The 136,715-nt window shown below is 42.2% G+C and overlaps 1 protein-coding gene across 7 annotated transcripts; it reads right to left on the bottom strand.

The window, feature by feature from the left end:
* Positions 1-15,536: 15,536 nt before the first annotated feature.
* Positions 15,537-98,868, bottom strand: RYK (receptor like tyrosine kinase). 7 transcript variants are annotated; one of them, XM_036431409.1, is made up of 17 exons: positions 98,403-98,655; positions 72,049-72,169; positions 70,066-70,097; positions 68,451-68,557; positions 59,860-59,959; positions 58,138-58,272; positions 56,974-57,027; positions 53,849-53,993; positions 48,264-48,364; positions 44,759-44,893; positions 43,182-43,268; positions 38,687-38,756; positions 37,788-37,920; positions 36,246-36,355; positions 35,922-36,081; positions 18,505-18,641; positions 15,537-16,555 (listed from the first exon to the last, which is right to left on the bottom strand). In XM_036431409.1, the coding sequence occupies exons 1-17, from the start codon at positions 98,638-98,640 to the stop codon at positions 16,444-16,446; spliced, it is 1,977 nt and encodes a 658-aa protein (XP_036287302.1). In that variant the 5' UTR covers positions 98,641-98,655; the 3' UTR covers positions 15,537-16,443. The 7 variants fall into 7 exon arrangements, with proteins under 7 accessions (XP_036287302.1, XP_036287303.1, XP_036287306.1 ...); XM_036431410.1 differs by having other exon boundaries at positions 44,759-44,884; XM_036431415.2 differs by lacking the exons at positions 15,537-16,555; positions 18,505-18,641 and adding an exon at positions 32,062-32,204.
* Between the last annotated feature and the right edge of the window lie 37,847 nt (positions 98,869-136,715).

The raw sequence follows: 136,715 nt of genomic DNA, 5'->3' as shown, positions 1-136,715 counted from the left end.
GGGGCTGGCCTGTAGGTAGATAAGTGGGGGTGGGGGAGGATTAGAATAAGACTACCTCCAAAGAAATTCTCTGAAATGCTTTTTTCCCAGCTATTCCCTCATTTTTCAATGAAACATCCCTTGGACTTTTTCATTGTAAATTATGCATGTGGTAGTCTGTCTCAGACTTGCTTGGAATTTGATTGTCTCTCACATTGTTGATTCAGACAAACTGAATAGGACAGTAAGAGTCCCATTTCAACATTGATCACACTTGTGAAAAATGGCAAGCGAAAATAAAAATCACAGCACTAAGCATGGAAGAGGGGGATACTGGTGGAGTTTGAAAACATGACACGGAACCATCCTGATGGGCAGAGCAGAGAAGAGGAAACAACCAGAGGGGATGAAAACCTTTGCTCACTGGGGGTCAGGGAAGACGTGGTGGTTAGAAGGTGTATGCACAGAAGGCAGGAGCCAATTGGGGAAAAATCAGGGTGAATCCTAGATCTATCTGGAAAAAGTTGTGTTCAAGAGCACGTCCACTCTTTGCTTTTTTGTTAATCATCACCAAAGGATATTTCTTCCATCGATTTTTAGAAAAACTGTAAGAGAGGAAGGAAGAGAGTAAAGGAGTGAGAGAGAGAGAGAGAGAAAAACATCAATGCAAGAGAGACATATGGATTGGCTATTTCCCACATGTGCCCCAACTAGAGCAGGGGATTGAACCTGCAACCTAGGTATGTGCCCCTGACAGGGTATCAAATCCATGACCCTTTGGTGCATGGGCTGATGCTCCAACTACTGAGCCACTCCAGCCAGGGTTTGCATCTTTCTTGAGTAGGCAGACAAACAAGACAACATGGTATGGCTGAACCAGAGGGAACCCCATAAAAGAAGCTGGACAGGATTTCTGGGGAAGGATGGGGCTCCAAGAAAAGGCTTCCCTCATTGTACCAAGTGGGGGGTGTGTTCTGACCATGGGCCCTAAATGAAATCTTGCCAGTCAATAACCAGTCAATCTTCCCAAGCCTCCCACCTGGAGCAGAGGGCTTTTGAAGAAATAGATCAATATGATGGTAGAGAAGACCAATACCAGCCACCTATGGAAATAATTTCTAAAACATCTACTGAGCATCCTCATTGAAACTCTAAGTTTTTCAGCTGGCCAGTGTTGCTCAATGGTTGAGCTTCAACCTATAAACCAGGAGGTCATGGTTCAATTCCAAGTCAGGGCATACGCCCAGGTTGTGGGATCAGTCCCCATTAGGAGGTGCGCAGGAGGCAGCTGATCGATGATTCTCTCTCACAATTGATGTTTCTATCTCTCTCTCCTTCTCTCTTCCTCTCTAAATCAATAAAAAATATATATATTTAAAAATATAAGTTTTCCTTTTGTAGATAAAGAAAAACGTCATGAAAGAAGAGAAAATTTAAAAAAACAAAATGTTCTTGAAAATTAAAAATGTAATTATTAAACTAAAAAAATGCAAAGAAGACATACATGCCAGAGATACAGGGAGAATCTGAATTGTGTGGCTTCAGGGTGAAGGCTGGAGAGACGGCTGACATTGTCCCTCTGTTGAGCCCTCCCCCACACGGCCAAACCTAATTCTGCATTAGCTTGGTGAACTCCATTACCTCCGCCCTGACAACTCCCTGAGGCTCTGCCTCATCCAACCTGCACTCCACCAGGGGCTTTATAAACGGCTGAGCCCTATGGCAGCCAGCAGGTGGCAGCAGGTCTCAGGGTGCTTTGGGCCTTTTGCTGACCTGCCCCAAGCCTAGTACTACTGGTGGCAACTGGCCTCTCCTGCAGCATGGTCCTTCCTATGCACATCCATCCAGATCCAACAAAGGCAGCTATCAACTGTGAATCACTCTGCAGCTCCTAAGTGGTACAGGCCAGTCACGGGCAGCATCTAACACTGACCACATGGGATTCCTTCCCAAGACTCCCCAGAACCAACACACTCAGTGGCTAGTTTCAGGCCACAAAATACAAACAAACAAACAAACAAACAAACAACTACCACCGAATTAGCTCCACAAAGCAGCACACCAAAGGGCGGTAACAATAGGTACAAGACTAAGGTGACCACACGTCCTGCTTTTGGCAGGTCAGTCCTGATTTTTAACAATTTGTTCCGCATCCCTTGGAGTTTTTAAAAATTCCCAATTTTTGGAAAGATTCCAACGCCGCAGGACGTGGGACAAATTGTTAAAAATCGGGACTGTCCCGCCAAAAGCAGGACGTCTGGTCACCTTATACAAGACCCCACTGTGGTGAATCCCTCTCTGTAGGGTCAGCCCCCACACAGTAGCTAGTACACTGTGATTATGGCCAAACCTCATAGCCAGTCGGCCTGAAATTCAATCCTGCTGATGTGCCAATAGAAATCAAGACTCAACTACAGCAAGAGGGCACAGACAACCCACATAAGGGACATTCCAGGTGATCAGGGAGACTGTACCACTGGGCCCCATAGGACACCTGCTACATAAAGCCACCCTGTCAAGACCAGGAAAGATAGCAGATCTACCTAATATATAAAAACAAACAGAGAGGCAGCCAAAATGGGGAGACAAAGAAACATGTCCCAAATGGAAGACCGGGAGAAATATGCAGAAAAAGTATTTAATGAAATGGATGCAGTAAGTCTACCAGATAGAGAGTTCAAGAAACTTAATGAGAACTTCAATAGAGACAGTAAGCATTAAAAACGACATAGAAACCATAAATTAAGAACCATCAAAAATAAAAATATAATAACTGAAATGAAGACTACACTAGAAATCAATAGCAGATAAGATGAAGCAGAGGATTGAATCATCAATTTAGAAGACAGAGTAGCAGAAAACACTCATTCAGAAAAGCAAAAAGAAAAAGACTTTTAAAAAAATGATGATAGTTTAAGGCAGTGGTCAGCAAACTCATTAGTCAACAGAGCCAAATATCAACAGTACAACGATTGAAATTTCTTTTGAGAACCAAATTTTTTAAACTTGAACTTCTTCTAACATCACTTCTTCAAAATAGACTGGCCCAGGCCGTGGTATTTTGTGGAAGAGCCACACTCAAGGGGCCAAACAGCTGCATGTGGCTCGGGATTTTTGCTGACCATGAGATTAAGGGACCTCTGAGACAACATCAAGTATAACATTTGCATCATAAAGCTACCAGCAGGAGAAGAGAGAGCAAGAGATTGAGACTCTACTTGAAGAAATAATGACTGAAAATTCCCTTAACCTGGTCAAGGAAATAAACATACAAGTCCAGGAAGTAGAGAAAGTCCCAAACAAGATGAAGCCCACACCAAGACACATCATAATTAAAATAGCAAAGTGTTAACGAAAAAAAACCATTGAAACCTGTAAAGAATTTTAGTGAGTTTATTTGAGCCAAATTGTCCACATTTGCCGGGAATAGAACCTCAATTGAGATAATGCTCTGGAGAATGGCGGGTTACATTTCTATATTTATACTTTGCAATCAAAGGAAAGGGACGTAGGTGAGCTACATGAAATTCATTGGTGATAGATTAGGGAGGTGGGACAGAGCGAAGTGGGGAAACCTCTAAGATAGGGTAAAAAGTGAAATGATGGACATGAGCTTCTTTTACAGAGGTGGATACAGGATACTCTAACATAATTAACTTGATAACAATAACAATGAGGGAATGTCTCCAGGCCATTTGTTGTGCCCTGAGGGGTCTGGGGTAAAAAAGAAGTTATAAGTTACCCAGACATCTCACATACTTTATCTTGGAGGCAGGAAAGCAGATGGGCTCAGTAAAGAAAATCTGGGTTGATCTTTGTCAGGTGAAATATCTGGGACATGACTACCCACTATAACCTGTTTGTAGTTAGATATTTAATTTTCAAACCATCTTTTGTGGTTATCTTAGGTCTCTTGAGTTTGTAAGACTGCCACGCAGGCCTTCCCTGAGCTTGTCAGGTAAGGATGTGGCTCTTTTCTTTCACAAAAGGATAGTAAGAGAATCTTATAAGCAGAAGAAAGACAGTTACCCACAAGAGAACTCCCATAAGACTGTCAGCTGATTTCTCAACAGAAATATTCTTGCACATTTTCTCTTCCAAGTAAATTTTAGAATAAGCTTGTGAATTTCCTTTCATTTTACATTCACTTATTCCTTTATGTAGACCTCAGTCCCTGACCTATATTATTTTATTTCTAAAGAATTCTTTTGAACATTTTTTGCAAGGGAGGTCTACTGGCAACAAATTCCAATTTTTATTTGTCTGAGAAAGTCTTTATTTCTCTTTCAGTCTTAAAGAATAATTTGCAGGGTAAAGAATTATAGGTTTGTAGGATTCTTTTTTCTCTCAGCACTTTAGTCTCATTCCTCTCTCTTTTTGCTTGTATGCTTTCTGATAGGTGAGATATAATTCTTATCTTTGTTCCTCTAAAAGTAAGATTATTTTCCCTTTGGATTTTTTCAGAATTTTTTATTTAATATAGTTTGAATTAATATGCTTCAATCTATGGTTTTTTTAGGGGGAGAGGACAACATATTATCATTCTTAGTGTTCTCTCAGTTTTCTAGTTCCCATATCTGTAGTTTGGTGTCTGACATTAATTTGGGGAAACCTTCAGTCCTGTTTTAAGTATTTAGCTTCCTTTCTTTCTTCTACTATTCCCATATCACATGTTACACCTTTTGTAGTTGTTCCACAGTCCTTGGGCATTTATTTTCTTTTCAGCCTTTGTTCTCTTTAATTTTCAGTTTTGGAGGTTTCTATTGATATGACCTCAAGCTCAGATTCTTTCCAAAGCAGTGTCAGTCCAATAAGTTAACCAAAGGAATTCTTCTGTTAGTATTTCAAGCTCTAGCATTGCTTCCTCTACTTACAGGGCCCACTGCTCTAGTTTGTTATCTACTGTACCCATTAGAAGCTTTAGCATATGAATCATTATTGCTTTAAGTCCCTGGTCTGATAAGTCCAACATCCCTGCCTTGTCTGGGTCTGATACTTGCTTGCTTGTTCTGTCTCTTCAAATTGTTTTTTGCCTTTTGGTATACCTTGTATTTATTTTTCTTGATAGCTGGACATGATGTACTGGGTATAATGAACTGCTATAAGCAGTTATTATGGCTTATTGGAAGGCTAATAATTCTGGTAAGTTATTTTTTTTAGGCCTTTTGTGTGTGTGTTTTTTATTAGTTCCAAGTTTGTCTAATAGTTTTATTAGTTCTAATTGAGAATCAGCAAAAGCACAAGCAGCTTCAAGAAGTGGAATTAACAGATTTAGATTTAAAGGCATAAGTACAATGATTAAAACAATAAGGATGCAGTGGAAAACGTAACTACTTAAAAAAAAAAGATGTTTTACAAGGAAAAAAAAACTTTTAGAAATGAAAAACACAGCCATTCAACTTTAAAAACCTAAGTCCATTAAAAAGTGGAAGAACCACAACTAAAAAAAGAACTGATGAACCAGAAGGTAGGGTAAAAATGTTACCCAGAATGCAGGATCACGTTAAAATGAGAAAAACATTAGAAAGAGGTGAAGAGCCAAAACCGGTTTGGCTCAGTGGATAGAGTGTCGGCCTGCAGACTGAAAGGTCCCGGGTTCAATTCCGGTCAAGGGAATGTACCTTGGTTGTGGGCGCATCCCCAGCAGGGAGTGTGCAAGAGGCAGCTGATCGATGATTCTTGCTCATCGATGTTTCTAACTCTCTATCCCTCTCTCTTCCTCTCTGTAAAAAATCAATAAAATATATTAAAAAAAAAAAAAAGAGGTGAAGAGACCGAAGATAGAACATGAAGCAACAACATCCCCCTTCACAAATATTTCTCTCCTTCTTCTTGTTAGGGTTTAATTAACCTGACAATAAACTCTAGTCCTAACCGTACAGCTTGGCATTTTCCTCTGAGACAACAAGAAGTTAAGCAAATGCTTAATGTACCAAGTACACATTTAAAAAAATGTTTTCCTTAGATCTTCAAAAAACAATTTCAAAGCCACTTCCTGGTATCTGTGCCTAGATGAGAAAGTATGTAACAAAAGTACAGTGTACTTTCTAATTTCACTGCATAAAAAAATAAAGGAATAAATCAATCCTGGGGCGGACGGGAAGGAGGGAAGGCCATTCGTCATGAAGTCACCATGGCAGTTGCCAGTGGTTCCCGTTCATGGTAGGTCAGCCAACAGTATCAAGTCTTCCGAATGACATTCTAGGTGGTGTTTGTGCCGGTGAATTAGAGCAGGGAGTTGGTGAAGTCTAGGTCATGGGTCATTTCCTTAGTGGCTCATGGCCACAGGCAGCAGCCCAACCCCAGTAGGCGCCTGTGGTCTCAGGTCCGGGTCCAGAGGTCAGGGCCATTGGTCCGAAGTTGTTGCCACTACTAGAAAAGCAACTCTAGACACTCTAGCTAGGTTGTGTAGGAGTAAAAGCAGGAGTGAATGTATGAGCCAGACGCTGTTCAATGTCATGGGGACACAGATGTGGGAAGAAAGGTACCCACATCAATGAAGTTCATGTAAAAACTCCCTATACATGGCCATCTCATCCTGTAAATCAACATTAATGATTATCTGGCTGGTTGGTTGGCGCTCTCTCTCCTTCCTTCACTCCTTCCCTCCCAGTTTCTTTCAGGAATGTGTCTTAGAAACCATCTCTGGCATATCTTTCTCTGGGAATTTTATGTACATTTACATTTTTTTTTCTTCTGTCAGCAGGAACTCTTAGAATAATGAATTCCTTATCTGTATTTCTCACTGGAAGTGGGAAAACTACTTTTGTTTGGTCAGTAAAATTACTCTTTGCTCCAAGAAATCATATATTTAATAAACCCTAAGTGCTAAAAGAAGTTGCAGAGATGATGAAGTGGTTCTTCTTTGCTTGGGGAGCTATAATGTAACAGACAAAAAAATTCATGTTTTGAGACTTCTGGGCAAGATGGCACAGTGGATAAATGTGGTACTTGCCTCCTCCCACAATCATACCAAAATTACAACTAAACTACAGAAAACCATCATTCAGAACTGCCTGAAATCTAGCTGAACGGGAGTCCTATAACTAGGGAATTAAAGAAGAAGCCACATGGAGACTGGTAGGAGGGGTAAAGACAGGGGACTGGCTAGTCCCACACCCACAGACCATAAATAGAACAAAGCCCAGGGGATCCAGGGTGGCAGAGGACAGTGATGTTGGCCAGAGGGAGAGATGAGAAAGCTCTTCTATAAGTCCAGGTAGTTCTCTGTCTAGCATAAGCACCTGGCCTCGGTTTGTTTCCTGGGGCTTCCTTTTCCAGGATACGGAGCTGATGCTTCCTGTGCAATTCCTTCTGGAATTCCTGTGCAGGCTTGTGGGGTCGCCAGCTGTCCTGGAAAATCAAGCTGTGCCATACTTGTCCACTGCGGTGGTCCAGAGAGGTCCTTGGTCAGGAAGATCCCGTCACACGATGGCTCAGGCAGCGGTGAGGAGGGTGGACTAAAATGGGAGAGGTTGGAGGGCAGCCCATCAGGAAGGGATTGAAGTTGTGGTGAATGCCTGGACCATAGGGCGGGGTGAAAGAGTGAAGTGGAGGATACAGAGACACATTTTGGGGGTGAGAGAGAGGCACCAAGGCTGGTCTCTCATACTGATTGAGTGGCATGGAGTGTTGTCATCTGAACGACAGACTTCCAATCAGAAGTGTAGTAGGTGACTGTGTGACCGCCCAGAGTGTGTCTTTCTTGCCTGGGAAACCTCAGGGGAAAGAGAGATGTCTGCTCTCCTGAGGAGAGGAGGACCTCTGGATGACTGGATGGGGGCATGAGGGGTCACTCTTCACGTCCAGCCTCAGCAGGGACTTCCCTCAAAGACTCGGGGCCACAGTCTCGGAGTCAGCTCCAGGGAGGCTGTGGGAAGTCCGGCCAAGTGAGACCACCTCAGGCCTGCCCCTCAGCTTCCCCCAGCTCCTGCCTGGGAGGAGAGGGGGAGCGCCACACAGTCAGGGCCTGGGGGCCTGGCCAGATGCCTCACCATCCTGAGAAGAGAAATCCCCCTTGACCTATGAGATGCAGCTTTCCACAAAATGAGCATTTTTCATTTTTTTTTACCTCTGGGAAATGGAATATTTGTTTTCCAAGAAACAGATTCTTGGATAGAAAGGGCTGGATTTACAAGTAAAAGTTTTAATAAAAATAGGGAGGCGGGGAACAGAGGGAGGCAGCCTGACTGATTCCAGCTGATGCCGCAAGTGGTTTCCTCACCATGAGGACGAGGCCCTCCCACCCGGGACCGGGTGGTCTGGGCCCCTGGGTTTAGAGGGGCGAGGGATGGGGAGCGGGGGGGGGGGGGGGGGCGGCCTTGAAGTTCATACATGCAGTTTCTCCCCATACCACTGGGGCCAAATAGGAAACCAAACTCAAGGACAGACGTGATGGCCACTCATGGGCAATGGTTTGAGCCATTTGTCTTTAGAGCCGGGGGACTGCTCCTTCATGTCTCTGGAGATGCCCTCCCCAAATGGGGCTTTTGGGTTTGACCAGGCTCTTGAAGAAGGCTCTGTGGGGCTGGACACCCGGGGAGTGTCCACAGCACCATAACTCCTGCTTAGGCGCCCTTTGTCCTCCCCACACTACTGACTGTGAGGACAGGGTGGCCTCCTGGTCTTCCCAATTACCAGGGCCTGGCAGAGAGTCTCAGCTGTTCTAGTTGAATGAACAGACCAAAGATCAGATCCCTCCGGAACAGGGTAAACTCATTGTTTCTGATGGTAAGGAGTCACAGCCAACTTCTATCTCCCTAAAAACCCCTGCCCTGCTCAAGGCCTGGCAGGAAGGTCAGCAATGATGGGGTTGTATTCCTTCCCACGGCTCTGCCCCCACAGGTCACAGCCTCGGCACGGAGCCAGGATGGCAAGCAGCCAGGTTCGTGTCCTGATCTGCCCATCCTGTTCCCCTGCACACGAGCAACCAGCTGCTGGTAGCTCACATCCAGGACAGCTATGGTCCAGTGTGAAAAGAAGAGATGAGCTGGGCCAATCAGACTGTCTCAAAAATTTGATACAAAAATAAGTACAGAAACTGTCCGTCAGTAGATATGTAGTGCATACATAGTAGGTTAGAAAGGCCAAACTGGTCCGATGTAAGGTTAAGTTACAAACTATAACTAAGCAAAGGAAAAAAATAGCTGATATCCAGACAGAAACAAAGAGACTTTAAGAGGCTACGGATCAAGGACGGCCTTTGGGAGAGATGACACGAGGTGGTTTTTATAGGTGAGGGGAGTAACCTGGAATGATGCGAAGTAACTGACTTAGTATTAGGTAGCGAGGAAGGGAAGAGAGAAGGTGAAACGGCCAGGGGCCAGATGGTGAAGGGTACTCAGTGCCAAGATAGGAGGTCTGACCACTGTGCAGGGTACACCAAACATGCCCTGTGGCTGCCTCAACTCTGCAAACCCCCACCTCACCAGGTCAACCTCCTGAACCCATGGCTCCACCACAGGTCTTGTCTCCCAGAACTAAGCCACCTCTACATGCAGCTCCAGCTCCTGCTCTAACCGTGAATAACTAATTCCTATCCCAACCACTTCCTCCTTTAGTCTCACATCTACTCTGCAACCTCCTGGACTCAAGGCTTCCAAGGCCCTCAATGTCCTGGCCTAACTACCTTGCCCGGCTGGAGCTCTTAGCTGACCCCCAACTACATACGCCTCAACACCCTAAACTCTCTTGCACTGCTATCTTCACACCTGTCCAGAAAAACCCAACACTCAACCCTTCATCCATCAACCTACAGTTACTTTCATCTTCTGTGGCAGATTGCTTGCTGGTCCCCCAAATCTATTCTCTTTTTCCATAGAAATAGGGTTTTAGTTGGGAACATGGCTGCCCAGCTAGACCCATTTCCCAGACTTCCTTGCACTAGGTGCCTCTGCTCTCACCAATGAAATATGAGCAGAAGTCTTACTCTGCTCATAATAAGTCTCTCTTATCTAGAAGGAATTTATTTGCTTTCTACTTCTCTTACCTCCTTCCAGAGCCCCAGCATTGGCCATGCAGCCATATTAGCATAGTCTACGGAATGGCAGAACAAGACCGGAGGCACCTAGGTCTCTGAGTGGTTCTGGAAATTGAGCTACTCCACCAGCCTTGGACTGTAAGGTGAGAGAGAAATAGACATTTACCTTATACAACACACTCCTTGTTGTAACAGATTCTACTGTAGTCAAATTCGTGGAGAAAGTGCCATAACCAATCAGGACATCGCCACCACACTTTCTTATTTCCAACCTCAGCTCGGTTCCACTTCTGTTTGATCTTCAGCTCCCTTACAAACTCCCCCCAGGAAAGGCTTCCAATTCTCACGATATTTATCAGAGGTCTATCCAACTCCTTACATTTCTACAAATGTTGAGACCACCAAATAGGGTCTCTCTTGCCACTCTCTGCCTTGAGTACTATGCTCCAATAATACCAAACTGCCCACAGTTACTTCGCATCATTCCAGGTTACTCCCCTCACCTATTTTAAAATAAAATCCATGTTCACTAATTCAACAGCTGTATATTAAAATGCCCCCTTTTGGAGCATTATTTGGAGCACACTCCAATAATTAATTCCTCTCCCTGGGAACAAACACCTACACCCTTAAACAAGAAAGAGCCTATTTTTTATCCTGTGTCTAGAAAGTGATACTGAATTCCATTTCCTTAATGGTAAAAGTACTAATATTAGGTTACTCTCCTTTTAGCTCTAAAATGCAATGCTATGCTAAGGTGGCTAGAGGGGGAAAAACAATTTAATAGCTTCCTTTAAATCAAATTATATTGTTTAAATGAACTTGAAATATCACATCCTGTGGAAAGGGAATGAGGTTCCTTTAAGAAAAACATGTAATACATGATCCAGATGGTGAGGCTGGCAATGAAGGGATGCTAAAGAACAGGAAGAAGTTCCCATGGCCAGAGGACGATGGGGACAGGGGAAGGCCCTTGGGTGGAGCCAATACCAGGTTTCCATGAAGCCCAGCGGTGCCAGGCCTTCCTTTTCCTGCCTTCCCAGAAGGGGCAAGCAGGGCCCTGGGGAGCACTTCACACAAGACAGGCGTCTCCTTAGCCAACCAAGAATGTCTATCAGGTCAAATGAAGCTGCCCTTCTTTCTGCCAAGTCATCTGGGTCTTACTCGGGAAGAAAAAAGAAAAAAAACAAAAGAGCAAAGGCCAGAGGGGCACTGCCTAGAGATTCCAACACAAAACTCAAACTACAGGAACATCATCAAGACATTGCACTTCCTGATGAAGAGATTAAGGTCAAGTCAAACCCATTTGGCCCGAGGAAAGTCAGAGTTAGAGGAAGTTTATTTAGAACATTAAACAACTCGGGTGCTTTTCTGTTGCCAGGGCCCATGACCAATTCCTCCTCAAGTCCACCAGTCTCTGGAGTATCCTGATGGAGAGAAAAATAGAAAGAGAGAGACAGAGAGAGAGAGAGACAGAGAGAAAAGAGAGAGACAGAGAGAGAGAGATATGAGAGATGAGAGAGAGATGAGAAACATTGAGAATTGAACCCGAGACCTTCAGGGCATGAGCCAACATGTAACCACTGAACCACACAGGCAGAGCTAAAAAAGAAATATTAACATCTGTTCTTTGAAGAGTTAGGAAGCTTCTTCAACTAAGTCCTCTAGGCCTGGTTAGCCTGAATTACTTAAAGAACATCACTTTCAGGAGGAAAACAGAACCTACAGATTCAGTTTACTTATATATAAAATGTACAAAGTCATGCATGGCATAACATTTCTATCATGACAGACCACATATACAACATGGTCCCGTAAGCTTATAATGGAGCTGAACAATGCCTACCTCCTAGTAATACGGCAGTGTAAGGCTGTATGCAGCTCAACACATTACTCATGCACTTGTGGTGATGCTGGTGTAAATAAGCCTACTGTGCTGCCAGTCATAAAATATTTGCACAACGGAGTCACCGAAGGTATACCCAGAGGGTATTCTGTCAGTTAAGTGACACATGACTGTATTCAAATACTCAAATACAGTTACACAAGATAACTGTACTGTGTCCCAGAAAATTAAGTTCAATGTTACCCTGAAATATTAAAGGCGGAAATGAATGTAGAAACAAAAATTATTAATAAGCAATAGTTTAAATTTTTCTTTTTAGCCCCATAAATTATATCACCCCCTTTTTATTATCTGGCGTGCCTGAGGGACATGGGAAAATAACACCTGGAAAACAATCTCCAAAGTCAATGAATTATGGCATGTATAACTTCAAATGAAATTGGCCTTGTAAAGAAGCATGAAGCGGAATTTGCAATCAGGCTTAATTATTCCTGTGACCAAAAAAAAAGCAGGAAAGTAAAATAAAAAGTGTGTTAGGAAATGAGGGTGTGGGTGTGCGCTTAAGCCAGAACTGCAGTGGGATATGGTCTTCCCCACCAATCTGTCTCTTTTTCTTTCATGCCTTGTTGGTTTATATTGCATAAAAAAACTCTTCAAGCTGAAACCAGTTTGGCTCAGTGGATAGGACATCGGCCTGCAGACTAAGGGGTCATAGGTTCGATTCCGGTCAAGGGCATGCACCTTGGCTGTGGGCACATCCCCGGTAGGGGATGTGCAGAAGGCAGCTGATCTATGCTTCTCTCTCATCAATGTTTCTAACTCTCTATCCCTCTCTCTTCCTCTCTGTAAAAAATCAGTAAGATATATTAAAAAACAAAACAAACAAACAAAAAAAACAAAACCCAACTCTTCAATTTTAAAACAAGTATCACTGGTGTTAAAATACAATACTTTAAATGAGATAATCCTTTAAAGGAATTAGTTTTGTTTTTTAAGCCTCTCTAATTGTTCTCTTATGTAAATTTAGATATTTTTACTCATCAGCGCATTAAATATTCAAGGCTACCATATGTCAAGTGCTAATTAAGCCATAGAGATTTGAGATTGCAGGGAAACACAAGTTTCTATCCTCCCAGAATGCACAGCCAAGTGGTTCAAATAAATAACTACATGTGCCCCCGTCTTACCTCTGTGGGAGTGCACACCCAGGGGACAGGCTGAAAAGCTCCGGCAGGGGCAGGGGAAGGTGTCAGAGGAGCCTCCTGGCACCAGGCAATCTACCCCGGAGCCTGGCATTCTAAGGGCAGAAGCACATGCAAAAGAAGGAACAGGTGGAACAGCAGTAGTGAGCCAGCGGGTGACGCAAGGGAACTGCAGCGACAGCAACCTAGTTCTCATCCCCACCGAGATGGCTCCGGGGAACTGCTGAGGAGTGTCACGCAGGAACGGCAGCAGCTCTGTGAGGAAGTGTGGGAAGCATTACTCTGGCAGAGGCTGGCTGGATGGGTTAAGGGCCGAGAGCAGTTAGCAGTTGCAGAGGCAACAGGGAAAAGATGGCAGCTAGCAAGACACCGTGATGGGTCTGAGGTTCTAGGTTAGTCAACTCAACAGAATGTGATTCAGTGGGAATGTTTCAGGTTTTGTATACTGCCTCCCCTCCCCCTCACATTATTTCCCCATTCACAACATAACCTTTACCACAACCAAAGGGACTGGGAGGCGGAGGGCAGAGGCTTTCATGCCTGTGGACCAAAAGGCAAGAGGCATGTCCCATACTCCAAAGGGTTTTTTCTCCCTCTTCGATCATTCCCGTTAGCCTGTGAGAGAAACATTCTCTGGTGCCCGTATCTTCATCTGGAAAACAAGCACGCTCTCCTCCCCGTCCCTACTCCCACCAAAACCCCACCCAGAACACTTCTTTGACCTTCCCTAGTTCCCACTCCATTTCCCAATGACTCTGACCGCAGAAGAATCTCCCCCTTCCCACATGTTCACACTTCAACTTGCTCTGATCCCTGCTGGTGTTGTCAATACTGTACCCTCCAAACGCCAAGTCCCACAGAAGAGCCTCTCTCCACTGGAAGCATTTTCTTCCCTGGGTTTCCATGACACCTCATTTTCCTGTTTTTGTTGTTGTTGCTGCTGCTTTTTCCAACAGCAGTGGCTTCTTCTCAGTCTTCTTCTCAGACCATTAAATGCTGGTGTGCTTAGGACTCAGGCCTAGGGACCTCTTCTCCAGCTACACCATTGCCTGAAGCCAGCTTATCCAGTGCCATGGCTTTTAAAGATAAAAGTACATTACACTCCTTCATTTCCATGTTCAAGAGGCCTCTTCCCTGGGTATACTCCCATGTGTCTACTCCATTCAGATGATCACTGGGCAACTCAAACATAGTCTACAACAACTACTAATCCCCCTGCCACAGCAAAATCTGTTCCTCCTGGGGTTTTTCCATCTCATCATATAGCTTAGCCATACAGTCAGATGCTCAAGCCCCAAACAAATTAGTCAGCCCTGATCACTCTTTCCTTCTCCACTCCACTGTGTTACCTTCAAAACATATCTCCAATCTGTCCTTCCAATCTCCCAAACCACTATACTTTCTTTCCTAAACTGCAACAGTTTTTCTTAAAAGTCTCATGACTTTCACCTTTGCCTTTCTACAATGCAATCTTCACCAAAGAGTAGGCATAACCTTTTTAAAAATGATAAATAAGGTCATGTCAACCAATCCCTTATTGAAAAAACAAACAAAAAAACCTTAAAATTCCATTGAAAGTAAAGAAAATATAAATGTGCCCAATCGTTTGTAAAACCCTGCTGCCCGGGCGTGTCTCCCAGACTTCATGCCGAAGCCGCCCTTCCCTGACCACAGTCGGGCCACACCGACCTCTGTTCTCTTCTTCCAGGAGTGGCCGCAGCCACTGGAAGATAAACAGGAAGGGCCGAGCCGGGAGGCCCACTCGTTCCTGCTTTAAGTCTTCTGCAATTATGTCCCTTCTCAATGCTGTGCTCTTGGCATTCAGATCTCAACTCAAATGCCCTCTGTTCAGAGAAGCCTGGCAAAGGCCTCCACCTGCTCTGCATTCCCCCTTGTATACCTTTGAGGATGGGAGTAGCGGGAGGCACCCTTACGCCTAACCATCTAGAAGGCCCATTCAACTATGCATTCCAGGCATCTTCAAACTACGGCCCGCGGGCCACATGCGGCCCGCAGAGGAGTCTGATCCGGCCCGCCAGGTTTTTTGGGCAGTGAGCGCAGCCGAGGTGTTACAGTAGGAATTAGTAGTTCATATAGTCCGGCCCTCCAGCTCTCTGAGGGACCGTGATCTGGCCCCCACTTTAAAAAGTTTGAGGACGCCTGCTTAGGCCAACTATCAACAAGCAGCAATGCACGCACACTCCTAATGCAAAGATCCTGGAGAAAAGTGTCAGTGTTGTGACACTTCTTTGTAATCATAATTCCAACTTTTTATTGGAATCTGGAAGCTGAGCAGAGTTGGCAGTAATTGTATCAGGGGTTGGGAGCCTTAGCAAAACACCCAGGAAATACAATACAACATCTCATCTACCTGCTGCAGGTTCAAACCAATCATTGATTAGGAACGATATTTTCAATACTGCCATAATAGAAAACAAATCCTTTAATTTTTCAAGTGTTTAAAAAAAAACAATTTTATACTTGCCAGCCTAGAAGATAAGCACAAAATGTACCAGTTTACATTTTTTTAAACTCACAACTTGAGCACCTGCTCTGTGCATAGCACGAGTCTAGGTGCTATAAAGGGATTCCTAACCTTAGAAACGTGACTTCACTCTCTGAAACTGGATCGTCATCTTTCCCAGAGAGTGAAAATAAATAAAATCACCAATCTTTACTACTGACTTGACCCAAACCTACTTCTGGCACCTGGAAAAGCTAATTTCTGCCAAATGTATGATGTTTCAAAGAATTCAACACCTACTTCCTCAAAAAATAAAAATAACAAAACTCATTTTCCTTAAAAATATAAAAAACAAACAATTTTCCATGAAAGGGCAGTTTCCATCTCTAATAAGTATTTTTTTCTTTTTTTATTCTACCTTTTCAGTCTTCTTTCTCCAATATTGCCTTTCCTTGTATAAGGCAACCCAGACGTCTTTGTATGCTGTTTTTCTTTTCCTAAGAAAAAGTACTTCATCTCGAAGACAAACCATTCCCAAGACTAGTGATAAATATTTTAAAAACTTTAAAGGTGAATCACATTTTACCTTGATGAAGTAAAAAAAAAAAAAAAAAAAAAAAAAAAAAAAAGCAGTTGGCACTAAAATGGCTATTCCAAGTGTTTAAACAATTTTAAAAACTGTTTATTTATTTTGTAAGAAGGTACCCCTAGTCCAAAGTAACTATGTTTTAAAAATTTTTGGCCAAAAAATTTACAAAAACCTTTTCAGTTCAACCTAATAAAAGTGATATCTAGAAAATATTCCCCATTATTAAGTCTGTCTTTAAAAGTTCAGTCTAACGCATGTCTAAGGCACAGTGTTCTGGAAGACGAATGTGCTTCTGCTGGCGTCGCGCGATGGGTGAGGCATCCAGGACTGGCTCCCATTGAGCCTGGCGGGAACCATCCGCCTGGATGCTGTGGGATGTGAGAGTCAAACATAGGCCCCCAGGGCTGCGTGGAACTCCGTGAGACACTGGACCAGCTGCTGGAACTTGGGCCTCTCCTCCGGATCCAAGGCCCAGCAACAAGCCATCACAGCAAATCTGCAGAGTGACAGAGATGGTACAGTGACTATGCAGTACTCCCAACTTTTTAGTAGATTTGATGCCAGTTACGTTTTCTGTCCACACATGGGCACGGAGAGGATGACATACTAAAAATCTATCGCCATTACTACCTGTTGGGAACTCTAAAATGAAAAGAAGCTAAAAGGAGCTATGTGAATTTTATGCATGGATTTCAATTCTTCATAAGAGCATACCAAAATGTATCAGCAAATACAGAGATTTCATGGAAATACCTGTGTTATCCTGTATTTATGTTTTGAGAGAAAGAACCTTGAGGAAGAGGAAGCTTTAGCTAAGTTCTAAGAACCTTGGGTTTTTAGTAAAATCAGGGCAAGTGCTGTCACGCTGCCGTGGTGTAGAAACTTCAGGGGATTCCACAATGAGGTGACACTCAGCCCTGCACTCATCAACCCCTGACCGAGTCCCATTACAGGGGAAGCTGAGCTATGTGATGAAAGCAGGAAACAGGAACTATTTTACTTGCCAGCTCAAAACTTCTTTATATATCAAATGACACCAACTGGCACGGCATGATGACAATGAGAAAGCCTTTTTATAATGAAACTAGTGGCCCAGTCCATGAATTCATGCACATTGAAAGGAAATTAATTAGAAGAAATATTTTAATATTGCTCTTTTCCCTTTCTCTATAATAGAAGTGTCAACCAAATACATGATTGACAATGACAGGTAAAAAAAAAAAACATGTGTGACTGGTGCCAGCAAGAGCTTTATATGTATCATGCGTGCGTGAGTCAACCTAGCCTTTTATATACATAGAATAAACTTGCTTAATTAGACCTGCTTTCTGATTTAGCTAAACTTTTTCCAGCCCAGTGAAGCACCCCAACTTCTCTTTCAGGTAATTGTTAGCAACACAGTAGTAAATGCCAACACGAAGCAGATTATTATTGTAATCATACAGGGAGAACAAAGGGTAAAATATTTAACTGTAGCAGTGTTTGATTATATTCTGCACAGTGAGAAAACCCGAAATCATTTTCAAGGTCCACCATTTCTTACTTCTTTTCAGTCAGGTCAAGTTTCTAAATCTGTTTTCTGGCTAATGAAAATAGGGTTCCACTTATTCTCCTATCTACCTACTCCAGGACTTCTATGAGGCTCAAATAAGATGAGGTTTGGGAAAATACTTCACAGACATTTGATTACGGTGTGAAATGTTTCCATCTGGCTATAAAGCAAGCCGTATTCCTGGACTGAAGAAACTGCAAGGAGGGTAGTTGCTAGGAGAGGAAGCCAGATGTTGCTACATGATGTCATTACCCAGTGCCCACAGTGACTGTTTTCGGGCTGGACTGGGCTGTGCGTCTCATTTTGTGCCATGGGGTCTTGGCTGCATCGGCTCTGATTTGGTGGGCTGGTGTTCCAGAATGCTGGTGGGGCCTGTGTCTCACTTGGGGGAAGCCGAATATTGCTTTGTAGGCACCAGGTCCACAGTGCTGTTTCTCTGTAAATGGCCAGTGCATGTCACAGCAGCTCCTGCATTGAGCGTCTGGCCCCTGGTGGTCAGTGCGCGTCATGGCGACCAGTTGGATAGTTGGACAATTAGCATATTAGCCTTTTGTATATATAGATATGTCCTTGAGACTCTACTAGTATAAATAAAAGTCATCCTTCACTCTGCATAGAGTAACCCACATAATGTTCTGCATTTTCTCACTACGTACGTGCGCTAGTCTCTTGAATGGATTAAATGCTACAAACATAAGATGTAAAAAGTCCTAATGTCAAATGTGTTGAAAAGTGGATGAGTCTGGCTGACTCCGTGGTTCTCTGGAAGGGTCTAATTCACCGCTGAGGAGTCATTATTCTCAAAGGGAAGCTTCTGGACACCCACTGCTTTTCTTTTATCCCAACATCGTGAAAGGAATGAAACCCATGTCTTCAAGCACAGAAACACTTACAGTTCATCAGGACAATTGATGGGCTGGGCTATTCGGTAACCATCTTTCAGGTATGCGGCCATCTCAAAGGGGTCGATGTCCACATAGGGCGTTTGGCCCAGAGTCATGAGCTCCCACAGCGTCACTCCGAACGCCCACTGAGGGAAAGGGAAGCACAGGACGGGTATTTAGAACAGTTGTCAGAGTGTTGCTGCCTGTGGCCAAAATAGCAGATTCACCAACTCTTACGGAAAGGCAAAATATTATCTGCAACGCCCTGTTAGTTTATCTTACTGGGACAAAAAAAAAAAAAAAAAAAAAAAAAAAAGGCATTTTAGTGGATGCATCCTTTAATGTGAATATCATTAATGGATATTCTAAGGTGATTAGATGCATTGGAAAAAATTGTTTTTACTGTTGATTATAAGCAAACAACCCAAAACTGTCCATTATAGATTCTCCTAATATGAAACTTGGTTAGTTTAAATACTGTAGCTCGCATTCACAATTGAGAAGTTGAAAATAAATATAACTTTAGCCTAACTAGAGGGAAGAGCATCCTGAAAGAGTGAAATATGCAAAATATGTAAACTATAGAATGCCCTGCATTTTTTTGTTGTAGTCACACAATTTTTTTTAAAGATGTGATTTCTTTCTTTAAAATATATTTAATTGATTTTTTTACAGAGAGAAAAGGGAAGGGATAGAGAGTTAGAAACATTGATGAGCAAGAAACATCAATCAGCTGCCTCCTACACACCTCCTATTAGGGATGTGCCCGCAACCAAAGTATATGCCTTTGATCGGAATCAAACCTGGGACCTTTCAATCCGCAGGCCAACGCTCTATCCACTGAGCCAGATTGTTTAGGGCTGTGGTCAGTAAACTGTGGCTCACGAGCCACATGCGGCTCTTTGGTCCCTTGAGTGTGGCTCTTCCACAAAATACCATGGCCTGGGCAAGTCTAGTTTGAAGAAGTGGTGTTTGAAGAAGTTTAAGTTTAAAAAATTTGGCTCTCAAAAGAAATTTCAATCGTTGTACTGTTGATATTTGGCTCTGTTGACTAATGAGTTTGCTGACCACTGGGTCAGGGCATATTCACACAATTTAAATTAACAGGTGAAAGTACCCTGAGAAGGCATCTCCCAACCTTGCTTAAGTAAAAGAACAGATTTATTTAAAAGTAATCTGCTCTCAAATGACATTTTTCCCTCCAATACCATGTTGATGTCTTTTCTTATAAGGATATTAGTTATTTTGGATTAAAAAGTCCACCCTAAATGAGTATGACTTCATTTTAACATTTTACTGCAATGACCCTATTCCCAAATAAAGCCACATTCTGAGGTACTGTGCCTATTTTGTGTAGGGGAGGGGGGTGGGGGGTGGGGAAAGGGGAGTAGAGAAGCACACAATTCAATCCACAACACAACCCTACACTAACCCTTTCGGAAGGAGGGAACACTTCTAACCTCATTCTGAGGCCAGTGAAATACCAAAACCAAAGAGTTCAGCCTTTGGGCACTTAGTATCTTTTTCATTAACAGTAACCATTAGGGAGCAGCAATGGCCATCCTGGACATCTGTGCTTTTTGGTGGTGGTGGGAGTGGGGGGACAGGAAATTGATAGAGATGGAAGGAACATTTTAAATCTCCATAAAAGCAGAGCCTACTGGTTTAAGCGGAACATTCCAGTCCACTTAAAAATGACAAAAATGCTGTCAAGTTAATAAAAATTAAAGGAAGCTGCATGCTTACATACAGGTATTTAGTCTACATAATACCTTCCTCTCTGTGAACTTTTAGTACTGACACTGATTAGTACAAATGATGCTTAATTTTTAAAATTGTGTCCAACTTCCATCGGGAAGGTAGTTCCCTACACAGAATAGAATCCAAAGAAGGGAAACTGGTCAGAATAGATTTCCCACCCATGGAGCAGCTGTGGGGAAGGATAATCAATCCAAACCAGATTTTGGAGGAAGAAACAGTGGGAAGTGATAACAAACAGATACTGCCACTTTGTACACGGGAATAGATCTCCGTTCTGACAAGGGAGGAACCTTCTAACAACTTCGGGCTGTAAGGGGCTTTCAGTCATGTTAGTGGTGTCCGAGGCCTGGCTTGTGCACAGGTACTGCAACAGATAAATGAGTAGAAACTGACTTAAAAATTACGCCTTTTGCATTGTTTTGTCCACATTATTATCGCTGAGCATTCACCCAAGGCTCTCATATTAAAAACTGCAATGCTAATAAATGCCAAAAAACAAACAAACAAACAAACAAAAAAGGACAATAAAGGCAAGGGGTGCACTGCAGTTTCATTTCCTTAAAAACCAAGTGATTAATTGCATGTTGGCTCACCAGCCCTTCAAAAAAAAAAAACCAAGACCAATAGCACAGGATGATTTGTGGAAAACTTGTTCTCTGCAAGTCTTCTGATAACTGAACCATTTAAAACTCAGACAGACTTAGTCTATAATTTCCTTGAGTTTGACGTCATTGGAAAGGGAGTGATAAGAAGGTCACGTTGTTTTTTCCAGAGTTTTATAAAAGGCTGCTGCCACTGTTAGAAGGGTCTCAAGGTCTGGGCTATTCTTACTCAGTGCTATTCTTACTAAATGTTAAAATGTGGCTGAGTGTTTTGCAGATGCAGCTGTAAACAGAAAGAGCTGACAGGAACTCAACCAGATTAAGGAAAGCCAATTACAATGAAGAAATCAACATGTATTTGACCACATAGTGTACATAAGCAATGCCTACGCCTCTGCAGAGTGGCAGAGCTATGGCTACCAGTCCCATCTTTTTCACTTGCTGAAAGAAAACAAAATTACCTTGCAGCAGCCCTGAACCCCTTGAGTTCAATAACACTATGTCCATTTAAAGAACGTTTAGAGAATAACAAATTCTATTCATTTTATTCCTCTTCTCACAACTTATGTTATTTTATAATTTTAAATATACAGTATATAAAGCATCCTTTCCAACTAACAATGTATTCTGATGTGACTTGTCAAAAACGGTACAGATAAAATTATTTTTCCTCTATTATGACATGTTAACTAACGCTGGGGCTACTAAGAGATTTCCCTGCTGTTACTTCAGGAACTTAAAATGCAAGGCTGACCTCAGTCAAAATGTTGTCAAATTCTTGATTTTTCCATCTGACCACAGTAAGAGCATAATTAAGTGTCCTATGGCTAGGCCTTTCTGTTAATACTAGATACCTAACATCCCTCTCTTGTGGATAGTGGAAATGGGTTCCAATCCTACCAAGGTGCAATTAATTTAATCTGGGCCAAGTGCTTTCCAAGCCTGACTAACAAGAATTATCTGGGGTACAGACTTCCCAGTCCTATCTTGAAAGTTCTGAGGCCTGGAACATATCGATAGTATTTTTAACAGGAATCCTAGCTGTGTCTTAAGATCCAGCAAATTTAGGCACTCGTCTTAGATATGTTAGCAGAGGTGGTCAGACAGCAAAGACAGTTTTCATTTTTATTGTAGTATGGCCGACATACAATGACATAAAGTGTTTGATTGTAAATTCTGACCTCCGTAGACACCCCAGAAACCACTGCCACATCAAGAAAATAAACACCTCCATAATCTCCAAAAGATTCTTCCTGCTCTGATCCTTGTCCTTTCCCTCCCACATAACCATCTGCTTTCTGTCATTATAGAGGTTTGTATTTTCTAAAATTATACATAAATGGAATTATTTAAACTGTGTACTTTTTTCTTTTTTTGCTGAGCTTCTTTCACTCAGAATAAGGATTCTGAGATTTATCCCTGGAGCAGCATGTTTCAACAGTTCATCCTTTTCCATTGTTAAATTGTATGAATGTAGTGATTTGTTTATCCATTTACCTGTTGATGGACATCTGGATTATTTCCAGGTTCAGCCTCAAAAAATAAAGCTGCTATGAACATTTGTGTACAAGTATTTGTAAGGACATACGCTTTCATATATCCACCAGCAAAATGACTGAAGTGGTACATATATGTTTAACTTTTTAAGAAACTGCCTGTTTTCCAAAGTGAATGTACAAATTAGATCTCCACCAGCAGTGTAAGAGCTATAGTTCCTCCATATCCTTGTAAACACTTCATCTTCTCCATTTCAGTCATACTGGTGGGTGTGTAATGGTGTTTCATTGCATTTTCCTGATGACTAATGATGTTGACCCTATTTTCATGCATTTATTTGCCATTTGTATATCTCTGCTGGTGAAGTGTCTCTTCAAATGTTTGCCCATTTTTGTCTTGGGTTGCTTTTTTGAGTTTTGAGAGTACTTTTATATATTCTGTATATATGTACATTACCAGATATGTGTTGTAAATGTTTTTCTCTATATGACTTGTCTTTTTATTCTCTTAACACTGTATTTCAAAAACAACAAATTTTAAATTTTTATGTCGTCTAAATTGTTTTTATAGATCTTGGTGTATTTATCTATGAAATCTTTAACACAAGATTTTCTTCTATGTACTTTTCTAGACACTTTATAGTTTTAGATTTTGAATTTTGTTTATAGTCTATTGAGATAATTTTTGTGTATGGAGGATGGTAAGGATCCAAGCTCATTTTTCTGTAGCTGGATACCCATTGCTCTAGGACTGTGTGTTTAACAAAAAATTCTCTCTCCACTGAATTGCCTTTGCACTTTTGTTGCAAATTAGTTGAACCATACATTATGTGGGTCAACTTTTTGTTACTCTATTTTGTTCCACTGATCTATCTACCTTAAGGCTAACACCAGGCTGTCTTGGTTACTATAATCTGAAATTCTCCAATTAACCTCCAATTCTGTTCTTTTTTCAAAACTGTCGTGGCTACCCTAGGTCCTATGTATGGTCACATGAATTTTAGAATCAACCTGCCAATTTCTACCAAAAAAATTAAAAAACTTGCAAAGATTTTCTTTGAGACTATGTTACATCTTTATGTCAACTTAGAGAGAACAAACATCTTAATATTGTTTTCTAACTAGTAAACATGGTATAGTTTTCCATTTATACAGGCCTATAATTTCTCATAAGGATGTTTTTATAGCTTTCATTGTATAGGTCTTCCCATGTTTTGTCAGATATATTCCTAAGAATTTTATATTTTTGATGCTTTTTATGTTAAAATAAAACCTTTGATTTCTGACTTTTCATTATTAGTGCACAGTAATCCAATGAATTATTGTGCATTTATATTGTATCCTGAAATCTTTATAAATGTATCTGTTAGTTCTAGTAGCTATTTTGTATCTCATTGGATTCTTCATAGATGGTTGTATCCACAAATACTACTTTTTTCTGTCCAATCTTTTATTGCCTTTTATTTCCTCTTCTTGCCTTAGTGTGCTGGCTGAAACCTCACGTACAATACTGAAGAGAAGTGATGAGAGCTGGTATCCCTCTTATCCTTGTTATCAGGTAAAAAGCATTCCGACTTCCAGCAGTAAGTGTGATGTTAGATGTAGATTTTGGTTTTTGTAGATGCCCTTCATCAGATTGAGGAAGTTCTCTTCTATTCCTAGACTGCCAACAATTTTTATTAGGAATGAAGTTTGAATTTTTGTCTAATACTTTTCTGCATCTACTGAGATGATCATCTGGTTATTCTTTTTTAGTGTGTTACTACAGGAAATAGCCCTGTTTTATTTTTAAAATATATTTTATTGATTTTTTACAGAGAGGAAGGGAGAGGGATAGAAAGCCAGAAACATCGATGAAAGAGTAACATCGATCAGCTGCCTCTTGCACACCCCCTACTGGGGACGTGCCCGCAACTCAGGTACATGCCCTTGACTGGAATGGAACCCGGGACCCTGGAGTCTGCAGGCCGACGCTCTATCCATTGAGCCAAACCAGTTTGGGCTCTGTTTTATTTTTAAATGGTAAAACAAACTTGTATTCTTGGGATAAAGTCTATGTGGTCATATTATTTTTAAAATATATTTTTGATTTCTATTTACTAAACTTTAGGTTAAAATTTTTGAATTTAGGATCATGAGGAATAATGAGCTATAGTTTTCTCATCTTTGTCTGATATTGTTTCAGGTAATGCTAACCTTATAGGATGAATTAGAAAGTATTCTTTCCTCAATTTTCTGAAAATTACATAGAATATGTATTATTTCTTCCTGGAATGTTTGAGATAATCAACATTATGGACCTGGAGTTTTCTTTCAGGCTTTTAATTATTTAATAGGCATATAGAGCTGTTCTAGTTATCTACTCCCTGACTGAACTTTGAAAGTCCTTATCTCCCAAAGAATCTGTCCATGCCTAAATTTATTGGTAAACAGTTGTTCATAATGTTTTACTACTGAATATGAGAATCTGTAATGATGTTATCTCTCTTTTTTTTTTTTTTTGGTTTTATTTTTATTTATTTATTTATTTTATTTATTTTCACCTTTTTCTTTCTTTTTCTTTTTTTTAAAATCAATTTTTATTGTTCATATTATTACAAAAGTTCCTCATCTTTCCCCCCCCCTCTACCAGGTTCCCATCCCACCCTCTGCCCTTTCCCCAGTCCCGTCCTCATCCAAAGGTGCTAAGTTTATGTTCAGTCTCTTCCCGCATCCACCACTCCCCTTTTCCCTGAGAATTGTTAATTTGCAACTTCCTTTTCCCCCCCCTTAGTCTAGAAAGAGATGGTTAATGATATACTCAGAGTTAAGCATTGGTTTCACTGATTTTCTCTCGTTTTTCTGTTTTGCATTTCACTGTCTTCTGTTAAATCTTTATCATTCCCCTTATCTACTTACTTGGTTTTTAATTTGTTCTTTTTCTAGTTTTGTTCTTTTCTAATATTGATGTTTATTAGTATATATCCCCAAATTTTTGTAATGTGTTTAATTCAAGTCTAGATACTTTGTAATTTCCCTTTTGCTTTTTTCTTTGACACATGAGTTATCTAGAAGTATATTGTTTAGTTTCTAAATATTTGGGGATTTTCTAGATTCCTATTTTTTATTTTTAAATTAATTACACTAATCATAAATCCTTTTTATGAATTAAATCTTTTTAAATTTATTAACTTGTTTTATGGCTCAGAATATGGTCTAGCTTAGTAAACATTCTATGTACTCTTGAAAAGAATATGCATTCTGCTGTTGTTGGAATGGAGTGTTCTGTAATTGTTAATTAAATCTAGTTGTTTGACAATGTCATTCAACTTACTTTCTATTTGATCACTTACTGAGAGGGATTGGAAATGTTTTCAATTATCTTTTAAAGAGATATAAATAATAAGAAAAAAATCTTTGTATTATCCATGCAGTTACCATTTCTGGTGCCCTTTGTTCCTTTGTATAGATCCGTATATCCATGTGGTATCATTGGTTTCTAAAGGATTTCCTTCAACGTTTCTTGTAGTGTGGGCTTGCTGGTGATGAATTTTTTAGATATTTTGTTCTGAAAAAGTCTTTATTTCTCCTTCATTTTTGAAAGATTTTTCCTGGCTATAGAACTCTATTTTCATAGCTTTTTCTTACAATGCTTTAAAAACACTGGTTCACTGTTTTCTCTCTTGCATTGCTTCCAATGAGATATTTGCTGCCATCCTTTCCCTGGTTCCTTAGTTAAAAATTTTAACATGTATTGTTGTTTCCTGGCTGCTTTTAATATTTTCTCTTTATCACTCGTTTTGAGCAATTTGACTATGTGTTGTGGTTTAGTTTCTTCAGGCTTCCTGTGTTTGGGATTTGCTGAGTCCTTAGATCTATGGGTTTATAGTTTTTCCCAAATCTGGAAATATTTCAGTTGTTACTTCTTCATTATTCTTTCTATCCACCTAACCCTCCACTCATGTCTTTGGAGATCTCAATTATACATATATTCAGCAAACTGAAGCTGTCCACCAGTTCAATAAGAGAGCCTTCTTCAGGAATTTACTGTATCTTCTCTCTCCTTTCTCTTGCTTTACTCCCATCTCAGAAGGGAAGTGGACTTCCTCCTGTGCCAAGACTGTATCTTTATCTGGAATCCTGGGTGCATTCATCCATCATCTCTTAGACCCACCCCTCCAATAACCACGTTTCCAACCTCTTTCTCCCTATTGCTTCCCTGGCCTAAAAACAAACCTAACAACCCAATACAGTGAGAAAAAAGCCCACAAAAATAACAAATTAGAGCCTCTCTTGATCCTGCCATCCCATCAAGCAATGATCTTTCCATTTCTCTTCATAGCTGAACTTCAAAGTGTAAATATTTATTGCCACCATGTATTCACCTTACACGGTGTCAAAAATCAATCTATCTTTAATGATTTACTAAAGTTGCTTGTTAGAAGCCTCTTTCTTCACCCCCCCCCCCCCCCCCAATGATATCCTCATTCTTTCTGACCACAGCAAATATGTTTACAGACTACATTCTCCTTGAAACTATTTTCTTCCCTGGCTTCTATGACACAGCATTCTCTGGATTCTCTTCCTATCTCTCCATTTTCTTTCTTTTCTCAGTAATTAAAAATAAGCATTTCCTATCCCTTTGGTTTTCTTCTCTCTAGAAATTCACTACCTTTGGGGTCAAATGCTCTTGTTCATTCAATCACCACTTTTAGGAAGTTAATGTCCAGTTTCTAATATCCTGCTTCTACGCCTTCACAGAATTCCAGACCCACATTCTTGAACTCAACATGCCCCATATCAAATTAATCATGTTTCCCCAAACCAGATATTCTACCCACTGTCTTCAATTATGTTACATCTTCACAGTGGTTTAGGATTTATTGCAACAGCAGAACTAAATAAAAGCACAAATCAAAGACTGTACTTAAGTTTTCAGAAACATGGGCCCTGAGTAAAAAGGCACAGTAGACATTTATGCAATAGAGCTAATAGTTAAGAGGGTAGGTGGGTGGGGGAGCTCTAGCCACAAAGTTGAATTAATAAGTCATTTACTCAGATAATAACTGTGGTTAAGAGAACAAATGGGATATCTGATGGGAAGTCTGTGGAAGTGGGACTAGGAGAAATGTGAGGATTCAACATGGAAATAGAGAGCAAAGGCCAGTGTAAGGCCATTCAGGACTCATATAGAGTCAAGTACATAGCTCTCCAAAGATATGATCAGTACTGCTGGCTGAGACTGTTCTTAAAATAAATGACCCCAAAGGCATACATATGGATGTCAACTTCAATTCTGTGACTATGGAACATCTGCTAAGGGAAAATAAGTAAAGCAGCATTCCCATTGTCCATTCTGGGAAGAATGGCTTATCCATAAATATATAAGGCAACATGTGATAGGTGTTAGGCAGGTATAAAAGTCTCTGGGGAATCGAAAAAAGACAAAATCAAAGGTCATAAAGGGCCTTGGCAAGGTGGTTCAGTTGGTGGAAGCATGGTAACATGCACCAAAAGGCTGCAGGTTTCATCTCTGGTTGGGGAGTATGGAAGGCAACTAACTGACCGATGTTTCTCTCCCTAAAATTGATGAAAAACATCAATAAAATAAATAAATAAATAAATAAATAAATAAATAAATAAATAAAGGTCATAAAAGGCCTTGGTATATTTGGAACCAGCAGGAATTCCAGATTTGCTGAAATGCAGAATATAAGGAAATGTACAGGGGATTTATGAAGCTAAAAAAGGACGAGGACACTAAGATTAAGGAACAGGGCTCTAAAAAACAGGGAAGGAGTTTGGATCTTCAAGTCTTCACTTTGAAGAGCAAACCATCATGGAGAAATATTCCTAGCAGTGGAAGATTGAGTTTATTGGACTTACTAAGATTAAGCAATTTTCACAAGTTTTCAAATCTGACACTCCAATGTGTACAAGGTACAGGCTTTATTAGAGTATACTAAAGGCCCAGTGCATGAAAATTCATGCACTGGACGAGGAAGTGGGGGGTCCCTCAGCCCGGACTACCCCCTCTTATAATCCGAGAGCCCTCAGGGTTGGGAGGCGACCAGGCAATCAGGGGAAGGCGAAGCCCCATCACACCTCTGCTGTTGCCACTGCCAGCAGCACAACCCTCAGCAGGCCAAGGTTACCTGAGCCTGAGGCGGCCCTGGGCACTGGGCAGCCACCAATCGAGGCCTGCCTATGCCTTAGGCCAGCCATGGTAGGCTGGGGGACTGAGGGGACTGGGTGCTGTCAACTTGTGGCTGTGTGCGCCGCCATCTTTGAGGGCATGGGAGTCAATTAGCCTATTCCCTCTTTATTGGCTGTGAGTGCTGCCATCTTTGCAATGGCATAAGGGTCAATTAGCATATTCCTTCTTTATTAGATAGGATATTCAATTTCTTTTTAAGATTTTATTATTCTGTGAATTTTAATTTTTCAGACACATTTTCTAGGCATTTTCAATAACTATAACTGAAATACCTGGTATACACTTACAAGATTATGTTACCCTAAAACAGTTTTACTATTTAAACTTTAAGATCCAATAAATTTATACAAGTACTAACCCTTGAAGAGATTGGGTCCTTTTAATAATTCTTCAATGTTAACTATTAACTAAAACTCTTAATATTCCTCCAGATTTTATCACTGTGGCTATTATTTTTTAATTCCAGCTAAACAAGCATACTCAGATGTACAATGACTATATAAAATGCACTGATTGCATCACATATCAAATTTAGTATGTGTGTTGCTAACACAACTTCAAAAATCACCTATCTTTAGACAGAATATTACACGTGACTGAAAAGATACTCCTTATGCTGTAAATCTGTTCTTGGATCTGTGATTAGGGAAGACAGAAGAGCCAACACTGGATGCCTACCAGGTCGTCATACATTTCTGCTATTTATAGCATGTTCCTCCACTGTCCCAGATGCTTAGACACTGCTCCACCAGTGCACTGGGTCTATCTGAAGGGAATGTTACATACAAAGGGTGGGGCAGGAATGCTAACAAGATCTCTTAAGGAAAATATCTATTCTTAGGGAGAGCCAAACACCGGAAATACATCAAGGGCAATTACTCAATCAAAAAAATAGCAACTAGTCACCTCTGGCAGTAAATCCATTCATTCCTTATTCCCAGGAAATATTAGGTCTAATAAATACTTTTAAATAAAACTAAATAATCTCTTCTTAATTTTACTAAGAAGAGATTATTTCCTAGTGTCTGAAAGATACTATCACCTCTTTAGCTTTTCCTTAATATCTTTATATCAATTCCTCTTAACCTGAATTTAATATTTAAACAGGAAGTATAAGATTGTTGATGTATAAAATCTGCAACGATAATGGCAGCTAATACATATTAAGCATTAAGCATTATTATAAAATTAATAATGAAGATAAAAAATAAAACATAGTTTTCTAGTAGGATTAAGAAAAAAAAAGCTCATGGACATGGATAGCAGTGTGGTGACTGTGCGGGGTGGGGAGGTGGAGAAAGGTAGAGCGGAGATAATGATGATGGGGGAAAGGATTCTCTGAAAAGTATGGTTTTGTCTTTGATACTAGAGCAGTTCTAGGTCAAAAGACCAATCCTCATGGGTAAGTTATGAATATGAGTTTCTCCTGCTCAGGTCATCTCAGGGCGTGGCAATGACTTCCCAAGGGACTGGGCAGTGCTTACGAGTCATAAGAAGCACTCTTCTATAAATGCCCTACCTAGAGAACTTCATAGATTTCCCTCCTCCAGGTAAAGTTTCATGTTTACAAAATAAATAGAAGCCCAGCACCCTAAAAACTATTCAAATATCTTGAAAGATCTCCTTGTGGCCATAAACCACACTGATGTGATTAGAATCAAAAACATTTCCTTGACTTGTTTATCCCAAGAAAATGCTTTTTAAACACACAAAGTAATACCATAAAGACAAGAAAACCAACAAGAACGAAACTCTTAATTGTGCATTCTTGATTGCATTTAGTCTCTTAATAAATGATAGTCTTTTAACAGAATTGTTAGCTACTATAATTAGCTAAATAATTCAAAGAAAATATAAATCAAAAATTATTTTCAAATAAAGGAAAAGAAAGTCACCAAAAAAATCTATGATGGAATTCATATCTGATGAAAACAGAATAAAAACAATATTCAGAAATTCTTAAGAATGCCCATGATGACATCATAGCTTAAAATAATGTTTGAAAGAGATTTATAACTAGTCAAATCTAGTTGTGCGCATTTCCTAAGTTCAACAGTTAGAAGCTGATATTAGCTTTATAAGAATCTTGACATATTGAAATATAGAATCTTTCCATTAAAATTGTGAAAACACAATCCAGGGACATAATGTATTATTTGTACGATGGAAAACATTTAGTATATTCCTAAAAAAGTCATGTAGAGTTTTTAACTATAAAAAAAACAAAACAAAAATGTTAAAAGTACAAAGAAAATGTCCCCTCCAAAGCCGTAATAAAATTAGTTGTTACATTTATACCCAAATATGTATTTTACATGTGTAGAGACTCTGGTGGGAGGGAGGCTATATTACTGGTTTTGCATGTGAATCTGCATGATGTTTTTCAGCCCAAAAGCAGAAAATTAAGTGTAGCTTTTAAACTCCCAGCTCCATCCATATTGGAAAAAAAAAGCACACAATAATTATACCTATACATTTTTTTCCTGATTTATACTATCATTTTTAAAATATATTTTGAATTATAGTTAACATACAATATTATATTAGTTTCAGGTATACAATACAGTGACACAATATTTTATACTTTATGAAGTGATCCACAGTAAGTCTAGTAACCATCTGTCCCTCACAAAGTTATTACAAATATTATTAACCTTTGCTTTGGGAGGGTTCGATACCCAGTCAAGGCACATGCTTGGGTTTCAGGCTCAATCCCCAGTAGGGGGCATGCGGGAGGCAGCCCACTGATGATTCTCTCTCATCATTGATGTTTCTATCTCTCCCTCTCTCTTCCTCTCTGAAACCAGTAAGAATATATTTTTAAAAAACCACAAAAGAACTGTTTTAAAGCCAAAGTTAAACCTGTCCCCCCCACAAACACACACACACACCCTATAAACAGTTTTGCTTAATGTAGAAACTGGTGAAGAATTCCAGCTACGATTCAGAACTCCTGACTAAAGATTTGGTAACCCTAAAAACAAGCACCCTAAAAACATGTATAGTTTGCTCCTTACTGTCATTCAATACAGCAGCTGTGTGCTGGCCAAAACTCCAATTCTGTTTTCTCTTTTTATATTATTTGAGAAAAAACAAAAACAACAAAAAAGCAACCCTCCCTGCTAAAGAAAAGTTCCACGTTTTCTTTAGGCACTTTGCATATTTGTACGGTTTTATGTGAAGTTGTAACTCCTTGACAACGTTAGAGAAGTTTTATTCTATTATGAAGCTCTGAGAAAACAGATGAGGCCTCGTTCCCCACTGCTACACAAGCTAAGCCCTTGGGGTTCGGATCTAAGAGACTGGATGTGTTTCCACCCAGGCCGCTGGCTGGAACGGCCATGGCAACAAGAAGCCAGTTTTTGTCCACCGTGAACCTGTGCAGCTGCTCCTCAAGGAAAACCTCCCTTCCTCATTATCACTCACATGACAAGTGTCAGATATGTCGGTTTTTCTTCCTGAGAATGGTTGATTTTAAATTAAGTTTAAACAAAGTCTTTTGAAGATATAAATGCACAACACAAGACCTTAATTAACAGAAAAAAGGCAAAAGACAACGTAAGTAAATTGTTCACCCAAATCAAGTGAACACATTTAATCAGGACACTTGGTATATAAAAAAGGCACCCTATTATCAAACAGCTAACCTCACCTCTGAAAAAAGAAAAAAAGGTAATTAGATTTTAATTAACAAGAGAGGGTTTCTCCCCTTATCAACTCACTCTAATGTCAAAGATTTTAAATTAAAATATCAGGTTTTCAATATGGAAGTCTTAAATAATTTCAATTACTGAATGTAGCACGTTGAAAGATGGCCCAAAGATATGTCCACATTCAAACCCCTGAGACTTGTAAATATTATCTTGTGTGTGTATGTGTGTGTGTGTGTGTGGGGGGGGGGGGGTGATTAAGTTAAAGACCTTGAGAATAAAAGCTTATCCTAGCTTATGTAGCTGGGTCCTAAATACAATCATATCCGTCATTATGAGAGGCAGAGAGAGTTTTGAGAGACAAACACACAGGGAGGAGACAGTGACCTGAATATGCAGCAGGGAGAGGCAGCCCCAAACTAGGAAAGGCAGCCGCCCCTGAAGCTGGGAGGGGTGAGGAAGGTTTGCCTGGGAGCCTCTGGAGGAAGCAGAGCCCTGCCTGCATCTGGATTTCAAACATTTGGCTTCCAGAACTCATCTCTGAGAGAATAAATCTCTGTCACTGCAAACCACCAAGGTTGTTGTAATTTGTTACAGCGGCCACAGGACACAATCCACTGAGGGAAAGAGTGCGTTAAAAGAATAATCCTTCAAGCACACACACTTACTAGTAGAAGTAAAAGGATAACTCAATACTATAAATAAAATGAGACACAATATATAATAACATAGCAAGCCCATTTTTTACAGTTGAAACTTTAAAACAAATTATTCTATTTAGGACTTCACATGTAACACTAACAGATATCACTGATCATTCAGTGTTTGCAGTTAGCACAAAAATTATGATAGCAATTGCTTCTTTTTTAAAGTATGTTTTTATTGATTTTAGATAAGAAGGGAGAGGGAGAGAGAAAAACAACAATGAGATAGAATTATTGACTAGCTATTTCCTGCACACCCCAGAGAATCAAGCCCCCAACCCAGGCATGTGCCCTGAATGGGAATCAAACCATGACCTACTGGTTCATGGGTCGACTATTCAACCACTGAGCCATACCAGCTGGGCACAAATCTTTACTTTATTCTGCAATCCCATTCTATCCCAAAATACTTCTTTATACCTACACTCTGAATGTTTTAAAAAGCTATTGGGTCTGCAACTAAGTAATTGCGGGTTTCACACATATATGGCTTCAGTTGAATTTTTAGGTTTGTAGACGTAGTGCAAATGTAAAACACATTTTGTTATTTGATAGTTGGCTATTCAGCTGTTAATCAGTAAAAAAAGTTTTTTGATCTGTTTTGTAGTTTTTGTTTGGCGTTCGTTGAAAAATGGAAAATCAAAAGGAACATTTTTGTCATATTTTGCTTTTTTATTTCCGCAAAGGGAAAATCGCATCGCAAGCTCATAAAAAGTTATGTGCTGTTTATGGTGACGAAGCCTTAAAAGAACGGCAGTGTCGAAATTGGTTTGCCAAATTTCGTTCTGGTGATTTTTCACTCAAAGATGAAAAACGCTCTGGTCGTCCAGTTGAAGTTGATGACGCCCTAATCAAAGCAATAATCAATTCGGACTGTCACAGTACAACACGTGAGATTGCAGAGAAGCTTCATGTATCACATACATGCATTGAAAATCACTTAAAACAACTTGGCTATGTTCAAAAACTCGATACATGGGTTCCTCACGAACTGAAAGAATCACAGTTAACGCAACGCATTAGCAGCTGCGATTTGCTAAAGAAACGTAATGAAAATGATCCATTTTTAAAACGACTGATAACTGGCGATGAAAAATGGGTTGTTTACAACAATATCAAGCGGAAAAGATCGTGGTGCAGGCCAGGTGAACCAACTCAAACAACATCAAAAGCTGATATTCATCAAAAGAAGGTTTTGTTATCAGTTCGGTGGGATTACAAAGGAATTGTCTACTTTGAACTCTTACCACCCAACCGAACGATCAATTCTGATGTCTACATTGAACAACTAACGAAATTAAACAATGCAGTTGAAGAAAAGCGGCCCGAATTGACAAATCGAAAAGGTGTTGTATTCCATCATGACAATGCAAGGCCACACACATCTTTGGTCACTCGGCAAAAATTAATGGAGCTTGGTTGGGATGTTTTGCCACATCCACCATATAGTCCTGACCTTGCACCATCTGATTACTTTTTGTTTCGATCTTTACAAAACTCCTTGAATGGTAAAAATTTCAATAATGATGATGATGTCAAATCGTACCTGATTCAGTTTTTTGCTAATAAAAACCAGAAGTTTTTTGAACGTGGGATTATGATGCTGCCTGAAAGATGGCAAAAGGTCATTGATCAAAATGGGCAATACATTACAGAATAAAGTTATTTAGTTCCATGAAAAAATTGTCTTTTCTTTAAAAAATCCGCAATTACGTAGTTGCCGACCCAATACTTTGTAACCAAAAATATGTTTCCATAGCTGCTTGTACTTATACCTACCTTATCTGCAGTTTAAGCTAACCTCTGAATATTCACTACAATAAAGAGACAGGAAAATAAATTCATCTTTCAAAACAGATTAAAAAGTGACAGAACTTAAAAATGCCTGCAAAATATCCATAAGTAGATGTGACTTCTGAAACTGAACATTACTAAGTATAAAGAATCCCACTTCGTGATCTGCTCTAGTGGGCAGACCACCCAGAAGCTGATAGAGGGAAAGAGTGACATCTGAGGAATTATAAATTACACAGGTCGTAATACTTAGAAGAGGTCATTTTAAAAAAGAAAGCAGTAAATTTTTGTGATCTTGGAACTAACCACTTGGTCATTCTGAGACTTCAATAAGAAAATAAGAATAATCAAATACTGTAACCTCACTAAGCCTCAATGTTGTTGCCTTTAATACTGAGATAATCAAGCTGAAACTGGTTTGGCTCATTGGAGAGAGCAACAGACTGTGGACTGAAAGGTCCCAGGTTCGATTTCGGTCAAGGGCATGTACCTTGGCTGCAGGCACATCCCCAGTAGGGGCTGTGCAGGAGGCAGCTGATCGATGTTTCTAACTCTCTCTCCCTTCCTCTCTGTAAAAAATAAATAAAATAATAAAAAAATAGATACTGAGATAATTGTAGTTGCCTACCCCATAGTGTTAACAGTGCTCTTCATGGGGTTATTGTGAGATGCCACACAATGATGGACCGTGGTTTGGGTCACAGCTTCTCTCCATAAACTGGCTGACTGAGCTAACTACACTTGCTTTCTCAATGAAAAATTTCAGGGAAAAGTTACTAGATTTCAATAGTAATAATCTTATGTAATAAAGAGCTAATATGCTAATTAGATTGAACAGCAGAACGACTGTCCAGACCTTTTAGACTAGGGGTGTCGAACTCAATCAGAGAAGGGGCCAAAATCTAAAATCCAGCCTAAATTGCGGGCCGAGTGGTTAATGAACAGTCATAAACTGTCATTGTTATGGAAACGCAGTGGAGTGCAGTGATGACAGCGCGGTGCGGGCCACATTGCAAGGCCTGGCGGGACGGATTTGGCCCGCGGGCCTTGTGTTTGACACATGTGTTTTAGACGAAGCAGTTGCTGTGAGGGCCGAGCCCTTTGCACGAATTTCGTGCATCAGGCCTCTAGTAACAACAACAACAACAACAACAACAACAACAACAACAATAAAGCAGAAAGCCTTGTTTCCATTTTGTTGAAATCTGTGCCCCAGCACTTACCACATCACTAGCGCTGGAGAACTCATTATTAACCAGACTTTCCAGAGCCATCCACCGAACTGGCCTGTTTTCATTGTCCCCCAGACAATGGTAGTCCATGGGGAACAAGTCTCTGGAGAGGGCATTGTCTGTGATCTTAACTTGAAGTGTGTCATCAATGCTAAAAAGTAAAGATACAAATATCAAATGCAATCAGAGTATTTTAAAAATATAGGTCATAATTACTCTTAAATACAATATGATTCCCACTGTGACTTCTGGAAAGAACCCCAAACCCAAGGAATACTAAACATTAGATGACAGTGATGAGCCTGTGGCACCTACACACAGTTCCTAGCAGCCAGGTCTTTGTGGATGACTTCCCTTCTGGCCAGGTAGCTCATTCCACAGGCAATCTGAATCGCCATGTGCACCAGGTCTTGCTGAGAAATTGCCTGTGGGAACAGAAGATGACAAGGTTTGCAGTTAGCACAAAAATTATGATGGCAGCTGCTTATTTTATTCCATAACCCCACTCTATCCCAAAATACTTTTCTTACACGCTGTTTTCTTTTTAAAGCTACTTTTTGACTAAGAATATATTCCCTGTACTTATATCTACTATAGTCCTTACTCTGTAAAATAATTTACCATTTACTTCTCTCCTCTGTTAGGTATATCTCCCCAGCGTCCAGCACACACAGCAGCTAGCTGCTCCTAAGTGTCTGCTCAATGCTGAACACAAGGTAACATTTCAGATGCTTATTACTCACTAACCAGTTCTTTTCTTTTCAAATAGTTTTTAGTAGGAAATTATCCCCTCGGGGCCATTTTTAAATGGCTACAAGCTTACAGCCCTCTCCACCCTGATGTGCTCCCTGGAGCCAGGATGCCAGGACTGTGGGCGGAGGAACGACATTCCTCCCCAAGTGATGCTGGGGCTTCAGCCTCCAACCATGGGTTAGGAACCAGCTTTCATCCTGTCTGTTTCCAAAGCATGTCAAATGTATTCAGCCAAATACTCAATGCAGCCTCTGAATCCATGTTCTCTTGGCAACCGTAGTAAGTAAATTATTATGCATCTTGAAACAAACTTAATGGGGCTACAAGATACAGTGGCAGCAAACGCCTACTAGGTTTTAGCACCACTGCCATCACGATGTGTTTGCAATCTGACTAATGCTTCACAGCTATGGCACAAGCAGTGCAGAGAAAGACACGCTTACATGACTGACATCTCACAGCCGAGCGTATTAAAAGTACACCCTTCAGCCCTAGCCGGCTTGGCTCAGTGGATAGACTGAAGGGTCCCAGGTTCGATTCCAGCCAAGGGCACATGCCGGGCTGCAGGCTCGATCCCCAGTAGGGGGTGTGCAGGAGGCGGCCAACCAATGATTCTCTCATATCACTGATGTTTCTCCCTCTCTCATCTTCTCCCTTCTTCTCTGAAATCAATAAAGAAATATTTAAAAAAATATACAAATAAAAATACACCCTCCAGTCATCACCAGCTTTTGGAATAATATGGCTCTAAATATGGACTAAATAGGCCTGTTTCCATGCCTAGAAGGGAGACCTATTTCAAGTACCTTCAAGAGTTATTAGAGAAATGACTAGGAAGGTTTACAGAGATTTTGAGGTGATTCTAAATAAACACATAGTAGGTATTCAAAGAAAAACTTCAGCATCAGCAAAGTGTACACCCTTAAGCAGGAATCATAAAGCAATCTTCCTCCAGACCAAACAGGTTATAAACACCATCTAATTCACTTTGAGGTTCTTTTTGCAGGCCTTCACACAGATTATAGTTAAGAATGTAAACATCTGCTTTCAAAGACAATATCAGAAACTACTGGTAAATAACTGGTATTTGGCAAATTTTCTCACCTGAGGATTATTGGCCTCTACTAATTTGCACTGCCGTAAAAACAATTTTAGATTCCCCCAATTCATGTAAGGCAATATCACCATGGGCTTTTCTCCTTCTTCTATACACACATGGGTAATAGGAAGAAGATTTCTATAAAATAATCAGAAATCAGGAGAAATACAAGTGAAACTTAAAACTTCAGGGGCTTATTTGTAATAAAAAGCAATAAAATAAAGAAAACCTAAAATAAAGTAAGAATTATCTCTAACATATGTACTTAGAAACACGATTACCCAAACAATAGAAAAGCACGTACCAAGAAAACGGTCAACAAGAGCTGTTATGAAAACGTGAGTAAAAGCTGATTTCATAGAAAAGCAAGACACAAAAGCCACCTGTTTGCAGGATAATTACAGTCATGGGGGGCAAGGAGGTAATAAAACTGCACAGAAAGATGCCACATATACTTACATGTACACATGCAAATAAAAACGGCAAAATGTTAATAACTAACAATGAATTTAGGAGCCAGTCTTTTTGTGTTTATTATTCTTGACTTTAGCATTCTCTAGGTTCAAAAATTTCATAACCAAGTTTTTTAGCACATGTATTATCATTATTCTATTTTTAAAGGGAAATATGCACATAAATATGCATAAACTCTCCAATGCTTAGCTCTGATTGTCCAGATGTGGGCTCACATGCTCTTGTATAGACTTCTCTGCATTTTTAAATTTTATGCTATGAGCATGCATTTCCCTTTTACACACACACACACACACACACACACACACACACACACCACACTATCCAAAAAGACACTATTAGATTCAGAACACATCACAAAGTTCTTAAAAGAAAAATGTGAAAATCAATGCCACCATGCTTAGCGAGTGCTGGTGGTTTTTCCTCTCACCTGTGATGAAGGCCTCGCAGCTTACAACTTTCAGTGAGCATCATTGTCACCTGGATCTCTGAAGCTTGATCTACGTCAAGAAAAAGACATTATCCTGAATGACAATATTATATATGGGTATGGCATTACTATTCTCTGCTATTAGTAAATAACTGTCTCAAGTAAATTTAAATAGGTCTTGCTTAAAATTCTATTGCTGTAGGTAGTGTCTTGTTGAACAGGTCAATACTAACAGAAGTCATTAAAAATAAATTTGACTACATAGAAGTTAGAAATTAAGGATCTATAAACAAAGTAGAGAAGTTAATAACAGACTGGAAGAATATCTGCAACACATAAGGCACACAAAGGGCTAATTTCCTTTCTGCCCCCCTTTTTGAAAGAGTTTATACAAATCAATAAAATAAAATAAATTAAAGAGAAGGCATTTCTCCACTCTTTGAAAAGAACATTTCAGTAAGCAAAAAGTATATTTTCATTATAAAACTACAAATGAGTGTCATTTAAAAAGAAAGGTCTTAGACGCTAAAAACATAAGAGTAAAGTATATCCTTAAAAACACTTTTCAAAGAAACCATAAAAATAGTTTGTACTGTCACCAGTAAAAATAGTAATAATACTTTATAAAGCTTCTGACCAATGCAGTATTAGAGGGAGAAGATATAAAGATTGGCAAAGCCAAGATCCACATCCCACCGCTACCTAGTAAAATGCAAAACCAACAGTGAAATCTGGACCACTGAGCTCAGGCACTAGGATTACATGTCACATTCACTCATTAAAGCTGATAAACGCAAATTTCATTTACTTCCAACTCTAACAGATGTTTCATTTACTTCCCTCTCCCACGACATGTTATTAGTGTCCCCTTTCCAGGAAGCTTCACTTAGTTAAGACTTTTGTCGGAATGTCAAATACGTGGACAAAAAGCCAAGGATGAGGAATGCTTGGTGCTTCTTTGGGAACGGTGATCCACACCAATGTCCAGTGAAATAAACTCTAGTTGTCTAAAAACTGCTAAACATTTAGAATCACTCAGTAAATGACAGGATGTTTCTTATTATTAGTCTTTCTGTTATCTAAATAATTTTTTTTAATTTTTTTATTGATTAAGGTCTAAATAATTTTTAACAAAATTATAGCCAGACTATTTGGGGGCTGGCAGGATGATTTGAGGATAAAAAACTAGTAATCATTGGAGGTTCACATCAGTTGGTAAGCATATACCACTTTCCCATTAACTGGTTCAGAGACCCAAATAGAATAAAAGGTAATTTCAGGATATGTCATTTTATGCATAATATTTTTCCAGTTCTTAACTTTGATATAAACATGTTCTATTAAGTAAGAGATATCTGAACTGGATGAGGAACTAAGAAAATATTGAATTAGAGAAAAATAATTTTACCCACTTAAGAAAAAATAATTTTCTTGGATCCCTTTTCTAGTCTAGTCCTACTCTTTTAATTTTAAATATTGAAAGATCTATTTTCAAGATGGATACACTTGAAAAGAATATCATAAAATAATGCACATTGTAAAAACTATGAGAGAACAAAATGATATAAAAAACATATTAAAAAACACAAGTTATAAAAGATTAGCTATTATATAAGAACTTAACACAAAAAAACCCTCAAATTAATTCATTTATTCTATTAAATTCAGTCTTGCAATCCTGTGTGAAATATTCAGATTCCTAACTTTAATCTCTAGAAATTTATATTGGAATATCTATTAAGTGTCTGTGCAAAACTATGAATTTTTTAAGACAAAGTTTGCCCTATGATAAAGGTCAATGATCATTTCAAAACATATATTTTTGCAGTTAAGCTGCACTTTTAATTGTGTAGCATGTAACAAAGCATACAGACTTGTTAAAGTACTTTCAGTTACATGTAGGCTTAATTAAGAAATAAACATAACATTGTAAACAAATAAATCACAGAGAAAATCATGTGGAGTTTTCTAACAATCTGGAGGCAAGGGCTGTGGTCAAAGCACTTCCTCTTTGTTTCCAAGCAAATCATGACCATATATTGGCTGAGGACTCACTGTGCTTTCCCTTGTTTCCGCCTGGCTCAAAAAGAACATTGTCATTACAGTGGCTAGGCGTAGAACCAAGCAAGTGACTCCAACTCAAGTACATACGGAAAGAGAAATCTTATCTTGTGAAACAGTCCCAGTATCCACATTGTGTTTTCTTATCACTATTATTTCCTTCTTTCTCCCCTTCCAATCCTATGTCAACCCAATTCTGTATAGAAATCTCTTTTGTTAATTCGAGATTCATTCAGAACAAATTAATAACAGCCTACTCTAAACTGTCCAAATAATATTTATAAAGCCCAGAAGAAATATTATAATTAAGGGGAAATGTTTCCTTAAAAAATGGGGAAAGTGTAACCAAAGGCAGTGGTTATTAAATTTAGAGTTCAAAGTTTATATTTACGAAGAGTACAATGTACACTATCCTTCAAAACTGGGCAGGAATGAGAGGATAAGGACACATATGTAATACCTTAATCAATAAAGACACTCCCCTTCAAAAACAAAAACAAAAAGTAGGCAGAAAATCTGCTGGGACCTGATTTAAATATTAACCTTTAAAATTATTTTGGGGGCTAGAAAAAGTGGGTGAATAATATAAACACTGAACAATATAGTGAGTTACACCATCTACTTAGAAAAGATTAAAAAGTGTGTGTTTGTACCACCCTTAAACAAGCAATTTTGCTAAATTCAAATAATCAAATTCAAATTCCAAAGAATTTTTGTTAGATTAGTACAACCCAACTTTTTAGAAACAATAAACATGCCTTCCATGAATCCCCTTAAGTAAATTTAGAAACAAGTTCTCTCAAACCAACTTTGTAAACTTCATAAAGTTGTCACCTCCTATTCATAAACTTGAATTGAATTTTTCCCTCAATTTCTGCATTCAAAATGTTAAATGTTTTTTTAAAATTAATATCTTGTCATCTCAATCTATATAAGTGTCAGACATAAATTTTGAAAATATCCCACATTTTTCTTTCTCTTAAATACTAAGAATTATTTAAGCTCTTAGAAACATCAAATATAAAAAATTAAAATTCTAATATTTTAAAGTCTTGCTAGTATTTAATTTATTAATATTAGGGAATAAGCCATATATAAATAATATTCTAATAGATTTTGTTAGGAAATATCTAATTAAAATATTTATATAAATCATGCCCTAGCAGTGTGGCTCAGTTGATTGGGTACCATTCCATGAAATGAGTCGCCAGTTCGGTTCCCAGTCAGGGTGCATGCCCAGGTTTTAGGCTTGATCCCTGGTCGGGTTCGTGCAGGAGGCAGCTGCATGATCAATGTTTCACTCTCACATAGATATTTCTCTCACTCCCTCTTCCATCCTCTCTCTCTAAAAAATTTCAATTAAAAAAAATCTTTTAAAATTTTGATACAAATCAATAATTGAAAAAGTAGGTATCACATTTATCCAAGTGGTTAATATATTCATGAAAATATAAACTAGTATTACCATACACCTTTTAGAAAACAATCTGGCAATATCTTTCAAAATTTTAAATGTAGTATCTCTTGGGGCAGCCAAGTACAATCATGGCTATTCATGCAAAACTATACCAAGACATACCCACACATGGCCACATGGATATGGATATTTTCTGCAGCAATATATGGCAAAGGCAGGGGCAGGAGGAAGGAAATTCACATAAGGTACAGTGGGTCATCTTTTTAAAAAAAAAAAAATCCTTACCTGAGGATATATTTCTATTGATTCAAGAAAAAATAGAGAGAGAGAGAGAGAGAGAAACATTAATGGGTTGCCTGCTATATGTGCTCTGACTGGGAATTGAATCAAACCTACAACCCCTTGGAGCATGGGACGATACTCCAACCAACTGAATCAGGGCTCATCTTTTTTCTTTATAGTGTTCAGTACTGGGCAGGTGGAGAGAGAGGAGGGAAAATTATTAACAATGTTTTTCTAATTGAATTTATTGGGGTGACACTGGTTAATGAAATGATGTAAGTTTCAAGTGTATAATTCTATAACATATCATCTGTATATTGTACAATGTATTCACCACCCCAAGTCAAGTCTCCTGTCAATATTTATCACCCCTATGCGCTTCTTTTCCCCCTCACCCCCTTAAACAATGTGTTTTTTTTAAGGGTGAAAGTCAAAGACTTTTAACTTAGGAAAACTACAATATTATATGTAGCAATAATGAAGTCAAGTGGATGCAGTTTAACTAAAAGCCTGAGTAATGTCTAATAAATGTTTAAGGTCTTAATTTACTAGACTCCTATTTTCTAACCTTAATGAGAACTACCCAAAACTCTTTAATAGTCCCATATGAGCTAAATTAACCTGGACTGATTTATAAAGGTCTGGCACACACTGAGAATTTAAGGCAGAATTTAGCTGGCATAAGCCACCTTAGACAGGAAAGCTTTATGGAAATAGTATGGAAAAAATTCCTACCTTTAACTGTTTTTACAAATGCTTGCTTTTCTTTATTTGGATCTTTTTCATCTATTAAAATCCCATGGAAAATACGCCCAAAAGTACCTAAACGGGAAAGAAATGAAAGAGATCATAAAATAACCTTCATAAAATTATAAGTACAAAACTTTCTGGCACAATATAACTTAAACATAACAAGGGTATATGTAATCAACAACATTACTATAGCTCTGGAGTAAGAAGACCCAAATCTTTGTTTTTTTAATGACTGTTAGAAGTTATTTGTTACTATAAAATAATTTGCTTTCGGCCTAGCTGGTTTGGCTCAGTAGACAGAGCATTGGCCTGCAGACTAAAGGTCCCCAGGTTCGATTCTAGTCAAGGGCACATGACCAAGTTGTGGGCACGATGACCAGTAAGGGGGCATGCAGGAGGCAGCCAATCAATGATTCTCTTTTATCATTGATGTTTCTATCTTTCCCTCTCCTTTTTCTCTCTGAAATAAATTTTAAAAATAATTTTTTAAAGAAATAATTTGCTTTCAGAAATACCAGATCTCACAAGTACATGAGAAATCTTTCTGAATTATTCTAAATAAACCAGTGATACAGCTAGGAGCACTGAAGCTCAGCAGCGGGGTATCCACAGAGGCATCTGAATTTCTGGGCTTAGCCTCAACACAATGACAAAGGAGAGAAATGGACTATTCTCACGAATTCAAAAACAGACACAAAAAATCTGCTTCTGTTGATTACTATTTGCCATTGGGGACAGTTCAAGGTCCCCAATTAGCTGTGATTGGACCTACTGCATCCAGATAAAGCAACAGATAAATTCAAATGACTCATGCATCCAAAACATTACTAACTGAATTATGGGGTGGGCTGGGGAGAATGTAACTCTGTATTTAACAACTTGAAGAGCTCAACCAAGTATTTATTATTAACTTTTGTCCTCTTCTTTCAGCATCTCTCCAAACAATATCCTAAAACTCAAAGCAAGGACCAACAAGGAAGGAAAAGGTACTAATATCTATCAAACACCTAAATGTGTTAGTTCATTTAATGTGCATCATTTCATCGTAACTAGCCTAAGCGTAGACTAACACATCGTAACTAGCCAAACCTACAGAAGAGAAAATTGGACACAGAATATATGAAGTGATTTCTCCAAGGCTGTAGGAATGCAACTGGAAGTTGGGTGTAACTCCAAAGCTCAAGCACGCTCCTTCTGCTGGAACCCCACACTATATGCCAGAGAGAAAATTACTTAAAATATTTCAAAGAGGCCTGCTAGGTTGTGATCATCTTTAAACAATAACTAAACAGAAAGAAAATATACTTTAAAGGGAACAAGCATTAATATAAGTGCTTCAATATACTTGAAGATCAAGAATTGCACCAAAGCCGTACTAAGTTGAATTAAACATCTAAAGAAGAGGGAAATAAAATCAGTTTTATAAAGGAAATAAATTATGCACTGCTTTCTATCCTTAGACATAAAACCAAATTCTTAAAATTTGAAACAAACAAAAAAAATTTGTTGGTACTAACATTAAATCTTCTGTGAAAACCTGATTTTGAGATAATAAATACCTTCTTGGAGTACATCTTTTAGAGTTATCCTCTCCCTGGAGATTGCAATATCCTTCACCTTAGCTTTGGCCTCCAGAAGAGTGACACTTCGTAGGTCGTTTTTCTCTATTCGCAGGGTAGGATAACCTGAGGAGCCAACAAAGCCAAACCAAGAAATATAAATACCCTAAGGATGGCATCATGGTGAACTAGGTTGTTAGGACCTCAGGACTCAAGTCACAGGAATGAAGGAATGTGCACATACATGAACAGTCAAAATTACTTATGTAGGCCATACTCAATTTTAAAGAAACACTTTTCCACCTACCCCAAAATCTTAAAATGAAGAATTAAAATAAGAAACACTAAAAATAATGTTACCATCACTGCTACTTCAACTGACTTTCAGCCAAATGAAACAAGCTTTGATTCATGGAATTCAATTTAATCCATCTTATGGACTGTTTGCTTCCCAAAAGGTTTTCTAATATTGTCTCCTAGCAAAAGAACTTTTCAAAGGAAGAGATGTTTGTAAAAATGTGTAACAAAATGTGTACTCGATTTAATCATTCTGATATCCACAGAGTCTATGTCCTATCATTGTGAGATTCATATTGGTTTTTCAGTTCCCTTAACTCTCACTCATTTTTTAACATGTAAAAAAACAACCACATTCTAGCTATAAATTAAAATTCTCATGCCCCCAACCCCTAAAATTAGAATAAAAGGAAGACCCAGTGTTAGCAAGGGGAAATTAGAATGCCATCTCTAATGGTTTATTTGCTTTGGGAGAGATTGAGAAGAAAAATCCCAGAAATATTAGTGGACCTACACAGTGGTCATCAATAGCTGCTAGGAGAACGACATGCAAGGCTTTGGGGAGCTGCACAATGGATGGATTAGCCTGACAGCCCGATGGCACTATCAGCAGCTTGACCAAGACATGCTTAATTGTAGGTATAATGTGAGTATCCGTATCTGTTTAATCCTGCTTAGAGTTCTCTGAGTTTCTTGGACCTGTGGTCTGTTGTGTTTTGTTATTTTGGAAAATCCTTGGCCATTATGTCTTCAGATATTTTTTTCTGCTCCTTTTTATTTTCTTTTTTAAATTTATAAACAAATGCATTTCCATTGAGTTTTTTTTTTAAAGTATTCATCTTATATATAATAAATAATCTATCTACTTAAGGTTATATCCACAAAAATAAGGAAATTTTTTATTGACAGTGACTAAAAAAGCATTTTAATAAATAAATGTATTCCCACTGACTTTTTTAAAGAGTATTTTGCTTTCAGCTTATACAATAATTGAATTATCTGCCTCTTTAAGGTTATATCTACAATGACAAATTGACTCCCAAGAGCAAAGTCTGACATCTGAACATTACCAGTAAAAGCAATGTTTTGTTTATGCTGAACATTCTGGACTACTTTCACATCGATTATCCTATTTCCTGAGGAGCATATATTTCTTTTGTTGGTGGTGATGGCAATTACTGTTAAGTTTTGTTTTGTTTTTTTTCATCTAGAGAGCCCCTTTAACCACCCCCCCCCTTTTCTTTTTTCTTTTTTTTCCTTGCCACTATTTTATTAAAGAAACCTGGTCAGTTATTCTCTGGAATAACTGACCAGGTTTCTTTATATCTGGCACTGCTTTTTCAAATATCATTTAACTTCTGTATATTTTATAAATTATAAATCATTTCTATAGCCTTGATTAGATCTGATTAGGTCCCAGTTAACTCGTAGAGGGTGGGAGGAGAAACAAGAAAAGCCCAGGGCCGGTGCTTCACAAATGTGAATGCAAAATATCTACTTGTCCTACTTTTCGTGACTCTAGATTCAGGAGTGGGTTCAGGTGTGACAATCTGATCCCTCAAATGGTAAAGTTCACATTTCCCTTTCTTCACAGGGTTTTAAATATTGATCTTTTCCTGAATAAACATTTTACTGGGATTACAGATATAATTTCTAATTCTATGATTCCTTCCATATTTATCAGCTGAGAGTCTTCTGTGAGGAAACATTTTGCCTCATGAACCAGCACTGTCTGGTTACTCTGAAACACAACTCATGGAGCCAGTTGTCAGAGTAAGGTGTCTGTTGGTACCTTAGTTACCTGAGAACGATCAATTTTTTAAAAAGATACCATTATGATCTCGTGGGTTTATACAGTTTATCATAAAGCCCATTGCAGTCATCATCGTTTCAGATGTTCAAACGGGCCCGTTTTGGGAGCTCTTCAAGTCTTTCGCAGCTCCCTTAATTTTTGGCTCAGCAACAGTTATCTGGTCCATTCCTGATTCAATCCTGGAACCATGCATTTCGCCAAAGAATTCTGGTTCTTTTTACTGGGAAACAGTATTGAAAGACCACAAGAGGGCAGTGGGTGAAGAATAGATATTCTTAGTATTAGTTTACTAAAGAAAAATGCTAGCCCAAGGAAGGTAACGGTTAATACCTACAAGAACCTAATTCATCAACAGCACCAATGAGTGGAGCCCTGACTTGTGACCTAGTGTCTATCTGGATGTTACCTTGTTCCTTATTTGTATGGTGACTGATTCCTCTTTGTCTACGTCACATGTGTCAAACACAAGGCCCGCGGGCCAAATCCGTCCCGCCAGGCCTTGCAATGTGGCCCGCACCGCGCTGTCATCACTGCACTCCGCTGCGTTTCCATCACAATGACAGTTTATGACTGTTCAGTAAACCATTCGGCCCGCGATTTAGGCTGGATTTTAGATTTTGGCCCCTTCTCTGATTGAGTTCGACACCCCTAGTCTACGTTATACTCTATTAATGATAATTTCCCATCTACATGTTCCAGTATAAAAACTTTTATCAAAATCCTGTTCAAGTCCTGGCCAGTGTTGTTATGTGGTTAGAATATCGGCCCACACACTGTTGCATCATGGGATCAATTCCTGGTCAAGGTCATGTACCTGTGCTGCAGGTTCGACACCTGGACCTCATTGGGATATGTGTTTCTCTCATACATTTATGTTTTTCCCCTCCCTTTTCCACCATTTTCTCTAAAAATACCCTCGGGTGAACTTAAAACAAAACAAAACCCTTATTCAAAAAACAGAAAATCAGATCTCGAGCTCTCAATTCTAACAGCAGCTAGTGTCCTATCTAGATTAGGAAACAATATAAAGTCCTTACCATAGCCCATCAAACAATGTATTAAAATCCAAATCTGTCTTTGTGCAGCTCAATGGCTTAAACTACTTAAATACCTGAAAAACCTTCCTTCCAAATTTCTATAGGAGTGATTTTATAGTTCTTTAATATTCTTAATTTATGGAAATCTCCACAAAACTAAATATAGAAATTAAACTTAAATTTTATTTTTCACACTTCAATTGCAGAATGTTTCATTCAATGTTCTAGAAAGCAGAAGTTGAGGATCAGACCCTATGTACGTAGTATGGTAAACATGTCCCATAACCACACAGGACCACTGACAGACAGACCACGGACAACTTTAGTAAATCGACTTTAGAATTAAATTAACTCTTACTGGTGATAGGAGTTGCATTGTTGGGTGTGTCGGCTCTCAGATACTGAGTCGTCTGGGTAGATGGCTGAGACAGCCCTTGAGAACTGCTGCTGGCACTGATGCTGCAAATAATTAAGAGAAATATTTGGCAAGTCAGCTTCAATGAGAAATTTCCTTTCTCCACACGCACAAAAAGCATATAGACATTATAACTAATTTAAAGTCCTGATGGAGAGGGCAATAATGCATGGATCTCCATCACAAACGTTCCATATTGAAAATTTTAACAATCTCATAATACAAAGCTAAATGTTTTCTTTCCCTTCTACTTCAACAATCATCAAGCAGGTTCACCTATCAAAGTCATACAGAAATGTAGGTGCCAGTCCTAAGACACCACTTATAGTAGCCGCCCTGAACCTCACACCATGATAAACAATATGTTACGGAACTATAAATCACCTCTTACGAAAAGAGCCCATGCCATTCTATTAGATTGTTTTTAAGAAAAGGAATCAGAAAAAGAGGTCTCTTTTAATGATGGCCCAAAATAAAATGACTTACAGATGATGGAATAACAGAGCATTTACAAATTATTATATTAATTATTTTTGTTATTACTAATATTTCGCATCCCTAAGCCTTAGAATGACAAGGAAGCACAAGACACCCATTTCTGGAGTGCTACTCAAAGATCACCCTAGAAAACAAAGTTGTTATAAGTCCAGGATTCAATAACAAGGGGGGGGGGGGAAGCATTCCCATCCCCCAAAGGGGGTAAATAAGGAACTTCAATTTATTTCCCACAAAATGGAATAAAGAAAAGCCTATACCCAGGATTTTTTGAGGCTCGAGTTGTAATGTGAACACACTAGTTAAATATTCCCTTGCAACCAACGTACACTAGTGGGAGAATGCTCAGACCCCAAATTATTTACTATCTCCAGTAGGTGGCACTCTTGTACCAACTCAGTATTCTTGAAACTAACTGTGGGCATACTAAGATGTTATGAGTATGTCCATGCCAATTTTTTGTTTGTTCAACAGATACTTAGTGAGTCCCTAAAATGAGTAAAGCACTATGTTAAGTGGTTAAACAAACCTGTAAACCCCAGACTCACTGTTAAAAAAGAAGCAGGCAGCAGTCAGGGATCCACCCCTGGTAACTCTTAACCCCGTAATCTATATAAGGTAGCTGTATCACATGAGGTAGAAAATGGAATAAAAGTGTACGTTTTCTAGCACTTACCATAATAGTTTAAAACCAGAATAAATAAATTGCCTAATATGATTTTCATAAGCAAGTGAGATTAGTTATGGGGATATTAACTCTGTTTCAGAGTTGAAGTTAAGAGTTAGGGCAAAGCATCATTGTCCTTCACAGCACTTATTACAATTTGTGTTTCTCTGAAACTTTATTTATTCATTCCACAAGTACTTGCTAGGTGTCTACTACATGCTAGATGGTGTGCTGGGGACCTGGCAGGGGATATAACATGCAAAGACCCCCCTCGTGAAGCTGGGCAGCAGGGATTTATTTCTTCTTCACCGTCTGCCTTGCGCAGGCCGCTATCAGGCCCTGCGATTGGGAGCGTGCCTGCTTGTTCACTTCCTCCTCCCAGCACTGAAGCCAGCGCCTGGCACTGCAGGCCCAGCGGCCTCATCGCGCCTCAGTGACAGCTCAGGGAACAACTACGGACTCGATCACTGAGCAGAGAAACCTGTACTTCCTTGTAACAAAAAGACAGAACAGTTTTGCTTCATACTGAAAGTTGGTGACATACTGAAAGAGGCAAAAAATATTGGTATAATGCAGAGGTTGGGAACGTCCAGGCCGCGGTGACAGTGTAAGGCCCCAGAAATCATTTGGTCTGACCCTGCCTCATTCCCGTTACCTCATTTCTCTCTCAGTGCTACCAAGGCATTAGGGGTGAGTAATTAAATGCTTGACCAAACATAGCAGATAATTTTTAAGTTGATAAGTTTGCATGGCCCATGAATGATGTTATGAAATATTGAAATAGCCTTTGGCAGAAAAAAGGTTCCCCAACCCTGGCATCACAAAGTGGTTTTTGCCTCTCTCTACTCATTCATCAATCAACAAATTTTTCATCTAACATTCCTTTAGCTGAGACCTGTTAGGCACTAGATACAGAAACAAAAATAAAGCCGAAACTGGTTTGGCTCAGTGGATAGAGCATCGGCCCGTGGACTGAAAGGTCCCAGGTTCAATTCCGGTCAAGGGCATGTACCTTGGTTGCAGGCATATCCCCAGTGGGGGGTGTGCAAGAGGCAGCTGGTTGATGTTTCTTTCTCATCAATGTTTCTAACTCTCTATCCCTCTCTCTTCCTCTCTGTAAAAAATCAATAAAATATATTTTAAAAAGTAAATAAATATAGATGACCTCATCACTAGTAATGGTGAGGGTGGTAGGGTAGTGGATAGAGTGGAAAATGAAGATATTGTGAAATAGCAAGTTCAAGTACCCCACAAAAGAGGAACGAACTTCCCTGCAGTCATGAACTAACAGGGGAACGCCACAGAGCGGACAGGGTGCAAGCATCCCGCTGGGGGAGGGCCCCGGAGTGAATGTGGCGAGAAGCTCTGCCTCTCAGGACAATCTCGCCTGACACGGGACTGAGACAGAAAGGTCACCTTATGGTGTCAGGACAGGGACAGCTACACACATGGGACCCAGTGCCCCTGGCAGGAGCAAGCCCAGGGAGTTTATTCTCTGCCTCTAAAGAAACTCTGTGTATAGCAGGACTCGGCTCCTGAATGCCTGGAATCGAGGAACTCTCCATCATCCCTGTCCCGGAAATTCCATGGAGCAACGGGTCCCATCAAACGGCACAGGGCTGCGGTTTAGGGGATTAGGGGAATTAATGGGGGTCAAGCATGTGTAACAGTGCAGGGCACGCAACAAATGCTTTGTACAATTACAATACTGAGCTACTGCAATAATGTCTCCTGCTGCTCTGCCCTGGTGCTGGCACTGCTATCCTGGGAAAGTTAATCTCTTTGAGCCTGTTTGTTCATCTTTAAAATGAGGACAATTTCACTCCAATAGGTGATGTGTCAATACATGTAAAGTGCTTGCACAGTGCTAGTAAACAGAAAGCACTCAATACAACGGCAGCCACTGAGATTTCAGTGGGCCCTGTGCAGAGGGAAGTGTGTGTCTCTTAAATGCTATTGGATTACTGGATGGGAACTTTCTAATTACTGCTGTTAGCTTGCCAGACACATAATAAACTGTGGCTAATAGAACAGAAAAAAGCAGAATAAGTTAGTCCATCACTACTAACACACTGAACCTTTCTAAAAACAAAATTGTAATAATGGCCCTTAATTTATATAAGTTCACAACATCCCCAGCATGCGCCTCTACTACAACAGCATGTGCACTCCGCTTTAGCGATGGGGAAAACTGACACATAAAGAGGTGACATAACATTCTTGAGGCCAGAAAGCTAGTACTAAGCAGGACACAGAATTCAGAGATGCTCTGGCTCCAGAGGCCAAGCTCCTAACTACTAAGCTATGCTCTGAAAGCAGGTGATAATGTAAGTTGCTTTTATTCAGGCAATGTCTGGAAACATTCACCTGAAAGCTAGAGAGAACTGGGACCAGTTCATGGGTGGTAACAGGCTATTTCCGCAGTAGAGGTACATACCCCGAGGAATCGGGACATGCCTGCACAACTCTGGCCTTGTGGGTTCCCAGCCCTGGCACACAGGCAAGCACTCAAGGAAAACGTGTGCATAGAGACTGACCTCGAAGTGTCATGCTCTTCAATGCTCCTCTAACTCTACCTGTTCCCTTACCTCACTGCTCCCTCGGTGCTTCCAAAGACCATTTCGTCCTCTATAAAACCAAAGTCTAACTTCAACACTACCATATATACAAAACATACTCCGAAACACAGCACCCATGTATTTCTCTTTTCATTCGCATCTCCTTTCTTGTTTTTTTTCTCGACTCAGGTAAAGAAAGTAAAACAACGGGAACAGAGAGAACTTCAGGGCAGGTACTGAATTCCGCCAGGCTCCCTGTGCCCTGGGGCTTTGTTGGGCCACAAATGTGCTCACCCAATGTGTGAACAACACTGTGTTAGGACTGGGGACTCAGCAATAAGTAACACACACTGCTCTCTAATTGGAAAAAGCTTACATTCTAGTAGGAGGACAAGTACACAGAGAAACGATTTCAGGAGGAAAAGGTATCATAATTGTTACCCCAAAGAAAGAGACAGAAGGAGGGGGAGAGACAGAGAGGAGAGCGAAATGGGTAATTGGGAGGCTTAGAAAAGACTTCATGAAAGAGAAGTGTGAAGAATGAACAGAGTTTGGACTGGTGGAAATGTAGGGAGCCTGTGGACAAAAGGAAATTCTAAACAAAAGTCCTGAAGGGCAGAGTGTAGGGCTGAAGTGAGGGACAAGTAATCACCTGACTAGAGCAGCTGGAAAGAACATGAAGAGAAAGGGAGAAAGGCTCAAAGAGGAAAGGAGATACATCTCTGCATAAAGCAGAGCTTTGACAGCCAATCCATGCTGCTGGGGATGTCTTCAGTCAGCAACTGGGAAACCCTGAGGCAGGAAACAAGAATGGTGTCTTGGAAAAATAAAACTGTCTATCACTCCTACTTGACCTTTTACCCTATCCTGATTGTAATGCCTTCCTTGTCATCTCTGACTCACCCAGGCTAGGACCAGCACCTTCTGTATCCCACACAATAATACACATACCATAATCATCAACTTCATAAAACTTCTTAATTATGGGTTCATTTCAAAGATTAAATACCTGAAGCTAAGGGGTATAACATTAATTTTATTATTCCCGACACTTAGCCTATGTAACCTAGTTTATCTCAAAGTCTACACGTTAAAATCATCCAGAAAGCTTTAAGAAAGAAAGAAAAAAAAATGATGCCCAAACACCACCTCAGACCAATTATATCAGACTCTCTGGAAGAGGAGACCCAAAGACTGGTATGTTTTAAAATTTACCTATGATTCTAATGTGCAACCAGGTTGAGAACGGATGGTTTAAATTAGAGCAGGTTCTCAACAAATGTTTGCTGGGGCCCAGTCGGTTTGATTCTGGGTTAGGGCTCATTACCAGGTTGTGGGCTCACTCTCCAGTAGGGGACGTGCAGGAGGCAGCTGATTAATGTTTCCCTCTCACTAACGTTTCTATCTTTCTATCCCTTTCTCTCTCTAAAATCACAAAAACATTTTTTTAAAGACATGTTCATGGATGGATGGATGGATGGATGATGATGGAGGAACAAAGTAGGAGGAAGTAACAGGGCTATTTTTGAAAGTTACTATGAGTCTGCTGTAGGATCATATCAAAGGGGATGAGGCAGAAATTTTTATCTCAACTTCTTTACTAACTAATAATCTGTAATTTGACTTCACAAATTAAAAAAAAAATTAGAGAATCACAATGAAAGCAATCAAAGAGACAGTAATTTTCCCTTTGCTTAGGGACTTGATTATCCTCCCTCTCTCCCTTGCACCACTGCACACCTGTGGGCTCCCAAGCAAATGCAGATAATTACTTTTATTTCCTTACTTTCCCAAAATATGTACAATACCTGTCATCCAGTTCAATCCTTTTCATACTATGAAGGTGCAAAACAGCTAATATTATTGCTACGAGAAATATTACTGCACAGCAAACCCCTACGCTGATATAAAACACACGCGTAGAAGTGGTGGGAGCTGCATGTACAGGATCATCTGAAACAAAAATGAAAAGTCCATCAAGCTTTTTAAATTAATTCACCAATTGCTCTGTGACCTAATATACACTATAAGTATCCTGTTCTTTGTAAAAAAAAAAAAAAAAAGGTTTTCAATTCATGTGTCCATTCTCTGATAAGACCAGTTACCAGTAGTGCATTGATGTAAGCTCACACAAATTTTTTAAATTTTTTTTTTTTTTGCTTTTTAGAAAAGAGTTTTAAATATAACTTTTGGTTAATGAGTATACAAGTCACAGCGGCTCCATATAATAAACCACCGATGGCGATGGAAATGTTCTAAGTGAGCTGGCCAATACAGCAGCCACTGGCCACCTGCGGCTACTATGCACTTGAAAAGTAGCTAGTGCAACTGAGGAACAGAAGAATTACTTTTATTTCATTAAATTAATGTAAAATAACTGCACGTGGCTAGGAGTTATCATATTGGACAGCACAGATCTCTAGATCCTCATACTTCCTCAGCAGTGATGCTGAAGTAGGCAGATCAGCCGACCACACTGCTCCCAGGAGAAGGAATATATAACACAGCAACCCTTTTGTTTAAGAACAACTATAAGCATTTAACCTTCTTCTCTTTTGAGAGTAACAAATTATTTTGCTTATCTGTTTTTAAAGATAAAAGCAGAAAAATAAGACTATTTATGAAGTAAGATAATACTCAGAGTTATTAAAAAAGAGAGAGAGAAAGGAAGCCTCAGCAATAGAGAAAATAACTTAGAAGACAGAGTGACACACACAGAAGTAAACTGAGAAAGAGACGGAAAAATGAGGAACAGAGTGGAAGACAGAGAACAGAATTGGTGTGACTGGAGATTTAAATGAGTTTTGATGAGTACTTACATGGTAATTCTACTGGATAAAACCTGAGGAATTTGGGTTTTATCCCAAGTGAGATGGGAAACCATTGCAAGGTTTAAGCAAAAGAATGACACACATTATCACAGTAGAAGAAAAAACAAAGACTGCTGACTGCATGCTGTGTAGAGAATGCTTGGGGGGAGGAAGGGCAGCAGAGCAGATGCAGGGAGAGTGAGAGGTCCAAGAAAGAGACAGCAGTGGCTGGAGCAATAGTGTGGAGCGGAGAGAGAAGTGAATGGATTGGGAAGCAGATTAACAGGCCTTGCTCGTGGATTATACCAGTGTTTTTCAACCTTTTTTGGGCAAAGGCACACTTGTTTCATGAAAAAAATCACGAGGCACACCACCATTAGAAAATGTTAAAAAATTTAACTCTGTGCCTATATTGACTATATATAAAGTAATTCTCTTGAATAGGAATCAAATAAACACAAAGAAAGTATTTTATAATTACTTTATTATGAAATATTAAGTAAACAAAATAGTGAAAAATTATAAAATTCTTGTCTGCACCTACGGCACACCAGGCAACATCGGTTGAAAAACGCTGGATTATACTGAAGTGAAAAGAAAAAGAGGAATCAAAGCTTTGACTTAAAGAATCAGGTGAATAATGGCACATTTACAAAGACAAGGAGGAAACAGGCCAGGGGAGGAGGATCCAGAGCTCTGTTCTGTCTGAGAATACTTCATGCACATCTATGTGGAGATATCAAGTGTGGGAATAAGTTGAAAGAAAAGGTAAAAGTTAGAGCTTTCAAGCCCTTGGGGAAAAGCTTGCTTTCTAAAACTTAAACTCAGGTCTGGAGTCCACAAACAAGAAATGAGAACAGATTAATGCAAAGAAACCAAATGGCTTCTTGGTCCTCCAGATCTGATTGCACAAGTACAATCTAGTAACCTTTTATGGTACTGCTATTAAAACTACCTCAGGGAGAGTAAGTCTCCATGATGTGTCCATGTCAGAGAAGGAAAACGGCAGTTACTATCTAAATACAACCATTACCATAAAAACAAAAATCTACTTTGAGTTTCTGCTCTGTAGGTTTAAATAACATGGCATTTGTCTTTAAGCTGACACGTTCACCTGGAAGAAATTAGCTGAGGGCTAGGTCTAGGTCACAAATCAGATTTTCTAACCTGCTAAAGAGATGAAGATCTTACACGTATTTCACGTTCACACTTTGATTATAATCATTTGAAATGTGATATGAATTCTTGCTTAAAAATTTTTCTAGATCGCCGAAACCGGTTTGGCTCAGTGGATAGAGCGTCAGCCTGCGGTCTGAAAGGACCCAGGTTCGATTCCGGTCAAGGGCACGTACCTTGGTGGCGGGCACATCCCCAGTAGGGGGTGTACAAGAGGCAGCTGATCAATGATTCTCTCTCATCGATGTTTCTAACTCTATCCCTTTATCTTCCTCTCTGTAAAAAACCAATAAAATATATATTTAAAAAAAAAATTTTTTTTCTAGATCACTTGTTATGAAACACTGGAGGCCTGATGCACGAACTTGTGCACCAGTGGGGTTCCTCGGCCTGGACTGAGGGATCAGGCCAAAACTAGCTATCCAACATCCCCCGAGGGGTCCTGAATTGCAAGAAGGTGCAGGCCAGGCTGAGGGACCCCACGGGTACATGTTTGGGCCAGGGAGGGACACGGAAAGTTGGCCAGCTGGGAAGGACCACAGGAGGACTTCAAGGTGTTTCCAGCCCAACTCTCTCAGTCCCAATCAGCCAGACCCCTACCAGTTGGAGTATCTGCCCCCTGGTGGTCAGTGCATGTCAATGGTGAGTGGTTGAGTGACCTTAGCATATCATTAGCATATTATGCTTTGATTGGTTGAACAGCTGACCAAACGACTGAACACTTAGCATATTAGGCTTTCATTATATAGAATACAAATTTTACTTCCGGAAATGTTTAGTGGATTCATCTGACTATACCAATCTACAAAACAGCAAATTAAACAGCAAGGTGTTTATCTTTTGACAAACTGGAAACCACAAGGCCTCCAAGCTTCATGTAATCATGTTCATTTCTAATCACCATTTTCATCCCTAACGAAGGAGAAAGATAATACAGAAACACTTACAAATAGTTCTGCTAGTGTTTTTGTCCAATGCTGAAGTTTTTACTTCTTCAAGTTCTAAATTAAAAAGAAGAAAGAAAATGCTTTAGAAATTATTTCCCATGAAAATTCTTAAATATTATTGTTATATTTTGTAAGTTTTCTCTAGCCTTGTTTTGTTATAGTAGAACACTGCCTGAACTAAAATATTTGTTGTAAGATAAAAAATGACAGATTATTCTAATAATCATCACTATAATTATCAATAAACAAAGAGTGTTCCTTATAGACAGATGCTCAATGAAAAAGGGTTTCTGTACCCAGCTGGTGTGGCTCAGTGGCTAAGTGTTGACCCATGAACAAGGAGGACAAGTTTCAATTCCTGGTCAGGGCACATACCTGGGTTGCAGGTTATATCCCCAGTAAGGGGTGCACAGGAGGCAGTCAATCAATGGTTCTCTCTCAGCATTGATGTTTCTATCTCTCCCTTTCCCTCTCCCTTCCTCTCTCTGAAAGCAATAAAAAACTTTTAAAAAATAAAATAAAATAAATGGATTTAATGTTGTAAAGTACTTGGAACATTGTAAGCATAATAATTTGAGTAACAAATTATTCAAAAGCAAAAATATCTAAAATTTACCCACAATTGGTATTCTAAATTTTAGGCTAGACTCGATCTAAAACAAAACATACCTCGGAAACAGGTTATTATGCCCAATTTTCAGATTTAAAAACCCTGGAGATTTGGTAAGTAATTTGTCCCAAACTTCTGCCAAGAGCATAGCCATAATTCTAACCCAGGTCTATCTGATTTTAGGCAATGCCTCTGTACAATATTATCTTCATAAGGGAAATACAGTAAATACTCCTTCACTCAAGGCCCTGTCAGAATCACCTATTATTGTCTTTAACTATTACAGTACTATTGCACATTCCTAATATAAAATTCCCTAGCAATTCTGACAAAAGTTTTGAGAAAGTAGGGAGGGGCTGGTTCCTGGCTATAAGATGACCTGGCGATTATCTTGGAATTTCATTTGGCAATTATCTTTCTTTCCCCATTTACAATTATAATCGAGATTGGTTATAAATCTGTAAAAAAAAAAAAAAAAAAAACAACTACAAAATCTATTTTTGACCTTCTTACAATCTATATAGAATACATAAATTTGTAAACAAATTCCTTACTTTTGTAGCACATTTTCCTTCGTTTAAAATTTAAGACTGTAAAGTTTTTTGAAGAGGTTACTGTCAAGTTGAGCTGCATTAGAATCATAACCTCAGAATCTACTTTGCCAGTACAGGAAAGCTCAACCCGGAACACTGTTTAAAAAAAAAAAGAAAGAAAGAAAGAAAGTTTATTTTAATTCTCTAAAATTCAACACTAAAGCCTATTAAATATCTTTAAATTATTTGATTTTTGTTTTAATAAAACTAAAAATACATTTACATAAAATTCTAAGCAAGAAATTTTCCAAAGACTTATCTTCAGACTACACAGCTTGAGACATTATTTCATTTATTACAAATGTAAAAGTTATCGTTAAAGAACCAAGAAATTATTTTCAACTTTTGCTCATGATTTTAGTATCACTCTGTCTCATATGTTATCTTACTGTGATATAGTTAAGCTACAGAAACATAAATCAAACCCTGCCACCTTACAAGCCACATCTACAATAATAAATATTACTTGATAAAAAGGAAAGAATTCACCACCTGAATGCAATATGTAGTGCTCTTAATGAAGAAATTAAATATAAAGCTGTGTGGCCTGGCCAGTGTGGTTCAGTGGTTGAGTATTGACCCATGAACCAGGAGGTTACGGTTTAATTCCCAGCCAGGGCACATGTCTGGACTTGTTGCGGACTTGATCCTGAGTAAGGGACATGCAGGAGGCAGCCATTCAATGATTCTCCCTCATCATGGAATTTTCTATCTCTGTCTCCCTCTCCCGTTCTCTCTCTGAAATCAATAAAAATATGTAACAGTGAATAAGACTGCCAGGAAGACTTCCTCAACATCTGTGGCTTATACTTCCAAGATTAAATAATTGCCATTTTCTTAAAATTTCACATCTTCAGGAACTTTTCTTAAAAGGCTGGTCCGAAAGTAATTAATCTGTTGTAAATATGACACTTCAATCATTTACTCAAACAAGCCCCGAGTGCCTATCTCAGGCCAGATGCTATTCTAGGTGCCAACGGTAGAGAATTGAAAAAGACAGCACCTGCCTTTCGGGTGGCCACAGACTAGAAGGGAGAGAAAAAAAACCCCACAAAGAATTACAAGATAATGTATATCTATTCAAAAATAGTGAAATAAAGATTCTATGGGAAAGAAAGAGCAGAAGAAAGGGTTAACGATTGGAGGGAGAGGAGGAGGCAGGAAAAGAACAGAGCAGATTTGAGACTTGTGGACTATTACATGTGAACGGGAGGTCACAAGAGGGAAAGATGGTTCCCAATTCAGAGACCAGCACATGCAAAGACATGGATGTGGAGCTGCTAGAACACTGGGGCAAGTGCAGCAACAAGGCCAGACAGGCAGGGGCAGACAGTCCACCTACAGCATGCTGGCTGGAGCGTCTGGGATGCCGTCAGTTGATGGAGGTGGGGGACACGGTGTGGGAATTACTCCCAGAGGAACAAGACCCAAACAGAGGCCAATGCCAGCAAGGCAGAAGAGGAGATAAGGAAGAGCTGAGCACAGATAGTTCTGGAGGCGAAGGAAAAGAGGGAATGGTTTAAAACTCAGTATAAATGATTAATATTTATAAAAATTACTTTTCAAAGTACTTATATAACCTATGCCTATCAAGTAAGACACACTACACAGCAGTATGGAATACAGATTGTTCTTTTGGGATATGGGAGACACAGTTGTCATCAGTAGGTCTTTGAGACTTACCTGATAAAGTGCGTGGAACTTCCCCCTGAGCAGAAATGTTGACCTGGGGCATGTCCATTGCCACAAAGTTGTCTACTTGGAATCCCAGCTTATATTCAACCTGTGAAATGGAGAAATAAACAAACTGGACCTGTGGTAACAGAAAGGACACTGATAACCTGACTTCACTGATTTGGCTCATTAATGAATACGTGCGCCTTTCAGATGTACAATTTAGCTATTAAAAATGCAAATAGAAACAGTCCTAGGAATTTTCAACTGGACAAAAATTCAGCCCAGTCAGCCGTCTACTTCATAGCCACCACACTCATGTAAAATCTGCCATGTAGAGTTCAGAAATTCTTCTGAGAACTACACAGCCATTGAAAAAGCAGCCCTGGAGAACCACTGAGATGTGTAATTCACAGACCAACATTAGCCAGCAATGCCTTCTCTAGCTGATGAAAGCCAGGCTCCGATGGGCTACATGTGGCTGGCAGACCCGCTCCCACAAGCAGATTCCAAGGCAGGAATTTCTAATAGAATATCTAAGCCACGTTCTCTAGTCCAACTTTAACCATTAAGCAAATTCATGGTTGGATGCCCATCTAACTTTTGAATCTGTTTCTTAAGTGAGTCAGAATCCAAAAGGAAAAAGAGGTGACTAAGAAGATATCTCTGGAATACCAATATTTATCTAATACCTGCCCTACACAGTATGACTTAAAAAAACCAACCAGCATCAATAAATAAATAGTCTTGCTGCTTAGAAAGATGTTCATGGAAGAAACAGCTCAAACTGCAAAGCAATGGTTGAAATTCAGAATGGCTGCCACCTTCAATAAGGCCTTATATCTCTCATTATTCTTTGTTCTGCCCATGGGCCCTTTTTTTCTCTTCTTAATCCTCACTCAAGGACATTTTTTTTTTTTTCATTGAATCCAGAGAGTGAGGAAAGGGAGAGGGAGAGGGGGAAGAAGAGGGGAGGAGGAGAGGGAGAAAGGGAGAGGAAGAGGAAGAGAGGGAGAGGGAGAGAGAGATGGAGGGGGAGGAGGAGAGAGGGAGAGAGAGGGAGAGGAAGAGGGAGAGAGAGAAGGGAAGAGAAAGAGGGAGGGGGAGAGGGAGGGGAGGGGGAAAAGGAGAGGGAAAGAGAGGGAGGGCGAGGGAGAGGGAGAGAGGACGAGAGGGGGGAGAACCATCAACTGGCTGTTTCCCATTGGGGTTCAAACCCAAAACCTCAGTATGTGCCCCAACTACTGGGAATCAAACCCATGATCCTTTGGTGTGTGGGCCACGCCCACACCATGAGCCACAATGGCCAGGGCCCATGGAGTCCTGCTTCCATTCAGGGGTCACATAACAGCTTTGGTGGAAGCCAAGTGGCAGTGGGTTGAAAAAAGAGTAGCAGGAAAGAAATTTGAGAACCCATTTTTTTTTTTTAAATCATTTTTTCAGTTATAATTAATATACAATATTATATTAGTTTCAGGTGTACAACATAGTGATTAGACATTTGTGTAACTTATGAAGTGGTCACCCCAGTAAGTCTAGTACCCATCTAAAATCATACATAGTTATTATGATATTAATGACTACATTCCCTATACTGTAATTTTATAATTGGCAATTTGCAAATCTTTAAGAAACAACAAGGAAGAATTGAAACCAGGTAGAGGGGGTGGGGGGGTAAAATCTCAAAGCTTTTCTGTCTTTTTTTGTCAATGGGAGCTATTCAAATGTATATGCTAATGAAAAAAGCCAATGAAAAGGGACATTATAAAGATGAAAGGAAACTGGGAAAGAGAATCATCCCATATGTAAGATGATGGGGAACCTTTTTTTTCTGCCAAGGGCCATTTGGATATTTATAACACCATTCAAGAACTATACATAATTGTCAACTTAAAAGTTAGCCTGCTATATTTGGTCAAACACTTAATGAACTCACCCCAAAAGCCTTGGCAGGCCAGACCAAATGATTCTGCAGACCTTATATGGCCCACTGGCCTGAAGATGTTCCCCACCCCAGCTGTAAGAGCAAGGGCTGGCCTTTGGATGGGCTCCAGGGAAGGGGGTGTCTACCCACAGATAAGAAAAGGGACTCAATCCAACCAATTTAACTCTCCTTTCACACTCTATCTGAAAGTCCCTGAATGCTGTAGGGAGATGCAAACAAACTGCTGCTTTGCAGTTATAATAGGCATACAAACAACTGTTAATGGCTGTATTTGATACGTGCAACTGTTCATGAAGGAAATGTTCTTGCTGCTGCCCATCAGTAAGTGATGCCTTGTCTAGGAAGTGTTCCCTCCCACCTCAGCACACCACCACAGGGTCACTGCCACCAGGGGGTGCTAGCAGGCTTTTCAATAATTCTCATGGACTAACAATGAGAGAATGCACTCACTGTATCCATGTATCCATGCTATCTCTGAACAGGACCATACATGGAGAGCAAGTGCACAAATTGGCAGTCAGCAAGAACTGAGTTTGGAACTGTTAGACTATGTGATGCATAGGAAAATTATTAACTTTCCCAAGTTTCAGTTGTAAAATGAAGATAAGGGAACTCGTCATGAGGATCAAACAGGACAATAAGGCAGCACATCTGTCAGAGTGGCACAGGTCCCCCTTGATGAATGAAGAGTCCAGTGGCATCTGTACTTAGTCCAGAGTAGCTACCCTATTGTCCCACTGCACTTCCCATAAGCACCAGCCTACTCCTGAGCCTAGAGATCCTGACAGCCTTCCCGTGCTCCGCCAAGATCTCTGCTGCAGCCCTTCTGTTCTGTCCCCCATCCTGAAAACCCCACTATTCTAAACAGCCCTCACACTCTTGGCCTCTTCACAAATGTCTTCCCCACCTTGTCCCCCAACATGGCTTTCCTCAGATGTTGTGTCCTCCCCTGTTTATTATTCAATTCCTACAACTCCTGACTCTCAGGGGCCAGGCAGTAGATTTTAGAATCATTAGGTCCTTTCTGGACATCCCTTCCTCATGCAAAACCAACTACATTCTGAAGCTCGCCAGTTCTATTCCTAACAGCTATTTCTCATGCCATCAACATAAACAACAGACACGGGTCTTTGCAGAGGCCGTGGCCCTTGGCTCACTGTATCTCCTGCCATCTTCCTGGTGGCTTCAATATTCAATATTCTTACCTACTAAACAGCTTGCACCATAACCAAACAATGCAAAAATGCACTCAATCAAAGATCCCATCACTACCTCTGATTCCTGCATAACTAGTTCTTTCTCTCAACTCCAATTCAGCCAACATTTATAAGCAAGGGCTGTGCCCTCACAGCTGAGATGTAATAGCCAATTATTTCCCTCCTTCCCAGCCCAGCCAGTGACCTGGTTTCACTTTCCCACACCAAAGAAGACAATGTTACTGACACTCATGTCAACACCCTAGGTTCATTCCCTGCCCCCTTAGGGGGCAGCCCCAGCTCTTGATGCCCCTCATTCTACTCCTGCTACGCAGCACAGCCAGAGGCAATCACATCCCAGGAGGGAAAGGTGCTCTCACACAACGCTGACTCCAGGCTCAGGGTAGGCCCTTAATCCTGCTCAGGTATCCTTCCTCACCAACCCTCTCCCCCTAGTTTTCTCATTCCAAACCTCACAGGACCTCATGCTTCACCACCTGCTGCTCTGCCTGCTTCCTCACTCAACAACGTTCTTGTCCAACGTTCTTGTCCGTTTCTGCCTCTCTTTTCAGCACCAGGAACATATAAGCATAACCAATGGACACAAAACTCTGGGGAGGGAGAGCATGTATGGGAGTGTGTGTGGGTGGCGGTGGTGGTGGGGGTTGATAAAATATGTACACATATAATACCTTAATTAAAAAAAAAAAAAAAGAAGAAGAAAAAAAGAACACCCATTCTTTGCTCCCAGTCCCAAGGAAAGATCCCCTCTCCTCTCCAAATGACAAACCCTTCTTTCTATCTAGCACACGAGGTTCTAGCCCAGGGGGATCTGGTATTACCAACCAGTCTGCCTCACTCTCCTCCATCTTCAGTCTCTCCCATGTGCCCAATTACCTACTGAACATATCCATCTAACAACCTTACAGCCCTCAAATTTAACAGATTCAAAGCCAAACTTGTTTCCCCACACTAGGGGTGTCGAACTCAATCAGAGAAGGGGCCAAAATCTAAAATCCAGCCTAAATTGCGGGCCGAATGGTTTACTGAACAGTCATAAACTGTCATTGTGATGGAAACGCAGCGGAGTGCAGTGATGACAGCGCGGTGCGGGCCACATTGCAAGGCCTGGCAGGACGGATTTGGCCCGCGGGCCTTGTGTTTGACACATGTGCCCCACACGCACTGTCTCCTTTACTGCAGGACTCAGTTACTGTAAGCAGAGGCACAGCTAACCAGGGACCAGCAGCGCCCAGGACAGGAGTGGGGAGAAGGGCAAGAGCAGGGAAGTGAGCTTGTGAGTGGAGCAGGGTGGAGTGAAGGGCATGAGGAGAGGTAGTGAAAGGCTCAGTAACAGGTTTGGGAAGGACGGCCCTGCTGCCAGAACCGCAGCCTGGCAGAGAAAGTCTGAAGGTGGGGAAGCCTGCCTGCCTTTTGCTGGCTCTCTGTTGGAGGGTCCCTCAAAACACATGAGGCATTCGTTAGGCAGTTCTCTTCTCCCTCTGGAATCTTAAGTTACAAAGTTTAAAACTGCTGTTTCTAGGGTCAGAGAAGAAACTGTCCATTGTTAAATCCCATTTTCTGTACTTTGGTATGTACTGATCCATACGGAATCGCATGTGCCAATAATCCTTTGAAGAAACCAAACTGTTCTACAGTTAACATTCATAACATGGCAACAAAGAAAATCTGAACAGCAGTTGTTGGTCAGAAAAAAAAAAAAATGAACCAAAAGACTTCAAAAAAGAAACTACAGAAAATATAAATATTTGAATAAACTAAAAAAGAAACATTTTTGGTAATCTTCCCTTACTTGGAAATGCATGGCTTCTGCAAATAGGCAATGGATGAGAAAGGCCATTTCCTTCTGACACATAGTACAGATTTAAATACATTTGCCTACAGCCTCACAGCCTTTTAGTTCCTCTGAATTCCTCTCAGAAGCCCCGCTCTGCTGGGGACACTGCAGACTGCTACCCGGGGCTGCTGTTGGAACTCTGGACGAGTTCCTTCAAACCCTCTTGACAATGATGAAAAATTCCTGAAACCAGACAACAGCTATGGGGTGGGCATGTGTAGGAGAGGTACTCTGCTAACCTTTCATATATTTTTGCATTTCAACTATCTAAAATATAGACACTTATCAAATGCAGGGTTTTTTTCCCCCCCCCCCTGGACATTGGAGAATGTTCCAGAATACAGAAGAAACTAATTATTTGTTAAAACAACCCAGTAGCTTTTGCTTTTTTTTAAAGTGTGTGGCCTTGTGAAAGAGAAGCAATATCAGAGTTCTCATCCCATCTGGAAATGCAATTAGCCAATGGTATTTATCCACCATTCACTACGGCAAAGTGACACATACCGAAAATAAGATACAGCTCCAGCCTCCGAGGAGACCAGTCTGTTTGGCAAGACAAAACAGAGCTGTGTAAACACTGAAGAACAGCACTATGAGCAAAAGCTTGGATGTGTGAAAACGAATGTTAAAATTTCTACAATGTGAACTGACACACCGAGCCCAGAGATCTTTGGAAGCAAATATTGCATCTTCTGGCACAGTCTTAAAAGGCAAGAACCAAGAGTTCCTGCTAAAGTGTCGGAGCTTGGGAGCCACTGCCCTCCTTGTGAAAGCTCACGACTGCATCCCAGGGCCAACATGACCAGGTGAAGAACCTTCTCTATGTCCCTCCTGCCTTCTTGCATGACTTTCCCATTTCAAGTCAACTCTACTTCCTGCTTCCTCCCAAATATGAGTCTTAGTTTCCTCTTATAATAACTGATCAATAAACCAAAGTACAACTATATAATAGTATCTGATACAGTCATCTAGAGGGGGGAAAAGTTCAATTCTATGAGCAATGACACACTTTACCAGGATACATTGGAAAATATGCAGTATATTACTTGTTCAAAAAATGCACACACACACGCACACCTTATCCATGCACAGATCATCTCTAGAATCAGGTAACAGTGGTTGCCACGGGGAAGGGGACCAGGTGGATGGCTTGGGGTGGTACTAAGAAGGAGTAAGAGACTTATTTTTCACTACATACCCCTGTGCCTTTTTAATTTTGTACTATGAGCACATATCAAATATTTAAAAGATTAATTTTGAAAATAAAAAACTTCAATTAATCAACTGTGCTAAAATCACCTGAGATTATGACCTAAAACTGGAATTATGAGCTGCAATGGTGGCCAAAGCCTGAAACGAGATACACAAACACACACACACACACACACACACATTTTTTAGGTGTGTTTTTTTATTATAAAATGTTTTAAGATACAAGATGATTACTTTCCTCTAAATTCTTATACCTGTTACATATGTTTGTGAAATTAGTTTAGCTATATAGTCAAGCTATGAATCCCATTCATTTATTCACATTTACGAATTATTCAAAGTAAAACACCTGAAAAAGCCCATGTGTGAAACTGTACTCAGGTGTCAAATGTACCCAGGCTATGTTCTCATGCTCCTAGAAACAGGAAGTTCACAGCTCCTAAAGGAGCACACTGTAATTCTAAAAAGCTCTACTGTTCACAAGTTCCCTGTCTGATGAGCTGTGCCCTCTGGCTTTTATCCCCAGCATCTCTTCTGCAGTCAGTAAAGGAGCACCTGGGGTAACTAAGGACCAGGTGTCACACCAGGCAGGAGGACACAAAGAAATATGAAAGGGGTTCTCACCTTGATAGTATTTAATATCTGCCACAGAAGTAGTTTAACAATTATGCTGTACAGGATAATGTGTACAGGATAATGTGCTGAGCATCGAGGAGGAACACAGAAAAGAAATCACTACTAAACACGCTTAGAACATGATGAGGGCTATGGGGGAGGTAAGAGCACCATATTGTGGGTACAGAAAAGGGCACTGACACGGCCAAGGAGAGGTGACACCAAAACTTATGGTTTTATGAGATAAGTGGGAGTTAATGAGATAAAGAATGAAGAAAGTACATTTCTAGCAGAGCCAATAGCAGCAATGTAATAAGAGCACAGGGCATTCAAGAAATTGCCGAACAGACAAACTGGCATAACCAATTAGCTGGAGAGGACACAGAAGAGAAAGGCAGGGACAAGATCATGAAGGCTTCCTAAGAAACCAGAACCTGATTCTGGTGGCAACTGAGAACCTGGAGCAGCTTTGTGCTGGGTGCACCAAAAGGCCATCCAGAGGCAAGACCACAACCAAAGGACTTGTATGCATGCATATAAGCATAACCAATGTCGCAAAACACTGGAGGGGGGTGAGGGCATGTATGAGAGTGGGGTGGGGGTGGGGGCAATGGTAAGATATGTACAAATATAATATTTTAACAAAAAAATTAAATTTAATTTAAAAATAAACTTTAAAAAAAGACCATTCATAAGGTCATTTTCATATGTAGGTAAGAAATAAATTAAGGTCCAAACTAAGGATGAGGCATTAGATCCCAACATAGGGAGGAAATTAATTTAAGGTGTAATTATGAGAAAGAAGCAACTGATGATAGTATTTAATATCTGCCACAGAAGTAGTTTAGCAATTATGCTGAACAGGATAATGTGAAGAAAATGGATGCACAATAGAGCTCTGCAACATGTACCCCAGGCCAACATTGCTTCCCATTTAAATGTGTGTTCACCTGAGCCCCTTCTTCTATCCACGCTCCTCCACTCCAAGTCCCTCCCATGACAGGCTCCTAAAAACTCATGCACCCTCTGACAGTGATGTCAGATCCCTGAAACTAATTCCAAATAAAATCATCAGTGTGTGTGTGTGTGTAAATCTTTATTGTTGAAAATATTAAATATGTCCTCCTTCTCCCCCCATAGTTTAGTTCAACTGTAACTGACATCCCACTTTGTCTTTTTAGCTACAGGTCCCCCCATACACTTGCCCAGGAAACAGTCTCATAATATATCAGCACTCTTTTTTCCTAAGTGGGCCCAGAAATAGTCACCTTGTTCAAGGTTAGTAGAGTACCTATATAGAATAGAATCTCTACTACATTAGATTTTTCTCTATTTAAAAAATCCATTTATCACTTGTTTTTATGTTCATCAACATAAAAGGTAGAAAAGTTAACAAAGGGTTGATTACCTATCAGTTTGTTGTTTTTTTTTTGGAGAACATAGAAGCTTTTCTGCCTGAAAGCTGTTCACAGAAAGTGGATCTCAGAGTTGCAGGGAAATTTAAAATTCAAGGCCCACCACTCCACTGATGCCTGGATTCCTTCTACAACAGTTCTACCACGTGGCTGCCCCGTGCAGATCTGACTGCTCCCCTGAGAGGGAACACACTACTCTCCATGACAGCACTGGCTGGAAAGTGAAACTATTTTTAGCAGATATGCAAAAACTAGTGGTTGAAGTGTGGTTAAAGAATGGGATTTTTAAAATACAATTTCAAATTCTCTCTCCACAATTATGTATCCATCACAAAGAAGAAAACTGCAGTGTGAAAAACCTGGTGAACCCGGTGACCAGAGCTAACATCACCAGCAATGGAGCAAGCTGGCAGAGTGTGCTCTGAGAAGAACAGCACTTCTGTGGTGTTTACAGCCAGAGACGTTCCTGAATCGAATCAAGAGAAACCCTCAGACAATTCAAAATGAAGGATTTTCTACAAAGTAACTGGCCTGTATGTTTCCAAAGTGTCAAGGTCAAGAAACAAACAAAAGCCACAGTTTAAGATGGAACTAAAGGGACATCAACTACCCTGTTTCCCCGAAAATAAGACAGTGTCTTATATTAATTTTTGCTCCCAAAGATGCGTTAGGTCTTATTTTCAGGGGATGTCTTATTTTTCCATGAAGAAGAATACGGTACACATTTATTGTTAAATGAAAATAAAGGAAATTTATTACCTGTATACGGTAGTTGTCAACACAAACCAGACAAACTGTGAATCCTACAATATCAAGAATTTACTCATTTATTCAATGACAATCATGTCATCATTTTCTGGAACATCATCATAACAATCCAATTCCTGAATTTCCTGGTGAATTTCTTGTGACTCCATTTCTTTCAGTATCAGTGGACCAAATCTCTCATGTTTAACCTAGGAGGAGCCTTATTTTCAGGGGGGTGCCTTATATTTCACTCAGAAGGAAACCTGTAAGTAGGTCTTATTTTCGGAGGATATCTTATTTTTGGGGAAACACGGTAGTTGCATGCCTGATCCTAAATTGGGTAAAAAAAAAAAAAAAAAAAAAAAAAAAAAAGCTATAAAGATTGGGATAACTGACAAAATGTGAGTCCTGTGGTAAAGTAATATTATTGCATCAGTGTTAAGTTTCCTGACTTTGACCATGTTATGTAAAGAATGTCCTTGTTCTTAGAAAATATACACTGAAATATTTAAGGTTAAAGGGATGTGATGCTTGCAATTCCCTTCCACACAGTTCAAAGAGGGAAAAGTGTGGTCACGGGAGAGTGGGGAGAAAGAAGGATAGAATAAATAATAAAGTAAGTAAATGGAACAAACCAGTAACAACTAGTGAATCTGGGTAAAGAATATATGAGAATTCCTTTCACTATACTTACAATTTTTCTTTGCTTGAAATAATCAAAATTAAGTTTACCAGCCCCCTCACATAATCTTTATGTAAGAATACTGAAAAATGTGTAAGCCCAATTTCCTTGAAGAATTCAGGTGCACACTCATTGAAACAGACACGTTTCTGATAAAAATGTCTCAAGTGAACTTTTTCTGAATTATCTATATAATTATCTATATAATTATCTATCACATCCAGGTTATTATGTACTAAATGCCCTTAATTATTTTACATGAATTTTCCTCTCTTCACCTCTGTTTCTGCATCTATCCACGCCTAAAAAAGCACTCTCCATATTAGAATAACCCCTAGGCAACAATGCTGGACAGCTGGGGTGGCCAATGCAGTAAGACAAACATGTTTTACCCAGCACCCAACTAACAACTTTAACCACGACATTCCTATGTTTTAGTGCATGAATTTGTATGTGTGTGTAGTTTCTATAAAGTATGCATGGGTATATATAATAATAAGAATATATGCTTATTTTTATAATCATTTTTATTTATGCTTACTCATTTTGTAAGGAATATTGGTTCACTGGTGCCATCGTGGGAGAGGGAAGGGAAAATAATACGGCATTGTCAAATCAAAATTTTTTAAACATAAGTGTTTTTGGCCTAATCATTTCTTTATGAAAATTTATTATTCAGAAATGATGCCACAAATGCACAAAAATTTCTGAACAAAGATGTTCTTAATGTGTACACATACACACATATATACACACACACACATTTTTCCTATGTTTCTACAGTCATCAATAACAAAGGTAGAAACAGCAACTACCAGTTGTTTCCATCGTCCTGTTACCATGGATTCTGCCTGCCAAATGAAGTGAAGAAAACTATTTGTAGGAGTGAAAGGAAGCACTGTTTGAAATAATAAAATGCTATTAAAAATCCATGTGTCAACGAGGCACTTAAGTAACTATAAATCATACTTCCTTACAATATCATATTACAAAGCCACAAAAGAGAATGAGTTAAATCTATAAGTAGAGAAATGGAAAAATGCCAAGATATAGTATTAGGTAGGGGGGAAATACTGTACAACACATGTGTCATAAAATCCCTTTTTTGTTTAAAAAAGGGGGGGGGGGGGGGGGAATGAGCCTTGAAGTATACCAAACTATAAACAATTATTACTTCTGGGTACAGATCTACAAAGTTTTTAAAAGTTCTTAAAACAATTCTATAATATTTGAATTTTCCCAAAAAGCACTATTTCTTTACAAGTAGAAATAAAAATCTATATTAAAGTGGTCAAATTTAAAAGACTTTGCAAAAATACAGAACAGCCAGTACTTTACAATACTTAAAAAAAAAAAAAAAAAACACTCCAGCCCGACTGGCATGGCTCAACTGTTGAGCATTGGCCTATGAACCAGAAGGTCAGGGTTCGATTCCCAGTCAGTGCATATGTCCAGATTTCAGCTCGATCCCCAGTGAGGGTGTGTGTGTGTGTGTGTGTGTGTGTGCGCGCGCGCGCACGCGCGCGCACGCTCCCTCCCTCCCCTTCTACCCCATACCTTCTTTCTCTTTCTCCCTATCCTTACTCTCTGAAATCAATAAAAAAAAAGACACACACACTCTGACAATAGGTATTCTTATTTGTTTTTTAGTACCAAAATTATTTTTATTTCCCTAATAAAATCCTACTCAGAAGCCTATTTATAAAGCTGAACGGAGGAGGTGGGCTCCACACTGAACCTCCCATTCTTTGACTTTTGAGAAAATTTGTATTCAAGGAGTCTGAGGAAATGTGAAGAATTCAGTAAATAAAGCAAGATGTGCCCTTATGGTTAAGGGAGCTTAGCCACAGCACACATGGGTGCCTGAATCAGCTGCACCTCACTTTCACCGCTTCTCCATAGATGGGAGAACTATATCCATTATATCAAACATGTCAAATACACCTAACCCACCAATTCTCCCACCCCCGCTCATACTGCTTCACCATCACAGCATAGTCATTAGCAGTTGCAAATGCCCCTTCAAACTAGACCTTCATCCCAGCTTGAAAAGCCTGAAGGGATGTAAGTGTTCTGTCATAAGCTAGGCCAGTGGTCGGCAAACTCATTAGTCAACAGACCCAAATATCAACAGAACAATTGAAATTTTTTTTGAGAGCCAAAAACCGACTTCTGCACAGGGACCACGAAGTTCCAATCTCACTGTATGTGCCTGCCCGCATGAGGTATTTTGTGGAAGAACCACACTCAAGGGGCCAAAGAGCCACATGTGGCTTGTGAGCTGTGGTTTGCAGACCACTGAGCTAGGCACATAAATAATGGCTACCTCACTTTAAAAGACTTAAGGAAGCCTAGAGGAATAGGCTGAAGATTTAAAATAAAAATCTGAAAGGAACTAGTGCTGCTACAGCCCTTCACCCACTGACCCTCTGTGCAGATGGCAGCCCATCCCTCAGATGCAGCCCTTGCCTCAGCCTCTGGGCCTATGCAGGGATAGGTTGGCATCTTCGGTTGAAAACGCTCTTACCTTGGACTTTGCATGCCAAGTGAAGTGCAGGAAATTGGTCTCACTGGGAACTAATAGGTTAAAGGATAGAGCGTAGTGACTAACAAGGTCATTTCTCACATAATAAAGTTCTGCATCGAGACCTAGAAAAAAAAAAATAAAGAGAAAATAATTAAACTCCTAAAATACTCTCAAAATATTTAACCATCAGTATTTCAAGTACAAATAATAGTGAAGATAAAACCGATGTACAAACACACATCGCAAATGCCTCCCACTGTGCTGCCTTATGAAGCAGGAAGGACACCGGGCTTCATCAACACCCACAAAGGTGAAGAAACTGGGGTTCCAAACAATTAAGTGGTTATCTGGCTGAACACAGGGTGCTGGGGCCAGAACTCCGGTAACCATCCCGTCTTCCGCGGGCCAACGTGACCCTCTTCCTTTTGGACCCAGTGTTTCTCAGAGTAACACCCACAAACAACAGCCCCTTTCCCCCCCAGAACTGAAGTGGATTTAGGAAGAGAGAGTCACATGGAAGGAAGAAAGGCACCTGGGTGAGAACACTCAGTGTGGGCCAAGGCCTCAAGACCCCAGCCAGGGGGGACCTCAGCCTGCTACTGCTCCACAGGCATGACGTCTGGCGGCTCTGGCAGCACTGACCACAGCACACTCACAACAGTTGTTGCACAAACATACATCCTCCCCCTACCTGGACTATAAGGTGGAGCGAACCATGTTTCTCTTTGTATTCTCTCACAGTTTTCTGCACAAAGTAGATGTTCAACAAATACTTGTGAAACAACAAGTTAGTACTGCAGATAAAGGAGAAATAATTGGGACTCCTGAGAAATGCTGGGGGGAGTCACTCAAATTTCACTCATTCCCACACCACATTCTTAACCAGGGCCACATCCAACTTCCAACTCTGTCATACTCCAATTCTGTCATACTCCTTCATCCTTCATGCATTTAATATTTTTCTTTAAAATTCACTCAATTTTTAAAAGAAAAAAAATTTAAGGCCTAAGTTTATCACTTTCTTGAATAAAAAAATCAGTAATAACTGAAAAATACAAGGTAACTCCCCAAAAATCAATTTAAAAAATAAAACAATATTACTAATTTCTAGCTAAATACTAGAAGTGAGCTTGAGACCTTACAAAAAGGGTGTGTGTGGGTGGGTGGGGGGGAAGGTTAGGGGATTAACAAGTGTTTAAGAGAGGTAAAGAATCAAATAGAGACTTTTCCATGATAATCCAAAATAAATGAAAGAATAAGAGCAGGGAGTAACTTTCAGTTGATTTATTGTTATTTAAAGTTATGTTCAGGTGACCCCTCTAGTAATGCATGACATATGTTATTTCACGCATTGGAGGGAAAAGATACAGGTAAACCAAATGAAATGTAAACTTCATATGTACTGAGCCTATTCATGGGTCTCACACCTATTTATCAAATACCATGATAAAGAAATTAACCATAAGATAGAATAAAGACAAATACAGTTCCTCATGTTGTGGTGACCCCAACCATAAAATTGTTTGCATTGCTACTTCGTAATTGTAATTTTGCTACTGTTAATGAATCATAATGTAAATATCTATGTTTTCTGATAGTCTTTAGGCGACCCTGCTAGTGGTTATCAACCTGGGGGTCTACAATACAAATGTCCATGCTGGATAACCGATTTTGGTATATTTGCACAATGAAATACTATTCTGCCAAGAAAATTAACTATTGAGGATATGTAACAAAAGGAGTAAATCTCAAAGTCTCTATGAGTGAAGAAAGAAGCTATACACAAGAGTACATACTATATAATTCTATTTATATAAAGTTCTAGAACAGGCGAAACTAATTTATCCTGATAGAAGTCGGAGAATTGTGACTACCTGGGAAGCGGGGTGGGAGGAAGACTGTGAACTGATTGCAAAGGGGCACCAGGGAACTTTCTGGGATGGTGGAAATGCTCTGTTTCTATCGATAGTTGGGGCAGTGTATGCATTTTCCAAAACTCAAACAACTACATGATACTAAATCTGAGCATTTCATTACATGTAAAGTTTACCAAAAATTTTTAAAAGTGGGGGTGGAGGGGAGAGTCAACAATCGATTTTTACCTCTTTGTTCTAATCTTTAAAAGCTTACATACCACAGAGTGTTACTAGCACTAACATAAAAGTTTTAGGAAAACTAATTAACCATACATAATCAACAACTTCCGAATTTACACTTCAAACATCTTTTACAGGGAAAAGGAACTCTGGTCCTAATAAATAGCAGTTATAGTTGTTACTGGTAATAACAACAACAATGTGTGAATATTTAAGTTTCCCAGACACAGTTCAAAGTATCAAGAACATATAGGAGTTCTGTAAATCCAACTGCCTTAAAAAGAACTGTAAGTAGAAAAGAAATAAAGAACAAAAGGAGAACATATCCTCAAGCCATACACTCATTTAATAATTTGTGATTTATGTCCTACTTGAAATTCTCTAAATTCTTACTCTCGTGAAACTGAGGGATACAGCCAATTTCCTTTCCAACATCCTAGGGACATCTGTTCTCCCACATTGCTCAAGGTCTCTCCTGTTCCACCAACTCAAATTCTGGATAGAAATCATGGTTCCTAACTCGTAAACATTCTTTGGAACACCTTTGAGCAACTTCACACCATTCTAATTGACACTGGGCAAAGACTGGAGTCTGTAACTTCCTTAACCTTCTAAAACCTATCTGGATTTCAACTTTTGCTGGCATGCTTACTACCTGGTCATCCATCCATAATCCCTTCTCGTCAACGACCCTTCTGTATACTGTCCTCCCCGAATGCCACTGTGACTTCCACAGTCACCTCACCTTCTTGAAGCATCACTGGCCCTGTAGAGACCGAATGACCCATTCTCCTACCCTCAGTGGGCCCTGGCCCGGATCCCTACGATCTCCCAGATGATTATTTGAGCACCCTTATTAAAAGTCCTGTTTCCACCGAAACCGGTTTGGCTCAGTGGTAGAGCATCGGTCTGCGGGCTGAAGGGTCCCGGGTTTGATTCCGGTCAAGGGCATGTACATTGGTTGTGGGCATATCCCCGGTGGGGGGTGTGCAAGAGGCAGCTAGTCGATGTTTCTCTCTCATCTATGTTTCTAGCTCTCTATCTCTCTCCCTTCCTCTCTGTAAAAAATCAATAAAGTATATTTTTTAAAATAATAAAATAAAATAGAAGTCCTGTTTCCATTTAGGCATATTCCATTAAACTATGCCACCTTCTATCCTCCCATTATCTAGCTACCTCGTTCACTAAGGACTCTGGAACCAATTTATAAGGTTTCTACATATCCTTCTCCTATGACTTATTATGACAGACTCCAATGTCCCTGAGACCAACTAACCCTCAACCTGCCCTTCAATGGTCTTTTCATTCTTCAATTCCCAACAACTTTTATCCAAACCAAAGCAATCCATTTCTATGAACAGTATCAATAGTAAATTGCTCCACCTAAAAAATCTCGAGCTGTATCTCTCAGTTGCTAGTAGCTCTTTAGCTCCTTCCCTTTATTACTGTGACACTAGCTGTTCTCCAGGCTCATTTCTTAAGTGTCTATAATCCTCTTGTTTCTCCCATTCTATTATACAAATAATTTCTCATTTCCTTCTTACCGGCCTCGATACCAATTACTTACCAGTCTCTATACCAATTATCAGTACTTTCAACTTTTCCCCACCAACCTATGTCAGATAAGCATATGCCACCATAAAACACCCTATTTTGAACTGACTTGATTCCCCTACTCCGTGTTTTCTCTGGTGGTATACTAGTAATTGAATGCTGCATAAACCTGGGTGATGCTATTCCCACAAATGAGAGTCACTACAAAACCATAACTACTATCCTCAACAAATAAATTAATATTCATAAGCTGCTGAAAGTTTGGAGCCCTGTGACCCACCAAAATATATTGAAAATTTGAAATTCATTGCAATTGAGGTATTGAAATCGTAATGCAATCGCTAAACAAAGCTGTTGTTTTCTGACTACAGATTTTGAGGACACTGTTTTGAAATAAACATTCTTTATTAACTAAGGTAGTTAACTCCTAGTTGGAAAGGGTTTGTATTTTTCAAAGAAACCATTAAAATGAGATGCAAAGTTTTGCCTATCAAATGAGCAAATACAGTGTGTTCTGTCATAAGACAGGTTCCTATAAACACCAATTAGCTTATAAGTGTTTAGTAAATAACAATTGCCCATATAACATGGAAATTGTGTGGGTTACCATTTGAATTTTCCCAGGCAAGAGAAACTAGAAAAGCTGGTAAAGAATTACAATTTTCAGTGGGAAAGGAAAAGACCCTTACTCAGCTCAGATACTAGCAGGCAGGAGCCCCCTCAGCCCTATTTTAAGAAAACTAAAAATGAGCACCTGAACTCAGAGCTCCCTCAGAGGAGCACTGCTGGCCTGTGCTTGGATTCCAGATCCCAGCAAGCTGTACTTCCTCTCGTGCCATCTCTATGGCAGCCCCATCAGCTTAGAAAGGTACCTTCAGCTGCACTATTCCAAGGCGATGCAAGTCAGCAATTTCCATCCTGTTATGTATTAATATCTTTAACTCTCCTTTGAGGCAGCTTCAGCCATTAAAAGTGGCTTGACTGGACTATCCAAGTTATCTCATAAGGTACCAATTATGCTTTTATTAGTACTTGTTTGAAAATTGCAGAGGTCTTGAGTGGTTTACCCATAACCTTATTTTTCCCATAAAGCTTGTTATTTTTAATGAATCAGTAATCTTAAAGGTGTGTATTTTTTTAAGGAATGTAAACTATATTTAACAGAAACACTATATTCTTTAAATATAATATTAAATGTTAGGCAGGGTATGGTAAGAAAGCAATTTGTGAATATTTATCACAGTTCTATAAATATTTATACTCTTTGATCCAGTAATTCCATGTCTAACAATCAATCCTAATGAAATCAAATATAGATACAAATTCTTATGTAAAAAGATATTAACCAAAGAAACATTTAAAAATGAAGAAAGAATATATATGACTGGCATTAGAGCACTGATTAATAAACTATAATGCATACATAACAGAGAACAATAGTTTTCACAGTTTCTCGTCTTTGGAGGAGAAGAGATGGTACCCCAAGCCACTACATCCCTTCAATCAAATCTCTCCCTGTTCATGTTTGTGACATATTGAGCTTCCCTTGTAAAGACAGGCTTTAGGGACCAAAAAATACTGAAAAAGACCAGGAAGCCATGAACAGCACTATTGTAATAAATTTTAATGAACTGGGTTTTGCTTAGAGTGCAATGTTAAATAAAAACAGGTAAGATGCAAACTGCATACAGCAAATTTTTAATAATGCTGACCTAGAATAATTCTTACACATAGCAGGTAATAATAAATGTCCAGAGGATTAAAGTTAGAAGGATATGTATATGTACAATGTGTGTGCTCCATTTCTCAAAAAAGAAAGGAAACACCAAAATAATATTAACAGTGGTTAATGATGAATGGTGAATTATGGGTTACTTTTATTGCATACTTTAGTTTTTTTCTTCTCTTAGCTTTCAGGTTTTTCTATAAAAGCTAAGTTAACTGGGGGAAAAATAGTTTTCAAAAATGTTTAAAGACATACACATACATCTGCAGCAATTAATTAAACAATAATCCAATTACTGCCTAAAATAACATATAAAGGTCAGTGGGAGGTATAGAAAACCCTCACACAACAAAACACAATTGAAAAACAAACACACCATTACATTGGTAATGGTAACATCTTTGATATATCAAGATTAACACTAGTAATAATAAGTTATTAAAACTTCCCTCTGTCTTTCCCTTAAAGTACCCAAATATACTAAAAGTTAAATTTGGCAAAGCACTATGAACTGAAGGAGTACATGAAAGCTCAGAATTTCCACACTAAACATTGACAACAAGATTGAGAAGAAAATTCTTAGACTACCCATGCTCACTATTTAAGTGAGAATAACATGAGAAAGAAGACCTAATTATGGAGACAGGCGATCTTTATGGATTGGAAGATTTACTATTCATTGTTAAGGTGGCAATACTACCCAAAGAGATCTATCAGTACAATCCCTATCAAAATTCTAACCGTCTTTTTAAATTTTTATTATTTTTTTTTTTTTGCAGAAATGAGAAAGCAGATTCTCAAATTAATATGGCATTGTAAGTGGCCACCAAGAGCCAAAGAATCTTGAAAAATGAGAACACAATTGAAGAATTTACACTTCCCCATTTCGAAACTCACCACAAACCCACAGAAACCAAAACATTGTGGTACCAACATAAACAGGACATGCACACCAAGCCCAGAAATAAGCCTATATATTTCTAGTGAGTTGATTTTTGGCAAGGATGCCAAGACCATTTAATGGGGAAAGAATGGCTTCTTCAACAAACGGTGCTGGGAGAAGATATTCACAGGCAAAATAATGCATTCAGACCATTACCAAATACCATAACTAAAAACTAATGGAAATAGATCCACAACCTAAATATAAAATATTATGCTATAAAACTCTTAGAAGAAAACATAGGGCTTCATGACTCTGGATGTGGCAATGGATGTCCAGATACAGCATTAAAAGCATGAGCAAAAGTAGTAGATAAATTGAACTTCATAAAAATGAAAAGCTTCTGTGCATCAACATTATCAAGAAGGTGAGAACAACCTAAAGAATGGAGGAAAATGTTTGCAAATTATCCTATATAATAAGAGAGAAATATGCAAATTAGGCCAGGACATCATGACCAGACCAGCTCGAGAGGCTGCATCATGACCAGCTCAGAACCCGGCCCAGCCCCAGCAGACACACACCACACACCAGGGCTGGGGTGGGCTCCAAGCAGCCAGGCGGCACCCAGTTCCCAGGACACTCCCGCCAGGGGTTCAGGAGCAGGCACACCACGCAGCCTGCCCTGGGAGCCTTTCTGTGCTGGGAGCAAGGCCCCCAGTGGGAATGCAGCGCTGCCCAGCTACGAGGCCACTCCTGCTGGGGGTTCAAGGGCAGGCACACCATATCGCCTGCCCTGGGAACAAGGCCCCCAGCGGACCCAAGAACCTGTTCAGGGAGGTGTGCTCCAAGCCACACCGCGGCTGAGACCAAGGCCCCCAGCAAACCCATGGACCCTACCAGGGGTGCATACTCCGAGCCGTGGTGGCCAGACTCTGGCTTAGGCCACCTCCATGTGGAACACGAATTTCGTGCACCAGGTCTCTAGTATATCTGGAGGAAGGCCCAGTATCCATAATACATAAAGAACTCATAACTCAACAACAAAAAGACAACTCAGCCCAGCCAGCGTGGCTCAGTCATTAAGCAGGAGGCTATGAACCAGGAGGTCATGGTTCCATTCAGGGCACATGCCTGGGCTGCGGGCTCAATCCCTAGTAAGGGGCGTGCAGGAGGCAGCCAATCAATGGTTCCCTCTCATCACTGATGTTTCTCCTTCTCCCTCTCCCTTCCTCTCTAAAATTAATAAAAATATTAAAAAGACAACTCAATTATGGGCAAGGGACTTGAATAGACGTTTTTCCAAAGATACACAAATGGCCAACAAACATATGAAAAGATGCTCAACATCACTAATCATTAGAGAAATGCATATCAAAACCATAACGAGGTATCACTTCACACCAACTAGGATCATGTTAATTAAAAAAATAAAAATCATAAAATAGCAAGTGTAAGCGAGGATGTAGATAAATTAGAACTTTGTACACTGTTGATGGGGAATGCAAAATGTTTCAGCCACTGTGAAAAACAGTTCAGTGGTTCTTCAAAAGTTAAATAAGAAATTACCATATGACCCACAATTCCACTCCTAGATACTAGTATACATCCAAAATTGAAAACAGGTAATCAACTATATTTATACATGTGCTCATGACAGCATTATTCATAAAAATGAAAATGTGGAGCTAGTCCTAATGTCCATTGACAGATAAATGAATAAATCAATTATGGTAAATGTATATAATGAAATATTATTCAGCCATAGAAAGGAATAAAATATTGATACATGCTACAATTTGGATGAACTTCTAAAACATTATGCTAAATAAAAGCCAGACACAAAAGGTCTTATACTGTTTGACTCCATTTATATGAAATATACAGAATAGATAAATCCATAGAGATAGAACGCAAATTGGTCATTGCCAGAGGCTAGGGGGAAGGGGGAATGAGAAGAAACTATTGTACTTAATGAGTAAAGAGTTTTACTTTGAGCATTGGAAATGTTTTTAAACTATATAGGCAAGTTGGTGTTTGTACAACTACACATATACATACTAAATGTTATTGAATTGTTCACTTTAAAGTGATTAATTTTGTTATGCAAATTTTACCTAAAATAATTTCTTTTTTAAAGAAAAGAAAAAGAGTTGACCCCTGACCCATAAATGGGGAGGGAGTGTAATAAAACCGGCTTCCAGAGATGTGAAAGGATTATGAGGAAAATCCGGTTTCAGTTAAACTGAAGAGAGAAAGAAAGAAGCACTATGAAAAGTCATAGGAGACCTCCAAACAGAACTGGAGCTCCGGAGATAACTGTGAAAGACCAGCAGGTGAAGCAGAGTGGGCAGAGGGAGGAAAAGGCCTCTACAGGAAGGCAGCAGCAATAGGAGTGGACAGCTGTGGATGGAAGAGGTAGCATTTTATTAGAAAGCACAGAACTTTGCTCTTCTAACCTAGTTATACAATCACCATTACAAGGCTGCCAATTCCAGCAAAGTAGGAATGTTGCTCTCTTGTTAGAACATATGACTTTTGTTCATAACTTCAAACATCCAAAATCCAAGCTGAAAAACCAAAGTTATTCCTGCAAAACTCAACGCCCATTAAGAAAAATTATTTTCCCCCCAGACAATCTTAAATTCAAACTTAATTCAGGCATGTATTTATTCTGCATGACCTGGCCTGTCTAGCTTAAGTTCAAATCATTTAATAGTTCAAAATTTTTTCCAAATAATCTTAAAAGTTAACTACTTATTTCCCAAAGCTACAACATTGGTTGTTTGGTGTCACTGAGCAAGCCATCTCCCTTTATAACAAGAGCTACCTCTCCAGCACTTGACGAAATACATTCCAGGGAATTACTCACATGTCTGTCTTCCCCAATAACTCGCAAGGAGGGTTCAATCTAAGAACTGGTAGCTACTCAAATGTTAGACCCATGAGTGGCTGGCTGTTGGTAAAAGTCAACTATAGCAAAGACGGATTTTGATGAATTGAATGAAATGGGTTTTCTGTGTGTGTTCTTTAAATTCAGAAATCAGTTAAAGCAAGAAAAGTGATGTCATAGGAAGAGAACTAGAGCAGAGTTTTGTTAACCAGTAACTTAGTGACTTTTGGCAATCAATTTAACCACCTTCTCCAGGCATCAATTTTTCTCAACTATAAAACAAGGGAGGTAAACCAAAGATGATGTTAATGTCCCTTCCCAGCCACAAAATCCTATTATTCTATGATATCATCCACAGTTTCCAAATGTCAGCCAAAACTCCATTATTCTATGATATCATCCATGGTTTCCAAATGCTAGTGAAACTCAAGTAAAAAAAAAAAAGTGTATTTAGTCAAAATGATCTAGGTTCTGAGGACAGTATAGTATATGAGCCAGGTGGAAAAAAGCCAAAATCACTCAATACATATGAAATCATTAAATACTCTATAGTTTGACCGACACTAAAAGATAATAAATATGGAGCTCTTATTTCAAATTTTCCTAGTTTATAGAAACTAACAAGCTGAAACAGATATAATAAAATAATTTGTCCATCAGAATCCAATAAATCTATAGTCAAATTATACCAATAAAATTAGCTGAGACTTAATATTTAATTAGAAAGGGCATTTCTTCATAACTAAAAAAAGAAAAGGCACATAAATCTTCCATCGCTATAGCTGTTTAAACAATAATCTTATAGATTAAATACAATTTTTCATGTAATCCTCTGTCCATTCAGCATTGGCCTCCTACCCTCAGGTGACCTAAAGTGCCCTGGCAGAGCTGAGTTGAGGTGTACACAAATACGCACAGAGTATAAAAAAGAATTAAAGAAAGAAGATATGCAGGATCGACAACAGAAGACAAGGTAAATACACCACCACCCTCCATGCCCTTCCTCCAAGAGGCCTCCACATCTCCTTCCTAAGACTGGACTAGCCTCCTCAAAGGAAAGGCAAGAGGACCCACCCCCTTGTAGACCCTGACAGGTAAATAAGGAGTCAGCTTCAAGGAAGAGAATCTCCTGATCCTCCCCAAAAGCCAGGCATCTGTAGTCTCTGAGCACCTTTCCTCACTTGGCCACTTGAGGAAGAAAACATGATATGAGGACAAAATCAATAGTTCACTTAAAAACAATCCATTGGAGTGGCTCTTAGTTACCACTGCATTAGCAAACCAAGCTAAAGGGTGCAGTGGTCCTCTTAGTAAGCATCTTTGCCCCTGCTCTCCCCTTTTCCAGAGATTACATTTCAGATCCCCAAAGCTGTCCACCTTCCTAAGGCCTGTGATAATGTCATCTTTGGAAGAAGTGATGTGAAATCAGAGGGAAAGCAAGGTCACTTGTGATTTCAAGTGGATGACTTGGATGATGCACTGTCACTTCCCTATGGGAAAATGCTATGGCAGTTGAAGAAGAAATTACAGAGAGAGCTCGACACTAAAATACAGGATCAGGGAACAAGATTTCACCTCCAATTAATATATGTCATTAAAAAAAAAACATAAAAGAATTCCTCCAAAGATGTAATTTGTACCACAACTGCACAGATGTTAAAGGTGATTCCCAAATCCTATCCAAGAATAATAAGGAAAAACAAAAACAAAAACAAAAAAACAGCCAGGTCTCTAGCACTATAACATAAAATATGAAGCATGCCCTGCCATAGTGCCAGAATATTTCACTATCTGTAAAAAGATACTGGGAAAACTCTGGCTGGTTTGGCTCGGTGCATAGAACATTGGCCTGCGGACTGAAGGGTCCCAGGTTCAGTGCCAGTCAGGGGCACAAGCCCCGGTTGAGGGCACAATCCACAGTAAGGAGCATGCAGGAGGCAGCCAATCAATGATTCTCTCTCATCATTAATGTTTCTATCTTTCTCCTTCTCCCTTTCTCTCTGAAATCAATAAAAAGATATATTTTTTAAAGATACTAGGAAATAATTTGTCATTGGTTCCTTCCCTGTAACAGAGATGCAGCAATTTGCACATAGTTTTACATAATCACCATTCAATGTCTTTCACAGGCAACTCCTAACAGGACCATGCTCCACAGGCGGCTGTGGAGGCCATTAGTGACTTACAGTTTGCTGTTATGTTCATGGTCTCAAAGCACAATGGAAAACTCACAAACACATTTCTCCCTGCCAGCAACAGGAAGCACTGCAAAGTGCTAACTTGGAGTCCAGATCCAAAGCTACCTGAATTATTTTCTCAGGCAAGTCACTGAGTGCTCTGCTAGAAGTCAGTTTCATGAAGTCAAGCTTCCATGTTTTACTCACCAGAATATGTCCCATATCCCCCAAACACAGCCTAGTATCTACTCAATAAATAATTGTTCAATGAGTGATAAATGTTGCTACTAAAGACAATCAAACAATCATGTGATATCTAAATGACCTCTCTTTTTAACATTTTATGATTCTAGCTTTCACCCAAAAACATGCAAATCCCCCACCAAACAGGAAAATAAAATGTTTTGAGAATTATGTAGCATTTTCATATACATCATAGCAACTATGGTAATACACATGCTATTGTTGGTTGAAAAGCATCTTAATATGAAGAAACCCACCTACACTCAGAAACATTAATTACTTGCCTACACAGACACCATGTTTCCCCGAAAATAAGACATCCTCCGAAAATAAGACATAGCGCATGGAAAGATAAGACATCCCCTGAAAATAAGACCTAGCACAACTTTGGGAGAAAAAATTAATATAAGACACTGTCTTATTTTCAGGAAAACAGGGTAGCAGGAGAATGAAAACTCAATATGCTGATTTCAAGTCCAATATTGTCCCACACCATGTTATCTACTATATATCTAAACTTATGTACCCATGCATGCATACATACAAAGCCTTGGAATCTTTTTCTTTAAATTGGACTACATTCTCTCCTTTAACAAATAACTTAAGGAGTTAACTGTGGGAAAGATGAAAACAATAAAAAAAGATAATCCTTCATTATTTCCAATTCTGGACCAGATAGAAGAACAGGACCAGATTAACCCTCTCATCTGTAATAACCAAAAAAATAAAATATATAAGAATTCATAAAGAAAAAGACAGCTATAATATGTAGAGCAAAGAACCAGAGAGGAGAGAACTTGTAGATCTGCAGAGGGTTACCCTCCAGCCTTCAGCTGAGTACTGACCAGAGCAAGCACAGAAAAAGGATAAAAGGTAAGTATCTAGCACCTACATAGGATCTGAAACATGGCCTATTCCCACCAGCCAGACTGGAAAGCCTCATGATTCCCAGTCACTGGAGAAAGGACACAAGTAGACTTGACTAGGTAGTGGGGAATAATTAGCCCTACACCGAGCACTGCTCCTGTGCTACCTAACAAGTCTTAAAAGCAAGACCTGAAAGCATCAAACTTGATACAAGTAACTTATCTGAGTCCTAGAACAGAAACCAAGAATACTTAGCCGGCTGCAGTGGCTCAGTAGTTGAACGTCGACCTATGAACCAGGGGCTCATGGTTCGATTCCCAGTCAGGACACATCCCCAGGTTGTGGGCTTGACCCCCCCTAGGGGGTGTTTAGGAGGCAGCCGATCAATGATTCCTTTATCGATGTTTCTCTCTCTCACTATCCCTTCCTCTCTGAAATCACAATAAAAAAAGATATTTTTTAAAAAGCCAAGAATATTTATATAAATACAAAAATATCCAGCACTCACCGGGAAAAACTCACAATGTGTCACATCCTGTCAAAAACTACCAGGCATGGGAGATAGACAGATCAATTGAAACCAACCTAGAACTGGCACAGATGTTAGAATGAGCAGACAAAGACATTTAAACAACTTGAAACAACTATTATAACTGTAATCCATCCACATGATCAAAAGTTAAATAGAGACATGGAAGATATAAAAAGACCCAAATCAAAGCTATGAGATGTTATGAGATGAAAAAACACACTGGAGAGAATTAACAGCAGGTTATGCATTTCAGATGAAAAGATTAGAAATTCTATTTCCCAGCTTTTAATTATTGGGGGGAAAAAGAGTCTCTCTTGAACACTTCACACCCTTTAACTGGAGTGTGTGCCAGGAGTCTCCTGAAAGACTGCTATGTGCCAAGATATGAGGTGGCCTTAGCGCAGCAGAGGAAAGACAATGTGATGGGTACAGTTTGTAGAGAACTATGGAAGCCATGATGGGGAGCACCTTACCCAGGGAGTGGGGTGCAAGGGACAGAGACTTGGGGAAACTAAGCAGTTTTCAAAGAAAATAAGCTATTAAAAACTAATTTATTTAAACTTCCATTCATAAGTATAAGTTCAGTCAAATTCCCCTTTTAAGACTTATCAGACAATGAGAAATGATCAAGAGAATGATGGACTCAGTAAGGTACAAGATAGTGAATAATAATAATAATTAAAAAAAAAAAAGGTAGGATTCACGCACTGATCTTTTACTGAGCATCTAATACATACTAGGTTTTAGGTGCGAGGGATAAAGAGAAATATAAATAAGGTCTCTACTCAAAGAAAATAAACTTTCCTATGGGAGGGATGGGGTATAGAAACAACAAAAGTATTAATTGCTTAAAATAAAATAGTGAGAGATCAGAATGGCACAAACCTAGAAAGGCAAGGCTCTGAGAAAGCGGCATTTTCAGTTAAGATCAAGAAGGCTCGAACTATGCAAAGATCTGAGAAAGTATGTGAGGCAGCGCAACCACCTAATGCAGACCTCAGGAAGAAGGAGCATGGCACCAGATAACTAAACACATGGCAGGGTTAGGAGAGGAAACCAGTGTCAGGCAAGAACATTGGTCAGCAAACTCATTAGTCAACAGAGCCAAATACCCAACAGTACAATGATTGAAATTTCCTTTGAGAGCCAATTTTTTTAAACTTAAACTTCTTCTGATGCCATTTCTTCAAAATAGACTCGCGTGGCATTTTGTGGAAGAGCCACACTCAAGGGGCCAAAGAGCCGCATGTGGTTCTTGAGCCGCAGTTTGCCGACCACTGGACAAGAGTCTCAATATAAACATCCTTACTAATAAAAGCCTAAGTGGTCATCACGCCATGATGCCCTCACTCCATCACAAGATGGCTGTGCACACAGTGGGCACATGTAGGGACATAGAAAGGGAATGGACTGACAATTCTCAGGGGGAAGGGGGTTTGAGGGGGAAGAGATTAGACAAAAATCTTACACCTATGGATGAAGACAGTGGCGGGGGTAAGGGCTTGGGGTGGGGTTGGGAATCAGGTGGAGGGGAGCTATGGGGGGCGAGGGGGGGAAGAGGAACACCTGTAATAATCTGAACAATAGATTTATTATTAAAAAAATAAAAATATGCCAAAACCGGTTTGGCTCAGTGGATAGAGCGTCAGCCTGAGGACTGAAGGGTCCCAGGTTCGACACCGGTCAAGGGCATGTACCTTGATTACGGGCACATCCCCAGTAGGGGTCGTACAAGAAGCAGCTGATCAATGACTCTCATCGATGTTTCTAACTCTCTATCTCTCTTCCTTCCTCTCTGTAAAAAAATCAATATATTTAAAAAATAATAATAAAATAAAATAAATATCAGAGGAGTATGTATAAATATAAATGCCCCCTACTCATGGAGCTTTTTTAGGGTAGAAAAACTATTCTGTGTGATAATCTGGTGGATATATGACACTGTACATTTGTCAAAACCCATAAAACATTAAGAACCTTAAAGAATGCACATTTTTTAAATTCTACAGGACAAGCACGTCAAACTCAAAGGCTAACATGGGCCAAATAAAGAAGCTTTAATTAAGTTTATGTGGGCTGCAAAAAAACAAAAGCTTCAATTTTCGTAAATACATAGGTTTATTTCAATAGAGACATGCTGAATACAAAGGGTTGAAATAAATGAGTAAGCGTTAACATAAAATAATAGAACATTTTAATAATAATTAATATTTTTCTTGAACTTAACAGACTCTGAATAACTGCACATATTAATAAGCACAACACAAATAAACCTACTTTCCTTGTTCTCCAAAAGTGAAATATTTCCTGTTGTGCACACCAAACAAGTTATATACAAGACTAATGACGTGGCAATCGGTGTTAAAATATTTGCTGCTAGCATTAGTGGAGAGAAACGGTGTGCCTGCACTTAAGGGGCATAAGGGAAATGAATGCAACAGGATTATTGTAATCAGTCATTAGCGAACGTTGTAGTTCATTATTAAAAATTATGTCTAACAGGATTTTGTAACAAGTTATAAAATTTTTTAAAATATATTTTTTATTGATTTTTTACAGAGAGGAAGGAAGAGAAATAGTCAGAAACATCGATGAGAGAGAAACATTGACCAGACGCCCCCTGCACACCCCCCACTGGGGATGTGCCCACAACCAATGTACATGCCCCTGACCGGTATCGAACCTGGGACCCTTCAGTCCGTAGACCGACACTCTACTACTGAGCCGAACCGGTTTTGGCTAAGTTATAAATTTTTTATTAAAACATTTCTTACATACTGTTATATTGGGTGGGCCGCAAAAACATTCCTTGTGGGCCGCATGTGGCCTGAGGGACGAGAGTTTGACATGCTTGCTGTAGGGAGGTCAGCGAATTCAGGATGAAATGCTGAAGGTAACAGATGCCCCTTTCCAGAACCAGCTTTTGTGGGACTCATCAGCTTTCAACAGGTGTCCCTGCAAGACCCCCAAAGTCCAAGAACCCCATACACAGTATACAAAACTTACGTTTTAGGTGCTTATGTGGGGTATCCATGCCTTTGCCTAGCAAAAGGCTCTAAGGCTTTCACACAAAAAAATGGTTGAGAACCATTGACATTACCCTTGCCAGCAACTTCCTAGCTAAATACTTTTGTTCTTAAACCTAATGGTAATATCACACTGCAGTCATTTGGATTCCCTACAAAGACACAGCCATTACCATCTATACTAATAAAAGGCTAGGTGACCTGCACATCAACAAAGATGACCCCCCACGTCATCACAAGATGGCCGGCAGGGGAGGGCAGTGATCAGGCCGGCAGGGCAGGGCAGCTGTGGGCGACCAGACCAGCAGGGGAGGGCAGTAGGGGGCCATCAGGCCGGCAGGGGAGGGCAGTTGGGGGTGAGATCAGGTCGGCAGGGGAGGGCAGTTGAGGGCAATCAGGCTGGCAGGGGAGGGCAGGTGGGGTGACCAGGCCTGCAGTGGAAGGCATTTGGGGGCTGTCGGGCTGGCAGGAGAGCAGTTAGGCATCAATCAGGCCGGCAGGGGAGCGGTTAGGGGGCAATCAAGCTGGCAGGCAGAAGTGGTTAGGGACAATCAGGCAGGTAGGCAAGTGGTTAGGAGCCAGCAGTCCCTGCAGGATCAGGTTTAAACCAGCAGTTGGACAGATTGCAGTCCCAGATTGGAGAGGGTACAGGCTGGGCTTAGGGACACACACACACACACACACACACACACACACACACCCCTCCCCCAATGCCCCCACACACACACCCTCCACCCACTGCATGAATTTTGTGCACAAGGCCTCTAGTAAGCAAATAATAAATACCACCAGTGAATTTCCCAACTTGGAAATTATAACAGGCCCACAAAAAAAGGGTGGAAAATTATGTGTAAGCTTCCTTCAATCTAAAGAATGAAAAATAAACTGTCAATTAACTGATGACTCTCCATTGACTGTAAAATGGTTCCAATTTCAGAGATGCTCAAATGTAGAAAAACTACACATTTTACGATCAATAAAACATGGCATTCAAAAGGTTCATTAGCTGTGGCCCATCCCGGATCTCCTAGACAAACTGCTCAGAGTAGGTCTAGCAGTCTGCGTTTTGTTTATGTCCCTCGGATGATTCTGGCCAGATAAAAGACTAAACTGCTAACCTCCAGAGGCAGCACGAGAGAGAAAGCATGTGCTCTGGAGTCACAGAGCCCCAGACATCTCTGTGAGCTCCAGGAAATTCTGTAATTCCCCAGCACCTCAGCTTTATCTGTACAAAAATGTCAATGCCACCTAACTCCTACACTTGGCAAAAGAGAACACACGTGAAGTACTTGTCACCCAGCAAGAGGTGCACTAAAACAGACATATTTACACAAGAACATAGTTATTTATGAACAAGGTATAACTTATTTCTCTTACGAATGGGACCTATGAAATTACTTTTCAGAAATATTCTACAATTCACACGGTCCCTCGCCAGGCATAGTAAAAAGAATCCTTCGATAAGTATGTATTATTTAACTCAGCAATACGCATGTTGTTGGTTTTTTTTGTTTGTTTTTTTTTTTGGCACATTTAAAGAGGCCCTTCATAAACAAAAGCTGTTTAAAAACATTCTAATTAGAAATGCTATAGTTGATGTACATCAATAATAACACCAAAAAACACACACGTACTTTTAAGCGTGATATAATTTCAGAGTAGCTAATGGCTCTGTTTCATGTCCAAGTTTTTGTGTGCTGTAGTTTTTAGTTGTTGTAGAGCTGGCGAGTTTTTTCAGAACGCTGGCATAAACTGCATTAAAACCCCAAAAGTAATGAATGCTATGGAACTAACTCCTCAGTTCATGGTGCTCAAAGAATACCTCCATGTTTCCATTTGTTTCTAAAGTGAGTCTTAAAATCTGAAAAGTATTTTAGGCAGCACCTTCAGAACCGACTAGTCAACTCAGGATGTGACTCATAGGGGACAGGTTTGGCTATAATTGGATAGAGTTCTCCCACATGCGTAGCACGAAGAAGGAAAAAATAACTCAAAACCCACAATTGCACAATGTCTCACTCAGCCCTGCTCTCCCAATGAAGAACACATGGGTTCAAATTGATGCTGCGTCAATGCCACCAACCCCACCCGGAAGGCCCTGGGGTGAAGAGGTTGCGGTAGGGTGCTAACCCACCTCCACCAGCACCCCACCTCCTGGGGGTTTCAGCAGTGCTAGGTTATGCCAGACTCAACAGCAGAGAGGACACCCTCCTGTCCTCCCACACCAAGCACTTGGCCTGAGGCTGAGAGGAAAGAAAGAGGCTGGGAGAAGAGGAACACATGGCTCCTCTCTTTTTTCTTTCCCTCAACCACTTCCCAAAAAGAGAGAGTCCTTCCATTCAGCTGCCCAAATCTGAAACCCTGGATTCCTCTCGGACCCCTCCCTTTTCTTTAACCCTCCTGTCTCCACTAAGTCTCCTACAAACTCCCTGTAAATTCCTCACAAATCCGTCTCACCCCTTCCACTGCCCTCGTTGATCCCCTTATCACAAGGCTGGCTTTGTCCCAGTTCCCAGACCTCAGTCTACAAACCACCGTTCTCACTGGGGCCAAAGCTATCTTTTCTATAGCTCAGTCCTGACTGGGCACACTCCTTTCCTGAGTTCTTCAACAGCTCCTCATTACCTATAAGATAACATTCAAATTCCCAATCCAATCTAAACCTACCTACCAGCCTTATATATAGCCTACCACTCTCAGACTTTGCCAATTTTTTTTTCATCTTAACCACCTTAGGGGCTTTCTATGCCTTGATTTCACACACTTCTGATTCCACAGTCCTGTGGCTTAGGCCATACTCTTCTCTCTGCCTAGCATGAACTGTTTCTCTTTTCTGCTCACCTACATCATCCTTCAAGATGACACTCACATGTCTCCTTTCCTGCAACACCTTTCCTGAAACTCTCTGAGCTTCTCCTCTCCCTCCTCCTATAGTCAAAAATCATCTACAATAAGTTACTTATGCCAACCAGCAATATATTGCAATAACTCTTATCTCGGTGTTATAGTTGTAGATATAAGTCTTCCCTACAAAATTCTAAGTTCCTCAAGAAAAGTTTAAATAATTTCGAATCACCATTTTCTACCACAATATGGGCTTCAAAATTCTTCACTGGACTGATGTAGAGAACAATGACCTGATTTTAAATAAGATACGAACAACGAATGCATAACTCTTCCAGGGGAAGCAAGTTGTCCAAAGCAAAATCCTAATTGGTGGGAGGCAGAGTCTATTCTTAGAAGTCCTTCTGACCACTACAGATTCCCTGTCACCAATACTGCTGTCATGACCAGTTTATACGATACCCCCCCCTCACCAGCATGATATTCTAAATGCCAGCACTGACTCAGCCACATGCCACTTTCACAAGCTCTGGTCTTCAGGAAACTCAGATAAGGATCCAGACTACAGCAAACACACATGCAGCAGGCTTGCAGATTGTACTCTCTGAGTATTTTGGTTACTAGCTCCTCTAGAGTTGACAAAGTGACAGTAGGGATTCAGGATGCAGGCAGGACTTAATCAAGAACTGACACTCTCCTGGCTACCCCAAGGGCCCCGAAGCAGAGTCCTCAGCAGTGAAAGGAGGAAATGGATGCCTAGAACACAGCCAGCAGCCAGCGTGTTAAGAAGAGTAAATGAGAGCAATGAAGCAGGGCCCTTGGGCACATTGATGAAAAGCTCCTGAGGCTTTGGAGTCTCTGGACCAATGGACTTCCATCAGGACTGCATGTCCTCTACCAAGGAACTGGGCTGGGCTGGGCTGGTCAAGGGCACAGCCTCCTCCAAGTCTGTTTCCTCATCTGTAAAGCGGAAATAACAGTACACACCTAACACGGTGACTGTCTTAGGGCCTGACACAGACAAAAGATTCTACTGGTCAGCTGCTACTGCAGCCACCACCGCTAGTTTTAATAGTGTTATTACCAAAAAAAACCAAACTGCTACATGGCACCAGTTCTCCAATAGTCCAAGCCAACCCTACGTGCCAGTTATACATTAGGGAATGACCACTAGCCTTTATCCCCATTTCCTCCCCAAACTCCCCTAAAATGATAGCAATGAAATCATAAAGGCATTAAACCACAAAGACAAACAGAAGGAAAAGAAGACAACAGCACATCATACATTTCAACAACTTTTGCAAGAAGTTAAGCAGCTGAAGGAACGGTCACTGTCCCTCAGGACTCCTGAGGGGCTCAGCAGTGGAGCCACCAAAGGCCTAACAAAGGGGGAGCTTCTGAAGGAGGTTTTCAAAGCGGCTGGGCCCCAGGTCCAGCAAGAGACCTAAAGTTGTTTCTGAAAAAAAACTGAGCATGTTGGCAGGAGCACTGTAAACAGAAGTCAAATTCTAACCCACGCCCAGGCTGCTGGTGTATCGCCAAACATGCCAGAGGCAGGACATTGGGGTGTATTCTCGGTAGACACTAGTCCCAAAGAAGACGCGAAAGTGCTGATATATGGGGTAGATTCCACCTGCACCCCAAGAGCAGTCAAATTGGACCACTGGAGCTCATGCACACACACACTCGCTTTCTCTTACTTAATCAACTTCTCAGTATCTCGCTCTTAATAACAGACTGCCAAGGGTCACCAGATATTTATGATATAAACAAACTTAAAAAGAACCCTGAAATTAACAGCATGCTAAAGGAAGAATATTAAAAACATATTAAATATATAGAAAAAATTAAAACAACATGCACACACACCTCGAAGATAAGGGAAGATAATCCTATATAATAAAAGGGTAATATGCAAATCGACTGACAGAAGACTGGTTATCATGACGCGCACCAACCACCAGGAGCTGCCCCCTGGTGCTCTGTGCGTTCCCATCAGCCAGAAGCCAAGCTCATGGCTGGTGAGTGCAATGGTGATGGCAGGAGCCTCCCCCGCCTCCATGGCAGCAGTTAGCTGTCAGTCACACGTCCCCCGAGGACTCCTGGACTGTGAAAGGGCACAGGCTGGGCTGAGGACTCTCCTCCCCCCCCCCCCCCCGCCCCAAAGTGCACGAATGTCATGCATTGGGCCTCTAGTACATTTATAAAATAAGAATAAAATGGAAATGGACACAGAGAACAAAAAGAGCTTATAAAATTTAAAAACATCCTCATTAAAATTTTATTTTATTTTGTTAATTCTCACCTGAAGATATTTTTTCATTGATTTTTAGAGAGAGTAGAAGGGAAGAGGAGAGACAAAGAGAGAGAAATATCAATGTGAGAGAGAAACATCAATTGGTTGCCTCCTGCACATGCCCTGGCCAGGGCTGGGGATAGAGACTGTAACCAAGGGCTGTGCCCTTGACCAGAATCTAACCTGGGACCCTTCTATCCACAGGTCAATGCTCTATCCACTGAGCCAAACCAACTAGGGCCATCATTAAATTTTTAAAAATAAAAACTTGGGAAACAAAATTAAGAAAACCTGAACATCATTTCCAGAAGATTCAATAACCAAACCAACAGACATCTCAGAAAGAAAAAACAAAAAGTGGAGGGTAGGAAATTACCGAAGAAGTAATCAACATTTTTGAAAACTGAAGGATATGAGTCTCTAGACTGAAAGGGCCCAGAGAGACAGACAGAAAGAAGGACCCACACAGAAGCTTATAAATTTCAGAACCCCCGAGAAAAAGATTTAAAGACATAATAAACATAGAAAAAGAAAAGGAATCTACTGCTTTGGATTTTCATCAGAAAATTTCTTAAGGCCAAAAAACAGTGTGAAAATGCCAGGAAAATTGTGTGTGTGTTGGGTGTGTGAGTGGGGGGAGGGGGGGTAATTATTTCCAACCTAATACACTAAATTCAGCCAAGTTACCTATGAAGCATGAAGACAGACAGACACCTTCAGACACGCAAGGCCACAAATAATTTACCTCCCAGGCACCCCTTCTACAGCGGGTGCACTTTAACAAGACAAAGCGAACCAAGAGAAAGGAAGACAGGAGACCTAGGAAACAGGCTCCAAGAGAGAAAAGGAATAGAAGTCACAGGAAAAACCATCCTACTGTCCAGATTGGAACGAGGATGGGAGGCTCTGGAGGACAAGACTGTGAGGAGAAACCAAGCGGAACTGATAAATGATCTGACGTGCTACCTGGGGGAAATCAAAAGGCATTTAACATATTTCTTGGAATATTTGAGGGCATGTAGCCATAGGTACTTACAAAATAATAATAATAATAAAACTTAAAAGGCAATTAATTGCCCTAGCCGGTTCGGCTCAGGGAATAGTGTTGGCCTGAAGACTGAAGAGTCCCAGATTCAATTCTGGGTTATGGGCACATGTCCTAGTTGCAGCCTCGATCTCCATTAGGGGGCATGCAGGAGGCAGCTGATCCATAATTCTCTCTCGTCACTGATGTTTCTATCTCTCTCTCCCTCTCTGAAATGAATAAAAAATATTTTTAAAGTAAAAGGCAATTAATCACTTGCTCCAGGAAAAAACAAAATATATAGGGGGAAAAATATAATCATGGGTCACTATTTAACTCATAAATAAGTAATAAATATATACACAATAATGTAAATACTGACTGCTAGTTTTACAAAAAATCCTATATACAATAATAAAAAGATAATACGCAAATTAACCCTCACATCCTCACAAGATGGCTGCCTACAACCAGGCCAGAAGGGGGTTAGTTAGAGATGACCAAATGACTGAACAGCAAGCTGCATGGGGCAATTAGGCTGGCTGGGGGGGGCCGTGAGGGGCAACCAGACCAGCAGGGGGAGGGCAGTTGGGGGCAACCAGGCCAGTGGGGGGGTTGGGGGTGGGGAGGCAGTTAGGGCCACCAGGCAAGCAAAGGGAGGTAGTTGGGGGTGACCAGGCCAGCACACAGAGGCAGCGAAGGGCAGTTAGGGGCAATCAGGCCAGCATGCAGAGGCAGTGAGGGGCAATCAGGTCAGGGGGGGAGGGGGCAGAAGGGGGAGGTCGGTTGGGGGAAACCAGGCAGCCAGGCAGGTGAGCAATTAGGAGCCAGCAGTCCAGGATTGTGAGAGGGGTCCCGGATTGGAGAGGGTGCAGGCTGGGCTGAGGGGACCCCACCCCCCTGTGCATGAATTTCATGCACTGGGCCTCTAGTTGATATCTAACTATATTGGGGGGATTGGGGAAGAGAAGAGGGCAAGTACTCAGTTATGATACTGGAAAGTCAAATGCTTATTATACACTGATTTAGAAATATGAAAGTAAAAAACACCGGGGCAGGGAATAAGCAGAACTAGTTTAAGAGGAGTAGCCCTGCGCAGGAATCCGTGCGCCAGTATCTCTCTGCAGGGCCTGCCTGCTCCACACCCACCGCCTAGACGCAGGCGTCCTCAAACTTTTTAAAGTGGGGGCCAGATCACGGTCCCTCAGAGAGCTGGAGGGGGGACTATATGAACTACTAATTCCTACTGTAACACCTCGGCTGCGCTCACTGCCCAAAAAACCTGGCGGGACGGATCAGACTCCTCTGCGGGCCGCATGTGGCCCGCGGGCCGTAGTTTGAAGACGCCTGGCCCTAGAGGCTCTCTGCAGCTCAGAGGCCCATCTGCGGCCAGGGTGGAACGCTTGCCTCATCACCGCAGCAATAAAGCAAGCATTCCCCCAGGCTGTTCACACAGCCCACTCTCAGCGGCCATCCCTCGCCCCGGGACTGGGGGGACTCTGGTGGGGCTGAGAGGACTGGGCACGACCATCTTTGTGGCGGAGTGACGGTTGATTTGCATGTTACCCTTTTATTAGACAGGATAGTAGCTTCCACTGGAGGAGTAAAAGGCCAAAGGTCTGAAGGAGATTGCTGCTTTTCACTTTGAACTTTTTAGCGCTGATTACTTTATAAATTATGGGCATGTTGTAACTGACTAAAACAACTACTTAGTCTCATATCCAAGCAATTAGTTCAACTTATAACGCTGTCACTATCAACTTCGTTTATAAGTTTCCTACTCAGAATTCCAAACTCATTGTCCTAGAAATATTATACAATGATGGTTAGCTTCCCAAGTCAGCTTTCTGCAGGCATTTAACCCATAAGGATACAAAAATACGGTACAAAGTATTATTGCAAGTAGTTGTAAATACCGCAAGATTTCCCATGGGAAACTGCATTCTAAGAACTCAGGATGCCCGGTATACACCCCAGTCCTACCCACTTGCTCTTCTGCTCCCAAGTACATCCAAGGAATGCTTTAAAGGTAGAATGTATAAGGGACATGGGAAGGGGACTGGAAGGCGAGGACCTGGATCCCGCAAGGTGTACAGTCAAGAGACCCACTGTAACAGGTCAGCTCTGTCGAGTTAGAGAAAATACTGCTGGAGATCCCTCTGGCCCAAAGGGGAATGAGACTCATCAGCAAGGCAAACCCTCTTTGCTCCCAACAACCTATTCTGCTCATCAACTGGGTAACAAATACATCATTTCAAGTATTAATTAACAATCATTATTTTTCCGCCATGCAATAATCAAGCTGCTATAGAATAAACAATATCTTCATTTCATTCAATAAGACTTTGCAGCTTATAGCAACCCTATATTTGATTTTTTTTTTAAAAAGATGATAAATGGTGTGATTTTGAGCAAGTTATTTAAAGCCTTACTTTACTCATCTCTAAAATGGGAATAGTAATACCTATCTCCCTGGGACACAAGAAAAGTAGAGGAAATGATGGATATAAAACAAGTAGGGGCAGGTATATGGTACAGGCACTCAGTCAATGTCAGCCTCTGGCTGTCCTCCCATCCTCTACCCCAATCCAGACTGCTTTCTGACATTTAAACAAAGTCACAAATAATACACATGCTTTTAACAACAACAACAAAAACTTTACAACACCATACACAGTACATTAACATTTTTTAAAAAATTAATTATATGAGCAGATATATAAGTATTCATACTTTTTCCTAAACCTTAGTTTTATATTCCATGTACTAACCCAATTTGCAATTTTAATTCAGCTAAACTAAGTTCAGTTGATTCATCTAGACTAGAGAGAGTTATTAAGAATGCAAGACATTATAAAAACACAGCATTCTTCTTTGGTTAAAGACTGCAAACCCTTATATGTAACAATATCTAAACAGCCTGCTAAAAGCAATTCCTTAAAAGACCTCAAGGTCTTACAACTTTTTTAAAAAAAAAATGAAACTGACGGATAATCGATCCCTCCGATGCACCACAAGCCTGAGATGAAATAACACTCAAAAGAAAGTACATGTCTAAGTATCTGCAACTATCAAAAGCTTCCCATTGGGGCCATTTCTATCAGACCTTCTTCAGAGGGGTCATTTCCAAAACCCACAAAGTCCAACATGAGAACACCATTATTTTTTTTAATTAATTCCCAAACGACAAAGCTAATTAAGCAGAATAGAACCAACTGACCCAAAGGCAAGTTCTCCTTTCCCTTCAAAGTAGGACAATGGCCCAGAAATAAGGATCCATCAAACTCCGGCACATGCCAGCTAAGAAGCTCAAAGGTGCAGGCCACCTGGAGACTCGTTCACTATTTAAAAGTATGCCTCTCAATCGCAAGATTTGGAGACTGTCATGAACATGTAATAAATACCCACTACAACCTCTCTCTCTCTCTCATATTTTTTTAAGTGTGATAACCAAAAAACATGAGCTCAGCAGTGTGGCCTCTACTGGGGCATCCAAACCACCCGCAAGGGTTTCCAGGGTTCGTCTACCAGGTAGATTTCGAGAGATCCAAAAGGTGGATTTCGAGAGATCCAAAATCCAGGGCCCTAGACAGAGTGACACACATAGAAAGGGTCCAAGGAATGGTGCGGCGGGGAAGACAAGTTGGAAGGGTGCTTGACTCCAGGGTGAAGGGCTGAAGAGGCTATGTGGGGGAGGGAATGGGGTGCAACCCGGGTATGTCGCGGCGGCCAAGGTATCCTGCGGTCCTTCAGAGGCGGAGCAGCCAGGGCGCAGGGGAGAATCCAGGGCGCAGGGGGAGAATCCAGGGCGCAGGGGGGAGAATCCAGGGCGCAGGGGGAGAATCCAGGGCGCAGGGGGGAGAAGCCAGGGCGCAGGGGGAGCAGCCAGGGCGCAGGGGGAGAAGCCAGGGCGCAGGGGGAGCAGCCAGGGCGCAGGGGGAGTAGCCGGGGCGCAGGGGAGCAGCCAGCAGGCCGACCCGGGGCGCTGGGGCGAGGCAGGGACCACACCTCCCAGCCAGCAAGGCAGGCAGAGGCCGGGCCCCGGAGGCGACCCCGGGCGCGGGGGCGGGATCGGGAGCACCAGGGGGCCAGACGGGGACCGGCCCACGGTCCACGGCGCGCGGACTGGGCCGCCGGACGGCCGGAAGCAGCCCGGGCCCGGCCCGACCTGCCCGCCCCGGCGGCCCCACTCACCGATGAGCCGGCGCACCTCGTCCTCGCTCAGGTAGAGGCTCACGCTGGGCCCCGCGGCCGCGGGCAGCAGCAGCGCCGGGGGCCGCGGGGCCGGGGCGGCGGCGGCAGCGCCGGGGGCCGCGGGCTGCAGCGGCAGCAGCGCCAGCAGGAGCAGCAGCGGCGGCGGCGGGACCCTCAGGCCGCGGGCCCCCAGGAGGCGGCCCCGGCACGGCGGCCCCGGCCGCGCCGTCCCGCGCATGGCCACCGCCGCCGCCGCCAGGAGAGAGCGCCGGCCGCCCGCCGCGCCGCCGCCGCCGCCGCCGCCGCCCACCCCCGGCCCCGAGCCCCTCACAGCCCCGAGCCGGGGGCGGCCGCCCCGCTCATCGCGCCGCCGGCCCGTGGCAGCCGGTCGCCGCTTCAGACCGCCGCCGGAGCGCGCCGCCGCCGCCGCCTCCTCCGCGGCGGCATCGTCCACGGCGGGGGGCTGGCCGCGGGGGCGCGCCCGTGCGCGTCGCCGCCGCCGCCCCGGGAGCGCGCGCGCAGGCATCATCCGCCCCGTGCGGGCCGGGCCGGGCGCGGCGCTTTGATTTTTAAAGCGCAGCCGCCCGCGAAGGGCTCTCGGGTCACCCTCTGAAGGAGCCCGCCCCACGTTGTCACCGGCCTGAGGTCTGCTTGTCTATTGTCTGCAGCACCCTCGGCCAGGCCGGCCGGGGCCGCGCCTGCAGCCCAAGGGGGCTCCCCAGATCCAAGGAAATAAATGCCTGGATGCGGCCGCTCTGGTTGCAAAAGAAAAAGTTATATTTTTGTTTTGTTTTGTTTAGGGAGAAAATGGAGAAAAATGTAAATCACCACCATCAGAGGGCCACGTTCACATTTCTGTGTTTGTTGTCATGCATGTATACTCTATAAATGTATTCTCCAAAAAAGAGCTTGGGAAATTTCAGTCGCCTATAAAAATGTTACAAATTTTTATTTTAAAAAAATATATATTTTATTGAGTGAGTTGGTTTTTGTTTACAGAGAGGAAGGGAGAGGGATAGAGAGTTAGAAACATGGATGAGAGAGAAACATCATCCATCAGCTGCCTCCTGCATACTCCCTGCTGGGGATGTGCCCACAACCAAGGTACATGCCCTTGACCAGAATCGAACCTGGGACCCTTGAGTCCTCAGGCCGATGCTCTCTATCCACTGAGCCAAACCAGTCAGGGCCAAATTTTTATTTTTTTATAGTCGTTCTGCATCCCTATTACCAACCAGGCATCTGGGAGTGTTAACCTGTGGTGCATGCCAGGCTTTGACAACCCCCTTTCCCAAGAATGTAACATTGTGTGCAAAAGTGTGTCTGTATCTCTGTGTGTGCGCTTACGTAGGTGTACAACATCTATGTCTTGGTATGCTTGAGCACGCAAACAGAAGTGGTATGTACATCTCAACATTTGTTGTAGGGGGGTCCCTGTACCCCAAGGAGGTTAGGAATCACGGATACATGGTCTTTTACAGAGGCAGCCAGCGAAGCCAGGGAGTATCTCCAGGCCTCCTGATGAATGCGAGCACATTTGCTCCAGTGCTCCCTCTCTCCTTAAGGCCTCTAAGGGTCCCTGCCTGGTCCTGGTCACCTCGCCCCTTATGGGCAGGCCCCAGGTCCTGACCCCCAAGCCTCCTGCTGGCTGGAGTCTGGGGGAGCAGCTGCTCCTGGGCCAGGCAGCTTCCATGGGCAGTTGCTGCACCACAGTGCGGCCCTAGGAGGCAGCGGCGGCTATTTTTATCCTCTGGGGAGGCTGCGGGAGGAGAGAGGCTGACCAGGCCGGAAGTCTTAGAACTTGATTTTCTTCTTCTGTTTTAGAGGTTAGCTGGCCTGGACTTATTCAAGCTTCAGCCCCCCCCCCCCCCCCCCCCCCCCCCAGCACAATACTGCACCCAACATCCCGCAGGAGGAGGCTGGGCAGAGCTTGAGGGTTGAGGGAACTGTTCCACCAGAGTCTGATCAAAACCACACAGATCAGTAAAAAATACTTACGTTGGAAAAGGCACTACCTATAAGGGGACCAGGGTTCTCTCAAGAACAGCTTGGGGCCTGGGAGTGTGCTATGTGAATAGGGCTCCCCATTCAGACAGGAGACATAAAAAAAAAAAAAAAAAAAAAAAAAAAAAAAAAAAGGTGGCATATTCCCTGAGGTTTCTTTGTTTCTTTGTTTGTTTGTTTGTTTGTTTTTTGTTTTAATATGGCTCACAGTCCCCAAGTAAGGAAGTTCCTGTGGGCAAGGCAATCTCCTCTTATCAGTGACTCCTTGAGGCAGTCTGTGATAGAAACAGCAGAGCAGTCAGTCCAGCCTGGCTGGGGTCTGGAGCTTGTTCATGGTATGACCTTGAGAAAATTAAACTCTGCAGGCCTTGGTTTTTATCCTTCACAAAATCGGGATGATGATGCCAGGCCCTCGGGGCTTTTGCAAGATTTGATTGGAGAAGATGTGAGTAAAACATCTAGGCAGAATCTGGATCAGGACTGAGTCACACCCACTGTTATTACTATTATAATTAATCCCTCCCCTCTAATGGGAAAGTTTCATCACCGGGAACCGCCAGACTATTCAAACCAGGGATCCTCAAGAATGTCATTCGATAGAGCACCATAGCTGGCTCAGAGCCGAGCTCAATACACACGTGCCAGGCATCATGCTTGGCACGGGGACCCAGAGGTGAGCAAGGTGCTTTCTTGAGGATGTGCCGTGAGAGTGTGATTGTTGCACACTCACTACCATCAGTGGGCTGAAGGAAAAATGAGTGGGTTCTCAAATTGTGGTTGCCAGACAAGCAGAATTCTCACCTGGAACCTTGTGGAAATGCAAATTCCTAAGCCTCACCCCGGACTAACGGGAAGTAACCTCTGTTAGTCACACACAGAGAGTGGGCATATACACTTTATTGTTTGTCCTAAGGAGTCCTTGTACTCCAAAGAGCATGATGGGCCCTCCAGGGGATGCTGGCCACTCTGTCACGGAAAGCTCAGCTACTTGCCAAAACCGGTTTGGCTCAGTGGATGAAAGGTCCCAGGTTCAATTCCGGTCAAGGGCATGTACATTGGTTGAGGGCACATCCCCCGTAGGGGGTGTGCAGGAGGCAGCTGGTCGATGTTTCTCATTGATGTTTCTGACACTCCATCTCTCTCCCTTCCTCTCTGTAAAAAATCAATAAAATATATTTTTTTAAAAGAAGAAAAAACAAAAACACAACTCGGCTACACTGTCTCTCCTTTAGTCTGTTGCATTTGTCATCTCTCTGGCCTCCCTGCTTTCCCCTTCCTCCTTTAGTCTGTTCTCAGCACAACAGCCAGAGCCGTCCTGTCGAACATCAGCCAGATTATGCTGCTACCCGGCTCTTAGACTGCCAATGGCTCCCTACCTCCTCTAGGACAAAAGGCAAAGGCCTGACAAGATATCAAGGCATTTAATAAGTCACCAACTAGTTTTTTTTGTTTGTTTTTTGTTTTGTTTTTTAAGATATCAAGGCAGTGCTCACTTTATACCTTTTTCCTCTTCTCTTCTAATCTTATCTCTTCTGTTCTTCCCTCTACTCACTCAGCTCCAGCCACCATGGCTTCCTTGCTATATTTCCAACTCACCAGACACAATCCTGTCTCAGGGGCCTTGGCAGTGCTGTTCCCTGAACGTGGAATGCTCTTCCTCAGACATCTACATGGCCTCACCTCTCACCTCGTCAAATCTATACTTAAAAGGTTAACTTCTAAGTGAGATTAAAAGTGTGAACTTCCCAACACTGTAACTCTCCAGAGGAGGAACAGGTTCCATCTCTCCTGGCTCTCAGAATAACTTGGTTTCACACCAAGGTCTTCCCACAACCCCTAACCCATCCCTGGAGAAGGAGTCCCCTTTCCCTGCCCAGCCAAAGGGTGGGTGGCAACTTTTGACATTTCCCAATAAGCCTCAGCGTGAAAATGCTGTGAAAATGCTGGGAAGCCCTGACCTCAGCCCCCTGAGGTTTCCTTGCCTGGAGGAAATGAAGGCCACACTCACCACCATAGTCTGTGTCCTGCCCCTGCTCTTGGTTTTGCTTTTCACTGTGGTTGACCTTATTCTGCTCCTCCTGGAGTCAAATTTCAGAAGGACTGGAAAATAGCATCATCAGGACTTGTCTCACTACTGCTTAAGGAAGGACAGACTTGGGCTTGAGGTGCAGCAGGGTGGGTGGGAGTGCTTAGGAGGTTGGGGGGCATGGTGGTGAGGGAGGCATAGAGTGAGGCCTTTACTATAATAGAAATGACGGGGGTGTTCCATGCATGGAGTCTGGTGCCCCACTTAAAGTCCCAGCTCATGTCCACAAGGACAGATACCCAGCTCAGAAAGCCCAGAGGTGGGGGGGACCCCCAACCTGGACTGAGCTCACAGCTGGGGAAGGGAACTAAGAAGAGGTGGCTCTAAGTTCTCAAAACAGCTCCTTCCTTTTCTCAAAACAGCTCCTTCCTTTGCCGCAAGCAGTTGGGGATGCTATTCTATGTACTAGAGGGCAATTTACTTTTTGAAACTTCCCCCTCCACAAGGAACATATTCACCTGCTGCGCTGTGAAGGAGTCAAGTGGCACAGAAGTACATACAGAGTGAAATATGAACAACCTCCGTGACACAAATCGTCCCGCCTCTCCCCGACCTTCCAGTTTTGGTGTATGTCCTTTAGCCTTTTATCTAGACATTTACCTACATATAGATGCCGCTATACATGTGTGTAGTTGTGGGGGTTTTTTTCTTTCAGTTTTACATAAATGGAATCAGACAAAAAGTAATGGTCTACATAATTTGCTTTTTTCACTCATCAGAGTAAGTTGAGGACTTGAGGATACTTGCACGGCAGGGCACACAGAGGCACAGCAACCGTGCTCTTGTGGTTGGGATGGACCATGATCGACTGTGCATTCTTGCACATGCTTCTTTGTGCACACGGGTAGATCCTCGGGAGGGTAGATTCTCAGAGGTGGAATTGCTGAGTCCAAAGGAGTTACCTTTTCATGTGGATAGATGCTGCTTCATTGCCCTTCCAAAAACATTTCCAATCTACACTGCCACCAATGGCATAAATGAAAGAGACAAGGTAACACAGGACATCAGTGTTTTTCATTTTGCTTTGGACAGTCTGAGGAAAGAAAAATAGCTTCTTGTTTAATCTGTATTTCCCTCACTAAGGAGGTTAAGCATCTTCTCATATATATTTATTGCTCACTCCGTTTACTTTGTGCAGTACCTGTCCAGATCTTTTGACACATTTTCTAGTCGGTTGTTTGTGTCTTATATCGATTTGTAGATCATTTCTCTCACTCTGTCTCATCTCATTTAACTTTGGTTATGATGTTCTTTGCTCGATTTAAATTTTGGATTTTTTACCAATCGTTTCCTTTATGGCTTCTAGACTTTGTGTATTGCATAAGAAAAACTTCCCAATTAATAATGTTTTATATTTTTCTAACGCTTTTGTACTTTTCTCTTTTTAAAAAAAAGAGCTCCCGCCAAAACCGGTTTGGCTCAGTGGATAGAGCGTCGGTCTGTGGACTGAAAGGTCCCAAGTTTGATTCCGGTCAAGGGCATGTACATCGGTTGCGGGCATATCCCCAGTAGGGGGTGTGCAGGTGGCAGCTGGTCAATGTTTCTCTCTCATCGATGTTTCTAGCTCTCTATCCCTCTCCCTTCCTCTCTGTAAAAAAATCAATAAAATATATATATTTTAAAAAAAAAAACGAGCTCCTCCGTCCATCTGGAATTTATATTTATGTATGGTATATGACATGATTTTATTTTTTCCATATGGAGAGGCATTTGTTTCACACACTATTTATTGTATTTATTGAATATCCTGCTCTTAGTGGTTGTAACCAACTATATTAGTCGGGGTTCTCCAGAGAAACAGAAGCTACAGGAGATAGAAGTAGAAGTAGAAGTAAAACGATTTTAAGGAATGGGCTTATGTCATTGTGGGGGCTGACACGTTTGAAATTTGTACAGCAGGCTGGTAGGCTGGAAATTCAGTTGATGTTGTAGTCTTGAGTCCCAAACCTGCAGGCTAGAAACTCAAGCAGAATTTCTATGCTCTGGAGGCCAAATCTCTTCTTCAGGGACCTCAGTCTGTGCTCTAAAGCCTTCGACGGATTACATTGGGGTCCACCCACATTGTGGAAGGCAATCAGCTTTATTTCCAATCGACTGATTTAATTGTTGATCGCATCCATTAAAGCACTTCCACAGCAGCATGTAGACTGGGCACAAGTTAACACATAAAGTGAACTATTGCAGCCAGACTTCCTAATCTTTTCCTTTTCACTGTGTAGGGTTGTTTATTGTTAATCATGTTATTGATGTTGAGCAACCAGTGTTCATGACCTATGACTCCTGTGCTCAGCCACATAGCACACCAGGTATTAATGCTACCGTACGCAGGGTGTCATGTAGGGTATCACATAGGGTGTCATTTTCACTCAAGTGTCCAAATCACTGCATGAATTTCCCAGCCTCACACAGGAAGCTCCTCTGGGAGTAGGTTTTCACTGGACTGAATTTCCCTTCCCAGGCTTCACTGTTTCACTGAAACTACCTCTAACGTTTTCCTTTCTTTTACTACAAATATAATCATAACAAATAAACAATATATTTTCGTAACACGATGCATTCTTGAAAAACATCTTGCTGTTAGGAGTTCTTGCTGTGAATTCATCAGCCAAAGAGAGAGAAGGCATTGTTTCCTCCCTGTTCAAGAGGAACTTTAGCTTATGGTACCCTTAAAAGCTTAAGGTCAGCCTGGCTCTCCTCACCCCAAGGAGAGAGTTACAGATCTGTGCTCTCAGGAGCTCGGTTAAAGAAGCTAAATTGGATGGATGGGAAGTGGGGCTGGGGGCTAGGTTAGGGTTTCCGGGGAAGGAGGGATGTATATCGCTGCCAAGAAAACTTCATGGAGGCTGCGAAGGGGAAGTGTGTCAGGTTCTGTGAGGAGGCTAAATGCCTGCATTTCCTCAAAGTGCCCTCCTGTAAGGGAAGCCAAAGTCCCTAAACTCTATTCCACAACACACCAGCCTGGTAAGAGGTTAAGAGTTTATCCAGTTTATTTGGGAAATGTGGCACGGCAATGCCTGGTTTGGGAAAATCAAATACACATGGGCGTATTGAAGATCGCAGGAAGTCCTGCTAAACTTTTCTTAACTCAGTAATTTCCAGGACACGTTTCTCATGGCACACTTTTTGGCATCAACAGTTCTATAGACCAACTTTGGGACAGTGGTGCAGTGGAAGGAGCATAGGACTTGGAGTGAAGGGAACGTTGTCTTAGTCTACTGAGCCCCTGGACGGGGCCCCTGTGCTTCTTTGGAATAACTCTTCTAGTTTGTAAAACAGGGTGGATAGACCTGATATTTTTATTTAGACTTGACCACAATTAGAAAATTGAGGCCTATGGGAATAGCTGAGAGCTTATCCAAGAGCAAAGAGAGAGCACTGAATAGCAGTGAGACAAATCAAGGCTGAGACCCCAACTCCCTAACCCCCCTCCAGCTCTGTGACCCCAGGCAAGTTAAAGTTCTTTAAGGTTGTAAATGGAGTTAACACCAACTCTGCAGCTGGGACTCAGAAAGGAGGTCAAGAGATTGTGCATACAATAAGGTGACCAGATGTCCCACTTTTGGTAGGATAGTCCCAATTTTTAACAATTTGTCCCGTGTCCCGTGGCATTTTAAAAAAGTTCTGATTTTAAAATCGGGACTTTTTAAAAACGCCACGGGACAAATTGTAAAAAATCGGGACTGTCCCACCAAAACGGGGTGTCTGGTCACCTTAGCATACAAGGCACCCAACTTATTGCCTGGCCCATAGGAAATGTAGCTAATATTCTATATAATAAAGAGGTAATATGCAAATTGACCATCATGCCAATACACAAGATGGCCGCCCCCATGTAGTCAAAAATGGCTGCCACAAAATGGCTGGCAGAGGAGGGCAGTTGGGGGCAATCAGGCCTGCAGGGGAGGACAGTTTTGGAAGGGGGGCCAGGCTTGCAGGAGAGGGCAGTTAGGGGTGACCAGGCTGGTAAAGGAGGGGAGTTAGGGATGACCAGGCCTGCAGGAGAGGGCAGTTGGAGGCGACCAGACCTGCAGGGGAGGGCAGTTAAAGGTTACCAGGTCAGCAGGGGAGGGCAGTTGGGAGTGACCAGGTTGGCAGGGGAGGGCAGTTAGGGGCAATTGGGCTGGCAGGTGAGCAGTTGGGAGCCAGCAGTCCTGGATTGTGAGAGGGAAGTCTGACTGCCCGTTTAGTCAGACATCCCTCAAGGGGTTCCAGATTGGAGAGGGTGCAGGCTGGGCTGAGGGACACACTCCACCCCTTCCCCATGCATGAATTTCCTGCACCAGGTCTCTAGTAATATAATAAAAGGTTAACTGCAAGTCGACTGAATTGTAGAATGACCAGTTGCTATGATGTTCACTGACCACCAGGGGGCAGGTGCTCAATGCAAGAGCTGCCCCCTGGTGGTCAGTGTGCTCCCACAGGGAGGGGCACTGCTCAGCCAGAAGCCTGGCTCACAGTTGGCAAGCATAGCTGCATTGGTGGGTGCCTCTCCCACTTCCTCAGTAGTGCTAAGGATGTGCACCAGGCCTCTAGTTTAAATATGATTGATTTGAAACCCCACCTTTGCTTCCAATTGGTTTGCCAGATCCACAAAAAGAAAAAAAGAAGAAGAAAGCCCCTTTGTTCCTAGGATGTGCAGGCTCTAATTTCATCCTACCCAGAATTCCCAGGGACACCAGGGACACACTCCACTTCTTCTCTTAGTTTTCTGCACAGAGCAGATCCAGACAGAACACAACCTCTTTCCTTCATTTGCAGGATCATGTGGGGCAGTGTTTATATAATAAACTTTATTAAAGATGTCAAGCCAAGGGAAGTAGGGTTGAGGGTAGAATGGGAGGGGTTCTAGACCAGCACAGATGGGTCCAAATCTTGAGAGGACAAGTTAGACACCTCTAATCTCTACGTGATAGCCCCACTCCTACCACTGCCCACTTCTCTCCAGCCACCCACTGAGATGTGAGATGGTATCTCACCCCCCCCCCCCTGCCTCCACCACCCCTCAAGACTTCACTCAGTCTCTTCCCTTTCAGGATGCCTTTTAACTCCCCAACTCTGGTTTATGTCCTCCGCAGAGGAGTTTTAACTATCTCTTTGTTTTATACTCTCAACTGCTCACCTTCCACATCTACCCAGGTGTTTTGTCAAACAAAGAGCCTTGTGCTCAGGAGGAATGCATGCCTGAGGGGAAGATGCAGCTGCAGTCTGTTATGATTTTAAATATTAGCTTTCCTCCCTCTCTGCTACAATTAGAATTATTGCTTAAATATGCCTAGGAGAGGCATGACAGTCAGACAAGCATGTTAGATGGATCATTTTGTGGAAGATTCAGAGGATGGACTAGAAGTAAAATGGTAAGATCCCAGGCTGGTGAACCAGGCAGCATGACCTCCCCAATAAATCAGGTAGAGAGGGTTGGGACTGCACAGGAGAGGGCAGAGGGATAGGGCGGATGTATATGGATTAGGATCAATAGGGTTGATGATAGATTGAATAAGACTTGGGGGAGGAGGTGAGACCAAGGATGAATCCCAAGTGTTTGAAGTAGGACCAAGTGACGGTGGTGCTATTGTGATGGACAGGGAATAACCTTTCAGGGCAGGGGAAGGGAAAAGGAGCAAGGTCGCGGAGGCGATGCCATAGTGTCTAGCTTAGATAGCTCCCAAGTGAAACCAGGAAAAGCTAAGATAGCATGAGCCAACTTCCGCTTAAAGATGGCAGATTGAACACAGCTTTTGTCTCTGTAGTCTCCTTGAACCCTACTAATGGGATATTTTTTAAGGGCATAAACACAAATGACAAAGGGAAATAGGAATAAAGACAATAGTGACTATATTTTGGAAGTTGAAAGCAGATTAAACAGTGGTAACTGACTTAGCTAAAACCTAAGTCAGGGATTGAGGCACCAGTATCTCGGAAAGGGGAATGCAGGAAGGGCTAAGAATGGGAGGTGGATTGAGTGTCACTTTGAGAGGCCTAGAGATGCCCAGGTCTTCTCTCCAACCTAAGCACAAAGCTAGCTGAAACTGGTTTGGCTCAGTGGATAGAGTGTCGACCTGCAGACTGAAAGGTACCAGGTTCGATTCCAGTCAAGGGCAATGTACCTTGGTTGCAGGCACATCCCCATTGGGGGGGGGGGGCGGCACAGGAGGTAGCTGATCAATGTTTCTAACTCTCTACCCCTCTCTCTTCCTCTCTGTAAAAAAAAAAAAAAAAAAAAAAAAAAAATCAATCAAATATATATTTTTTAAAAACAACACAAAGCTAAAAGTTTATGATCTGGAAAGACTACACAAGAGGTCTTTAGGCTAGAGCTGTGGTTGGCAAACTGCAGCTCGAGAGCCACATGTAGCTCTTTGGCCCCTTGATTGTGGCTCTTCCACAAAATACCATGCCCTGGGCGAGTCTATTTTGAAGAAGTGGTGTTAGAAGAAGTTTAAGTTTAAAAAATGTGGCTCTCAAAAGAAATTTCAATCGTTGTACTGTTGATATTTGGCTCTGTTGACTAATGAGTTTGCTGACCACTGGGCTAGAGGACATCAGGCACTGATGAGAACCAAGGCTCCGTATTAAAATTAGGAGGACACCATGAACGTCTGAACCCTGAATAGAGAAGAATCCCCCACCCTCTTACCTTCAGCCCTCTTCCTACACTCACCTCCCAGGATGCTGACAGCCAGGTGGGAGACTGGAAGATTTTCTCCACGGAATCTGATTAGTCCAGAAAAACATATCTGAAGATACTGACATTCGGTACCCCTTCCACCTTTATTACTCGAGATAAAGGTTACCAGTGAAGAATCAAATGTTTAGCCTCCTGCCTAAAAGTGAAAGGAAAAGCAACAGACATTAAAGGCCACTAGACATTTGAGGTAATTCTTAAACATGAAAGGCAAAGACTTCCCTGGCCAGGTAACCCAGTTGGTTAAAGCATCATATTGATACACCAAAGTTGTGGGTTTGATTCCTGGTCTGGGTACATACAAGAAGCAACCAATGAATACATAAATAAGTGGACCAACAAATGATGTTTATCTCTCTCTCTCTCTCTCTCTCTCTCTCTCTCTCTCTCTCTCTCTTTCTCTCTCTCTCTTTCAAAAGAGGCAAAAATCCAAATAAACTAAAAAAAGAAATCAGTATAGACATAACAGAAAATAGAAGAAATTACTTAAAATCTGATGACAATAATATTCCTAGAGAAATTAGAGATAATATAAAATTCATGAAATAAAAACAGATTTTTATTTTTATTTTTTAATTTAATTTACTTTTATTTTTTAAATATATTTTATTGATTTTTACAAGAGAGGAATTGAGAGGGACAGAGAGTTAGAAATGTCGATGAAAGAGAAACATCGACCAGCTGCCTCTTGCACACCCCCCACTGGGGATGTGCCCGCAACCAAGGTACATGCCCTTGACCAGAATCGAACCTGGGACCTTTCAGTCCGCAGGCCGACACTCTATCCACTGAGCCAAACCGGTCCCAGCAAAAAATAGATTTTTAAAGTCAAAAAACAAAGACGACTTTTAGAAAATAAACTATGGCAATAAAAATGTAAAAGCCAATATAAAAGTTGAAATAGAAAGTTAAAGAAATATCCTAGAAAGTAGAACAAAGATATAGAGATAAAAATAGGAGAGAAAAGAGAATTAATATGAGATGACAACTGTGCCGACCAAGAGAGCAACAGTCTATGTGGTTAGAGAGGATGGAGGAGCAATGATTTAGATATAAATACATAGAAGATAAAGCAAAGGGGGAAAGGGGAAATTATTAACTCCAAGGAAAAGAGAAAGTTATTCTGAGAAATGAAAGGCAATTAAAGGACACCATAGGGCTCACCTGTGACAAGGATGTACCTTGCCCAAACAATACAAACCCTGAATATTGATGGACAAAGGGGAAGGCAGCGTGTGGGAATCTTTAAAAAGAGCTACATTTTCATCTCCCCTTCCTCGAAGTCAATAAACAGCGCCTAAAAATCAAGAAGCAGCAGTACAATCCCACTCTCTAGCCACATAGAAGAAAATATCAAGATAACCAGCTAAAGTGAGACTGGGAGTGGAGTACTGGAGAGGGGACCAGAAGACTGCTGTTTTTATGGCGTCTTAGAGAATTGTTTGACTTTTAAAACTACATGTGTCTACAACTTTGATAAAAATTAAATTAAAAGACTGGAATGGAATAGAGAGGGGTCAACTGGACACAATCAAGGGGTTCTGCCCACTGCAGGAATTTAGGCAGCCCGATAGACCTCTTTCCAACTACATTAACTTAGTAAAAAGCCATGTACCGCCCGAGACAGGATCGAACATGAAGTATTAGTTTGCAGCAGAATAACAGCTGAGACATCAAATAGCAAGTTCCCTCCCCTCAATCACCACAGAAAGTCTGTAACAGCGAAGAGAGCAGACTGGCTAGCTTATCATTTCAAAGACGTTCTGTTCTCTGTGGATGGGAGACAAAACAGTCTGGAGAGTGTGCACCAACTCGGAGAACTGGTTTCCATTGTCGTGTGTGTGTGTGTGTGTGTGTGTGTGTGTGTGTGTGTGTGTCCCTTCCATCTACATAAAAAGAGCTTTGTGCTGGGAGAGGAGGGGAAAAAAGGAGCCAGAGGAAGAACTCCTCTTCCTCAACATTAGCTCTGATATGAGGAGAAAGGAAGGGGGGAAAGCATTGCTCTGGGAAGGACAAGGGGGATCCAAGAGAAAGGAAGGCAAGGCTTATGGGCTCAGTTTCCCAGCTGCAGTCACTCAGATTGGTCTTGCACTTTCTGACAAGAGAAGCAAGAGGGATGGTGGCATGGTGCATTTAGACATGAGTGGGCTCCAGTTTTTCACAGGCCCAGGTGTAGCGTGGAGGGCTTCTATGAGCTCACAGGGAGCCACAGGTCAGCTGGCCTGATTGGGGAGTGAGCGTGGCCTGCCCCAGGAGGTAAGGGAGGAACAGGCCTGTTCCTTAGAAGTGAGGGAAGGATAGTTTGGGTTCCCTGAACTGGAACAGAATGTGTCTCTGACCAGAGCTGCTACCCTGTCATCTCTCAGAGAGTGCCACAGACCACAGGACTTCCGTTGCTGATAAGAGCATGGGTCCCAGAAGCATAGGAGGTCAAAAAAGGGACCTACTTCTCCCTCTATGTGATGACTAAACTGATGATCAGAGTTCTCAGCTTATGCCAGACCAGGGAGGAAGAGAGGAAGTAGAAATGGAACTCTGACCTCCAATTTGAGACTCATTCCAAATTTGGCCAAGATGCCATGGGGCGGGACGGCATACATCAGGATTAGATTATCTTCCGGAAGCCAGGACAGAACCATATAGTCAGAAACGAAGGCCAGTGTAAGAAATGATCAAGGTGCCGAAGCCGGTTTGGCTCAGTGGATAGAGCCTCGGTCTGCGGACTGATAGGCCCCAGGTTCGATACCGGTCAAGGGCATGTACCTTGGTTGCAGGCACATCCCCAGTAGGGGGTGTGCAAGAGGCAGCTGATCGATAATTCTCTCTCATCGATGTTTCTAACTCTCTATCCCTTTTTCTTTGTCTCTGTAAAAAATCAATAATATATATATATATATATATATATATATATATATATATATATATATTTTTTTTTTTTTTTTTTTTTTTTTTTAAAGAAATGATCAAGGTTCAGGTTTGCACACTTGAGTTTAATGAATGGCCATAACGGGCTATTATTTCTGTTGCACTTGTTAATATCCTTTAACTCAAGAGGCCAGTGTGGCCTGAAAACCTAGTTGTCATAATAATTTAGTTACTAAAGGCCAAGTGCTTTATACCTAGAACCTTATTAAACCGTCACCCACCAAGTGATGGAGCCCCTTTACAGCCCCCATTTACAGATCCCAAATTGGGATCTAAACAAATTAAGTAACTTGACCAAAATAGGTAGTAAATGGCAGAGCCAAAATTCAGACTCATTCTGTACTGATTCCAAAATATGTACTGACATTGAAGGATGACAGGTCCAACCCGTGCCACAGGGTCTGATTTCTGGTCGATAGTGTCTGGACATCACTTTCTCTTTAGTGGAGAGTTTGTTTCCACTCCAGAAAGATGTTGTTGCAGCAGGAAGGTGTGGTCCATGGTGTGGAATGGCCGCCAGGTGAGAGCCCAGATGTGCAGGTAGGTGCTCTAACCTGTCAACAGTAGCAGAGGCAAGCATTGAACAAGAACCCTGAACGTATCCAAGCTGAAGGCATGCTCTTTCCCAAAGTGATTTTGAAACAGTTGAGGAATTTCTTAAACTTTGGAATGTATTCAATAAATTTCTGTTAAGTGAGGTATTCAACTCAACTTCTTTAAACTTGTGCCAAAAAGCTGTCAACTTAGATCACAAAAGATCATAACATTAAAAGCTCTCTCTCTTCTGGCAAGATTCATCAAGCCCCATGTATTTCCCTAGTAAACTCTTCCATATCTGTCCTCTCTCTTCTTTCTCAGGTCCCAACCCTGGTTTACACCTTTATCACAGCCAGCCAAGGCCACTGCAACAGCTCCATCCATTCAGTGGGCGTGGGTTGGACACTATTCTGTGTCAAGAAGCAAACTCAGCACTGGGGACCAGAGATGAAGAAAATGTGGTTCCTGTACCAAGGCACTCCCAGACACAGGAGATGTGTACAGATTGCCACTGTCTGCCCCAAATCCCCCTCATCCCTAGTGAAAGATGTACTGTTCTCTCTGGCTACCCCTCTGGACTACATTTCCCCACCTCCCTTGGGCTTAGGAGAGGTCCTGTGACCAAACTCCTGACAAAGGCCCATGCTGGAAGTGATGAGTGCCACTTCCAGGTCCAGGACAGGAGGCCTGCCTCCTCCATGTCTCCTCCACTTTCCAGATTGGCTAGAGCCTGCATCGGATGCTGACCAAGTGTCTATCATGCAGTTGTTGATGTTGCCCAAGGGGATAGCAGAGCAAGGACTTAGAAGGACCTGGGTTCTTGAATGACAATGAGGGGCAGGTCTCATCTCATAACTGATATATGGGAGGGAAAAATAGACATCCATATACCTTAAGCCATTGTCTTTTGGGAACTCTTTGTTATAGACACTTTTACCCTAACAATATCAGGAACATAAAACAAAACAATACAAAACAGCAGCCAAAGTACTCCTCCATGCTATGACAAACATGGAAACATCAATTCAGGTAAGGCAGAAAGTAGGCAAATGGAAGAAAGGGGCAGGCAATGGCTATCTGTGCCTGGAAGAGGGCACCCTTGCACTGAATCTTGAAAGATGAGTGTTTTCAACAAATTCGACTTACAGTTCCTATCTACCCTTCATTCCTTTGGTTTACTATTGTTGTCTATGTGATGTCTGTCAGATATAGTCTCCCGATGCTCTACCTTTGAAAGCTTTTTTTTTTTTTAAATATATTTTATTGATTTTTTTACAGAGAGGAAGAGAGAGGGAAAGAGAGCTTACCCAGCCTTCAAGACTCACTTTCTCCAGGAAAACCATCCTTAACCTCCAGAAGTGCTTTCTCCTTCCTCCAAAAACTCTATGATACTTATTCTTTACTATTTATTGATGACCCATTTAATTATCTTCTCTACCAATATCTGAAACTTCTTGGTAGCCTCCCCAGCAACTGGCACCCTGCCTAAACCTGTTCTGGGTTCCTCAAAGGCATAGGTATGCCCTATACACCTATTCCTTTGTAACAGCCTACCTCAAAATGTAGTGGACTAAAATAACAATTTATTTGTGTTGATCACAGTTCTAGGGGTTGGCTGAGTTCAGCTGGATGGTTCCTTCTTAGGGCCTTGCATGCTGCTGCAGTCAGCTAACAAATGCGGCCAGAGTCAGCTGGAGGCTTGACAGGTCTGGGTGTTTGCGATGGCTAGTAGATGTGACACTCAAGAAGAAAGAAGGATTTTACCAATTAGAGCTTATTCCATTCCTCTGGAGGCGCTCTGTTGGGAAAGGGGTTAAATTGATAGGCCATTCCCAACACTGTTCATTCATTCATCAGGAACACAAGGGAATGGGGCAAGGGAGGGGAATTTCTATAACCAGGCCCATTCCCAGACCTCACATGTCCCAAGGTACTTTTGATTAAACTTTACTCTTTTATTTGTTTTTTATTAATGTGCTTTTTACAATTTATTTATTTGGCTCAAGGAATTGTAGGAAGTCTTACATTTCCTACTTGTTGGAAAAACAAATGGCACAGCACTAAAGTAAGTTTCATTTAGGTTAACGATTTAAATATTAAAAAAAAAAAAAAAATCAAAGCCCTGGCCGGTTTGGCTCAGTGGATAGAGCGTGGGCCTGCAGACTGAGGGGTCACATGTTTGATTCCGGTCAAGGGCATGTGGGCAGATCCCCAGTAGAGGGTGTGCAGGAGGCAGTAGATGGATGTTTCTCTCTCATCAATATTTCTAACTCTCTGGCCCTCTCCCTTTCTCTCTGTAGAAAAATCAATAAAATATATTTAAACAAACAAAAAAAAATCATAAAAGACAAACTAAAAAAAAAATAGAATCAAGTATTGATCAATTTTCTGGACAGGAAATATATATAGTTGTAAGCATTGAAGTGAAAATTAAAAAAAAAAAAAAAAAAAAAGAAGAAGAAGAAACCACAGAGGAAAAGACTGATGAGTTTGACTAAATAAAAATGTAAAACTTCTGCACAAATAATGCAAAACTGATGCAAAACTTCTGCAAAAGCAATGAAAATAAAATAACCAAAACAAAAAGTTAAAGAGACCAGAAAGGGCTGCAGGATGGAGGCTCTCAGAGGCAATAACCATGACCAGAACACTAACATCTTCCTTATAAAAGTATTTATAAAGATTGGTTTAAGAAATTAAGGCTGGAATAAATAATGAATCAACAGCTGTGCTGACAAACCAAAGTGGAAACATTGCCACAAACAAATGTGGCACAAGATTAAAGCCTGTGGTAATCACAGAAGTACTGGCTGAAGGAAAAAGAATGATTGTTGCCCATCACAGTGACAAAATTTAAAACGATAATTTCTAGTCCTGGTGTCATGCAAGAAACTGCTATAGTGCTTATCCTCCATGCAAATGCTGGAAAACAATTTGGCGACTTGACTTAAGAACCATAAAAAGTACCTTTCTTTTTTAAATCCTCACCCGAGGATATTTTTTTCTATTGATTTTTAGGGAGAGTGGAAAGGAGTGGGAGAGAAACACCGATGTGAGAGAGACACACTGATTGGTTGCCTCCCACATGCCTCCGACCAGGGCCAGGAGCCTGCAACTGAGGTATGTTGCCCTTGACCAGAATTGAATCCGGGACCCTCCATCTACAGGCTGATGCTCTATCCACTGAGCCACACCAGCTAGGGCTATAAAAAGTATCTTAATACTTTGACCACATCCTGGAATTTATCCTAAGGAACTAACCTAAAAGAAAGCCATCTTCTTGGTGATGTCCACTGAGTGTTACTGTCATCTTAAGGGGGTCTGGAAGACTCGGCCCTGAGTCAACAATGCTCCTTGTGGGTGGCACTGGAGACACCCCTCCCTACAAGTGTGTGTTTGCATTAGTTGACTTGGCAACTTTGGGATTGTAGTTTAAGAATGAAGAAAGTTCCCTTGAGAAGATCAAGATGAGGTCCAGGGGAGGATGGAAATCTCCACCCTAGGACTGGCTGCCCATCTGGTGTTAATGCTTCTTGGGAAAAGCAGAAGGAGCAGAATTAACAAAAGGGCCATGGGAGTCCTCATCCAAGCAGTGCAGCTGCAGAGCCTAGTGGTTGAGTGCCAGGCAGAGCAGTAATGGGGGCATCTCCTCTCCTCTCCACTCTACCACAGCCCAGCAGCAGGCTGTCCGGGCACAGAGTTCTCAGCAGCATTCCCCAGGGTTCCTGGAGGCAGACGTGGTATGGGCAGAGGAGAAGGGCATAAACAGAGTATGTGTGGGTGGGGACTACATCTGTCTCATTTTCTGCCGTATCCTCAGATGTATGTCAGACATAGTCTCTCGCATACAACAAGCACTCGGTGCATATTTCTGAATGGGTAAAAGAATTTCAGTGGTCATCACCCACCTGAGGACTCTGGGAAATAGTTGGGGTTGATCTGGGTGGGGATAGGAGCCGAAGCACTGCATGAATGGGTGGTAACTCAGTTCTGACAATACAGGAGTATCAATGACAGTGTGGCCCCAACTATAAACACAGTGAAACCGGGAAGGGCTAATTATACTTATAATATTGGAAAATTATAAATAATCTAAGTGCCTAACCATACATTATGGGTTTCATAGTTAGTTTAACAAATATTTATTGAGTGTCTACTATGTACCAAGCGGGTTCTGGTGCAGCTATTTTGCTTGAACAAAATGCACTACCTGTCCTCATGGACCATTCATTTAAGTGAGGAGACAGAGAGCAAACCAATAACTATGTGTAAGGCGGTATGTTAAAAGAGGACCCACGTGATGGAGAAGAAGCAGGGAGAGGTGATAGAAGGTAAAGTGGTCAGAGAAGGCCCCACTGAGAAAGTAGTACTGAGCAAAAACCTAAAGCAGGAGCTAGCAATGGGAGAAGTGCAAGGAACAACAAGGAAGCCAGGTGCACAGCTGGATCCAGAGGTGGAGAAGAGAGTGGTAGGGATGAGACCCAGGAAGTACTGAGGAAGTCAGATCGCAGGAAGGACTTTGCTCAGCGACAGGAAGCTCTCGGTGGATTTTGAGCAAAAGGGATGGTATGAGCCACTTTACATGTTGGAAGAACGGCTCTGGTTGCCACATGGATAGGGTTGCCAGATTTAGTAAATAAAACTTCACGAAGTTCAGTTAAACTTGCACTTTATAGAAATGAATATTTTAGAAGAAGGACATCCCATATATGCATGACATATTTATTCTAAACATTTGTCTTTCCTCCGAAATGCAAATTTAACTCAGTATCCTGTATTTTATTTATATAGGAGAAAGATTTAGAGCATCAAGGTGAAAGCAGGAAGGTCATCTAGGGGTGTTGCCATAAACCAGGTGAGGGATGAGGGTGGATCAGACCAGGGAGGTGGATGGTAGGTGGCAAGAAGTAGCAGGTTGGATTCTGGGTATATGATGTCCCCTGTGTAATCTCTCTTCCCCTGACTCTCTTCCTCCCTCTCTCTCTCCCTCTCCTTTTATGTGAGCTAGGTTGATTCATTTTGTGCCAAAAAACAGAGGGAAAGGCGATGGTTACTGGGAGGATGTGGCTGGGGGCCTTTTGGTATATGGGTAGGATATGGGTTTTACTCCAGTTTTCATATAGTTTTAGAGAACCCAGGAGAATAGAATTAGCCGCTCCAAGGCGGAAAGGAGACAAAGCTCAGGTGGCAGCTCTGAAAGAGCGCTGCCCTCCCTGCCCAGGGACCAGGGCATCAGCCTCAGGGGAGATGGCAGAACACTTTGCTATGACACCTCCTCTGTGGCTCCTTCACCTGTGGTCACCAGGTATTCTCTGGGCTGGAGAATGGTTGGGGAAATGGTGACCTGTAACTGGACCTTTCTTTTCAGATCTTTGGTTTGGAGCTGATATGCTGATGATGTTCTTAGAGGACAGAGTCAACATCTAACAAATTGTTGGCGATGGGGAGAGGGAAGAGAGCCCTCGCAACATGTCTGGTGCGTGACCCACAACAAGCCAGAGACAGATATTTTCACCCTTTTTACAGACGAGGACCTGGCACAGAAAGCTATGACAACCTCCTCAGGGTCGTTTTGCAGGACTCACTGATTTCCCATCATCATCACTTGTCTAGTTCATCAGAAATCACTTCAGTGCTGATGAGCTGAGAAGCTGAGAGGAGAAGATAAGGCAGCTGTGCCGTTTTCATTCCGTTAAGCGCTCAAGACCATGTGTTTGGTCAAAAGAGACCCACATAATCCTTACCAGCTGGCTAGCCTCCTTGCCTGCCTCCTGCCTCATTCCTTCAATTGTTCAGCAAAAGGACATTGAGCATCTTCTAGATGCCAAGTTCTGTGCCAGGCCCAGGGATGCATGGGAGGACCAAGACTGGACGGTGAAGCTGAGGTTTAAAGGAAGAGAATAGTTAACCAGGTCCAGGGCGAGAGAGGGGCAACGTGTCCCACGAGGAAGGCCTGGGCTCAGTGGTGAGAGGGGTGAGAAGGATTGTGGGTAATACCAGGGCCTAAAAGAAGCCTGGAGGGGAGAGATGCAGAGGCAGGAGGCGGTAAGAGCGACTGGCAGGTTACGCAGAAGAACTTTGATTTTCATCTCAGGAGCCAGGAGATGCCATGGAAGTGCTTCAAATGAAGCAGGACTGCAACTTGATCAGATTTGCATTTTGAGAAGATAAAATCCAAATGTGTGTCAGTAAAGGGCTAATTGGATCCATTAGGGATATATCCACACAGGGCATTCCAGGCATCTGTTCAAAAGAATAAATATAAACTAATAGCATGATTTCTAAAATTATTTAAAAAACAACAACAACAACATAGAAGGTACAGAACAGTGGGTATTGTATTCTATCATTTGTGCAGAAACACACACACACACACACACACACACACACACGCACACACGCGCAGACACACGCAGTTGGTTGTTGTTATTCGGGGTAATTGTGTTCTATGAAGTTGCCAGGAACACTGAATTAGCAGATCCTGAACTATGGCTCCCGGGAGAAGTGCAGGGTTGGGTTTCCATGAGGATCTGGTCACAGTATTTTTACCAACCAATCCATGCATATGTAACCTTAATTTGTGTGTGTTTCTTTTAAAGACATCTTACTTCCCATATACAGTTGATTCGTTAACTTTGAACTCAGGAGTTACGTGAGCCAGCAGCAGCACGTAACTCATGCCCGAACAAAGCTCACCTAACGCATGCATTTTCTCGGAAGGCACATCAAAGCTTTCCTGTGTACTTAGGAACACGAGACAGCACTTTAGCACTATGATTGGAGGCCATTCTAAACAGTGAAATCAACAAAAAGAACAAAATTGCGAAGAACGTGGCACTAGATAGACAGCAGACAGGACATTTACTTAAAGGACCGGAGCTGAACGGGGAAGGCAGAGCGTGGCCTCATTTGACCTCGGCCGGGCGGACTCGCATTTCTCGTTGCTCTGCACAAGTTTGCTTATGCCTGAGGAAGTGCCCCGAGGATGGATTTGGGGCTGACAAATACACGTTAGCAGTAGACAAATGTGCAAATATGAAACTGTGAATATGAACATCAGCTTTTAAAAATATATATATATTTTATTGATTTTTTACAGAGAGGAGGAGAGAGGGATAGAGAGCTGGAAACGTCGATGAGAGAGAAACATCGACCAGCTGCCTCTTGCACACCCCCTACCGGGGATGTGCCTGCAACCAATGTACATGCCCTTGACCAGAATCGAACCTGGGACCTTTCAGTCCGCAGACCGACGCTCTACCACTGAGCCAAACCGGTTTCGGCTGAACATCAAGTTTATAGGGGAAATCATCTCAACCTTAGACATAAACTGCAAAAATAGAAATTTAATACATGAATATTCATTAACAGTTTATCCAGATTTCACCCCCTTCGCTTTATCAATCTTGTAGCCACCCTCCTTCTCCCATGTATAAACACACAAACACACTTGTTGTTCCTGAATATGAGGGTAAGTTATATACATCGTGAACCTTGACCCCTAAATATGTCAGTGTGTATTTCCTTTAAAAGGGATTCTCGTCCTAGCTGGTTTTGCTCAGTGGATAGAGCGTAGGCCTATGGACCGAAGGGTCCCAGGTTCGACTCTAGCCAAGGGCACATGCCTGGGCTTCACTAGGGGGCATGGAGGGGCAGCCGATCAATGATTCCCTCTCATCATTGATGTTTCTCTCTTTCCCTCTCCCTTCCTCTCTGAAATCAATAAAAAATATATATTTTTAAAAGGGATTCTCTTTCATAACCACAGTACACTTATCAACCTGGGTACATTTAACATGTATACAATGCTTTTATCTAATGCACCATTCTCTTTAATTCTGGAACAAACACATCGGCAACCTATCACTGTGTTCTGTGGTATTGATGCTTTGTAACCCACACTTTTAAAAAAATGGAATGTCCCTTAAGTTTGTCTGAAGATTCCTCACAGTCAGATTCAGGCTACGCATTCTCTTCTGAAATGCTGCCTGGGTGATGACGTGCAACAGAACTGCTCTAAGACACAAGGTGTCTCTGTGAGGGAATCTAAAGGGATTGTCTTTGGAGAAGAGAGCTGAGACCCTGGAGGAGAGACCTGAGAGGAGAGTGACTTCCCACTCTCTGCCCTTACAGGCCTTTTGAATGGGGTATTAGGTGTATGTAGTACCCATTCATAAACTAATTTTTTAAAAACAATCACTCATTTATATATATCAATATATAATTTTTTTATTGACTTCAGAGAGGAAGGGCAAGGGGGAGAGAGATAGGAACATCAATGACAAGGGAGAATCACTGATTGGCTGCCTCCTGCATGCCCCACACTGGGAGATGGAGCCAGCCACCCAGGCATGTGCCCTGATTGGGAATCAAACTGTGACCTCCTGGTTCATAGGTGGACACTCAACCACTAAGCCTCACTAGCCAGATCATAAACTAGTTTTTAAAATCCTATAAGGTCGGTGAGTCTGGTATTATGACCCCCATCCCATTTTCCATATGGAGAAACGGGCTCAATGAGAATGAGTATCAGGAAGGCCTCGGCTCCTGGCCTGTGGTCCTATGCCTGCTGTCACTCAAAGTGCTGCCCTGAAATCAGGTGGGTGTGGACTGTGATGAGAGCAGCAGAGGAACCAGGGGGCCTCGGTGTATGAGGGCTCCTTCCGCCCCCAACCTCAGTGGGTACAGTAAGGGCCCTCGCTTACCCAGACACCCAGGGAAGTTTCCTGGGGGAGGAGATACTTGAGCTGAGTATGGGAGGGTGAGAAGGTAGCCAGGTGTCCAGGGATCACAGGAGATGGAGGGAAGAAAGAGAAAGCAGGAAGGAGGGTATTTCAGACAGAAAGTGCCTTGGAGCCGAAACTGGTTTGGCTCAGTGGATAGAGCATCAGCCTGTGGACCAAAAAGTCCCAGGTTCGATTCTGGTCAGGGGCATGTACCTTAGTTGTGGGCACATCCCTAGTGGGGTGTGTGCAGGAGGCAGCTCATTGATGATTCTCTCTCATCGATGCTTCTAACTCTCTATCTCTCTCCCTTCCTCTGTAAAAAATCAATAAAATATATTTTTTTAAAAAAGAAAGAAAGAAAGGAAAGAAAGAAAGAAAGAAAGAAAGAAAGAAAGAAAGAAAGAAAGAAAGAAAGAAAGAAAGAAAGAAAGAAAGAAAGAAAGAAAGAAAGAGCCTTGGATACAGTGTAGCAGGCTTGCCAACGTGCACCCCACATCCAGGCTTGCAGAGATTAGGATCTTCCTTGGCAGTCTTACCCGGGTGTACTGCGGGAAAGCCCGGGCTTGCCCTTTAACAATAGGCTGGTCTTTGTACACTGAGCAAGTCTCCTTTCCGTCCAAGCATTCCATCCATTTGGTGATGAACTCCCTCGTGTGGCTGGTTTCCCACACTTGGAAAACTCACTGTCTTTCTCAGCTCTGCCCCTCTTCCTCCCTCTCTCCAAGATGCCATATGGTTATCGGGTATGTGAGGGCCCTTACTGTACCCACTGAAGTTGCAGGGGGCCAAGGGAGCACCCCTACACCCAGGCCCCCTGGTTCCTTGGCTGTTCTCTCTGAGGAGAAGGGCACCGGGCCTGGCTTTTCAGACCCTAATTGCAGCTAAAGGAATTGAAAAGCCTAGCTCCCTGGCCTTCAGCACGTTTGTTTTCCCCTTTACTTTGTCAAGGTTTAAACTACTTACATTCTGTTCTGTTTATTACATGTTTTGTCTACAGATTGAGTCTACGATAGTAAACCGCACATAAATAACATTATTGTAACATATAATTACCGTGTTTGTGTAAATATTGTTTGCTGCAGAGTCAAGTAGTATGACTTAAGAAGAAAATAACTTTATATTGCTTACTAAACATCTGTAGGTCAAAGGACAATGCACACTCCAAACATAAAAGTCTAAACTAGTATCCATTCATTGTCGTTATTGTTTTCCTATGTTTATATTTCTTTTCACACTCAGCTTTTTATATTTCTTTAAAAGAGATTTTAAAAAACATTTTCTTATTCTTTGTTGAATGACTTTGGGAGGATATCTTGAGGGATTCCTTCCCATGCAGTGCTTGATTGGTGTATTTTCTGACGCCCTGGATTTCAGAAAATGTCTTTATTTTGCCTTCACTTTGCGTGGTAATTGCGCTGGTGATAGAATGATAGATTCAAATGCATTTCCTGAAAAATCTGATGTTAGGCTGAACCTCATTTTTTCAGAGGTAACCTGCTTTTTCTTTTGGTAAACTCACACAATTTCCCCTTTCTGCTTTAACTTCTGAAATTTTACCCAAGTGCATTTACATGTGCTATTTCTTTACTCATTCTCATTGGCCCTCAGTGGGTTCCTTAATAGAACGCAAAACCAAACCAAACGTTTCTTGGAATTTAATACCAAAATGCATTATGAGGAAAACCAAGATGTCAATAATGTCACCACCCAATTAACATTTTATTCCAGTTAACATTTTTAAAGCATAAAATAATACAATATCATGCAAAGGGTGAAACATGAAAGTATAATTCTTCTGTGTCCTCACCTATAGTCCCTCTGCCATTGGCTCATTGAGTATCCCTCCATCCAGGAAAAAAAAATATTTATACCGGCATATATGAAAAGTGATCTCTTTAAAAAGATTATATAGATAATAAAGATACCAAGCTTTCTAAGTATTGCCAATCTAGATAGATGAAAATACTGGTGTTTGCATGTGTATTTCTTCAGATGAATGTATGGCTTGGTATTGTTTCTTACGTTTATTGGCCATCTGGATTTCTTTTCCTGTTCCTGGCCTCAAGGGATCCTTTCTCCAATGACCTGTGTCTTTCTTTGCCTCAGGAAAATGTCCCCCGGTTACTTCCTCCACGGCTCCCTCAACTCTCTCCTCCGCTGTAACCCCTGCATCCACACATCTGGATTTGTCCTCCTGTCGTTTTGTTTTTATCTCACATCTTCCATCTGCTGGTCTTTTCCCTCTGCCTTAAAGGAAATGTTTCTCAGCACTACTCTGACATTTCGCTTGTTTTTACAACATTTTTAGATTATTGTGGTGTGTTTTTTTTTTTTTAAAAAAAGTCCAAGTAGTGCATGAGAGTTACATTTTAAATAAAGTATGATTAAATGGTTTACAGATAGCACTGTTCTGCAATGTCTTACTCCTGATACCCATTATTGAACTTTTCAGCTTTTTTTTTTTCTTTTTCTTTTTTTTCTGTGAACTTCTGTGATTCTCAACACTAGACATTGTCTTTGACTTCCTCTTATGGGAGATGAAGATTTATCATTAATACTACCTCCATGCCCCCACTGTCCTTCTCTCCATCCTACTGTCACAGTTATGTCCCAATTTCCTGTTAATTATTAGTTATTGGGGAATGGGATGTTAATATGTGAGTGTAGTTCATGGCTGAGTCAAAAAGTTCATTATGGTTCAGTTGGTTAGAGCACCATACTGCTATGCCAAGGATGTGGGTTCTGTCCCTGGTCAAGGCACATACAAGAACCAACCAATGAATGAAAAAGTGAGTAGAACAACAAATGGATGCTCCTTTCTCTCTATACATGTACATCTACTTTTTCCTCTCTTCCTAAAACCAATAAATAGAAAATGTGGATTACGATTTTCCTAGAGATTATTATTATTGTTGTTATTACTTAGATTTATGTGTACCTTTAACTAAGGCCTTCTAAACCCTCCCAAAGGAATTTTAAAGGTCTTGAATTTGGAAGAGCCCTTTTCCACGGGTGGCCTCTTCCTTTGTTTCTCTCCTTCTTGAGGTTTGAGGACAGAGCCAGGAGAGGCAGGACCAGGGTGTCAGGCAGAGACGAGAGGAAGGAAAAGGCTGGTGGGGTCTGGGGAGGGGAGAACAGTCCACGGCAATCCGGGACTGAAACTTTAGGAGTCTGTCGTCTGGCCTCAGAATGTCTCCACCGAAGCTTTATTTTTGATGGTGGGTGGTTCCCAGTCCTTCGCTCCCACTGCCGCCCACCCCCAAGCTGAACAGCTATACCGGACTTCGCAGGAGAGTTCTCATAGGTAGCACTAGTATTTTTCAACCTAGCAAGAAAGCAGAAACACTGAGAGCAGAAGGGATGCTGAGGTTCAGAGGCAGGACGTGTCTGAGCCACCTGGGGCCGCTGTTTCCCCATGCTCAACCCGGGAACCTGGCTGCCTTCTAAGAATGCAGTCTTGCTTGAACCAGATTCCCTAAGACTGTCCCCCAAACCTTAATGGGCCCTCCCCATCTCCCCAGGGTCCTCAGCACATTCTTCCTTCTGCGTGCCCCCTAACCTGACAAAAGGGGGCATGGGGAGCTTGGCAATGGCAGATGCCACAGTAGAAATCTGAACTGGGCCATGATTTTTCTGCACTATCAGCATTGTTCCTCTTGTAGGGGCCAGCCTGCCTGCCTGGTTTTCAGGGGTCTGGTTAATGGCTGGGTCCCCTTCCTGAGAGAGGAAGGCTGGCTTTCAGAGATGTGGGCCCCTGGGGTGGGAGGTCCCAGTTAGGTCAGTGGTCTCCAAATTGGGGTGTGCAAGATGGTCTGTTGGAGGTACAGGAAGAAAACACCAAACTTTTATTTATGTATTTATATATTTTTAACCTAAAAATGCAGTGTGGCTTCATGAATATTCGATATCCAGATTGGTGCTGACTCTCCCATGCAGGTTGTATGCCCGATAGCCCAGTGTCAGCAAGCATGCGTGGTGTCCTAAGAGAGGGATGGGGAGCCTTGCCAACCCAGCACAGGGATGTGCCTGGTGGACGGGGCTTACAGCCTATGACACAGTTTAACTAAAGTAATCCTCACAACACCGACAGGTAGCTTTTAAGGGCTCCTTCAAAGAAACCAAGCTTTGAAGGTAACACATAGAGTCCCTGACCTTTTGAACCAGAGAAGGTAAATGACTGAGCTGTCGCTTCCACTCCTGCATGAACACTCAGCTGCATTCTGACATAGAAACAGAACTGACAAGACATTAGACTCCCAAACTCAGGCCTGTCAAAACTATTTAAAAGTATATCTATTATCACTTGGGATGGGCTTTACTATAATAGCAAAAAAAAATAGCAGTGCCTTGATATCGGCAGCAGTAGCGAGTGAGACAGTTCAACTCTGTGCTATAGGAGGGGTGCAAGCAAAGACCTGTTTGGAGGCTGAGGTGCCAATGAAAAGAGTGTGGAAATCACTGGGGCGTGTGGCTGACAACAGTCCAGCATCCCTATCCTGACATTTCTTCGAGTTGGCTATAAGCCAGGGGTCTAAGCGTTGGGTGTGTGAAGACTGTAGCTGATGCTGTTTTAGTTCCAGACCTTGGCACTTTAGTCCTTTGGGATTTGGTTCAGATTCCCAAACCTGAACCAAGTTTTGAAATTGGGTGGTTTTCTTTGTGTTTTGGTTTGCTTCATGAGTGTCTGATTCCTATCAAAGAGGAGGAGGAAGAGGAAGAGGAGGAGGAGGAGGAAGAAGGGATGGCCTTCTGTGGTGTAGCCTTCTACCCTCCTCACTGGAGTACGTCTACTTTGTGGGCTCCTGAGGGTCCACCCTGCTTCACCGCACATTTCCCATCCTGCACACGCAGGGCTGCCCTCTCAGCCCCTTTCCCTATGTGTTTCCTTCCAGGCGCTAAAGGTTTAAAAACCTCATGGGATTTGTCCAAAGCGTGACAAGAGGCAGAGGTCGTTTCAGTGGACGTACTGAGAACAGATGTAAGGTCACCTGTGTCACTTCTTGCCAAAGTGCCTTCCAAAGACCAAGGGCATCGGGAGTCCTTAGAATGACTTTAAACACGCAGACTCCTGGGCCCTGTTTGCAACCTGCGACTCAGGATCTGTGAGTGGGCCGAGGAAAATGCATTTTAAACAAACCTTTCTTCCACTGCCCACCAACTGGCCATTCTGAAGCACACTCAGAATTTTAAGAAACATTTGTATAAATGTTTGTACAGAAACATCTGTATAATGATACTGTAAAACACTATAGCTTTTTAAAAGAGTTTCTTACCTCAATTCATTTTTTCAGCATGGGGAAAGTAAGGCCTGGCAACCTTCTATTGGTTTGAAGCACAAGGGTGGACTGAGGCTTGGTGGTGGTGTTGGTGGTGGTGGTATGGGGGAGGGGGAACAAAGGGGGGGAAAGGCAGCCATTCACCTAAGTGTGTGAGAGTGTTAGCAGCAGGTAGGGCCTGGTCCTCCCTGCCCAGTCCTGCCCCACATAACTGGACACTCAGGGTTGTGAGTGAGATGATGCTCCACACAGCAATGAAGAGGACCCTGGCCTGAAGGAACTCCAGGGGAAGGCGGTGAATTTCTGGGGCTCACCTGGGCCCAGTAGGAATCAGAATCCCACTCATCTTCAGAGAATGACTTTAAAACCCACAACTTAAAGGCTAGCCAATCCGGCCACATGACCAGCAAAACCCACTATGTAGCACAGTGGTCGGCAAACTGCTGCTTGCGAGCCACATGCGGCTTTTTGGCCCCTTGAGTGTGGCTCTCCAACAAAATACCATGTACAGGCGTGCACTTACAGTGCGATTGAAACTTTGTGGCCCAAGCACAGAAGTTGGTTTTTGTCATGGGCGAGTCTATTTCGAAGAAGTGGGGCTAGAAGAAGTTTAAGTTTTAAAAATGTGGCTCTCAAAAGAAATTTCAATCGTTGTACTGTTGATATTTGGCTCTGTTGACTAATGGGTTTGCCGACCACTGCCATAGCAAAAGATCAGCACAAAGGCCTGTTGGTCTCAGATACTAAAGAGCACAGGCGGGAATCAGAGCTGTGCCTCCTGCCCTCACCCCCTGGTCAATCACAACCCTTTCAGGGCTTCCCTGGCGAACAGCCCCCTCCACAGGACCCACTGTGCCCATACTCTGTCCCAGGCTGGGCAGGCGTCACTCCCCAGTCCTCCTACTGTCTCTGGGCCTGCCTCTGTCTTGTCACTTATCACTCTGCCTTCCTTATAGGGGCCAGGCTGGGTGTCTGCCTCCCTGGACAGTCAGTTTCTTGGAGGTAGGGCCTGGGTTCAGTAAGCATTTGTAAAATGAACAGACTTATCCCTGAAGCTTCTCTTGTGTCAAACTTAAGTCATCATCACCTCCAGCGCCCTGGGACCCCGCTGAGACAGAGCCCTGGCCGCCATTGGATGGATGTGAGGGCAACGAGAAACATCTAGAATGTCCATTTTCTGGGTCATGGGGAGGCGGCGAACCGGGAGCCAGGGCTGCAACCTCAAACCAGGGCCGCGTGGCCCTTGGCCACCTTGTCACTCTGGTCCTGTCTCCAGATGTGCACACCTGCCCGGCAGGAAGGGACCGCTGTGCTTTCTTCCTCCTGGAGGCCGAGAAACCCAGCCAGCCAGGTGAGCCGGCTACCAAACCCCACCTCCACGCCAGCTCTCCTGACGCCTCACCTTTTTCTGTAGGTACGCACGGTACGTGGCCAATGAGAGTCTGGCTTCTGCTTTCCCACCTCTCCTGGCAACATTCACATTCCCTTCCTGGTGGTGAGCAATGCAAGTTCCAGGCATGCCTCGCTTCATTATTGGCTTTCCAGGTGTCCCTGGAACCACAGGGCGGGTCCCTCACTGCCAGGGGCTGATAAGCATGCAAATTCCTATATGCAAACCAGCATTAGGCTGCAGCCTCCTTCCCACTAAGGCTGACATGGCAACCAGCTCAGAAAACGGGTGGAAGTCCAGGCCTTCCCGGCACTGTCCCACAGTCCTGGTGACTAGCATCTGGGGAGACAAGCTGCCTGTCCCCTCATGCAACAGCCAGTAAACAGTGCACGCCCCGCTCCTTCAAGTCGGTGGGAAGTGACGTAAACAGGTGCAGCCCAGTCCTATTAGGGGTTGTCAACATAAGAAATGTTCAACCTGTAGAGAATTTTTATGAGTTTGAGCCAGCCCTAACCGGTTTGGCTCAGTGGGTAGAGCGTCAGCCTGCGGACTGAAAGGTTCCAGGTTTGATTCTGGTCAAGGGCATGTACCTCCATTGTGGGCACATCCCCAGTAGGGGGTGTGCAGGAGGCAGCTGATTGATGTTTCTCTCTCATCAACGTTTCTAGCTCTCTATCCCTCTCTCTTCCTCTCTGTAAAAAAAAAAAAAAAAAAAAAAAAAAAATCAATAAAATATATTAAAAAGAAAAAAAGAGTTTGAGCCAAAACTGATGACATATGCGTAGGAACATTTTTGGAAGAATGACAGTTTTGCAGTATTTTGTTTTGTTTTGAAACTTTTTTTTCCCCCAATTATAGTCGACATTCAATATTAGTTTCAGGTGTACAGCATAGCGGTTAGACAATTATACAAACTTACCAAATGATTCCCCCCAATAATTCAAGTACCCATCCGGCACCATGCATAGTCATGACTATATTACTGGCTATATTCCCCAGGCTGTACTTTACAAATCCCTGTGACTATCAACTTGCATTTCTTAATCCCTGCCCCTTTGTCACCCAGCTATCCAACTGCTCTCCCTTCTGACAGCCATCCGTCTGGTCTCTGCATTTATGAATGTTTTCTGCTTCCTTTACAGTGTCTTCTATGCATTTGAGATTAAGTGGGGGAAGGAATGGAAGATTACTTGAGGGTGGAGAAAGCAAAGCGGGGATTGGAGTTCAGGCTAGTTAAAAGTATGTGCTCTCTCGAGGGCGCTTATGACTTGTTTCAAAGGGTGTTAGCCTAGGTGCACAAATACAATGGACAGTGCTTGCTTAAAGCAATGACACAAACTTCTACTAAAGAATTTGTGTGCCTGGGGTGTGACTACCAACATGACATGCCCAGTTAGGAATTTGGGGTCAGATCACCCTGGGAGGTTATTTTCCATAGAACCCCTTTGTTTGTCCACTGGGTAGGAGTAACTTTTTTACCTCAGTGGTGTTTTGATGCTGGTGCAGTTGTGTGTGTACATATGATTTGAGAAGTTTCTACACCATCCTGGAAAACCTCAGCCCTGACTGGGCAAAAACCTGGCCATGTGTCCCAACCAGGAATTGAACCTGTAACCTTTTTGGTGTATGGGAGGACACTCAACCATCTAAGCCACAGTGGCCCAGCAGCTTTCAGCTTTCTTGACGTCTCAACTTCCATCAGTAGCTGTGATCCTTACTATTGGGCAATGGTCCTTTTTCCAGGGAGGACCAAGGACCAGCCCTACTTGGCCCATTTTCCCAATTTTCAACCTAGACTCACAGGGACTAGGGATGGGCCATATCTCCTTTCCCTAAGCCTCAGTGGAGCAGGGGGAGTCACCCCAATAGCACAGGGTGAGGCCTGAGCTCCTGCATACGGGTCTGTGGGGTGGGGGGGATATGACACTCAGGGTGGGAGATTCCTGCAGAGGGATCCGCCTGGGAGCAGGCCCAGTGGTGCAGGAGCCTGGAGAGGAGGTCAGGGTCGGCTCCCGGGTACCTGAGGGGAAGCCGGTAGAGGAAGTCACTCTGGGGTTGGGAATTTTACTGTCAGGAGTCTGGAGGCCATTGGTTTTTACCTGATTTGACTGGCATTAAACAACAACAAAAACACAAAAACAACAGTGGAGCCGGGGTGCTGAGATGCAAGCAACAAAAGGAGTCCTGCCAAAACCGGTTTTGCTCAGTGGATAGAGCGTTGGCCTGTGGACTGAAGGGTCCCCGAAGCGGGCATATTCCCAGTAGAGGGTGTGCAGGAGGCAGCTGATGGATGATTCCCTCTCATCGATGTTTCTAACTCTCTATCCTTCTCTCTTCCTCTCTGTAAAAAAATCAATAAAATATATTTAAAAAAAAGAAAAAAGAAAAAAAAGAAAAAAAAAGAGGAGTCCTAATATAGTGCCCAGAAGTTTCGGGGAAAAGGAACAAGGGGATTTGGGGATCCAAACGGCGGTGTGGGTGAGAGCTAGGAGAGCCAGGGAGGAGGCGAGAAGGGCGGACCGTGGGAGCGCAGTGGAGGGCGGAGGGCGGAGGGTGCTGGGCCTCCCGCGTCGCCAGGGGGCGCCCTCCCGGGCTTGGGACCTGCCTCCCGGAGGGCGGGCCGGGGCGGGGCGCGGGCTGAGCTCCCGCGGGGCCCGAGGAATGCGGCCTTTGGCTCGGCCCCGGTGCACATTCCGGCGGCTCAGGAATGTGAACAGGGTGTTCACTGCGCGCCCTGGACGTACGAGTTGGGTCCCTCCCGTCAGAGAACGCGGGGCAGCGGCCAGGGCTGGCTCCCTCTGCGCGCGCGCCCGCGTACACACACACACACACACACACACACACCCCACACACACACATACTGAGCCTCGGGGTGGAGGTCACGGCCCTGAGGGCTGGCAGGCCAGCGGGGCCTCAGGGCCAGGGCCTGGGCAGGGGCACTTTGAGACCAGGTGTGGTTTAGAAAAGGAGGGTAACCACCCCTTGGGGGGTGGAGTGGGGTGGGGGCAAGCCTGTGCTTTGCTTGGGGACACTCAAAAGCAGTCTATTGAGGCCCCCAGAAGGCCAGCCAAGAGCTGGGAGCGCAGCTAGGGTCCACGCTCTCCCCCACCAGCTTCAGGGCTCACAGAGATCAGACCCTGAGCTGTGCCCACCTTCAGGGCACATTGGGGATGGCAAGGCCTGGAGAGAAAGGAAGAGCAGACAACCCAGGTTGGGGTTAGGTGCTTTCTGACCAGCCAGGGAGTGACTGAAAAGCCAAGAGTTAGCATTTCGTGCATTCGACAAGTGACAAGTACCGGCCGAGCTTCTGTGCCAGGCCCCGAGCTAGACTCTGGGAGCACAGAGGTGAGCGAGGCATACCCTGGCCGTGAGGAGCTGGCCTGCTAGAGACTGTTGCCAGAGCGCCCAGAGAAAGCAAGGAAGCCCACCCGTGGTGTTGGGCACTCAGAGGAACCACTCCGAGGAGGGGGGCATCTAGGAGGGATTTTCGGGGGAAGCTGCAAAAGGATCTGGAAGGCTAGTGAGGAAGGTAGCCCAAAAGGTAGGTGAAGAGTGTTCTAGACACCGAGGGAACCTTGTGTCTGGAGACTGAGGGACCGGCATGTGGTCCGAGTGTCCCCGAGCAAAGCCTAGGCTTGCTCTCCCTTCTTCCCCTCTGCCCCCCCCCCATGGTTCCCCCATACCTGCCAGGTGGCCAGCTGCATTACAGCAAGGACCATGGTGTCCACCTAGGTCAATTCCATGGACTGGGTTGGTTTATGAAGCCCATTCTGCAGGAGGCACAGGGGCGGGCCTGTGAGGGGGGTAAGGAGGATTGGGACCTGGCTTTGGGGTATCGTGGAGACTGAGAGGTGAGGCGCAGAAGCATCTGGCATGGCGCCTGGTACCTAACAGGTGCTCAGTAAACACTGACTGGTCTCAACACTTGGCCTGGTTCTCAGACTCTTTTTATTTTTATTTATTTATTTATTTTTATTGATTTCAGAGAGGAAAGAAGAGGGAGATAGAAACATCAATGATGGGAGAGATGAGCTGCCTTCTGCATACCCCCCACACACCCCCCACTGGGGATCGAGCCCGAAACCCAGGCACGTGCCCTTGAACCCGGGACCTTTCAGTCCGCAGGCCGACGCTCTACCCACTGAGCCAAACCAGCTAGGGTGATTCTCAGACTCTTTATCTTCCCCCTTAAAGTAGCCATTTCCACCTCTGAAAAGGGCAGCTGTCCAGTCCTACATCCCTGAGGGGGTATTTGGGGGGAGGGGGACACAGTCATGGAACTTCCTGTTGTTTGGAGCCTCCCTGGTTGAGGAGGGGAGCATGCTGGAGATGAAAGTGGTGTGACTGGCTATGGTGAGGTCCTGAATGAACGAAGAAGCAAGGAGGGTCAGGGCCAGGGAGGCTGGAATTGGGCAATCATCCAGGAAAGGAGTGATAAGAACTGATAAGAGCTTTAGAGGGGAGAAGAGGAAGCAGCGTGGGGAGATAAGGCGGCGGATGAGACCACAGTTTTTAGCTGCTCGGATGCTAGGTGGGACTAGATCCGTCCCTGGTTGTGGGTGGCATGGATCTGATCCCAGGAGGCCACCTGGTGTCCTCCATGTCCCCACCTGAGTGTCCCGAAGGATTCCGGGTGAAGGGACAGGAATGTTTACATCCAGAAATGCCTTGTCCGGCCCCCCTGCCAGGAATGCACTGGACCCACATTCTTCTGTGCAGAGGAAAAGTGCAGGCCTTGGATGTCCTCTCCGGCATTGTTCCTTGGCAAACACAGGAAGATGGGTTTCCTTTAGATTCGTGGTGCTGACAACCGAATCCGGACCCCTTCCTCCCACCACCCCTGCCCCCTTTGGGACGGAGGTTGGAGGGGAAGGCAGAAGACCAGGCAGTGGGTGGAAAATAAACACACACACACACACACACACACACACACACACACACACACCCCTCTGCTCCTCTGACTTATTTCATGTTCTTAGAATTTCCTCTCTTGGATGCTTGCTTTGTTAGGTTGAAATTCCACACACTTGGCTGGGCTGGGAAAATCCCTGCTGCCGTTGCCGTGGAGAGGCAGCTGTACACTGGGGCTCAGGCCCTAAGCCCCGGCCTGGGAGCCTCCTGAGTCAGCCTGTGTGCCGAAGGCTCTCGGGGCTGGGTGTGTGTGCCTCTGCATGAGCATGTCCTAGGCCCACCCTGGGGACGTGGCGGTGTTTTGGTTTCAGCTGCCTGGGCCAGGGCCAGGCTAGGATAACGATGGCTCTGTTAGGAAGTGGTGAAACCTCCAAAGGGGCCTTCAGTTGGGCCTGTGCAGTGCGGGCACTGAGAGGACACCCAGGCCACCAGACAGCTGTGCCCTGCCCACCTGGCTGGGCTGCCTCCTTTCTTGAGCTTTGTATGGCAGACATGCTTTCCTGTACAAGTGCTTTCCTGTACAAGGTGGCTCCCGCCACTTCCCCTTCTCTCCTGACACCCCCTCCCCCAAGAACGATCATTGTAGTATTTCTTTACTTCACCAATTCATTCATTCATTCGTTCCTACACTTATTTGATAAATATTTAGCAAGTATCATACCAGGTGTTGGGCACGGTGCTGGAAGTCCAGAGACAAATAAACTGGAAAAAATGGGAACAATCTTAGGATCCTAACAGTTAGTCACATAACAGATGAAAGCAAGTGAGGTACTTGCCCAGGATGAAGAATCTCAGGGGTACCAAGAAATTCTGTAATCAAGATTAGTAATATTTTAGGAAATAAAAGTCAATCCATGGTGAACAAAACAGCAACATTTTAAATAAAGACAGGATCAGTAACAGTTCTCTGCGAGGCCTATTGGGACCTGAGGCAAAGGAAAAATCAGTAACGCTGATCCTATGATCAGAACTGAATACGGCATATAAGCATTAAAATATGTCGTGGGCATGTGCCTGTTGACAGGAAAAAACTCATGGCATACATTTAAGTGAAAAATGAGAGAACATAACCACATGTAAAGTAAGTTCCTACTGAAAATATATTTGGGTATTAGAAACTGTAAGATCATATGCGGAGATGTAAAAGCTCTTTTCTCTCTCTTATTGCCCTTTTCTTGTTCGTGTTTCCTGATTATTTTAACAGTGAGCATGTAATGCTTAGGTAATTTTATTAAAGTTATTTAAAACACACACACACACGAGAGCATAGCAGAGCACACTGGTCTGCATGAGCTTTCTGAACTATGAGAGCCCAGAGGACTGTCCAGATCAGCCCTTTTCACACTAGACAGGATGCAGGGCCAGGATGGCCACCCCCACGTTAGGAATGAGGAGCCACAGCTCAGCGAGGTGGAGGCACTAGGGGAAGAGTAGCCATCCGGCCTTGGCCAGGTGGCCCAGCTGGGTGGAACATCGGCCCCGACACTAAAAGGTTGCAGGTTTGATTCCCCATCAGGGCAAATACCTAAATTGTGGGTTTCATCCCAGGTCGGGACATGTTTGGGAGGCAACCGATTGATGGTTATCTCTCACATCAATGATTCTCTCTCTCTCTCTTTCTTTTTCACACTTTCTCTCTCTAAAATCAATAAACAGACCCCCAGGCTAGGGGGAAGAAAAAAAAAGTAGCCACCTGGGCTTGGTGGAATGGGCCTGCGCCAGCAGGCCATCCTGCTGGGACCACATCGCCCAGAGCATGGAATGCTGTCTTTTGCTTCCAGCTTCTTCCAAGCTGAACCTTCAAGGCCTCTCTTCTTCATGGCCAGCTGTCTTCCCTTGACCCACCTCTTCCATTTGGTGTTTTTCTCACCTGAGAGCAGAACTGTCGGAAGAAAACCTGCAAGAAATATCTGGGCAGATGTGGCTGGCCTCTCTTTGGGCCCCCGGCGAATGACGAGTGGGCTTCTGAATGACTGAGAGTATTTGCGATGTTGTTTTTCTCTCCGGCACAGACACACTCCGCAGACTGGCATGAATCATGAGTCATCCCCCTAAAGCCCCCATCTGCCTGGAAATGCCTGGCGGTTCTTCCCAGAGTTCAGAAGCCATCAGCCCTGCACGCCAGCAGGCTTAGCAATTCCCTGCCAGCCACAAACCTTACCCCTCCGCGGGGAAGACTCCAGGAGAAGGACCCAAGGCAGAGGTGCCACCTCTGGGCCTGCAGCTACTGTGGCTTGTGCTTCCACAGCCTCAGAGCTGAGACCCTCCTGGGCGCCCTCTCTGTGACTTAGTCGGCCTGTGTCTTAAGCATGAGGCCCGTGGGGGACAAAATAGAGGCCTTTTCTCTCCTAAGAGATGGGTTTCCAGGTTCCAGGTCGCCCTCAGCAGTGTGTGGTCTCTGCTTGTCTACTGAGTGCACGAAGCAAGCGTGACCTGAGTTCTCAGCATCTGCCCTGGGTGTGGAGGACTGCATACCCCAGAGGCAGCCGCGGCAGCATTTCCCTTGCACCTCGCTCTGGCTGAGTAACTGAGTTACGACCAAAGACATGTAAGCAGAATTCTCATGTGGAAATTTCTGCTTACGTGTCTTTTAAGGGGGGTGGGATGCTCTTCTTGTCCATTTCTTCACCCTGCTGCCTGTAACACAGACGTGATGGCCGGAACACTGGCAGCCTTCTTGGACCATGAAGACTTGAGGTTCAAATACCAGGAACCCAGAAGCAATGAAAGATAAAAATAAACATATTTGACTAGATTAAACTTTTTAATTTTATTTTTTATCCTCACCCGAGGATAGGTTGTTGTTTTTAAAAATTGACTTTAGAGAGAGAGCAAGAAGAGGTAGAGAAACATTGACGTGAGAGACAAACATCTATGGATTGCCTCCTATACCCGCCCCGCCCTGATCTGGGACTGAACCTGATCAGGAATCAAACCCAAGACCTTTTGGTGAAATAGGTTGACGCTCCAACCCACTGAACCACCTGGCCAGGACAAACTTTAAACACAATGACAACAAATCAAGAGAATTAGAAACCGTATATATAAGTCTGAACAAAAGGTGCAAAAAAAAACTTTTACAGATTGACAGGAAAAAGATTATTTATCCAATAGAAATATTAGTGGTTTGTGGAAGAGCAGTTTCAAAGAGTCCAAAATTATGAAAAATCACTAGAAGTTAGTGAAAAAAATGAAAAGGATTGGTAATACCTATTGCTAGTGGACACTCAGAGAAAGGGATATTCATATACTACATTGTTTATAAAAATGTGCATTTAATAGTCTCTAAAAAATCAACCTGGCAACATCAATTAAAATGATTGTATAAAATTAAGTATAACATACACATTATATGTGTATAAGTATATTTTGACCACCAACCCATTCCTTATCATCTGTTCTCAAATATTTGTTCCAAATATTGATAATTATTGTGGCATTTCCATAGTGTCCCAAAATTAGAATTGAATGTTGGGTCACAGGCTGTGCAAGTTATGGTACATCCATATGTAGGAATGCTATACAGTCATTAAAAAGAATGAAATAGAACTATACTAGTGATGAATTTTCCTTAGATAATGTTGAGAAAAGTTGTTGAGCTGAAACCAGTTTGGCTCAGTGGATAGACCATTGGCCTGCGGACTGAAAGGTCGCAGGTTTGATTCCAGTCAAGGGCATGTACCTTGGTTCGGGGCACATCCCCAGTGGGGGATGTGCAGGAGGCAGCTGGTCAATGTTTCTTTCTTATCGATGTTTCTAGCTCTCTATCCCTCTCT

The sequence above is a fragment of the Pipistrellus kuhlii genome, unplaced genomic scaffold (assembly GCF_014108245.1).
Source record: "Pipistrellus kuhlii isolate mPipKuh1 unplaced genomic scaffold, mPipKuh1.p scaffold_m20_p_11, whole genome shotgun sequence".
Taxonomy (NCBI): domain Eukaryota; kingdom Metazoa; phylum Chordata; class Mammalia; order Chiroptera; family Vespertilionidae; genus Pipistrellus; species Pipistrellus kuhlii.
Note: the sequence above shows the minus strand (reverse complement) of the source record. Positions and strands in the feature narration are given on the sequence as shown.

Coding starts and splice junctions, on each gene's coding strand:
- RYK (XM_036431409.1), bottom strand. CDS start 98,640: ATGCGCGGGACGGCGCGGCCGGGGCCGCCGTGCCGGGGCCGCCTCCTG. Junction 43,269..44,758: donor AAAAGATGTACTCCAAGAAG/GTATTTATTATC, acceptor TTTCCCGTTTAG/GTACTTTTGGGCGTATTTTC. Junction 36,356..37,787: donor TAGAGGCCAATAATCCTCAG/GTGAGAAAATTT, acceptor CTGTTCCCACAG/GCAATTTCTCAGCAAGACCT.